General features: G+C 32.4%; 3 protein-coding genes and 1 long non-coding RNA gene across 4 annotated transcripts; all 4 read left to right on the top strand.

Moving 5' to 3' along the window:
- Positions 1 to 55,446: 55,446 nt before the first annotated feature.
- Positions 55,447 to 87,348, top strand: LOC134699221 (uncharacterized). Its single transcript, XM_063560831.1, has 12 exons — positions 55,447 to 55,529; positions 62,327 to 62,951; positions 73,981 to 74,188; positions 75,043 to 75,111; positions 75,769 to 75,855; positions 76,173 to 76,478; positions 77,848 to 77,982; positions 80,514 to 80,596; positions 81,240 to 81,590; positions 82,025 to 82,084; positions 83,888 to 84,103; positions 86,934 to 87,348. The coding sequence occupies exons 1-12, from the start codon at positions 55,519 to 55,521 to the stop codon at positions 86,979 to 86,981; spliced, it is 2,199 nt and encodes a 732-aa protein (XP_063416901.1). The 5' UTR covers positions 55,447 to 55,518; the 3' UTR covers positions 86,982 to 87,348.
- An 18,863-nt stretch (positions 87,349 to 106,211) lies between these two features.
- Positions 106,212 to 107,805, top strand: LOC134699290 (uncharacterized). The gene is made up of 3 exons (XR_010103547.1): positions 106,212 to 106,334; positions 107,166 to 107,277; positions 107,651 to 107,805. It is a non-coding gene; the product is annotated as an uncharacterized LOC134699290 (long non-coding RNA).
- A 9,873-nt stretch (positions 107,806 to 117,678) lies between these two features.
- LOC134699310 (contactin-5-like) lies at positions 117,679 to 124,252 on the top strand. Its single transcript, XM_063560923.1, has 8 exons — positions 117,679 to 117,786; positions 118,409 to 118,512; positions 119,741 to 119,783; positions 120,736 to 120,924; positions 121,522 to 121,670; positions 122,136 to 122,358; positions 123,260 to 123,520; positions 124,125 to 124,252. The coding sequence occupies exons 1-8, from the start codon at positions 117,687 to 117,689 to the stop codon at positions 124,136 to 124,138; spliced, it is 1,083 nt and encodes a 360-aa protein (XP_063416993.1). The 5' UTR covers positions 117,679 to 117,686; the 3' UTR covers positions 124,139 to 124,252.
- A 10,956-nt stretch (positions 124,253 to 135,208) lies between these two features.
- Positions 135,209 to 143,821, top strand: LOC134699325 (uncharacterized). The gene is made up of 6 exons (XM_063560937.1): positions 135,209 to 135,336; positions 138,757 to 138,824; positions 139,634 to 139,806; positions 140,089 to 140,177; positions 141,991 to 142,571; positions 143,118 to 143,821. Exons 1-6 carry the CDS (start codon positions 135,209 to 135,211, stop codon positions 143,819 to 143,821), a joined length of 1,743 nt encoding a protein of 580 aa, XP_063417007.1.
- Positions 143,822 to 144,179: the final 358 nt, after the last annotated feature.

Genomic DNA, 144,179 nt, shown 5'->3' with positions numbered 1-144,179 from the left:
TGGACGAGAGTGGATTCAAATTAGTCACTGCAAACAGAAATTATGGGCATTTAAAAGGAAAGAACAGTGAAATGAAATTGAGAGATTTATTCAAGGTGCACATTTTCTTTAAAATGTTTGATTGGTCTATACTGCGTTTGTATTTCAATTTTGATGACGGACTTTCAAATTCAGAGCGTTACCTTAATTTTTGGCACGAGGCAAGTTTGTCACAGGACTGTTATGGCCGATCGACCTTTTTACCTGGAGATTTGATAATTGTTGATAATTGCGATATCCACCACCACCCTTCTGAGAGAATCCTTAATACTTTCTTTAATATGCAAGACATTGATTATTGGTATCTCCCGGTATATTCACCGGATCTGAATCCCGTCGAAATGTGTTTTTCAAAAATAAGCACTGTTAAACAAGAAATATTAAAGGAACTTGTCAGGAAAACCTTAAATTAGCCGTGATAAAAGCCATTCAGAAAATAAATCAGTTTGATATTCAAGGATTTTATAGACAAACCGGATATTCTAATGTTTAGATGTTTTGTTTTGTTTTATTGCAACAGTGAGTATGTGTAGTAAATTCTTTTGAAGTAACGTGAGTGCATTGATAAAATTGCCAAATCACTCCAAACAAAGTTGTTTGTAGTTAACAAATTGAAATGTATCGATCGATTTCAATGGCCATTAAGATAAACACAACAATCAGAGTATTGATTTAATTTTGAATATTGTACTGTAACATTCTGGTGACTCATCCTAACCAGTGTTACACCCCAGCTCTATTGTTATACTTCAAAGTTTCTATTTTTGAAACACGAGTAAATTGAATAGATCTATTGTTACGAATAACAATGGATTTTGACCACAGGCTGTGACAAGCGGGGTTTCTGGAAACCCCTGCTTCTACATCCCGCAAACAAAGTCCATTGTTATTCGTAACAATAGAAATTGAGTATTCTTTAAATAGCATGACCACATGAAATTACGTACAATGTTCACTACAAATTGTTTCAAGATATAAAAAAAACATTTAAGGAAATTCCAATAGCGAAAAAAAAATTAAGCATTTATTTTAAATTAAAAAAATCCTTCAAATACTCCTTTTTTTATCCCAGTCATATGTTTCTATTATAAAAAGGGGGGATTCTAACTCTCGTCCCCTGTTATCCAGTGGCCGATTCGGGGAAGGGGCTCTGCGGGTTGGACCAGATTTAAAAGATCAATGTATTTGACTTATTTGAACCCCCGCCCCTTTCTTTTCAGTTGGGAACCCCAGCTGGATCAGCCCCTCTTCCGCAAAAGAGAGAGTTACGAAATATTAAATCTGTATCTTTGTATGCTGAGCGTGCCTGGAAGTCGGGTTTCTATTGCTGACACACTCATCCCTTTGTAGGTCTGAATATAAATGTTTATTCTTTCTCGAGAAGAGGGGGGGGGGCTTTTTTCCCCCATAAAACCGTAAGATAGAACATATAGTTATGATTACCTTTATTAAACTGATACAGGTAAGTACTTTGGGTTATAATATTGCCTTCATCTTTTAAATTAGTCTCATCTACCAAATCCCACGCTTGCTAAGAAATGTCGTCCGTCTCATACCCTTCCATATTGACAACTGCATACAAGGAGCATGACGTATTTTTTGTTTTTAATATGAATACACGATACGGTCAACCTTGACCTGCTGATCCATATCACCCTAAGGATTTATTTGGAATATGCAAAACAACCTTGACATTGGTAAAACATACTCACTTGTCAAAGTGTGAACGAAGATAACCAAAAAAGGTTACTAAAGGGTTTTCATGTAATAACAAAAAAATCTTATAAATAATGGTTTGATATTGTCAATAAAATATATGCTATCGTTTTTTTTTCATTTTATAATCAATGTTAACAATATAGAGTTTAGAATGGGGTGTAAGTTAGTTATACACCTCGGGATACGGCATGTCTAAATAAGAAACCCATACGGCCTCCGGCCGACGGGGTTTCTTATCTAGACATACCTTTCCCTCGGTGTATAACTATTACGGAAAGCCAGTGACATTGAAAAGTTTCTTCCGGTAATAACGCAGGAAAGGGGAGATAATTTAAAAATTTCGAGGTGGCGCTGTAACCAGCGTATAAACAAAAACAAAGCCTGTGCTTCAGACGATATATTTATTAAAACAACTAAACCTCCATCAGTACTTGAGGTTAATTTTTTTTATAAGAATAGATTTTGTCACACGACTGTCAAAATAGGTATTAAAATAAGTGCTGCGTTACTGAAATATGATAAATCAAAGACATCCTCCGTTGATTTAAAAAAAAAACGCGGGTAATCCCCCTGTATACTAGGAACCGACACAAATGGATCCTAAAGCTTTTCATTGGTCGAGATATAAATAAATGTGACCCAGAAACATATGGGAACATGACTATGTATAGGATTCCCCGTCACTCTGAGTAGTGTTTACTTAATAAATACTTCAACCGGAGGTCAAAATTCAACATTTTTCAGACATTTTTGGAGTTATTTCGTCGCAAAATTAAGCAAATTATGTCATATTTAACAGCTTCTAACCACGAAATTGATTGATACTATGACTGATGATGATGTTACCAGGATTTTATATAATTTTACTTAAAAATGATGATGGGTTGAAGGCTTTACACCGTCATTTGTTGATGTTTTTCATGTTGCTCAAATTCCTCGTATTACATTTTCTGTAGTTATTTAATTATGCTGCAGTGTGTAACAGATGTATGTAAAACATTGAAACTGGTTTAATCTATAAACAAATTTTATCCATATAAATGTCTTCAGTTGTCTAGAAGTACCCCCCTTTTCCCCAACTTTTCAAAAAGTTCAGTAAAGGGTGAGTCAAAAGTTATTGTCTGGATAAAAAGCCTACGCAAGTGCAAAGTGTAAGCACTCAGTTAATCTTTGTTTTAAGCCATTTTTTTTGGGTAATGGTTACAGTCATTCTTTGATTTATTTAAAAATATTAATCTGAAATCAACTTGTCAATTTTAAAAAGTACCAATAAACAAATATTAATCTGATGCATGAATAATGTTCACTTGATTTTTAGTCTTCGTTCTTGTTGTTTATATAAAAAATACTAAGCAAGTTGGAAGTTGACACTCACACATGTTTATAAATGTCTGTCCTGTCCTTAATATCATGCATACCAAGCAAGCTAGTGTACACTAACCATTCATGTTTGAGTGTGTCTGGACTCTGGGCTCTGGGACATGTTTAACTCTTGAGAACTTGAGATTAACATTCAATTGGAATGCCAAATGCCTACTAGTACATCCAATTCTTAATACATGTTAGAGATATATGACCATTTAAAGCATTAACAAAATGTCTAAGGTCTACTTTGAAAATGGCATATGAATGTCTCACTCTGATTTTGGTGATCCTGTTTTCTTGCATTGATATTAATGCTTGACCCACATTTTTATTTTACACCAATCTACAAGAAAACAAAGCTTGGACACAGGATCTATATTTTAATCAGAATCATATCATTCCTATATTTGTGAGCTGATTTTTCTGCAATATAATATTTTTTCACACATTTTACTCCATTCTAAATGCACACAATTGCAATAATTTGCAAAATTATGTGATTACATATAGGCACCAAGACATCTTATTCCTAATACTACACAAGGAGCAGGATCTACTTACTCTTCCAGAACACCTGATATCAATGTTGTGGGTTCAAGTTTCTCAGTTTGTTTTTCTAATTTGAATATTAGTTTAGACTTTTCATAAAAAAAGTATGAAAAAAGAGAGACTACTGAAAATGATTTATTTAGGTGCAGGGGATACCACGCTTCAGAAAAACAGTGAAAAGTCAAGTCATGATAGGCCATTTGAGAGACCTCAATGGTACCTCATTATGTCTAGGAGAAGTGAACGATTCTAAAACCTTTCTGTTTCAGTCCTTCACACCTAATAAATCATTAAATAGATATAGGAAGATGTGGTATGAGTGCCAATGAGACAACTCTCTATCCAAATAACAATTTAAAAATAGGTAAACCATTATACATTTAGGTCAATGAAAGGCCTTCAACACAGAGCCTCCAGTTGACTTTTTATATCTCTGAAAATTGTATGTCTCAAATTCTACAGTACATACATGTATATGCCTGATATCATTGACGGATCCAGAACTTTTTCTAGGGGGCTGCTGACTGACTTAAGAGGGGCCCGCTCCAGTGATTCCCTATTTAATCAACAACTAAAGCCCTATGAATATGCTGGCTTTGCATCTATGAATCTCAGGGTTATATTGTATTGCAACAGCATTATTGTCTCATGTACGTTTATCCCATGTTATCAATATAAGGCCGTGTTCACATTGACCTAAACTCGGTGTTGTGTTAGTGTAACTCACACATAAACTAAACATAATTACGTTCCCATTGATAAAACTCAATGTTTACATGTAGTTTAAATCATGTTTTGTCTACATGCAGTCGATAGTCGATGTAGGCCTTGTGTAGGTTCAGTGTACACAAAACTAGACATTCCGAACTGTAATTTTTCCATTTATATGTAAAAAAGGAACGATTTTTATATAAAATTGATACTTTTAACACTTATTAATTAAGTTCTTTACAGAAATATTTGTCTAAACTTGATATATTTATTTGTTATAAAAACACTTTGCGTAGCCTTATTAACCCCGTATCAAAACTCATCCATCATCATTGCCGAACACATAATTCCCTAGAAAAGGTCTTCCCGAATCGACTGGACGTACACACTGACAGAGAAATATTTGCCACTGGTCTTTACTCAAACAACAATTCACTCATAAATGCATTACCGAAAAAGGGTGAGGTTAATTGTTTGTTTGTGTAGAATCTCAGATCCGTTAAAATACAATTAGAAATAAAAAAAAATATCACCCTCTCCTTTTGCCAAAAGAAAAACCAACTTGTAGAAACAATACCATTTGAAACAAACAGAAAAGATAAAAATGTAGTGATCCTTAACATCGCAATTCTTTTTCTTTGTCTAACAGCACGCAGATGCAGCCTACATTTTTAATGCGTAGTCGAGACATCTTTAAACTACTGCAAATCATCCAAAATGACTTTCTTAAAGGAGCAACCACTTTACTTTAAAAAAAAAAAAAAGGGGGGGGGGGGTCTGAGTCCGAATTTTTCTCGCGCAAAGGTTAATATTCAATTTTTTTCGATGGTACCAACACCATTTAACACTAATGAATGGGGAAACTTTGGATTCAGACTATTTTTTCATTCTAATCATCTGTATGACCAGATTTTTTTTCAATCAAATTGTGGAAAAATCCATCACCCCCTTTTTTTATATTTTTTAAGTCAAATGGTCGTTCCCTTACTGCTACAAAAGTTGTTCGAAAATTTGAGTTCGGTTCTACGTAATGAATATTTAAATGACATATAGTTTACAAGTGTGAACACATCTTATGTACAGGTAACTAAACAAGGTGTATAGATGTGGACAAATCTTATGTGAAACTAGTGTAGATTACACTAAACCAAATGTAAACATGTTTACTGTACACGGCGTTTGGTGTGAACACGGCCTTAGTAAGATGGTTGAGTGTATCACATTGTATATTTAAAATTATAAAAATGTTTAGAAATAAAAGTTTATTAAATGATAAATAAATACAGTCATAAAAATAGAGTTAAAATGAAACATATATGTAAAAAATATTTTAAATAATTTAAGAGAATTGTGGCGGCTTTGTGAAAAATTGTGCACATCCTGTTACAAGCATGAAATTTGGCATAGACTATCCTCAACTATTACTCTTTTATTTCAGATAGGGAGGCATTTGAAAAAATGTCTCACTTCCGGTAAAATTCAAAATGGCGGACGTCATACTTAAATCAGCCCAATATCGAAGGCTAGCGTGTAAAAATGTCCTATTATCATGCTACTATCATAATATTTAGTACAGACCTTTGTGTTTTACTACTTTTGGATAAATTAAATAGATTAGATGTCTTCAGAAACCCCACTTCCGGTTAAAATCCAATATGAAGGACATTGTACTTAAATAAGCTTATTTTTTAGGGAGGGTAATTGAAATGTGTGTTAACGTATTGCTACTATAATTACATTGTGTATGAACTTTTCTTTGGTGCCTCTGATGGAGACAATGTATAAGACATATGTCTAAAAAAAAACCTTACTTCCGAAAGTATCCAAAATGGCGGACAGAGAAATATCAATTTTTTATTCAAATTTTCAACTTTTTTCAAAATGTAAAGAAAATGATATTATTTTGTGCTGGTCATTAAACTTTTGGCTTTAAGTTATCCCAAAACCAGTTATTCTAGCATGTTGTAAATGCTAAGATATAAAGTTGACACTTCCGGTAAAAATATGACGTAAATTAAAAAGATGAGTCCTCAATGTAGAGTTTTGGATAGTTTGATTTAAACAAAATAAAATCACTATAGTACTAAAAAATATTTAAAATTACTATTATTTGGCCAAGAATACATGTTTATTCACAGTAACCACCACATGCACACAAGGCAGTGCACGGGAGACCTGATTTTACACATTAGAATTAACCGTGGCATCCTTTCTTACATCCATAATGTACAAGCTTCTGAAAAAAGATGAGGTCTCAGAAAGAGTTTTTTTTAAAAAGGGACCCTCTTTGTCCCTTCGCAATCCATTAGTGACAAGACTAGGTAGCATAAGAGTCAATCCAAAGCTCGTCTCACTAAACACCTGCATTAGTATATTACACGTTTTACATGCTTGAAAAGACTAGAACTAGTCGTTGGAATAGCCTCATCTAAAACGAGTTTTCCCTTTTGTGCAAAAATTTACTTTCTTGCTTCGTTAATCATGTAAGATCTGATAAGTTTGTGCGATCTTACAGTAACACCCCGGTGATTTAGGCTGATCAATCATCATTCTTTATGTTAAAGTCACATCTTCAAATACCATCAATGTCTCCCACGCAGTCTTTTTTTTTCCTTTTCAAGCAAAGAGAGAACAGTATCACAACCCGTCATAAGGAATGGGTCAGAAATAAAAGTGTGTGATTACTCATTGCCTAGTGCATTTGAAACGCCATTGATAGATATTAATCCAAAGATTTTTGCCTCCCCAGATACAATCTATAGTTCGTCTGCCCCTATGTCACGGAATAGCGAAACAGTATTGACAGCATCATCAGTGACTGTTAATCATGACTCGTTTAAGTGCGTGTGTCACTGCATCAGACACATGCACCATGATTTAAGTGTCAGTCTCTTTATGTGAACATGGTGCTACACTTAAAATACATCACGTGGTGAATAAGATAGAATATCCTGAGCATGTGTTGCTACAACTACCATACTAATCAAAGACTTCACCCACTCTTGTTACAGTCTCAAGGTATTTTATTAAGGTAAGGACATAACACCCAATCATCATACTCGTTAGGAAACACCTTGAAACTATAACAACAGTGGATGTAGTGTTGGATGTGAACATAGAAAAAACTGGTAGTTTGAAAGCTGCTCAAAGAAGCAAGGGCAACATTTAGGGAAAAGGGAATGCACAGATAAACCCAGGATTAAAAACATCCTCAAAATTGGGAAAGTTTTCTGAGAGATGACGACAGTAAGAAAGAACTTTTAAGTTTTCATTCACAGGAGCTTGCTCAATACAATTTTGAGTACAAGGTAGTTGAAGCAACAAATGCTCAGGATGTTCAGTGTTATCCACCACTCTCAAGTTTAGCACCATGTTTACACGAAGAGACTGACACAAGAATCAAGATAGATGTGTCTGATGCAGTGACACCTAGACTTAACTGAGTCATGACTCAAACAGTCGATACTGATGTCATTGCTGTTTCGCTATTCCGTGACATAGGGGCAGACAAACTTTGGTTTGCATTTGGTAGGGGAAAAGTATAAGATATATATCAATCAATGACCTTTCAAATGCACTAGGCATTAAAAGATAACACGTTTGCTGGAAAAGGAACTGCGTGACATTAATGGAGTTTGAAGATGTGACTATAGCATTTAGAATGATGATTGACCAGCCAACATCACCATATGGATTTGATGTTTAATGTCATTGAAAACGATACGTGGTTGTGTTGGAAGATCGAAAAAAAAAGAAACAGATTAGGTTAACAAGGCAAGAACATGTGTGTTTTTGCAGAATTTATGGATGTGAGAAACAATACCACAGTCTTTGTAAATGTTAGATATCAGCTCTCCGATTGTGAATTGCAGCCTACTGAGTATGCTGATTGGGTATTATGTCCTTACCTAAATAAAATACCTTGAAACTGAAATACGAGTGGATAAAGTCTTGGATGCATATGGTAGTTATAGCAACAAATGGTCAGGATATTCTATCTTATCCACCACGTAATGTATTTCAAGTTCAGCACCAAGTTCACATTTAGAGGCAAACACTAAAATCATGGTGCATGTGTCTGATGCAGTGAAACACGCACTTAAACGAGTCATGAGTCGTTAATGATGATGCTGTCACTACTGTTTCGCTATTCTGTGACATAGGGGTAGACAAACTATGGATTATGTTTGGGAGGGCAAAAAACTTTATGAGGTTATTGCATGAACTTAAAACCTATCATGCTCATCATTTATCTATCAATGGCCTTTCAAATGCACTAGGCAATGAGTGATCTGAGTGATCTGAAACACTTATTGTTATCCATGTCTTTACCTGTTGTGATATGGTTCTCTCTTTGCTTGAAAGGGTGAAAAAGACTATGTGGGAGACATTGATTGCATTTGAAGATGTGACTTTAACAAAAAGAATGATGATTAATCAGACTAAATCACCGGGGTTTTACTGTAAGAGCGCACAAACTTAACAGATGGGTATAACATGGTTAATGAAGCAAGAAAATAACTATTTGCGCAACAGGGACGGCTTTTTGAGGCTATTCCCTCAATTTGGTCTAGTCTTTTCCAGCATGTAAATCATGCAATATACTTAGGTAGGTGTTTAGGAAGACGAGCTTGGGATTGGCTCTTATGCTACCCACTCCAGGTGGGGGCAAAGAGGATAACTTTTGAAAAACTCTTTTTGAGGCCTCATCATTTTGTCAAAAGCTTATACATTGTGGATGTAAGAAAGGGTACCGCGGTAATTTTTAATGTGGAAAATCGGGTATCCCGTGCACTGCGATGTGTGCATGACATGGTGACTGTGAATAAACATGTATTCTTGGATAAATAGTAATAATTTTAAATGATTTTTAGTACTATAGTGATTTTCATTTTGTTTTAATCAATCTATCCAAAACTCTACATCGAAGAAATAGATTGAGGACTCATCTTTGAAATTTACGTCATATTTGTAACCGGAAGTGTCAACTTTATATCTAAAGAATAACTACATGATAGAATGAGTGGTTTTGAGGATAACATAAAGCCAAAAGTTTACCAGCACATAATAAAACCATTTTCTTTACATTTTGAAAAAAAATGAAAATTTGAATAAAAAATTGATATTTCTATGTCCGCCATTTTGGGTATTACCGGAAGAAAGGGTTTTTAAGACATATGTCTTATGCATTGTATCCATCAGAAACACCAAAGAAAGGTTCATACACAATGTAATGATAGTGGCAATACGTTAAAACACATTTCAGTTACCCTCCCTAAAAAAATAAGCTTATTTAAGTACAATGTCAGCCATATTGGATTTAAACCGGAAGTGGGGTTTCTGAAGACATCTAATCTTTTTAATTTATCAAAGAGTAGTAAAAAACAAAGGTCTGTACCAAATATTATGATAGTAGCATGATAATAACACATTTTTACACGCTAGCCTTCGATGTTGGGCAGATTTAAGTATGACGTTCGCCATTTTGGATTTTACCGGAAGTGAGACATTTTTTTCAAATGCCTCCCTATCTGAAATAAAAGAGTTATAGTTGAGGAAGGTCTATGCCAAATTTCATGTTTGTAACAGGATGTGCACAATTCGTCTGAAATATGCTCGTAGCCGCCGGACTATAATGGCGATTTTGGCTTTTACCGTTCAGAGTTATGGTTCTTGAAAGATTGAAAAATGGAGTTTCCAGTCGTGTCCGTGCATTTACGCATGAACTGTTCCACCAAAGCTTCCCAAATTTTAATATGTTGTTACAAATGACAAAATGGAGGTCAAGTTCAATAATGACGATTTTGACTTTTACCGTTCAGGAGTTATGGTTCTTGAAAGATTGAAAAATGGCGTTTCCAGTCGTGTCCGTGCATTTTTTCATGAACCATTCAACCAAATTTTTTGAAATTTGTAAATGATGTTACTGATGATAAAATAGAGGTCAAGTTCAATAATGACGATTTTGACTTTTACCGTTCAGGAGTTATGGTTCTTGAAAGATTGTAAAATGGCGTTTCCATTCACGTTGTTGCATTTACTCATGTCGTCATGAACCATTCAATCTAAGCTTTTCAAATTTTAATATGTTGATACTGATGACAAAATAGAGGTCAAATTTGATATTGACGATTTTCACTTTCACCATTCATCAGTAATGGTTCTTGTGATATTGCCAGAACACAAATAAATGTTAATAAATCCGGTTTGCTGTCGTTTTGACAGCCTCATGTTTTGTTTGTTTTGTTTTTTGTCACACACTTTTTGGGTTCAAAAATAAAAACATACAACTATCTAATTAACCTTTTTTCTATTCGAGACAACCAAACAAATCAGTACAAATGCTTTACACAAACATAATAGGTAATTTAATTAGAATTTAAATGCTAACATTGACATGCCAAAATTCAAGTTTTAATCAAAATTGAAGTCTCGGGCTGAGAAAGGGGCGTTTATTTCGTGTGGTCTGTGGGAATTTAATGGATTTCAGCATCGTAAAGAGGCAAACATATAGCCATAACACGATCTGGTCAATAAACTATGTTATGGATAATGTTCATATCTTTCTACTAACCATTAGAAATAATAAGACTAGGATTTCGTGAACTCATGATCAGAAACCTGGATTTGTTGAAAAATGGCGCCGATTTACGTGCTTCCTTTTCGCAGCCGGAAACGGAGTGATGGGTATTTATGCTAATATTTAGGGACTCCTATCATCATAGATACTATAGATTTGTGGAGAGGGCTTACATAGGCTATGCCTGTTGCCCAATCCAATTCAATTTATTTGAATAAAATATTGTTTAAACTAATAATAGATACTATTTTTGGTTATTTTATATTTAAATAGCCAATAGGATGCAAATGTGTCAGTTATTTTCAGAAGGGGAAACATCCGCCATATTTTTATCTTCCAAAATAACAACGTCACTTAATTGCCATTTTCAGATGTTCGTTTCTTTTGAAATAAAATCCTCTAAGAAGAAAAAATAGCATGGTCACTTGTAAAACTTACCTATAGAACTAATTGATGATGAAATGACACAAGTTGAATTGTCTTTAATAATGAATTTCTCGAAAAATCACACGTACACGATGTACACAAATTACCGAGATGGCGCGATACTGTCGCCCTCTATGTAAAAATCGCGATTGTCGCCCTTGATTTTGTGGCCATTACGTCAAAAAGAAGGAGGTGCAGAATCGGTCCGTGGCTTTCCAACTGTAACCAAACAAATTTAGCAAGACCTGACTAAGACTGACAGAAAGCCTAATAAAATATGCCTATGCTCTGATTGCAGGGCATACAAACGCGGATATAATTCAAAACATAAATGTGTGTATGCGTATGACTTAAGTAATGCGCCCACTCATTGTCGTCAATAAAATGGCGTTCAATTATACTGTCTTTCAAGTGAGGAGTTTAGTCAATTATCAAAACAGATTTAATCCACCATTTCTATATCATGAAATGTCTGTCAGAAGTCCGGAATATGAAATTTATTTTCTATTCATTTCTTGTGTTCGAGCTTTTTGATTTTGCCACCTAATTTCGTTGTGTTTCTTCCTTGGTGTTCGGTATCTGTGTTATTTAAAACCATATGTAAAGTGCCATGTGTGCAGTAAATCCGCCTAATGAAACCGTGCAACTACTAGTAAGTTATTATCGATGGTGTATCTTATCACATTTTTAAAATATGCTCAAAATAGCCATTGGTTTTCTCATCTGAATTGTTATATAAACCACATCGAGACCTATAATAGCTGAATATTCGGTACGGATATTGTCACATTGTTGAAAGCGCTACAGTTGTCTATAATGGCTAACATCCCCTTTTGTTTGATCTTTGGTAGACAGTTGTCGCATTGACAATTATACAACACATCCTTATTCTTAAGAGAGCCTAGGATTATCTACTTTTGATCCATCAAGGCCAAAACAAATAAAAAATGAACAACACACACATATGTTTATAATTTATTTTGGCGCCAAAAAGAAGAAATCTCCATCCATCAGAACATAATGGCAACCATATATACCACATATCTTTCTACGGACAATTTTTCTAAAAAAAATGAGATGATAAAAATTATTCTATGTATAGTAACATACATATCATAAGATCATATGATTGAATTGAAATTAAATGGTTGGTCAAATAAATCAAACTAAAATTAACTGGAAAACTTATTCCAATCAATGGCATATACCGACGCTACGTCTGAACCAATAAAATTATACCGTATTATAGTTAATATGACGAATTCACACGTTGAGCAGGATCTGCTTACTCGTAAGTAACATCATATATCGTTCCTTTTTATGTTAAATACCTCTTTTTACCCCTTGTTTAATATGTCAATGTGACGGAGTGTTTTAAAAAAAAAGCATATTGTATATTGTATTGTAATTTGTTATCTTATAAGTTTTGTATACTGTTCTTTTTCTTCTGCTGTTCTGGAGTTTCTACCGAGAATCATATATCTAAAGTAGTCAAAGGTACCAGTATTATAATTTGATTTACCAGACTCGCGTTTCGTCAACATAAGACTCATCAGTGACGCTCATATAAAAAAAGTTATAAAACCAAGCAAGTATAATGTTGCAGAGCATTGAAGACACAAAATCCAAAATTGTGCCAAATACGAGTAAAGTAATAAATTACAGGGATTGGAACATCCTTAGTCTTTCGAAAAGTTTTGTAACAGTAAATTTATAAAAATTACCATATAATTTATATTTCTATCAACACCGAAGTGCTGACTACTGGGCTAGTGATACCCGTCTGGAATTCGTAAAATTTCCTTTCGACTCATTTTTTTATTTTCACAGCTGCAAAATGCAACTGATCACAAACATATTACATGGAAGGATTTAATTTTGTAATTGTAAGTTATCCTTAATATAAGTTATTTAATAAATGTAATAGGTGACATACCAACTAATTACAGAACGTCACACCCGGTTATTGACAGTTGTATAAAAATCCTACATTTCATTGCAGGAAATTATGCTGAGTCATTAACGTATATCTTTGGTGTTCCAAAGCACCATCATTTTTTATTTGGTGTTTCTGAAGAATATGTTGGAAAGTCGAAGTGACATGATTAATCAAACTCGTTCACAAGAAAAAAAGGCGAATGTTTGATTTGAAAACTTCTAGTGAAGGTTATTTTCTTTTCTGCAATGATGTTTTACATAAAATGTTGTCTTAAGTACTAGACAGGATAACACTTTGCTAATGTCACGTATTTCATTATTTGAATCAACATAAATTCTGCACATGGTTTTGAAAAGGGCAAGTTTATCAAGGACTAATAGGAATAACCAATGGTTGTATGCCACCTATATTCAAAACAAGTCTTCTATAATAAATGAAGTACCGTGATACAAAACAAATTACGAAGTGTATGGTTTTTCGTAACGTAGTGTGGATGCTTGGTACCGGAATTTGATATTATCGTGCAAATGGAGATACACGCATAGGATTTGGCACAACCGTTCTTTATGGTGTCCTTAAGCATATCAGAGGAATAGACATCATATTCATAATTTCTTCAAGGCGGCCATCTTAAAATAAAAATTGAAATCAATTTAAAAGCGCGTACTTGATTCTGATTGATTCGTTTTGATATTTACAAAAGGTATCCAGTTTTCTAAAAACAACATTCCTAAAAGGTTGTTCATACTAACCATCGGAAATTCTCACATATAGTGATGTTCGTAATGACAAGGGTCGTCATCCCAGTTCCATGTATTTTGTTTAAATTCAAATTCCACACAGTCATGATTGTTATCTACGTTATGACCTGAAAATCAATGTGAAATAGCATAATAACAACAAAATAACAAAAATACAGAAAGCCTTATGTCAAATAACAAAATAAAAAGTTCAAACACATCAAACAAATGAGAGACAATTTGAATTATTCCTGACTGGTTCATGCATAATAGAAAATAATGATAAAAATCGATTGAATACAAAGTCAAGATAAAAACAACTTAATAAAAATTATTTGATTGATAACGACTGCATGGAAACTCACAAAAAAGTATCAATATATAAAAGGAGACGTGGTATGATTTCAAATGGGACAACTCCCCGAATGAGACCAAAATGACACAGAAATTATAGGTCAACGTACGGCCATCAACAATGAGCAAAGGCATTACTGCATAGTCAGTCATAAAAGGCCCCGATGACAATGTAAAATAATTCAAACTAGAAAACTAACGGGTGATTTATCAGGTTTATGTACAAAAAATAAACGGCAAACAAATATGTAACACATAAGCAAACGACAACCACTGAATTACAGGCTCATACCTTTCGGACAGGTACGTACGTATGCAGAATGTGGCGGGGCCACGGATTTTTAGTCGTGTTTTTACGTCTTACAAAAAGAAGTCTATTATGTTATGAGTTTGAGGCCTCGTTTTGGTATATTTAGCCTCTTTCCAAAAACTCGACTCATTTACACAATTCACTTGCAGGAATGTTCTTATTACATACAAACCACTCAAGTGTTTCAGTAGAGGGACGAGTAGGAGTGTTTTAATTACATATAAATTGCACCAGTGTTTCAGTAGAGGGTCGAGCAGGAGTGTTCTAATTACATATTAACTGCACCAGTGTTTCAGTAGATGGACAAGCAGGACTGTTTTAATTACATATAAATTGCACCAGTGTTTCAGTAGAGGGTCGAGCAGGAGTGGTCTAATTACATATTAACTGCACCAGTGTTTCAGTAGATGGACAAGCAGGACTGTTTTAATTACATAAAAACTCCACCAGTGTTTTAGTAGAGGAACGAGCAGAAGGTTTCTAATTACATATAAACTGCACCTGTGTTTCAGTAGAAGGACGAGCAGAAGTATTATTATTTCATTTAAACTATTCAAGTGGTTCATCACAGCTTCGAACAGGAGTATTTTAATTAAATATAAATTGCACCAGTGTTTCAGTAGAGGGATGAACAGGAGTGTTTTAATTACATAAACTGCACCAGCGTTTCAGAAGATGGACGAGCAGGAGTGTTATTATTGCTTATAAACTGCACCAGTATATTAGTATAGGCCCTAGCAGGATAGTTCTAATTACATATTATGTGCACCAGTGTTTCAGTAGAAGACCGTTTCATTGGCAATATTTTTGTTATCTTTGATCTTTAAATAACAAAGTCCTCGTTGAATCTGTTTTTCAGCGGTTGCGTCATTTTCCTAGGCCGGGAATTTTGAACTGAGTGTGAATTTGCACGATGGTTGATGCATGTATGGTTGTACACGAAACCGGCCTGTTCCTTGTTGACCATTCGATTATCTCAGTGTTTGTTTGATTCCTATACATTTCGTGTTGTTCATGTTATTACAAACAGGGTAAATTTGAGAATCAAAATGGGGAATATGTCAAAGAGACAACAACCCCACAAGAGAGCCGATTACAGTAATAATTTACTACCTAATAACTATGATCTTAAAAGGAAACACTTACGTTCTCCAAATGGGAAAGTATCCAATGTATAAGCACCACCAGCATCAACAAATTCAAAGTACTCGTCACTTGTTGGACTATAAAGACCTATCCATATATCTGTTTTGGGTTCTAAAATATAATTGGAATGTTATCACTGTCAATTTTGCTTTTGTCTTTAAAATTCGATTATAAGTGATAATTTTACAGTGCTCGAGGTAATTTCTTTTAATACAACAGTAAAAAGTAAAATTACCAAAAAACTGAACTGCTTGGAAATTTCAAAAAGGAAAGTCAATGACAAAAAACACATCAGACGAATGAACAACCAGTGTCATATTCCTGACTTGGTACAGACATGTTCCTATGTTAAAAAAAGATGGACTACATCTAGTTTAATAGCTAACTCAACCTCTCACAGTCGCATCAAATTCCATTAAATTGAAAACGATGCGTGATCAAAACAAACAGACAATAAAGTTAGAAATGTAACTGGATAAAAATGCTTCGGTGAGTTATTATACACATTTTAATCAGTTTATAAATTGTCTGCACTGTGAGGGGAGTCTGAGGGGTTCTGCTACCGAAATCCCGGGCTTAAAAACACGAAAAAACGAGGTCCTGAATTTAAATTCCGACATCCAAAAATTCAGTTACTGGTTATGTCATATATAAACGATTGAAAAATTTTGCTTAAATATGGGTTCTGATGGAAGAAGACGCTTAGCATGTTTAATCAATAGGGTTTGCTATGCCATTCGTTAGTAAATGACTTTATTTAGATGCACTTTTTTTTATCAGATAGGATTATAAGCTTTTATTAATAAAGTTGTGGCTTAGTTATTTATCAAAATTTCGCATCCCCATTTGAAAACCTTCGATAAGGAGGTGGTGCAGTTTAAATATAGGTTGTAGATTTACGAAAGTATGATTTGGGTGATGTGGATCGGGACGTTAACGTAGTTATTTTTTTTTTATTGAAGAAGTTTTATCAAAAGAATCAGATTTTTCAATTGGATGAAATGCAAAACCGTCACATAATATTGTAAAGGGCCGGACACCTGGTCGGACGTTGTTATGGTAGAGCAAATTGTTACAAAAACCAAACCCTTTTCCGCGAAGATTCATTTAACTTCAAACATATTAAGTAATTGCGCGTCCAAAACTGACTTTTATATTTTTCATACTGCAAAATTAACAAAAGACTTTCATTAGCTTAGAATTTCAACTTCTAGTTTCAAATCAAGATTTTTGAAATGCCTTGTTGCTCTGAGTTGATAGTAGGGTACCATACGTTCGACGATATGAACTGAAACATTTATCATTATAGAATTGCATCTTCTATTAGTTATTAAAGCTCATTTTAAGTTCTTACAGTTGTCTTACTATTTTAAAGAAAAGGTTATCTTAATCTCCATCTGCTTTCTATGGCATCTTTTGTCCACTGCCAATAAAACAATTCTTGTCTCGATACATGTTGTTTAAAGAATAACGATTTAAAACGGATTCAGATCAATTTACACGCTTATTAATAACAAGTAATTACCGATGTGTTTGTCTATGAATAGTCATTTTTCTTTTGATTATAACAATGCACTTTTGTTTTACTTGTTTGTTTGCTTTTTGACCTTGTTTGTTTGTTTTTTGGCCTTGAATGCTTGTCCCTAATATTTTATTAACTGCATTTGCATTCAGATATCGCAGATCAAATTCATTCGTTCATAATGTGTTAATTTACGTTTTTTGACTGAGTTAAGCCTGCCAATTGATATTTTATCGTGTGTTTTCCTATGTTGTGATGTTATGCTATTGTATCAGAAAAAGGGAGTAGGTTTGGTACCATTAAAATGTTTCATCCTGCTGCAAATGCTTGCAGCTGTTATAAGTTAGGAATTTGATAACCAGTATTTGTCGTTTGTTTATGTTACTTATACATTTTTTCGTTCTCGTATTTTAATTGGCACTCACACCACAATCTAATTAAAATATTGATCTCTGATTACGTTATACTGCATATATCAATATTTTAATTAGATTGACTCACACCACATCTTCCTATATTTACTTAGCATTGCACAATGCCAAATTACATTAGAACTCACTCCTTACCGACACCCGTCGTACTGATAACAGCAATAGCTTCTGCTTCGATATTTGGCTTCCATAGGTACATTGTAAGCACCTTTTATCCTACATATATTCTAAAATTGCATTTATATCATAATTCTAGTTAACACACCATTATACATTATTTATTTGTATCAGTTCAGTATTTGTGTTGTTAAGTTGTATTCCTCTTATGTTTGCTATGGTTTTTTTTTCACTTAAAATAGTTATGATCTATGGCAACCGTCAACAACTGTTCATTTGATTTACTTGATGCCTGCAAAATTGAAAAAGCACGATAACGCAGCACGACGGGTGCAACATATCGAGCAGAATCCGCCTACCCTTTCGGAGTATCTTAGATCACCTCAAGTATTTGATGGGGTTTATGTAACATTGTCTAACTCATAAATCGAAAATAAACTGACAAGACCATGGCTAAAAATGAAAGAGACAAACAGACAAACAATAGTACACACGATACAACATAGAACCCCAAAGAAAAAACAACACGAACCACACCAAAAACTAGGGGTACTCTCAGGTGCTTCGAAAGGGTAAGCAGATCCTGCTCCAAATGTAGCAGCCATCGTGTATCAAGTCTATGAAACGGTTTTGCAATTAATTGATAGTAAATATTTCGTGAACCATCATTTATAATCTTAGATCGAACCGACTCTGATAAGGTGCTGGTGTCTATTCTTTTGTTGTGTTTTGCGCTTTTGATTTTTCCATTTTACCAGACTTTCCGTTTTGAATTTTCCTCAGAGTTCAGTATTTTTGTAGTTTTACTTTTTATCTTATCTGATATCAGATAAAATATACTTACCAAAGCAGTAGTCCAGTTTTGCTCATCGTTTCCACTAAAGAAGTAACAATTAGTACTAGCTGTTAAGTCATTTGAAATGATATATCCCTCAGGGCAACTAGTCGGAACACCTGACAGTATCAATATGACACAATACGAGTTAATTATTAGTTGAAACACATAAAACTTACTAATAATATGACACAATATGAGTTGATGATTAGTTGGAAAAATTGGTCCGGCGAATACTTTGCAACTATTGGACCGCGGTGAAACTATTTGTCCATAAACATCATCATATTTCTAGGACTAGTTGCTAAATGATTCCATTTATTAACTTTTTCCAGATCACATAAAACAAATCGTGACGTGTTTAAATGGTTATGATCCAAAATATATTTATAAAGTCACGGGCATTGATCTCTGAAACTTAGCAGAAACTAGAAATGAACTTCTTATTCTAATCGAATCATATTCTTCTGGTGTATCCATCATGAAGACTACAATTTAATTCTCAGGCAAGTGGTTACATTATCGGCCATGTTTTTCCATAAAAATGTAAAAAATAGTGTATAATATCGCCGTTGTTTGAGCACCTTAATAATTTTGTTATATTCTGTTGTTTTTGATAAATGGTGTCAGATATGTACGTTTCATTCAAAGACAATAATATACATGTATTGCTTTTTATAGCATATTTACCTGACGATATCAAGAAATAGGTATTAAGTCGATTTTTTACATGTACTTGTGATTTGTTAACCAAACCCATGTCGAAATGTTTAGCACTTTTAAATATGTTTTTAGATAAGATGATGCAAGCATACGATTTTTATTGCGTCTTACACTTTGAGAAGCAAATAATCTTTAACTACTTTAATAAAAAATGTTTTGTAAAAACGTTAATTATGAGCCTTGAAAGAAATAGGTTTTACAGTGGGTTAGCTTTCATTAGTCTTCACTATCCTATAGATTAACAACTGTTGGTTATATTTATAATTTAGAATGATCATTGAAGATGGTGCACAAATGCACAGCCAATTAATTATATTGATTTTTCCATTTGTATGCACGAGTGACATTCCTTAGTATTATGTGCCGATTCTTAAAAAATTGATGCATTTTTGTCTTTCTTTAATAAGTTCATTATTTTATAATAAAGTATAGGTTTCTGATATAATTTTGAATAGTTACAAAATGTATCAGTTCCGAATATTTCAGTTTTTGTTATTGGTGTACCAAAAACATTGATGCACGAATATAATTTCATAAATTTGAAACGTTTAAAATGATTACATACCAATATAAAGAACCGTTGGTCATTTTTGAAAAAGACTATGAATGAAAGTCGAATTATTTATCTCCCCTTCATGATAGATTCATTAGGAAATTAGCAAGAGTTATCTAATATTAATCACAGAGATGGACTAGCAAGTATTTTTAATTGTAGCTTATTTAATGTTAAAACAAGTGTCCACTTTAAACGAATGTTAAATACAAATATGATATTATGAATTTTTATTACAAGAGATTAATATGCTTCTTTTTATATTGTTTAATTTCATTTTACAACATCATCTTTTGCCTATGTTTCATGTTTGAATAGAAGGGACAATAACTATCGATCATGCTTTATGTGTTTACTTACATTTACAACATGGTCCTTTATTGCAGCAACTTCCCTCTTTGACCCATCCTTTACCAAAGGCATCATCGCAAGTACGACCTTTCCGTCCACATGTCCCATTTGAAGCAAGACAATTTCGAGTGAGTCCTAAATAGAGTAAAGTTCTTAAATACAATATGACATAATGAACTCCAATTTCTGCATTATACAATAAGAAAAAAAGCTTTTATTAGGAAAATAACCTGATTTTGTCATACTCTTAAAGTTAAATTCTTCATTGCAGTAATAAGTGTATATGGAAAGTAAAATAGGTTCATATCAATTGGAAACCAAACTTCTTATACTAATCTTAATTTATTTGTAACGTGAGGTGAATGTTTCATATAATAGATTTAATTCAAAGAAACATTAAATTAAGTTATTTATATTTTTTACTCGAATTTAAATTAAGGAAGCATGCATTGTCTTAAATTCAGCCTGACCAATATCGAGATACCGGAAACTAAGTAAAGGCAACAGTAGTTTAAAGTAAAATCATTGAAATACTGAACTCCGACGAAAATTCAAAACGGAAAATTCCAAAATAAAGTGGCAAAATCAAATGAAAAAAAAACCCGCATCAAACCAAGAATAACAACTGTCATATTCCAGACTTGGTACAAGCATTTTTATACATAAAACATAAATAATACTTACTTTCGCGAGTAGAAACATGAATGGTGCAGAGAATGATCACAATCAAGCAACATTTCATCATGAAACTGTAATATTAAAACAAAAAATGTGTAAACATAGATTTTATATTCAAGGTTATTCATAGGGGGATCGTCACTCAGTAACATGTACTTGAATGCATTAAAAAAAAAAATTTTGACTATTAGCTTCAGTGTCCTAAAATATACTAATACATAAATTCAGAGTAACCATAAACAGCCAAACATACAGGTTTGGTTTTTCAAAAAGACAGCTTATGCTTGAAGATGGAGTTGATTCAGAAATTGAAATGTTTTCAGGGATGCCAAGAACAGTGCTATATGCTACATGTCACGTTCAGTAAATAATGCATCGTCTACTAATGTGTAATGAGGAAAGAGACAAAACGGTAAATCAGATTTCTATACAAACCAATGAAATCAGATAACATCAGTTCATAAACCAAAATACAATGAAATAAGAAAACAGAAATGGTGAACAAAATAAGGAAACTTTAGAGTTGACAACAGTGAATAATACGGTGAAGTAAAAAAGAAGCGAAATTTACCAGAAGGACGGTCAACCTCAAAGATCAAAACTTGCCATTGCCAAAGATGAAACAGACAAACACAAATAATAGTATACATGAACAAACAAAGAAAACAATAGACTAAGCAACACAAACTCAACCAAAAACTCATGGTGTTTCAGGTGCTACGGAAGAGTTAGCAGATCCTGTTTCTCATGTGGCACACGTATTGTTGGTTATTTTATTACAATAGCGGTAAATAGTCTAATTCGGAAGGTCACATTGATGAAAAGGAAAGGGGGTTGTAGTAACGACGTGAGAAGCATTTCCGTTCTTATCTGTGAAACGGTTATTCTATAATGGTCAACCAACTCGTGATGGTGTCCGTAAAATGTACGATGGATGATTTCATCTTCACCATTTGGAACTTTTGGGTTTTTTTTAACAGATTTCTTGTGAGCATCAATCCTCTATAAATGAAATCATGATAGCAAATACAAGCACAGGTGTATCGTATCAATTTGGAGATATATATTCCGTATGCAGGCGCTGCAGAAATGTTGCTGTTTAGAAATTGAAAGTTCACAATTGGGAAACTGAAATCATTTCTTTTGTCGTAACGTTTTGTAAGTCTAGATGTGAGGTCGACTAAATTGTAGCTGGTTTGATGGGATAGATGCATTCAACATAGTCACCAATTTTTGAATCGTTTAGTTAGAGAACATTATCTTTACAGTGGAAAGTAAAGGCAAGGGCTATTGCTTACGTTTGATCTTTTTTCCCCATGCATATCAGTTAAGAAACAAGTCGGCAAGAAAAGGAGCACAATTTGTTCCCATAGGAATGCCGACATTCTGATCAAAAACATGTCCTCCAAACGTAACAACATGTTGTCTATCAAGAAAAAAATCATCTTGATACCTTCAGTTTCAGAACATATTTTGTTGAATCAGAGTGATCCTGTACAAAGTAGGATGTATCCCTGTTTAAAAATAGATACTTGTATCTACATTGTTTTCTTTTCTTTTTATGAAATAAAGAAAAACAAAAAAGAAATCTTTCAATTTGTACTTTAGTTTGGAATTGGTTTGAAAGGTCAAATGTTTAATTACTACTGCAAGATGAAAGAGTCTTAGATTGTATGTACCAGATCTTTGAATATCTGATTAACGCCAGATTAACGTTATCAATATAGGAAAAAAGGTTTTCTGAAGCACTTGGAAGACCAGAAATATACCGTTGTTTGTAAGGACATATAAGTCGTTTTTAAACAGTGATGGAAGATCCAATTATTCGTCATTGGTTGAAATTCCAAAAAAAATATAAAACAAATCTATGATTATCCAGGATTTCCTATTGGTAAATGTCGAGTGGGTATAAATAAAGGCAACAGTAGTATACCGCTTTTCGAAATACATACATCGATTGAGATAAAAACAAATCCGTGTTACAAACTAAAACTGAGGGAAACAAATCAAATATACTAGAACACACCCGCGAAATCGCGGTCATATACAGCTTGTGAAGTGTTGTAGGATGATTTTTTCTAAAATATATTATGTATTGAGCATTACATAAAAGGTATCTTCCTTTTTCCAAAGTCCGATATTTGTTTCATTTCTGTTAAATTCAATTATATTCGTGTTTCTGGCCTACGACCACAATTATTCTTCTCCTTTGCTACAATGCTTCTTTTGGTAAAAGTCAAATCAAATTAAAAATTTGCACCGTTTCAAACATGAAATTAATGTAACTGCTTATATATATGTATATATAGATCATTATTAGTCTAAAATATATGCTTCTATGACAATCAATCCGAGCTCTTTTTTTGAGAGCCTTATTATCATGCCAATGGTAGGATTTGAATTATGTTTAAATGAATAATACCTACTAAGGCTAATTTGAGGGGTTGTCGATCGGAAGGGTCCTAATCCCGAAATCCCGGGCTTAAGGTAGTTCACCAGTATATATTTTTTGAGACGGAAGTTTTTTATAACTTGCCAAAATGAAGATTTTACTATGCTTTTTTCAAAAATTTAATAGAAAGTATGGGTCACCGTGCTATTTTTCAAGCTATGAGTCGTTGAAAATTGCCAAAACTTAGTTAGTTTGTTCATGAAAAAACACATTAGTGTACATAAAAAAAATAGAACTTTGAAATAAATTGTGAGAAGAAAGGTTTCATAATATGTTTTAAGAAAATAAAAAGAAAAAATGGTGTCACCGACTTTGTTTTCTTGCCACAAGTAAAAACTAAAATTTTTCCTATTAGCCCAGTATAAATTTGGTACTTAAAGAGTTATCTCCCCCTAAATGGCTCATTTAAAAAAAATGATTTGTAAACAAAAAACATTGATATTTGTTAAAATATTTTGTATAATACAATTAATTATCAAGTTTTCATTAAAAAGAATAAACATTCTAACCATTGAATCGCAAATCTGTCTCCAAATTTACAGATTTAGGCAAATAACTTGACCGACTTTGTACTGTGATTGTACAATCCAAGATGGCGGTATACCATGAATCTACCTTAAACACATGAAATCCCGAGATGCAGAATTTAAAGAAATTCATATCCCGAAATCGAAAAATATATATTCCCGGATCCCGCAGGATCAATCCCCACATCCCGAACTAAAAAACATCCGAACCCGACGCCCCGAAAAAGGTCCTGCCTACCTCTAATCTCTAACTTACTTTCATGTTTGCCAAATCACTATTTTCCCTTTTAACAATAAATCATATATAGAAATTCCCTGACAGAATACAGAGAGTCTCTATATATTTGTTTTGTCGTTTTTCTCCCAAAATAACTCAATCTCAATAATCATAAGAATGGATGACAAATGCGACTATGCATGTTGCCTATAGGACACAGAAGCATGATGATTGATTTATTGTGGAAGGAAGAGAAGCGACACACAAAATGAGGTCTTCTCGACTAATAGTATAGAAGAGTAGAAAAACGACACAACAAAAACACAAGTTTAAAAAGGGATAATAGTTAAGATACCTAACCGCTTGTATTTATATGGCAGCAAATCATTATTAGAGACATCATGCAGAACAGATGATGTGTAATAACGATGACCATGACTACGTATACATCGAGGAGTAGAGTTGGGAATATTCATCATATTCACCGTGCTACACAATGGACTGTATATAATACATATATCATCAATTTGAATAAAGTATCAATTATGTCAAATAACTAAAATTTATTGACAAACAACAAAAGCTGACATTTTCAGATCAGATTGATTTTCATTTCTAAGAAAATAAATGAACACTTAACACACTCTGTAAAAGCAGACCTAAAGATAATAAGATAACTTTGTAAACGAAGTGGCCTCTTAAATAACACAGTCAGGCAATTAAAGTATTCAATCGAGGAATGATGTAAGTGTGAACAAATCATTAGCAACATATGGTGTTTTGCTTTGTTCAATTTTACTTTATTTTATTTTAGAAGTGCAAATGTATAACTTTCGATGAAATATGTTGCACGCCTAGACAATCTTTGCATCTTAAGTAAAATTTAAAAAAGCATCCCATTCTTAAATTTGATACCTATGAACCTAAACCGTAGTGTAAAATAGGGGACAATATTTTATGTTTTATATACAAATTTTGAAATTAATTGTTCAACATAATTAAATGCTATCAAATGATGCATTTAATATTCAAAAATTCACGTAAAACTATTACTAGTATTGAATTAAATATATCGAGTTAAGGTGGTACCCAACACCTGAACTAAAATTAATTTGGCTCGTGAAATTTTTTAAAATTTTGACAAAGTATTTACTTTGACCCTTTGACAAAAATATAAAAATTTCAAAAAATTGAATCAACCGTTTAATCAGAAAAAATACACTGGTTGTATAGCAGTTTGACAAACACTTGTTTTTATCATTGAGAAGCTTAATATTACCTTAACCACACAACATTATTAAAACATATTGTTGATTTTACAGAGTTATCTCCCTGTAGTGTTCGGTACCAGCTAAAGGATTGATTTTTATGAAATTTGTAGCTCAACACAATGTCGAGTTTCAGTTTCCATAGATCCGCCAGAATTCGGTTAGTGGGGTTAAAGCGCAGGCGTATGTTGCAAAGTGATCTACCATCACTTTGCTATTGAATTTTCAATTCATGCATGATCAATTTTGATTTTTTTTTAAATCGTTAAAATAATACATAATGTGTAAATTGACTCTCAATTATAACACTACGAGTCTTAAAAGTCATATATGTATATATCAATTATGCTTTATATTATTTGTATATTAGCCAGTCCATGAGAAGGTACAGAAACGAAAAAAATACGAAATTCTAAAAAGTGTGCATTATTATTTGTAGTAAACTTTTGATTCATAAAACACATTTACTTTTACTCATATCATCAAAGTGTGAGCTACACGCGTTTGCAAGTGTTGCCCCCCTTTTGTTTTATCAAGATTTTTAGTGAATTATTTCATATATTTCAATCATTTTCAAAATACAGTTTAAATGGCATTATATGCCAACTGATAATGTTAACCCCGGTAGCAGTGGGGATAAGGCTCTCGCTTACGATGTTGATATCAATGCAATCAAACCGAGCAACGGTTTAAATCCTGTGCAACTAAGACTCATTTATATAATGATGAATAACTTAACTTAAATTTCAATTTCTAAAACACAAGATGCCATAGTTTTTTTATATCCCTCATGTTTTAATGTTGTCTCACTTTCTTTAAACCTGAAGAACTGACCGAAATTATTGACTTGTGTCTCTGTAATGTCGAACCTTTTTAAGTTTCTGAACGGTATAGCATTAGTCCGGGGAAAACATGATGCATGACACCCTTGTAGATTTCGAAAAAGAGTAGGCTAATGCCGCTACAAGGCAGCACTCGCACCCGCAAAGTGGAAAGGGATTAATATAAGTTGCAAAACTTGTTTCCCAATCCACTATAAATAAATATGTTTAAACTAAAACATGATGCTCAAATATCAACATTTCAGATATTTCGACGTCTTTTTATGCTTCAATTGACAAATTCGGGATAGAATTGACAATCTTATACTTATTTACATTAATGTAATCTTTTTTTCGGATAAAATCATTTTTCAAATATACTAAAACAAACATTGATAACGTGTCCTGTAATGTTTACCGAAAGGACTTTTTGTACCTTTTCGCATGGACTGGCACATATATCATGAATATATTTCAAATGCTATTACAGTTTAATTCATAACACTTAGCACAATTCATACCACTTCTTAAATGTTTTGATCAATTATATAATTAAACTGTTCACTAACCTGGTTCTAGAATTTTCTCCGTTGACGAATCTGCTCATGTGGGAAGGAACAGTCAGTTTTATAGTCATATACACAATTAATGTATTCAAAAAATTTGAGTGAAAGTAAAATATATTTATTGGTGTACATGTTTTACAAAATAAATATATATATGTAGCTTCATTTACATAAAGGTTGAGTAAAAGTAAAAACATAACTATTGATGTTCGATACATTGTATAAATTTCTATAAATTGTTTGAATTTCTAAAAATTGTACGAATTATATAAATTGTCTGAATTTCTATAAATTGTCTGAATTTCTGAAAAAGAGGGACGAAAGATACCAAAGGCACAGTCAAACTCTTAAATCTAAAACAAACTGACAACGCCATGTCCAAAAATGAAAAGAAAACAGACAAACAATAGTACACATGACACAATATAGAAAACTAAAGAATAAACTGGGGGTGATCTCATGTGCTCCGGAAGGGTAAGCAGATCCTGCTTTACATGTGGCACCCGTCGTGTTGCCTATGTGGTAACAAATCCGGTAAATAGTCTTATTCAGTAGGTCAAATTTATTAAAGGGAAGGGGTTTGTAGTTACGACGTAAGGAACATATATTGCATGAATTTCCATAATTTTAATGACTTTCTATAAATTGTATGAATTTCTATAAAACGTTTGACTTTCTACAAATTGTATGAATTTCTATAAATAAATTTGTATGATTTCAAGAATATTGTTTTTATTTGTGTTTAAACCTTTTTGCGCCTCACTCATGTAGTCCATCAAGTTCAAGAGTTCGTAACGGGTGCGTTAAAAATCTCCCATTCTCTCTCTTTCTCTTGTCTCGCTTGAGTATCCCAATTCTTTTTATTTTTTTCAGAGATTTTAGATACATCTTGCAAGTGACAATACTTGAACAAATATAAGTTGTCCAATAGGACAACTAATCCGCATAAAGCAGCTGTCCAGGATTTGAACTTTTAAAATTCTGAACAATAAATTCATCATAGATACCAGGATTGAAATTTCATATTCACGCCAGACGCACGTTACGTCTTTAAAGACTCATTGGTGACGCTCGAATAAAACAATGTTAAAAAGGACAAATAAAGTACGAAGTTGAAGAGCATTGATGACTAAAGATTCCTAAAAGTTAATATATTCCTGATTTGTAAAAGCCTTATTATTTCAAAAATTCACTGTGTTGTTAACAGGTAATTTGTAATTATGATCATATCAATGATAACTCAAGTCAACGCAGAAGTGCTGACTACTGGACTGGTGATACCTTATAGTACATGTTGCAGACTGTAAAAGTACTAATAAAATACCTATAAAGGTCAATGAATCTAATTTTTTTAATGGAATAAAACATATAAAAATATATTCCGATTTGTGTAATCGAATACATGGACTGTAACACATTTGTGAATAATAAACTAGATTATTAGTTTTCTTTGCAAAATTTGTTAAAAAGTACAAAATGTCTAGGGTTTTCTTTTTTATTTTAATAATAGTTATGTTATAGTAATGAAAAGAAATATATTTCCCTTATTCATTTGGCAATTTGGATGTTTGTCAATGCATGTACTTCCGACGACGACTAATTGACTAACTGTGTTTTTAAAAGAAGACTGAATCATTCATGTAAGCTTTGATATTATCACCTCGAACTAATGAATTCTACCCGTGTTATGGTTTTCACCTACACCGACTTCTTCAAAGTAAACTTTATATTCAAATGCTACATGCCCAACATGATGCTGCATGCAATTCATTTTTTTTCTCTGTTATTGTTTATGTTAGAAGATGCATAGTTTTTAATTACCAAACTGTCATTCATTCGAAAAACCTGATCGTTTACGTTTTCTTTTTCGTTTGAAGTAATGTGTATAATTCTGCATATAGTCCCAATAGTCTATTTAAGGCTAGTTTGCCAAAACAGGGGTCATTGTCTTCATATATATTTAGTCTACAAATAGCTACACTATATGATATATTTTGTCCATAAATAAACACACTATAGCCATTTAGTTCATAAAATAACCACACTTTACCCATTTAATAAGAAAAGAAAACAAGGTTGACATAAAATGTTCAATTGGATGTTGCAGTCATGATTCTTTTTATCAGGAGAATTTTATCCATTTTTTGCCTTTTATCAATTGAAATTCAAACCTTGTTTGGTTTAACTCTGAATATTATCCCATTTTTTAAAACAGCGTTTTCTTTTCATAAATTAATAAAAGCGCATGAAATTTGGTCACTTTTCCTGAAGTGGATATGTGCTATGTTAATTAATATTTCTAAAGATAATGATTATATACATTTAAAGTGCATATTTAGCTTTCATTTCTTGATGAATTGATTACCGATTTTTGAATCTATATCATACCAGCGTAATATTTTCATAATTCGAATGAATATAGTCAGCTGAGGGTTGATGCTAGAAAGTCGCAATCCGGCCCTCCTTTTGTAACTTAATTTTCAAAATTGGATTTTATTAACAATATATCAGACCTTTGTATCATTGTTTAAACACTAGGAATAAAATCGGTATTTTTGTTTGAAAAAATACATGAAACGTTGTTTATGACCACAAAGGATGATTCATCCAATTTCCCAGCAAATTTAAAACTAAAGTGCTAATATTTAATTTGTTTTCGAGACCAAAAAGGCATATTCCTCGAACACAAATATTTTACACACTCGTTTATCCCTCCAAAGTAAACAAGTTTACCATCTTATGATTCAGAATAGTTTTTTACCATGAATTACTTAACTGGAAGTGTTAATTGTGGTAAGTTAACATTTTTAATGCATGAAACATAGGTAAATATAAAAAAATGACTCCAAATCAACACATGCACAGCAAACACACATTAGGCAAAGAGCAATGTTTTAATTGATGGTTTGCATCTCCTAACTCCTGATTCAATTATGACAGAACTTTATTTTGAATAACTGAAGAAAATATTTGCCCTTGATTCATCTTAAGATACCAACTGTATTGATCGATGACAAACTCATATATATATACAAAAAATAATGTTGTTGATTCATGACGAAAAATATTGTCTTTATAAAAAACAAGAGTGAAAATATCAAAACTAGTGTTTTTAAGTGTTGGTCAGTATGCTGGATTGTATATCAATATTGCTGTCATATCTAGTTACAACCATGATTATTAAGGTTTTCTGATATTAAGGGGGCTCGATGCATAAATCTTCTTATTTTTTTCTTTAAATATACTTTATCCTATACTTAAAAGACAAATAAATATGGGGTCACTGTTCATTTAAGCTCACAATCTGCTTTCGACACAAGCATGCATTTTTGTAAAGGCACATTTTTGTTGAATTAATAGGAGAAAAAAAGGTAATATCGAAATGATAATTAACTAAATTACAGAAATCGCTTAGATTTTAGAATAATAATTAAAGATATAGGTCACCGATAAGTCAAAAAAGATATTTCAATTTTAATGCAACAAATGCATTGTTTCCACCAAAGGGAGATACTTTGTAGCTTTTTCAATGATATAAACATTGCAATAGTCATTTGGCACAATATTTGGGGCCCAAAAGAATTCATTTTTTGGTTGATGTTTGTACCATATCATAAAGTTACAAATAAAAGAGTAATAAACAAAATTTTAAGTAAAAAAATGTTTAATTTTCCTGAATGTTTAGTACCCTCGAGCCTCCTTATGTTAACCCGACAGAAACATTCATAAATGTGTTGGTATAAAATGTATTCCCATCAGTCGGAATACATGATTCTAGACGTTTTCAAACACGATTACGTGTCGAACGTATAAAAGAAATAGCAAATTGAGTTAAGAGTTCGAAAATGCGTTTCGATATGAAAAAAATATTTTGAGATAAATAGAGTCATTGGCAAGAGTATAAAAAAGGTGAACATTATTATACATTGTTGTGACATTGTTTCCTATTTACAAAAAATGAAACACATAAGTATTGATTAAGTTCAAAGAAATTTAGGGAACATTAAAGAGTATATCATATATCTATTTCCAATTGCACAAATCATTATATGTAAGGGTCTATTCAAATTAAAGTTTTGTCACCTATGTTTTAACATTAGCAAACGCTATGTCGTAACTACAACACCCTTCCCCTTTTCACGAATGTGACCTACTGAATTAAACTTGTTTCTTGGTTAATACTAAGATGAGCAGCATGATGTGTTCCAAATGTTTAGCAGGATCTGCTTACCCTTCCAGCATACATGGGATATCTCTCTCCCCCCCCCCCCAGTTGTTGTTGGTGTTCATGTCGCATAGTTTTATATGTTGTGTTTTGTGTATACTGTTTGTTTATTGTATATTGTGTTGTTTTCTTTCGTTTAAAGCGAAGGCTTTGACAGTTTAATTTACGAGATTGAATGGCAATCTGGTATATTTCGCAGCCTCTTTTATTCGTGTATAACTGGTCTTATTTTCGGTCTTAAGAGTACACGCCTAAAATTAATTACCATCGATTTTCGGGACAAACAACATCGGATATTGCATGTAGTAGCTACACCTAAAATACATGTTTTCATGTTCTGTAACACATGTGCGAATAATAATGTTGAATATTAATTTTCGATGTCTGGAAATTTGTTGAAAAAGTACAATGTTTCTCGACTGTGTTCTACTATTTATAGGTTTTGTTTTTGGATGTTGTCAATGCATGTACTTGAGATAATCAAATTTCACTGTTTTTGTTTACTGATTTCTTCATTTCCTCTTTAAGACCTCCTACCCGAACTAGAAGATTGTGTTTGTGTCTTGCCGTTTTCTGCATTATTTATTCATTGATACGACGCTTCAATGGATTATGACTTCGTTTTTTTTAATGTTTTGATATGCATATTCTTTTGAAACCAAACTGCCAACCTTTCCAAACATGTGCCCTAAGTTAATAAAAAAAGTTAATATGACGTCATATATTAATTAAGATCGGTGTCGCAAGCGTATCTTATATCACGAGACCTTAACCACATCTTGCCTTTTGTCAGTTTGAAATTGGATTGTCTCTTGATCTGTATACTATCTTTACTTCTTTTACATCAGCGGTTTTTTTTTATATAAAATATATATTTAAATAAAATAAATTTTGTGCTATTTGATTTTTAAATAAAGCTAGAATATAATACTCAATAATAAACTAAAAATTCAGTATGGCTTCAGATTATTTGTCTACGGTTACTGTATGGATAAAATAGAATCACAACTAATGCAAGTTATAATGATTGAATTCGCAGGAAATTCTATGTGATCAAGACATGAAATCAGTAACCTATATCATATTTAACACGTATAAAAAAACACATTTTATTAGGTTTTTCAATTACAACTTTTTGTTGTTGTTATCTTTAAAAAGCACGGATATGAAATTGATAGATTTGTGTGCCCACAATTAATATTTAGTACAGTCTTCATAATTGTTGAATAATGTGTTGCACATGATGAATCTTGATATGAAAATCATCAATTTAACCATGTTAAATCTGGCTTTGGTTTGCTTTCAACGACTAAACATTTCTTAATTTTTAAATAAGCAACGTTCCGGAAGCACCATCTTCGCTAGCCAAGGATTACGATCCACTCCCGCTCTCTTCACTCTTGGCGGATTGAGATAAAATTTCGGAGACACAAGGTAAGGTTTTTTATTGGTTGCAGTCAAAACTCGCTGCATCCAATCAAACTGCGCCTATAACATGATCACGTGTAAATGTTGAAAGTGTCTGTAAACAATTGCCACGTGTTTTTTTGTGCAACAAGCCTTTACATCCCTAAACATACGACTACATTTAGTGAAAACTTGAATGTTTTAATCAACAAATAGAAGTTCCTGTGTATGTTTCATGCACAAATGCATTAATGTTGACGTATGCTTTCATTTCCGGCTTTACCAAGTGTGTAGAATCTAGACGCTACCTAGTTTTTACCTCCAAATTGAAGAGTTCAAGTGCTACCATTGGTCAAGACTAATGTATTCGGAATTGGCTTGATTTTTATCTTCCGATAGATGGTGCAACATTGTTATCACAAATGTTGGCTCAATCAGCCAAGGGTGAAGAGAGCGGGAGTGGATCGTAACCCTTGGTTAGCGAAGATGCGGCAGCACCTGCATGCGAAATATATATCACCCAACTAGTACGATGTTTCTGGGTTTTTATTTCGGAATAGAGTGTTGCTACTCACGAGAAAGCTATGAAACCAAGAGTTCCAAATGGTAAAGTAAAAATCATCTTTCGTATATTGTACATCTCGAGTTGGTTGACCGTTCGTTATATTCGTTTCACGTATATGATAGTGGATACCACTAGTTACGGGTTTTACTACTGAAACGGTCAATTTAATCTCTAAACAACTCTAAATGCCTGAATTTACCGTAAATAAAATGTCAAGATCTTGTTTGTTGAACGTGAACATTGTATTTAATTGTAATATACTAATATAAAATTTAAGAAAAAAAAAAAAAAAGATCTTGTTTGTTAAATGTTTGGTACACTACCTATTGCAATCAAAGAAGTAGCAGTCAGTACGCCTCGAGTTCAATCCAGGAGCTGAAGTAACAAAAATCATGCTCAAAACATGAAATCTAGCATTATGATTGTTTGATTTTCAAGTACAAGTACTAAAAAACTGACTCTAAAGTTTTATGAACGCAAGACCAGTACTATTAAGTACATTTTATTATAAGTCAGTTCATCAATAGAATAGTTGTCCAGTACTTTTCAGTGTATACGACTGATACAATTATGAGGATGGCTTCCTATTGGTGAGCTGAGTAATCGGGGAAAAAAAGAACGAAAAAAATGATTGAATAACCATAAATAAATATTTTATCACAGGGAGACATCATCGGCAAATGATCTGTAGATAAAAAATTTGTATACTGTGTTTCTCGTTCCTTAGGCGGTTCTAAACATATCTAACCTTAGTTAGAAATGTTAACTCTTTTGTAACTACATGTAAATATGTATGGCCAACTTCAGAATGATTGCATACATTAACGCTCTCTGCAAATTAGATATTTTGCACCTATTATTTAAGGTGTGCAGATAAGGCAAGCTCTTTCAAGGCTAAATTTCTGTCTTTACTCAATATACCATAAATTCCCACGAAAAATCAAATGTTTACGTCCTACCTCACTGTCGACCTCCAATTACACAGTGTGGGAACGGAACTGTACGGTTTTCTAATATTTTGGTCATTCGGGAGACTGTCAAGCGGTGCTCCGACATTCGAAAAATAACAAGTTGCTTGATGGAAACTTTGACGAACTCTCATGTTCCTATATAACGTTTCTGCTTCAAGTTTTGATAGCTAAAACATTCTTTATGTAAATATGAACCAATAAAATAATAAGAAAGATATATGCATCAAAACGTTTTCCTTAGAATGGTGGAGCTCCGTGTAAAACGATCAATATTGTCACACAACAGCGATCAAAAATGTCAAAAAAACATCGACAAATCATTGTTTGCTACCTGGATTTTCACATGTACCTTTTCTGATATATAGTCTTACCTGTCTGAAAGTTTCAAAGCCATTGTCCCAGTAGAAATCCAAATATATTCATTTTCGCCATGTCGGATATTTTTATTGACTGTACAATCGCTCGCAAGTTGACTGTAATAACACTCGGAGCCTTCCTGTAAATCACTTGTAGCTTTCCTGTAGAATTGCTTGACCAAATTTATTAAATACATTGCATATGCATTGCATTGGTTGTTTATTGCTGTCCTATTTGTTCATCTATGGTATTTGAAGTGAAAATAAGCACAAAACCAGTCATTTTGACAATTAAGATTCTATCAAGGAACCCTTTTAAGGTGACTACATCAGAGAAAAAAACAAAACGTGTACACTACACATAAAAAAGGAGATGTGGTATGATTGGCAAAGAGACAACTTTCCACAAGAGACCAAAATGACACAGAAATTACCAACTATAGGTCACCGTACGGTCGTCAGCAATGAATAAAGCCCATACCGCATAGTCATCTTTAAAATGTCCCGAAATAACAATGGAAAACGACTTCGGAAATCTAACGGCTTATTTATGTACAAAAAATGAACGAAAAACAAATATGTAACACATAAACAAACAACCACTGAATAAGTATACAAGACAAAAAGAAAAGGACAGTACAAAATATGTTAAGAATCTACTCTTAAATAAAAATGAAAATAATCCTCGTACAAAATAAATATTTATATATACTGAAAAGATTCTCTGGAAAGTTAATTGGCATATTTTGAATTTTACTTAATATATTATTCACCAGCAATTTTAGAAAAAATAATGAATACATATTTGAACAATACAACAAAGAATTTTTCAGCACAGGATCGGGATATTGTAACTTGATATGTACCATAGTTTGTTTGAAAAAGTGTGAGGGAATCGACACATACACCACCGTTCCATATCGACCCTCTGATTGGTTTACCAGAAGATTGAAAATGGTCATGTGGTGTATGTTAGATACCTCACACTTTTAGCAAGAAACTACATTGTAACACATTTTTTTCTTTCCTGTGATATCAGTTGAGAACTTTCACACATGTCATTTACCAAATAAAAAAGTGATTGGCTATATGTGTAGATACACCATAGGATGAACTAACTTTCAAAGCAAAGCTTTATCGTGAAATTTAGCCTCTCTTATGGTGTATCTACACATTCCCAACACTTTTTAATTTGGTATAACAAGGAATTCGAATGTGGAATTGTTGTAGCTAACCACTGACCCAAGAAAAGACACGTATATGTCAATAAACATGATATAAAAATAGAAGATGTGGTATAATTACAAATGAGATGTCTGTTTATTACAAGCTATACATGTAGCTACTGGTAGAAAAAGCTCCAGTAAAATTTAATTTTATCAAGGATGGGAGAGGACTTGTTATCTAAAAGACAGAGAAAACACAAAATTCTTCAACATTTTTTTTTATATCAATGTCACGATTCAGGAACTTTTTAATATTCCCAACTATAGCATCCGACAAACTAACGAAACAAGGGAAAACAACATTTTATCAAACCACATTTATATTTTCAACATAAAAATAAGGACATGTGATATGATTGTCAAAGTTAAAAAAATAAATGGATTTAAGCAATTATAGTCGGCTATAAAAGGTCCCGAAAGAAAAATAAGAATCAATACCTTTCGAATTTAACTGACGGCCTAATTCATAATAAAACAATTTACGAAAAACATATATGACAGACACGAACCAACGACAACCACTGAACTACGAGCTCTTTACTTAAAACAGGTACATAAAGAATTTGGCAAGGGTAAAAATGTTTGAGTGCGCTCATTTCTCCCCAAAACTATCACAGCACAAGACCAAACTATAAAAATCAGATGAATAATCGGATCATCATACTATCATTGACGATATCAGACCTGGTGCGGATCCTGCCTTTCTACAAAGAGGGATCCAAACCACGGAACACCATAAAAATCGAAAAAATAATAGGCTTCAACCACCAAAAACTCCCCCTCCCCGCATACCAGATCCGCTAATACAGGCTGCAGCCATTCAAATAAAACGTTCAAAAATCATTAACACTTTTGAGTGTGTAATTTAGGTTAAAACAAAAATCGATAACAATACCAAAAATCGTAACAGAAAAAGGAGAGAAAAATCATACCAGACATATATTGTAATGGATTGCAGTAGTTTTAATAAATATTTAGATGACAAAAGTATCATGGAAAACATAAACTGATCATGAATGTGGCTGAAGAAGTTTAGCATTATCTACTTAAGAGCTATAATTAGTCATATGCCACTAGAAACTATTACAGTAAAATGCACTGACTAGCTTGCTAGCTGGAACGTGAAGTCATAAGAAGGTTAAGTAGGTTACCCTCCTTTCGGTTTTGTCTAGTTGGCCAAACGATGAAAAGAAAAGCTCCGAGTGATTGTACAGGAAGGCTCCGAGTGATATTACAGTCAACTTGCGAGCGATTGTACAGTCAATAAAAATATCCGACTTGGAGAAAATGAATATATTTAGATTTCTACTGGGACAATGGCTTTGAAACTTTCAGACAGGTAAGACTATATATCAGAAAAGGTACATGTGAAAATCCAGGTAGCAAACATTGATTTTTCGATGTTTATTTGACATTTTTGATCGCTGTTGTGTGACAATTTTGATCGTTTTACACGGAGCTCCGCCTTTCTAAGGAAAACGTTTCGATGCATATATCTTTCTTATTATTTTATTGGTTCATATTTACATAAAGAATGTTTTAGCTATCAAAACTTGAAGCAGAAACGTTATATACGAACATAAGAGTTCGTCAAAGCTTCCATCAAGCAACTTGTTATTTTTCGAATGTCGGAGCACCGCTTGACAGTCTCCCGAATGACCAAATTATTAGAAAACCGTACAGTTCCGTTCCCACACTGTGAATTACAAGACCTACCTATTGTAATTAAAATGTATGTGTTCTAGCACATGCATGAAATATTTGCAACCGGAGGTAAAACAAACAACAATCAATCAATTCCATGAATTATTCAATGTATATAGTTCACGAAGATATGATCTTGCTCTTTGGTCACAAGCACTTGTCTCAGAAAAACATTTCCTATATACCTTATTAGTTATACTGAAGAGTCTTATGTAGACGCAAAACGCGTCTGGCGTACTAAATTATAATCCTGATACCTTTGATAACTATTTGAGTAGTTCTTTAATAATCAATATACATAATATATCCATGGAAAAGCATATTATGGATATGGTGGACTTAAAATAATATCCTTTCTGATAAAATGCATTTTCTAGAACAGGGGAATAAATATAGAATCAAGCACAATAATATAAACAAACACGTGTACGTTTTGAGTATGGCTTTAATTCTGGGTTAAAAACATATACATATCAAAACCTTTTAAAACAACTGTAGTCAGTATTGGATATATCAATACATATATCTTAGAAAATCTGAAATGCATGGCACATCATGTTAGTCGTGTGGTATTGAATATATTGTTTCACGCGTTAAAAAACCCATTTCAAATGAATGATTTGGCGGGTCAGAGTTGGCCATTTTAAAGCTGTTGTGATTAATTTTGTCAACTCAAACAAACAAAAACTGATAATGTCAATTAGTCGTAAGTGTTTGTAATAACATGAGCAACACAGCGGGAGCCACATGAGAAGAAGGGTCTGCTTTCCTTTCCGGCGCACCTGAGATCACTCCCAGTGTTTGTTGGGGTTCGTGTTCCTCAGTCTTCAGTTTTCCATGTTTTTTCTTGTGTACTATATTTTGTTTGTTTGTCTTTTTTATTTTTAGCCATGGCGTTGTCGGTTTATATTCGATTTATGAGATTGACTGCTCCTCTTGTATCTTTTGTCTCTTTCTTATATTTAACAAGGAATGTACAGGTTCTTATGTTGTATTGACTGATAAAACTGAGAATGAAAAAAATTATACAAACTGAATTTGTTGTGTCCAAAAAAACGACAGTAGCCTAGACTCTGAAGATGACTTTCTTTACAAAGTAATCATATATCTTACAACTGGAACAATGTTTATCCAAGGTGAGGATTGGAAGTCATTTTGCGATACATAATTTGTAGCTGACTCTGAAGATGTAAACAACTCGTAAATAACTTAATGAGTAAACAAGACAAACAAGGAAGGGATAACCCTGATACGAACGAAGGACACCAATAGTGAAGAAACTAATCCCAAAATTCTTCTTACTAGTTCATTGACAAATTCAGACAAATTATGCGTTTATTTTTTTACATTGGCTAAAGGTATAGGGGAAGGGTTGAGATCTGAACATGTATAACCCCGCCGCAATTTTGTGTCTGTCACAAGTCAAGAGTCTCTGGCCTTTGTTAGTCTTGTATGAATTTTAATTTAAGTTTCTATTGTATAATTAGGAGTAAAGTATGACGTCCATGATCACTGTTACCCGTACTAGTATACATATTTTTTAGGGTCCAGCTGAAAGACGGGTGCGGGAATTCTTGCTACAATGAAGACCCACTGGTGGACTTCAGCTGTTGTCTGGCCTATGGTCGGGTTGTTGTTGCTTTAATTTGACACATTCACCATTTCCTTTATCAATTTTAAAGATCATGAAAATCACCAGACCGAAAATAAAGATAAAACCCTCAATAAAATTGAAAAACATGGTCCGAACAAATACTTTAAATTATATAAATTTGAAAGACCAGAATGCATTGATTCAAATATGTCAAATGCAATCCTACACATTAACAATAGGCTGGACATTTTTGAAGACTCGGTGGTCAAAATCACTTCAACCTTGGCCAACACAATTGACATTTTTGGAACAAATCCCAAACTATCAGCTACTCTGCCGGAACTTAGCAAAATTTAAAAAATCTAAAGGTAAATCTGAAAATAAAAACAATTTGAAAATCAAGTAAAAGAAAAAGATGATATTATTAGTTCATTAAGAAAAGAAGTTCGACATTTTAGTAAATTACAAAAAAGAAAACCAAAAGGAGTATGCATAAGAATTTTAAAACACAAAAAAAAACCAACTTCAAAATCAGATCAGTGTGATTAGAAAAGAAATATTCAATCAAATATTGAAACTGAGAAATTTTCAGTCATACAGTCAAACAGTTACAAAATGACAAAGGAATTTGAATATTACATTAAAAGAGAGAATTTGTAATATAAGTAAAACAATTCGGAACTGTCAAGATAGAATACAGCCATTTCTGTATTATAGTGATGGAGAACCATGGAAAAAAACATGAAGGGTCTTTCAAGATAAAACGAATATTCCGCCAACAATGATCAACAAAAAGACTCTGCATCTTAACTTGATCTAACAAACTGAACACCAAAACAGCCCTGACAGAATGTCTCTCACAACTGATTACAGACAGACATCAATCAAACAATATTTAGAAACAGATAAGTAATTCAAACAATGACAAGAATAATGAGGACAAATAATTGGCAGTAAATGGTGATAACTTAAATAATGCAAAACTTGATAATATTTCCTATCACAGTGTTATTGAAGCAATAGAGGATATTTATTCTTCAAGATCAATTATAACTCATGTCGCAATTAATATATCACAGTAAGGGAAAAGTTGGCAGAAGAGATCTTCCCAAGATACGAAGAAATGGTAAACAAAGCTTTAGATAAATCAAATAGTGTCGTGCTCTCTTAAATGATCTCAGCGAAACCTATCTGGCTAAATAATAAAAATCAAACATTGAATGAAATGAAAAAATCAAAATTTGGGACAACTTTTAGATTATGTATACTAGTATGTGAAAATAATAATTTAACAGCCGACAACGGCAATGTAATCGAAAATTTATACTCTGGCTCGATTCACTTGTCTATATATCAAGCTACTGGGATTCCTGTTGGAAATTTAAGGACAACTACAAAGTATGTTTCCACAATTAGAAAACAAGAGAGTGAGTCAGACCGATCACACTAAATATAGAGGGCGTTCTTAATACAATAACAACCATCGATTCAGAAATTAAGGCTTTGATTAACGAACCTTCGTGAGCGCGTCAACATATCCTACTTCCCCACATTGTCACTGGACCAAATTCAAATAACTGTAAGAAAAAGAATTGTATAGAAAAAAATATTTTAAAGGTTCCAGAGGAATTTACAATGACAAACTGTTGCAGAAGTATATTGAAGCAAATAAGTTATAAGGGGCATAACTCCTATAAAAATATGAATCATAATTGCTTGTCGCTATGCACATCTACATAGTTTGTCCTTATAATCTAAAAAGGTTTCATTACATTCTGATGTGTGGTTTGAGAGGAGTTGCGATGACAAGAACGGGACTGAAGGACTGACAGACAGACGGGCCGAACACATAATACCCTTCGCAACTGCGTCGCGCGGGGTATAATAAAAGTCATCAATACAAGAGTGATGACACAAGGAGACCATTGAATTACAAGAAAGGACCCAGCCACCTTAACCACTAAAGGAATGATCACAACAGACCATCTGAATATTATCAATAATACAGACATTGAATGGATAGAGCACTTAGCATAGGTCGGATTTCTGACTTAGAGACCATTATTGCATCTGCTTTTGCTAATGTTCTTAAATGTCATTAACTCATAATGATTCAATCATTATCAAGCATTGCAGAAAAACGGTGAAGACAGTAGTGAAATTGAGAATGGAAATGGGGAATGTATCAAAGAGACAACAACCCGACCAAATAAAAAAAAACAGCAGAAGATCACCAACAGGTCTTCAATGTAGCGAGAAATTTCCGCACCCGGATGCGTCCTTCAGCTGGCCCCTAAACAAATATATACTAGTTCAGTGATAATGAACGCCATACTAATTTCCAAATTGTACACAAGAAACTAAAATTAAAATAATACAAGACTAACAAAGGCCAGAGGCTCCTGACTTGGGACAGGCGCCAAAATGCGGCGGGGTTAAACATGTTTGTAAGATCTCAACCCTCCCCCTGTACCTCTAACCAATGTAGAAAAGTAAACGCATAGCAATACGCACATTAAAATTCGGTTCAAGAGAAGTCCGAGTCTGATGTCAGAAGATGTAACCAAAGAAAATAAACAAAATGACAATAATACATAAATAACAACAGACTACTAGCAGTTAACTGACATGCCAGCTCTAGACTTCAATTAAACTGACTGAAAGATTATGATTTCATCATATGAACATCAGGCACAATCCTTCACGTTAGGTATATACGATAAAAAGAATTGTTTTTTTTTCTCCTTTCTTTTAGATTGAAATATGTACATGTTGTAAGTTGAGACAGAGGGTAAGAAAGAAATAAATAAGTTCCCACTTTTTTTTTGACATAAAGGAATTAAAATATGTAAATCTGGATTTTGTAGTAGTATTTTTTTTCTCTCTCTCTCTCAATCATCAAATTAAATCTTTTTGCTAGTTTAAGAGGGATAACTGTAACTGTTTATTTTGAAATCTTTTATTTGAATTTTTGTCTTATAGTAGTTCTAACGACTACAAAATATACACATAGAAAAAAGTATTGCAACATCTTGATTTATTGAAAACGTAAAAAAATCAGCCTCTTATTTTAGATAGAATATGATAAATAATTGTAAAAAATAATATTGAAACATAGTAAATGATAACATTGGCATTAAAACGAAGAACAAATATATAAAAAAAAGATGTTATCTAAATCAAAATGAAGTGTTTTTTGTACAAAAAAATGTATTTTACAACTTTAACTGTAATCAAACATTACAATGTCACACTTTTCAGAATTAATCTCAAAATGATTGTTTACATCATGGTTGATCGTTATACGTAAAAGAATAAGTACTTTGTGCGCAGCCTCCATTAAAACAAAAAAGCGCCTCTTAACGTCTCCTTATTCCTGCAAGAAGTCGACTAAGTTGTTGCTTAGGTAGCAGCAACCGTTCCTGATAAAGGGCATTGTTTATTTCATGATGCGTTTGAACTGGGTTGTCCTTTCGCGCACTTTACGCTCAATAGTGTCCCATATATGCTCAATATGGTTCAAATCCGGGCTACGATCGAGCCAAGGAAGATACAGTGCAATCCATTGGATAAATGGATCTTCCTCCACGATGCTAGTTTCCCACTTTGGCGAGCTCTGTATTACAAAAGATACGAACAACAGTGTGTCTGTTTGTAAGCAAAGGTCCACGAAATGGTCTTATCGCACGATAACCAGTAGCGATGAGTCGATCTCGAACAGTTCTTGTTTAAAGGCTCCTGTATGACCACCATTCTCTTTTTAGGATTGTATTGTTTGCTAATGATTTCCGTCTGACCAACTTTCATTATGCTTGATTTTCCCTAGCAGATGTTATAAGGGGTCTTCATGGTCTTGGAAGGTGCTTAATATAGTTTGTTGCCTGATTTTTATTCTCAAAACGACTTATAGTGGAATAGTGCTGATCAACCATACGTGCAATTGTCACAGTGACATACTTGCTTCTCTCGTGCTGATAATCTGCCTTGTTGTTGCAGATAAGAGTTTAGGATGGACAATTGCAAGGTGTCAATAACATAACTTTATAAACTTAGTTATTTCAGGTGTTGAAAACAATGAGGATAAAAACATCGGTTTTGCTGCATATGCAAATAAGAACTTATCGAGTCGATATTTATTGATTAAACTGAGGTGAGATTTATTTAATGTTAAACTAGTTCTATTTCAAAAAATCATATCACAAAAAAATAAAGAGTTTTTTGTTTGTTTGGTGTTGCAATACTTGTTTCCATGTGTATATACTGCATTGTGGTATGATAATGTGTGTGTCAATAGTAAACGGATGCCCCATTCACATATCATTTTCTATGTTCAGTTGACTATTAAATTAGGGTTAATATTCTAACTTGGCATGAACATTAATTAAAAATCGCATCACAGGTAACATGTTTTAAGTTGATTTGAATTTAAAGTTACCATTTGATTGGACTTCAACTTTAATAAATCAAAGCACCAATGGCGCTGTAGGCAATTAAGTGAAAAAGCAGATGCAAACTTGACAGAAGTTAAGACGAATATTGTTGAAAAATTGGTGAAAATATTATCTCGGCTATTTCTCAAGTACTGAATAATGTTTGTACCCTAAAGGTTTTACTATCCAATCCTGTCACTTTCAAAAGTTATGTCCAATTTTTTTTTAATATTTTTAAAGTACAGCTCTTTGTAAGAACCAGGCAGGGTGCCATATACATGTGATTTATGAGGGTTTCAGATTTTATCTATATATGGCCTAGAAGAAGCAGTAACTAAATACTACTCAAAAAATAAATATGAGTGGGAAAAAACAAGTGGTTGCCATGGTAAAGGACACTCTATTTTTTGGTTGTTAGACATATTAAAATCTTTCAAAAATCAGCTAAATCACTACAATTCAGAGCCTGATTAGGAATAGAATCAAGCATTTTTAATTAATTTTCATATGTAACATTGATACAACTTTGTTCAAGCATCATTTTAGTTAAGATTGCATGTAAATTAAATTTGTAAATTTTTTGAAAAATTTTGCAAAAAAATGCATACTTTCAACTTTTCTGAATTTGGGATTTTTGCGAAAATATAAAATTTTCTATGGTGTTTTTCAGAAAAGAGCAACTGTGTATAGCATATTTAGCACTATAGTTATGAAGTTGGGATACTACTTTACCAAATTAAATAGAAAAAAGCTTGGGACTTTCTTCAGTTTTATCACCATAGCAACCGATTTTTTCCTTGGAAACGGACTTATTATTTGCAAAATATTGCAGTTTTAGAGCTTAAATGTACCGAATTGTTTCATAACTGATTATAAAAATACATTTAAGCATAAGCTTACTTCAAATTACCATCGTTAATAGTTGCTGACTTCAAAAGCTTCCATGGAAATGCACATAACCCATAGCAACATCTATTTTAAAATGTATCAATAGAAATTTATGTAAAAAAATACATATATTATATATAGACGCTGTTTATTATCAAGTTGGAATATGACTGCGTGCTTTGCTTCACTCACAGTCTTGTCTGTTCTTTTCAGAAGGTTCAACATATGTAATATATAATGAAACATTGGGATTAGAACCGAAGGTTAGGAAAAAAAAGGGGGGGGGGTAGGTTTATTTAAAAAAAAATCATACATGTAGATTCTTGAAAAGATAATTTTTGGTCGGAAAGCCTGGTTATGAATAGAATAATGATTATATTATGAATAGAATCAATTTTATTTTCAGAAATTTCATATGCATGAATAATTCATCTATATAGCTTTGGTTTAGCTTCAGAGCTTAGTTAATATTGCAGTTCAACCCCGACTTTTAGATTTTTTGTAAAAAAATAATAAAAAAAACATTCATTTTTTTCGGAATCATGAAATTGTGGAATTGTCAAATTTTCTCATGCGTTTTTCCAAAAATTGAAAATATGTAAATCATAGCTAGCATTATAGTTACAAGTTTGAATACTACCTGACCAAAAAAAACATTGCGTGGTGCTCTCTTATATTTTATCACCATGTTAACGTATTTTCTCCTTGGAAACAGAGTTATTATTTGTTGAATTCTGCAGTGTAGGGAATTCAATGTTCTCAACTGTTTCCAAACCTTTATGAAAAGACATGCATTGAAGCATATAAAAGCTCTAAACTACAATCGTTAAGTATTATTTCAACAGTTGCCATGGTAACACATATCACCCATACCAGTCAATCAAATTTTAATCATATAGTTTATGTAAAAAATTACATATAATTCTGTTAATAGTGTTCAGTTTTCTAAGGGGAATATAACTGCATGCTTTGCTTTGTTTCACTCTCAGTACTGTCATGACTGTCGTTGCTTATTGAAAAGACTCAACAAATTTAAACATATACCTTGTTGCATTTTGGGGGAGGAATGGAGGTTGAGTCGTTTTTGTTTGAATCTTTCATAGATCAGGACCATGCACAGCTAAGGTGTACATAATAATCATTAACTACCTCAGATATACTGCAAAGTTCAAAATTACTCTTAACTGATCATAACAGTGTAATTCAATAAAATGAAAATAAACAGCGCATGTTACGCCCGTCGCTTTTTCTAAGAATAATAACTTCTCAGTGTCATCTATACTACTAAACGAAATACCTCATTTCGTGTGTTGCTTCCCCTCCTTCCACAATAAATTAATCATCATGCCTCTGTGTCCTAAAGGTAACATTTATAGTCGCATTTGTCATCCATTCTTATGATCATTCAGTTTGGGTAATTTTGGATAAAAATGAAAAAGAAAGCTTCCGAATATTTTCCCGTCATTGGACAAAACTTTAAGCCAGATTAGACTTCCTGTTTGAGTTTTTCTGTTCTTTGACATACAAAGACTATGAATAAAGTATATAAATTTGCTTTCTGCTATCATTTTGAGTTCTAGCATGTATCATCCTTGCTTAATGTGTTTCAGTTTGGGTTAATTTAGGAGGGAAACGAAAATGAATAATATTTGCTATTCACTATCAATTAGTTTACAGTGGCGGATCCAGAACTTTTCATAAGGGAGGGGGGCTGACTGACATAAGAGGGAGGGGCGCTCCTCTTATGCTTCAGTGATTCCCCATAAAAGCAACAATTTTATTTCAACGAAATTGGGAACAGGGCCTCCAGGCCCCCCTGGGATCCGCCTATGGTTTACTATCAACAGCTGTCACTGCGGAAATATTTCTGTATGCTTACATACATTTACTATGAATAATATGAATAACTGTATTTGTTATAATTTACTATAAATTCCAATGGTTATCTATAATTTGTTCAAAGAGTACAGAAAAACAGAAGGTATAAAAACCGGTATTTGAAAAATAGGGGGAGGGAAAAAATGTTCCCAGTCCCTAAGTACCTTTTGACTTTTGATACCTCTCCTGAAATTCTCCAGTCAGTATATTTCCCCACGATTTCACGGGTGTGTTCTAGTATCACAAATTCATGAAAACTAAAGGGAGGTTATGATTTTTAAAAGATATACACCCGTCACCAAAGTTTGATAACTGTTCAAAGTATTGTCTGAAAACTAGAATATCCCCCCTTTTTATACGACCGCAAATATTGAAATTTTTTGGTGGTATATTGGTATAACGTTGGCGTCGTCATCCGGCTTCGTCTTCTTCCGAAGACATTTGGTTTCGCACTATAACTTTAGTGTAAGTATATAGAAATCTATGCTTATGACTCAATGAAATTTAGTCACAAGGTTTATGAAAACAAAAAAGAAGGTTGGGATTGATTTTGGGAGTTGAAGTCCCAACAATTTAGGAATTTAAGGGACCAAAAAGGGCCCAAATAAGCATTTTTCTTAGTTTTTGCACCTTAACTTTAGTATAAGTAAATGAAAATCAATGAAATTTAAACACAAGGTTTATGAACAAAAAAGGAAGGTTAGGATTGATTTTGGGTGTTGCGGTTCCAACAATTTAGGAATTAGGGGACAAAAAAGGGGCCAAATAAGCATTTTCATGGTTTTCGCACAATAGCTTTAGTATAAGTGAATGGAAATCAATGAAATTTAGTCACAAGGTGTATGGACACAAAATAGAAGGTTGGGATTGATTTTGGGAGTTGAAGTCCCAACAATTTAGGAATTAGGGACCAAAAAGGGCCCAAATAAGCATGTTTGATTTCAACAAAAATTGAATTCTTGGGGTTCTTTGATGTGCTGAAGCTAAACATGTACTTAGGTTTTGATTATTGGCCCAGTTTTCAAGTTAGTCTAAATCGTTGTCAAGAAAGTTTGTCCTTCAAGATCAAATGATCATTTTTAGAAATTTCTTCACTTAATCAGGTCATTTAAGGTAAACTATACAGTTCTAAACTCAGTGGCGGATCCATAACTTTTTGTAAGGGGGGACGCTTCAGTGATTCCCTATATAATCAACCAAATTTTTCCCACAAAAGGGGGCCCGGGCCACCCATGATCCGCCTATGAAACTGATCTGGTTCTCGGTTTTAACAATTTTTAAAGTATCAAACAAACAAAGATATCCCCATATCTCGGGAACAGTTAAAGTGACGCCAACTAAATTCAAACTTGATCTCTGTTTTGTTGTAATAAGCATTCTGTATATGTTTCATAACATTTGGTTGAGGCAAACTAAAATTAGAAAATGACAGACATGCGTGAAATTTATGATATAGCCCCCTTTTTTTGACGATCAATGCATTTGAATGGGGACATGTAATTAGACACCCCACCCCTTTGTCCTGGGTTATAAGGAACCCCTTTTTAAAATGGCTGGATCCACCCCTGCCAAATGACCCTTCCATGAAATCAAATGTAAATATAGAGAAATATAATTGCTTTTTGATAATGTAAGCATGGTAAGAGTAGTTCGGGAGTAGACCAAGTGACCATATTTATATTCCCCAGTCACCCTTAGGGGTTCTTTTGTGAAGAGCAGAAGCTCTAAAAGTATCAGTAGGAGACAAAAATCATTTTGAAACCGTTGTTGTTTATTATATTGATTGTCATTAAGCATAGTTTTAAATATTAGTGACTTGAAATAGCAGTTAAATTCATTTCATTTACATTTTCAAAATTTAAGGTTTTTGTTGCCATGACAACAAAAACAGGTTTTATATTCTACCTTTTGTAGTGGGTTCATATATGTCTTAAACTTTAATCAATTTAAGGCACAACACCAATTTCATGTTATGATTTTGTGACAAAGTAAAATCTTACCGGGAAAAGTAGTGTTATTCATGTGTCTTTCAACATTTGATAACATAGATTTTGTTGCCATGGAAACTGAAATGGTTCTAAAATTATTTTTTCTAAATAAATTTCAAATAGTGTCTGTACTTAAATCATTATTATGAACACCACAAATTGCATAATATTATCTAATGACAAAATATAATCTTACTGAAAATAGAAGGGAATTTCACTTTTTTACAATTATTTCAAATATGAGTTTTTTGTTGCCACGGCAACAGAAATTCGTAATATATCACATTTTTTAAGAGCTTTCTGTGATATCTATATTTAAATCATTATTAGGCACACTTCTTATTTTTATACTATTATTTTGTGACAAAATATAGGTTTTCTTGGAAAAGTAGTGAAATTCACATTTTTTGAGATTTTCAAAAATAAGAGATTTTTGTTGCCATTGCAACAAAAAATGGGCGCAGATCCCAAAATTTTAAAAGTTTTTATTAAACAAGTATACCTTGGATAGTATCATGCACAGCATCAATTAAGTAATTGAATCTGGTAACTGAAGAAATTAAACGATCTTAAGCCTAAAAAATCACAGTTTTTGAGAAATAGCAAATTTGCATTTTTTTCACATTTTCACATCTATTATTTCATTTTATTGATATCGATTACTCAAATGTTGATAATATAATATGAAAATGTATGAAATGGTTTGCTCAAAACATATTTTGTTTTATTTTTATTGTCAATCCTAATAAAATATATTGACATTTGAAATTTGTTGATTTTTGACATATTTAGCCCTCCATTTTAGGTAAAAGTACTGCCCTGGTTACCATGGCAACCAGTACAATTTTTGGAAAAAAAGTTCCAAATTTTTTTTTCAGGGGTTAATCCTACTACTGTGATAAAATTTCATGTGTTTTTGAAAGGGTCATGAATCACCCTCTGCCTGCATTTTACAAAGAGCTGTACTTAATATCTGCGATTATGCACATATATACTGTTCACTGTCACATGTAACGGAAGAGTTAAAATCGTGCCTGTCCATATTGAGGACCCAGTAATTTGGTGATTGTTGCTGTATAACAAATCCATTTTTCATAATTGTTTTGTACATAAATCATGCTGCTGTAGTTTTATAGTTTTAAATTTGTCATTTCCTGGTCTTTTAAAGTTTACTATGCAGTATACATGTAGGTTTTACTAATAGTTACAAGCTGCATTGAGGAATATTTCATAAGATTAATAGTTTCTATAATGAGGTCCAGCAGTTGTGTATGGTTTAATTAAACTATATTCTATAGTATGAATATGCCATATTAGCAGTTTTAGTTGCATCAGTTAGTTTTTAGTTTAAACACATTTATTTATAGTGGATTGGGAAACAAGTTTTGTAACTTATATTAATCCTTTCCCACTTTGCGGGTGCGAGTGCTGCCTTGTAGCGGCATTAGCCTACTCTTTTTCGAAATCTACAAGGGTGTCTTTAACTAGCAAGATATATTGCTCTCTCTTAAAACGGGTCAGCCATTTATCGTCCCCTGCCGACGGACTATCATCGTTTCATTAAGACCATACTTGCAAATGGTGTCAAGGGAGAGCCGAAAATTGAGTTCCTGAAATCAGTTAGTGCACCTTTATTGTATGCACAATCATCAAATCAGAGCTGAAACTATCGGAAGTGGTGTAATTTTCTTGAAATTTATATAACAATAAATGTTGATGCTGTTATAATTGCCTAGCAATGATACAACATTTTTTGAAGCCGGTTCGGATGCCTATAATTATAACTATAATTGCTTACTTTCTTCATTTGAATTTTAGTGGATATATATGTAAAAATTGAGAATGGAAATGGGGAATGTTTCAAAGACTAAGAGACAACAACCCAACCATGGAAAAAAAAAACAGAAGGTCGCCAACAGGTCTTTAATGTAGCGAGAAATTCCCGCACCAGGAGGCGTCCTTCAGTTGGCCCCTAAACAAATATATAGAAGTTAAGTGATAATGAACGCCATACTAATTTCCAAATTGTGCACAAGAAACTAAACTTAGAATTGAAAACCAATTGTTTAGAGAAGAGTCTTTCCACATAAAGAAATTTTAATAAGACGATAATTTCTTCATACTTATAATGCTTATGCGATAAATAATGGTTTAGATATATTTTTGAGTGATGTTAGGGAGATAAGATACTACTTCCGTTGAAATGAATGTCACTTCCGGTCTCATATGATAGCTTCTTTCACACTGATCCCAAATATATATAGTTTCTATATACTTTTGTATGTATAACGGGAGATAATTGGCCACTTCCGGTTTGTTGGAAGTCACTTTTAGTCTTCAGTAACCAGTTTATGTATGTATATGACAAAATATATGGATTCTGAGTACTTTTATATGAAAAAATTGCAAAAAGTCTCCTTCCGGTTTTCTCAAGGTCACTTCCGGTAGGAATTTTTAAAGTCATTTGTCAACTTTTCTTTTGTACAAGGTCAAATGCCAATATAATAAACTTAGTTGAAGTAATAATCAAATAACCTGATATCAAGACATTTCAGGGGCACCAACTCCTATAAGACGCCATTTAATTGTATCAGCCTAAATGTAGCATATCTTCATAACAATAAAGCAGACATTTTGCACTTGTTCTTTTATATGTATCTTTCAAAGTGTCGGAGAAAATGCAAAAACAAGCAAAAGTCACAATTGAGAACTTGACCTTGACCTCATTTTCTAAGTTAGGAGACTAGGGGACTTAAAAAAAACCATTATAATAATGAATAATAATGATGAAAATTTAATGAAACATTCCAGGATTATACAGGTAACTGTTTATGAGTTAAAAAAATATACCGACAAATTTCTTTTTTAAAGGTAGATAACTCCTATAAAATTTCACCTAATCGCATCGACCCATATTAGTTAAAAATGACTGAGGGTGTAACGAACAATTTGTAAAAAGAATTTTTTTGTTACAAAGGAGATGCTCGCAGATGATAAACAGTGAATAGGGAGATAACTCTTACAAAGAAAATGGTTCGGCTGAGAAGGGTGAAATTTAAAAGCGCATAAACTATACGATACAATATGAGAAATTTCTAAGCGATATATTGAGAAACAGACATTTATCCCAAGAACAAAATTTGGCGGGAAAAAAATAATAATTAAAAAAAAATTGTTCAAAGAGCAATTGAAGGTCTTTCCACCAAAAACTATGTATTTTGATATGAAAGTTGTAAAATTGAGTTAAAATGTCATTTCAATCGTCAAATGACAGCTTAGTGTAGCTGATTCCAAAAATATATGGTTTCTATACAATATTTTTAAATAAGGGATTTAATTTGTTACTTCCGTTTTGAAACATTTTACTTCCGATAATATTTGAATATTTACTTGACACTGATTCCAAAAATATCTGTTTCTATGTACTTTTATATTAATAAAGTACAAAAAAAGCTCAATCCGGTTTACACAAGGTCAATCCGGTTGTTTCTTTCAATGTTAAATGGTTTGATACCTTTTGCCAAAAGTCTTATGGCTGTATCGTGTATACATATGAGGTAAAAGCAAAAGTCAAAATCTAGAACGTCAAATAAAACTATGACCTTGAGATCAATTTCAAGGTCATAAACCATAGACCTCAAATAAAAAAAAACATAGGTCTTAATTATATTTGGTTAATGAGTTATATCACTATACGCGTATTTTTAAATACAAGTGAGAGAAAACTCCCTTGTACATTCAACGTACCCTTGCAATTAAAATTCACGTGTTATGACATGTCGCAACTAACATTTCTGTAAAAATGACTTGTTGATATCTTATACGGTTTTTCGGAATAATGGAAAATAAGCCAAATTCAAAAATAAGAATATGACATTGACCTTTGACCTTGATCTTGACCTCGACCTAACTGTTTATTTTGGACCAAGGATCTCAAATCAAAAGATCCTAGGTCTCTATCACTTATGGTTTACAAGATAGAAATGAATATCACTTATATCAAATGCAGAAGGGGAAATAACTCTCATATGGAACGTTCATATTGCTTCGGTCAAAAAAGGACAAATCATGTGAAGGATATAACGAACAATTTTATAAAATAAATTTGTCGTAATCTTTTACGGTTGAGAAGGAGTAGTGGACACAAGGAAAGCAGTGTTTGGGGAGATAACTCCTACAAAGAAAAGTATTCAGTACGAGGGTCAGCAGGGCATAAACTGTTTGATATTACAAAATGTATATACCAAATATCTAAGCGACATATTGCGAAACAAATATTTATCGCAAGAACAAAATTAGGGGGAAGAAAAACAAAATAATCAGAAGAAAAACAATAGACTTTTCCAGAGAAAACTTTATAATAATGATAGTAATAATAATAATAATAATATTAATAATAATAATAATTTGATTTAATAGAATGATATGTTGGAATCGTCAAGTGACCGCCTTGGTAGACTGCATTTATATGTGTTTTAAGGTTTGAACTGATTATTAATCGTTTCTGAAAAATGAAAAAGTAAACACGCTTTTTGAGTCGTTGCATACAATTTAACGAGCAGACTGAATATACTAACGGAACATTATAAAAATAACCTAATCTGAAGAGCTCAAAATACACTCAATTTGGCAATTGACTGAAGCAACAGTAAGTTACGTATTATCTAATAATTCCGCTGGTACAGAAAACTACTATAGAAGCAGTTAGACGCCTTTATTTGTGAAAACCGAGAACCAAATAAATAAAGTGAACAAAGTGTTTTGATTGGTTACTAACGTTATAAACAATAGAAATTCAACCAATGAAATAACGTTATTTTCACTTTGGGGTACGAACAATGAAATTACCCATGATGCTTTAGATTCTGAAACAGTCAATTGTGCGTTGATAAAGTACACAGAATTTTATAAACCCTCATGTTATTTTTTCTTTTTTTCCCAAATAATTGGAATAAAAACTTTACACTATTTAAGTAAGCATGCATTGTTTTTGATACTGTATTTAAAAACAAGAATGTCAAAACATTTGGTCTCACAATATTAACAAATGTATGTAATTGCTACCAGAAAAAATAAAATTTTAAGAACAACGTCATAAAAGACTCTTTGAATCAAGATTTTCTCCACTGCGGATTATTATTTTCCAATCACAAACTTCAAAATGTATATTCTCATTAATTTCTTTTACTTTAATATATTACACTTCTGATCAATAAAAATATTTTCACAACTATTATCATTTATGCCATCAGTATTCAAAATGTTATATTACCATAAATATGAGGAACCTCCTATTGAACATACTGAAATGCTGTGATGTATTACACGTACACAGGTACTCTTCTTACACAGAATCTTTATTAAAATCATACTCGTAACAAAAAGCATATAGTAAATTTAGGTTGAAGTGTTTCATACCAGAAAAACAATACATTTGTAACCTGCAGACAATCATACTATACATTTAATTTAGTATTATCAAACTTTTTTATGTTAAATATTGACACAACAGTTCTTCTCTTTCTTTTAAAGATAAGTTTTTTAATCAAATCAAATCAAATAATTTCATTGCAATATGAATTATAAACGAAACAAAAGGGATAAGAAACGGAATGATTCATTTAATAATGTTCAGTCTTTCAATAAATTTTCATGAATATTATTATTATTATTATTATATTATTATTATTATTATTATTATTATTATTATTATTATTATTATTATTATTATTATTATTATTATTATTATGATTATGATTATGATTCTTCTTCTTCTTCTTCTTCGTCTTCTTCTTCTTCTTCTTCTTCTTCTTCTTCTTCTTCTTCTTCTTCTTCTTCTTCTTCTTCTTCTTCTTCTTCTTCTTCTTTTTGTTCTTCTTCTTCTTCTTCTTCTTCTTCTTCTTCTTCTTCTTCTTCTTCTTCTTCTTCTTCTTCTTCTTCTTCTTCTTCTTCTTCTTCTTCTTCTTCTTCTTCTTCTTATTATTATTATTATTATTATTATTATTATTATTATTATTATTATGATTATGATTATGATTATGATTATGATGATGCTTCTTCTTCTTCTTCTTCTTCTTCTTCTTCTTCTTCTTCTTCTTCTTCTTCTTCTTCTTCTTCTTCTTCTTCTTCTTCTTCTTATTATTATTATTATTGGGTCTGTTCAGACTATTCACTTAAAATATATTTAGATCAGTTCTGTCTGTTTCAAAAATTACTTGAAACATTTCATGATCGACAGCATATGTTCAGACTTTCAGATAATGTTTAATTCAAAACAGTCATATATTTTTCCAGTTAAATGCTGTTTTTTTTTTTTTAATCATTTTTCGTTTTTGATGCTGAAACTAATAGTTCTTCGACAAATGAAATCCTATTCGTTATTGTATAAATTTGTCATAATTGTGTGGAGTAGATTTTTCCTAGACAATTATTCTAGGTTTAATCCTATAAATTTGTGAACAAGAACATGATATCAAATTCGCTCTTATCTTTATAATGCATCTCTAATCTCTAATATCTAGTCTAGATAAGATGATATTTGTTTAACCCATAGTCCTATTAAAACATTTACATTTACCGATTAAGATAGTAAATGCAGTTTGGGTTCAATAATTGTTTCAATCTTAAGCTTCGCCTGATTTTAATGACTTTCCTGATAGTGTTAATATTTAAAAAAAAATGCTATACTAATAAACCCGACATCGTATTTTGATCTATTGAATTTATATATAAATGGTCTAGGTAACTGGTTTTTAAAAGTTAACAAAAAAAATACAAAACAGTTCGCCTAAACTAAATGCTCTGTTCTTTTTACTTTCAAAATGAATAAAAACATTACGTTTAACTAATATCTCATACAAACAACTTTTTTTTACAGTCAAATAAAATTGTTTAAAATCTATTCAGCAATAAACCTTCAGCTCTGTACGTTTTATAACCAATAAAATAACAGTTTTAAAGTATTATATAGTATGCCATTTAACCTTGCAAACGTATCAAATTGTTTGCAACGGATATCATAATATTACGATAAAAGGACGATGAAATCACTTGTACATACTAGTGTAGTATTGATGACAATATTGAGAAAAACATTCTTGCATTGTACAAAGACTTACAAATATTATTTAGTTTTCCATTATACTTCACATATTTAATAATTTACATCGGTTGGACTTTAAATTTGTGTTTTATAACTGTTTTATAATATAACATATAACAAATATTTTATCTATTTAACTATTCAACACTACGGTTAAGGTTCACAGGTAAGAAATTTAAGAAAGGGATCTTGTTTTAGTGGATTTGTTTACATCCTTATGTTTCGTATTTGAATAATGAAGCAGCATGACAAAAAGGTGAGAATATATATAACATTACTACAGAGGAAACACTATTAGGGATTATAATTTGAATGTGCTTATATCGTTTAATGATAGGTATTCAGACATTATTTATTTTATATTTTCTGTTTATTTTAAAACTGACTTGATAAATGTAAGTACAATACAGTAGTGTATGCAACACAAAACAGTCTTCATGGTCTTAGAGCAAACATTTATGATAAAAAAAATTGTCTTGATGTGTCATTTTCTTGCGAAATACATAGTTTATTTTCATATCTGAAGTAAATAGAGTATGACTAACTTCCTCGTGTAATTACATAAGTTTAAAAAATAAAATTTAAACATTTCACAATCAACATTCATTTTATATAAATTTTTATTTTCAACTTTTACATTTTCTATTTGGTCTTAATGTCGAATTATGTTGTCATATCATGCACAGGGTATATTACTTAACAAAAGACAATGACCTTATTATTAAACGCAGCCTCGTCACGTATTCTCTCTCGTAAATCCGCGTCAATAAATCAATAAAATGTTCGCGTCTTCGAATTACTTCTAATACGTTTTGTAAAAGTAGGTTTTTCGAATACGTTTTGTTATTTCTCATTCTTAATTGCCATTTTTGTTTTACAAAGGTTTGGTCTGCATGAAAACAATAATATGATCGCGGAGTTTCTTTTTCTTTTTTACACTTCCTGAATAAACAAGAAATAATAAATTACAGTGCGTCGAAAAAGTCGTATAGTTGAAAACTAAACAGTTTGTGTTTGAACTCCATGTTATGATATGAATTACCGATCAAAAAGGTATTACTCAAAATATATAAAATGTTATGAATCTAATTAATTTTCTTCTGGGGAAATAAAACAATGACAAAATTTCAGACAAGGACTAAACCTACATATAGATGTTTCTTTTCAAATATTTTTATAGTTTTTAAGTTTTGTATTGTGGATTAAAAAAAATATGTTTATCGTCATTTTGATCTATATAAGAACGATTTTGTGTGAATCGAATCAGTTAATCAAATTATTCACATAGTTTCACTTTATATGTTTATTCTTTTCTTTTGCATACCCATAAACGGGCAATTCATGCGTTATTCTATCTCTTTCTACGGGGTTAAATTGGAGTTCACATAAATACGGATTTAATTAGGTCGAGTTAATCACTTGCAAGTGAATAACTTAGTATAAATGTTTATTAGCTTAATTTGACAAAATTGAACCATTTTAGCTGATAAAAGTACATTTTTATTTCATTATTTCATTTTCATTATTGATTGAAAAAAAAATGATACTTTTGATTTTTTATCAACTCATAGCTAGTGCCCCTAAACATGCTGTTTCCTTTTAAATTGATATAACAGTTAAAAGTTGTACAACCTATCAATTAAGATTTTATTCCCATATGAATGTTTATTAGTCTTTTTATTTTGCCTCAATCTTATGTCAGGGCAAGCGAAATACTTTATTCTATTCTTTTTGAAACAACTTTTAATGAAATACATAAATGAACCTTTTAGTATTTTTTATTGATATTTCGTCACATTAACAATATAAAATAAAACTACATTAACAGATCAATAGGATGTATTTAACGGAAATCAGTTACACTATTTCATTCAGAGAAAAGGTAACAGCCAAAATGCAGTTTGTGCTTTCATATAAAAACAAAATATATTACTGGCCTAATATTTTAGAAACCTCACAATTTTAAAAACAAAAAGTTTAAATACTAATCGTTATCAATGTAGGAATACACATAGAATATTACAAAATTGTTGTTAGATGTTGAATGTCTTGTAAAGTTACAGTTACATTGGGATTATCTTAGTCCATCAGCTAGTTCTCAAAAGCCCTCTAGTTAAGGAGTTTGTGTTACACCCCAGGGTACCGCAATTTTTTTGGATAGAATTCAACTTCATTATCTTATTGATAAAATACAAAGTGTAAAACTAAAAAAAAAGTGTCCAAAAGAGGTTTAAAAACGTCCCTTTCAATGGTCCCCTCATTTAGCAATCACGACTAAGTAATTTTTAATTAAATTTTTTGATATAAAGCGACTAAAAAAAAATAAAGTATAGGTGTTAACAACTAAGACAGATACAAAACTATCATATTTAATGTTACTCTGAAGATTTTTTGTTTTAAAAAAAAGTTTTTTTTACATTACAAATAATCCGATTTTTGGGTTAAAATTAAGGCATATTTCTTCCTTTCATAAAGAAATTCGTTATGCACTACCCGTTTTAGTTCATTAAACTTTAGAATTAATCATTATACAATGTTTCAATCATTTTCAATATTTATATATCGTCTAAAATAAGAACTATTTGATAAAATATTTGTACGTGCAAATACTCGTTAAATCACGGAAATCATCAAATTACCGTCTTTGATTCAGTATAAGATATGTACTATGCATTCACACATAAGCATTATCAATTTGCAACTGAAAACACACATTTAAATGTCGATTTATGATGTTTTGGTGAGACAAATTATTTTATAAAGTGAATGTGTAACAAAATATTACTGAAAGAGTACAAATTAAGGTTTTTTTTTTTGCGTTCAGAAAAGGTGCACTCTATCGAACTCAATAAAAGTGTGCTTGATTACATTTTGTGTTTTAGCTATGTGGTGATTGACTTAAGATTATTAAGTCATTCAATCGACAAACATCGCTTCGAATGAACGTCAAATAGTCCGTTATGAGAATTGGCCATACTTTTTACGTTCTTATGTTTCTAAGAGATACAAAAAAAATTGGCTTTGTTGTTTTCAGTTTAAATAAAGATTCTGATAAGCGTCGGTTGTTATATGTACATGAAATCGTTATCAAAGGTACCAAAATTATAATTTAGTATGCCAGACGCGCGTTTCGTCTACATAAGACTCATCAGTGACGCTCATATCAAAATATTTGTAAAGCCAAACAAGTACAAGGTTGAAGAGCATTGAGAATCCAAAATTCCAAAAAGTTGTGCCAAATACGGCTAAGGTAGTCTATGTCTGGGATAAGAATATCCTTAGTTCTTCGAACAAATCAAAGTTTTATAAACAGGAAATTTATTTAAAAGACCACATTATTGATATTCATGTCAACACATATTGTTGACTACTAGACTGGTGATACATTCGGGGACGAAACGTCCACCAGCAGTGGAAAGAGCTTTAATATCCTTAAAATTCGAGATTTGGTAGGAATGAGTAACCCTGAAACATCCGCACAAAAAAACGTTAAAAACTCGAATGAAGCGAGACAAAACTGATGTTATGAAATTGTTTCAGACACTGCAAAGCTGGCCAAATCTATTTGAAACATCTGAGCAGTTATATGGCTTGTTTTCATGTTCTGTTGCTTCTTCGAAATTAATGTGCACCTCCTTAACGCGTATGAAAAGAGAAAATTTGCTTCAAAAATTTTCATTAATGAACGGCTTATACAAAAGCCAACCGATATCTTCAAAACAATTAAAAGATTATCATTGCTTACATTTTTAAAAAAGGAAATAAAAGACAAGCAGTTATTTGCTGATAAAAACAACAAAACATTGAGAGCAGATGAAAAAAAAAGTCGCCTGCTTGTCATAGCCAAGACAAGATAGTTGGTTGCGCAAAAGGCTCTCCAGTTTGAATTAGGTCCTCTTTCAATGTATCTTGCAAACTTTGATGGTACGCATGTAATGAAATTAAAATCTGTCCTGAATGGTCTTTTAGAAAATGGTCAATCCTTAGGAAAGCATGTGGATATTTGATGGCATGGCAATTATTCAACCCATTACTAGGATACCAAGCACAATATCCATAAAAAAAAATTAAAACATCAGGTCCTTGGGAGGGCAAATCATTACGATAAGTTCTAGACCCTCACAATCGTGTTTTTGGGAATTGAAGAAATGTTTGTTAGTTGGGGAAAACAAAGTTGCTCTTGTTGAATTCTTTGGTTCGGAAAAGAGTAAATAATCCTATAAATTTACACTTGAATGTGTTTATTTATTTGTATCACATGGAAGTATGTGCAACAAAATAAAAATTGGAAATGAAATAGCGTATACGTAGAATGGTTTTATCTTATAATCAAACAGGAAGAAGCCGATTACAAAATGTTACTTAATGCAAAAATATGCAGCTGACAAAGGTTACGACTCCATTGTTATAAAACCTTCTGACATTGATGTGGAAGTATTGGCTTACTATTTTCACAGTTGCATATCAATTCTAACATTGCTAGATTAGTGAGAATGTTTGTAGAAAACTGCCAGGATTTCACGGCAGTACAGGTTGTGATTCAGTAAGTGTTTTGTCTGGTAAATGTGTTTTCGGAAGGTCTATTCCATCGTGGTGAATCATTTGAAGAGGTTGACGAAGAGTTGGCAAAACACTCGAGAGGTTTTCCTGTTCCATATATGGCTACAAAATTATAAATATCGATGAATAAAGATCAGAACGTTTTGAAATGCAACCAAAAAAAGATTTAATGTCATCTACTGCCCCCAACAAAAGATACAATGTTAAAGCACATTAAGCCATCCAACATTCAGACGAAGATTTGGAAATTTGCTCTTAAACACAACACTGGTCTGTTGCTAAACAAGTATAGTTGGATTGTTTAGAACGATTTCATCAGTATCAAACAACCACCAGCGTTAGATGCTTTAATAATTCTGAGGTGCTGTTCATTTAAAGTTGGTTGTGCCAACAACAGATGTTCATGTGTTCAACAAGGTTTATCCTAACCAGATACCTGTATGTAAATGCTCGAAAGCTTGTAGATATAAGGATTTTCAAAACGTTGATATTGCTAACGATGACGACGAATATGATGGAAATAATGATAATGATAATTCCCTTTAAATGGTTTTTTTTTCAACAGCCTTTACATTCTTTACATTGTAGTTACATTATGCTCTGTTTCAATATAAAAAATATACCATGTTATCAAAAAAATTAGTACTTTTGCTTCTTTTCATTCAAAATCATGAATTTTGGAAATTACCCTCCACCTTTTTTCTTGGTCCTCTACGATTTAAAAATTAATTGAAAATTAGCCTGCGTTTTGATAAGATATGATTTGTTCCATTTTATGAAAAGAATAGTACTTAATTATTGGTTATTTTTACATTTTTCTGTAAATATGTGCAAAACAAAATTTTTGATATACCCTTAAATAAGTCCCCTTTTAACCCCTTTTGGACACTTTTTCAAAAGTCTAACACCTCTTAGAATATTCTTCATATATTACTCTTTTAATTTATAACAAAAAATTGCGGTACCCTGGGGTGTAACACAGAATTGAAATTTTGCCCTACCAGCTGATGGACTATCTGTGCCAAATTTTAACAGCGCACAATTTAAAAACTTATTTTAACATGTACATCAAATTGGAATTCACGAAAATAAACATCAAGAAATACATGTAGGATCGGAAATTACCATAGGGACAGTCAAACTCATAAATCGAAATAAACTGACAACGCCTGGCTAAAAATGAAAAAAGAAAAAGAGAAAAACAATACAACACATGACACAACATAGAAAAACTAAAGAATAAGCAACACGAACCCCACCAAAAACTAGGTGCTCTAGAAGGGTAAACAGATCCTGCTCCACATGTGGCACCCGTCGTGTTACTTATAACAAATCCGGTAAATAGTCTAATTCGCTAGGTCACATTCATGAAAGGGAAGGCGATTGCAGTAACGACGTAAGGAACATATTCGATATCATTTGTGAAACGGTTATTCCATAACGGTCAACTCTGATGGCGTCCTTAAAATATACGAAGGGATGATTTCAACATCCTCATTGGAACTCTTGGTTAAATAGCTTTCTTGTGAGCAGCACTCCTCTATCAAAGAAATCATGACAGGAAATGCAATATAATTTGACTTTTTTTTCAAGCTGTAATCAACGTTATGTTGCTTTTATGTAAAAAATAAGTTAAGTTAGTTATTGTGCACGCATAAGCAATATGCTACATGGTCCTAAATCCAAAGTAGATGCCTGATGAAATGTAAATGCGTTATATTGTACTTATAAATGGACTTATTTAATATGTTTCGGAGTTTGGTATGACGTCTATTATCACTGAGCTCTCTGGGTGCTGGATTATCTCGCTGTTTTGAAGACCCATTGATGGGCATAGGCTTTTTTGGTCTTTGATCGGGTTGTTGTGTTTTGACACCTTTTCATTTTCTATTTTTGTTTTTATATTCTTTAGCTACCATTATTGCATTTGACACTGTCAAAAGCAATTGCATGCGAGACATACGTTTTGATAAATCCTTGGTTTACCTTAAACGTTTGACTGAAAAATCATCAAACATTCTCAATCTTTAATACGGTACGCAAGACGAGCTCTGTGCCAACGTTACAAAGTAAACGTCTAAGACAAACTAGTAGGAAGGTCAAATCAAATAAGAGTTTGAAAATAGATGATCTTTGTCATATAAAATATTTTTTGTACTACAATGAAAAGAAGATATATTTTACTTACATAATCAGCTAATCATATGAAGGGTTGAATAATTAAAACAAAATCATGACAAGCGGAACTAGAATTAAGAAAACCCAGGATAATATTAACATTAATCTTGAGTTCAATATTTTAAACATTCTGTCATCATAATGAGGTATTAAAATCATAATTTTATATTTGATATTTGGCAAAGAGAAGAAAATACATTACTTACATTACATAAACTAAAACGACTACATTAAACTATGAATCATTTTAACGATATGAATTTAAAACAATAAGCTACCTGATTCACAAATACTTACGATTCTATATATGTGCAGGAAAATGGCAGATAGAAAAGTTTTACAGCTTCTGTACCTTTTATATGATGTGTGTAAAGACTGTTTGGAAGAATTCTTCAAATACAACTGTTTACATGATGACCCAACAGATGAAAAACTCACAAAATACGTGATAGAGCACAAAAATCAACTTTTTCATCATCTGAGGAATTCTTGCTGTCACACGTGTGCTAATAATCAAAAAAGCTGCGCACAAGGTAGTAAAAAATTATTTCAAAACTTGTTTACATTTCCGGAGGATTTTTCAGTGTCCGACGCCAACAATGCTCCTTTCAAGAAAATTAAGTTGAATGATCTAGATATATGGACAGTGCAGTATTTGTTACTAGCAGACAATTTAGAGCCTGAACACCATAAGTGGATTAAAACATTATACGAAAAAAGACATGCTGTTTCACTGCATTTTGAGACGATAAGTGATGACAATTTTGAAAGTATATGGAATGAAACAAGAGACATAGTTTTAGATATTCTACGATCGTTGAATAACCGACAGTATGAAAAAGCTGTCGGAAAGCAGTTGTCACTCTTAAAAATGACTGGTCCAGAGTTGTATGGAAATGAGGAATATTGGTGTATGATGCAAAAGGAGTTCAATATCGAGGTAGGTAAAACTTTCAAATATAAATGTCGATGTAATGCATTGACTAACAATGTATGCAAAAGTGTAATATTTTAACGTTTAACATTTGTATACATGTATACGACTGTTGTTGCTTTCTGCTTTTTGGGGAGGTTGTTGTCTCTTTGACACATTCCCCATTCCAATTCCCAGTTCTATGTATGTATTACGTGTGATTTCATTTTGAATTTAGTGAACAAAACTTACTCAGACACCTAGCTAGTTGCCTACATACATACTATTGGCAAGTTGTCTTAGCACAATCATACCCATGTTCTTACTATTATTTCAAAGACAAGGTTAACCAGTCTCCCATAAAACCATGCAAAACAGTTCACAAGGGGGGGTCATCAGATTCAATTGAAACTTTGTGTGCTTAAACATCATTATGAAAGAAGTTCATATTTAAGATATTTCATCTGGTACCCATGTCTATCAGCTTGGAGATGCAGTAATGTACCGGGAACCAGTTTTCCCATGTTTGAGGCAGTATTTTTTCTATGAAATTAACCAATTTCAACACCCTAAAACTTATAAATGCGAAAAATAACGAGATAGAGAATGATGATTTATTGCATAATCAAGTGTTAAAGCTTTAGAAACTCATCAGTACATACATTTTTTACGAAACAGTTTGTGGATTATTACAAGGGAGATAATCCAGTGATAAATATTTTCAGGAAATCATAAAAAGTACATATTTTAAAAGCTTACCAGCCACTGGTCCATTAAAAATATTGAGATAAATAACTTTATTCTATCAATTGGAATACTTAATTATGCATTTTAGCTAATACACTTGCTGGGGTCTCTTTCAAGTATATTGTAGAATTCTTCTAAAAAAAATGCCTAAATTTACATTTTCTCTCTATAAATCAATGAATTTAAACTAGTATTTTGTAGATAATTTTGGGAATGTAAGTGTTTCTGTTTCAAAAGCAGTACAATAATTGACAAATTAATTCAAAGTAACAATGACCATAGTTCAATTACAATTTATGGTGCCATATATATTGAATTAGCTGGTAAAAAGGGAGATAATCTAGTAAAAATTATTTGAAAAAAACTTAACATAAAATTTTTCAAACTTACCAATTCTCGGTACATTAAACATAAAAGTATATATCTATTTGGTTATGCTAAGAGACATAGTTATTAACGCATTTAACCATATATGATGGTTGTGCTCTTGTTTTAGTACTTTCTAAAAATTCTCCTTGAATGCACAGTAAAATTCAAATTTGCCTTTCTCTGAAATCAATGAAATTAATATATCAATCCGTAGAAAATTTTGTGAATGAATTTATTTCTTTTTTTTAAACCATTATTATACCTAACAATGTTAAACTAACAAAGAAGGCATTACTGTCAACATAAATTATGCCATAAATATTGATTTTCTATGGTACAAAGGGAGGTAATTCTTAGAAAAATTAATTTTCAAAAATCTGAAGAAGAAAAAAAGATTTTTCTTCAAATTTAGTGTTCTGCGCTTGATAAAACTTAAGCCTTTCAATACTTTCTTTCTTTTCATTAAGAGAAATATAAAACAAAGCCTACAAAGAAGTATAAAGAGAATGTTTAGACTAAAACAATCAGGATTTCTTGTACTATTCTGTTGAAAAATGTAAAAATTTGCAGTTGTTAATTGATAACAAACATTTATAGGATAACAATCTGTATATTCATATAGTTTCAAAGAATATTTTTAAAAGAAAAGAGAAAAAAATTAACTAGGTGTAATAACCAAAAAAAAACATTCAAATTAACATTGATTTTTATATGACCAATTGATGATTATACAAAGAAATTCTAAATTATAATAACAAACTAATGTATGCTGTCATATTTTACTAGAGTTAACTCATCATTGTAAATCAATCTTATGTATTTAAATGTTTCTTATTATCAAATAATTATAAAACATTTTTTTCTTGCTTTTAAATGTTGACATCTTTAGAGTGACGTTTTCAAGATATTAGGCGAAAATAAAAAAAAAGTTTAAAAATCGTCATTATAAGGCTATAAGTCGTCTGACAATTTGAGCCATGCAATTTTTTTTTTGTAGTCCTTTGTTTTTGCATCTTTAGTTTCTAAACACCTATATATTAAACTTTAACTGTTTATCCCATTTCTAAATAATACGCAAACACGCAATTTATTTAAAATCGACATTGAAGGATAATAACACCAATAGGACGTAAACTGGCTAGTTTAGCCATTGATTTGTTTTTACAACTTGTCATGCTGATAATTTATATCAATGATGCACTATTTGTGTTGCAAATGTGAGATATAGCGATCATATATTCTTCGTTGGTTGCAGCGGCGTCAACATTTAGTTCTTTTTTTTAACACCAACAACTTTATCAAAACTTAGATTTGATGAAATTTGGACAGAGCTTGTTAGTGTAATTTTTTTTTTTATGGTAAAAGGGTAATGTCTGAAGCAAACTTCAGAAATACTCTATATATTTTTATGTCAACATTACACTTTTACGCTGACACGAACAATCACAGCCTTTATAACGTGGTCTTTTTCAGTTTTTTTCCCACCTTGCTTATATAAAATGCTTCGCTGAGCGCAGCCTGATACGATCAGAGATGTCGAACATTGAACAGTTGGGGCATTTTGGACACAATACTCATGACTGATACTGTCTGAATTTGGATTGAAATCAAATTTTTGACATAAAATATATAATTCTGACACAAAATAAATGTGGTCAAAGATCTAACAATTATATTGTGCAATATTGTGCAATTTAATTCGAAATTTGTAAAATTTTGGAAAAAAAATATGAATCCCTTTAAAAAAAAATACCCCCCTCCCCTTACCTGGTTGGAACAACAAAAACGTAACACAATCCAAATCTCTCCTTTGTATAACGGAATATTGTAGTACTTTCCAGAGAGATCCATACTCTTTAACTCAAGTTATTGTCTAGAAGCTAGAAAAGTGTTTGTTTTTGGCACTTTTTGACCCCTAATTTCTCCATGCTTGAGTTATTAACCCCAAACTCGATCCTAGCCTTCCATATGTTATACGGAATCTTGTGGTACAATGTCAGAGAGATCCATACACTAACACACAAGTTATTGTCTGGAAACTATAAAAATGCTAGTCTTTGTCCCTTTTTAGCCCTTTATTCCTAAACTGTTGGCCCCGTAACCCTTAAAATGAATCCCAACCTTCTATTTTTAAAATTAAACATTGTGGTACAATTTCAGAGCAATAGAGATACTAATACACAAGTAATTATCCTGAAACTATAAAAATGCTTGTTTTTTGCCCCTTTGTGGCCCCTTGTTCCTAAACGGTTGGGATCATCATCCCTAAAAGTGATCCCAACCTTCCTTTTGTGGTATTGAACTTTTTTTTTTTAAATTATAGAGATCCATTATCTTAACCAAATGTGTTTATTTGGAGTCGTTTGAAAAGCATACAATATAAAAGTGAGAAGATGTGGTACAATGTCTTTTTAATTTTTTGAAGAAATTTTACATTTCTCTTGGGCCTTTCAAACAACAGCCATTATTTATCAAATCTTCATTGTTTTCTAAGTTATTATTTAGGAAATCTAACAAACTGACTAAAGAGACCTTCTATAAATTCAACAAGAGTGCACACACTGAAATTTCTCGCCTTTACTAATCATTATTATTATGTTGTTTTTTTTTATTTGTTTTTCAGTAGTCAGGCGTTTACAATCCCTTTACATCACCACCTGACTATGGTGTTAAGAGGTTTGATATATATATATACAACAAAAAATTTACTACATTTTTTTTCTTCTAATGTGAATATATATTATTTAAATATCAACATTATAATAAAAAGTGGAAAAGAAACAATCACACACACATACACACACTCTGTCACTTGCATTAACATAACATAAATCAACTTGTGTATTGCAAAGAAAAATGTTATCTTTGTAAAGATCTGCTCTTTATGAACTGTAAGATTCATTTTTTATTTTATATGATTTGAATCAAAAGTAATGGTGACTAATCAGTAAAAATGTAATCTAATGGGGCCCAGAATTTTTGAAAATAAGGTGTGGTACCATTTTTCTTTGCTATATAATGTTCATTTTCCTGATATTTTCTTATTTTTGCTAATTACCCTATAATACTTGGTTTCTTTTCATACAATTTACATTTGTATATATATTTCTTTGCAATAATAATAATCAAATTCAACAGTAAACTCTCATTTTGAAGACCAAGAAAAATGTGCTTCTTAGATAATGTAAATTTAACAAAAAATCTTTTCAATTTTTGTGAAAAAGTTTGCCATATAAAATGTGTTATTGGACATTCATAGAATAAATGCTCCATGGTTTCATCAGAAACCTTACAAAAAGTACAAAGCTTTGAATCTTTAAGTTTAACTTTATATAAGAAAGTGTTAGTTGCAATTATTCTATGTAAAAATTTGTATTGAAAAGTTCTTAAATAAGTGTCTTTACATGATTTTCTTAAAATAATATAATATTCTGACCAATCTGCAATTTCAATACCTAGTGATTCCTCCCATTGCAAAAACTTTTCTGTTGGCAGTTGCACATTTCTGTCAACAAGATCTTTGTATACAAACTTTGCCTTTTTGTTACACAATAATCTTTCCAAAAAATTATCAATACAGTTAAAAGTTTCAAAATTTACATGAGCAATCTTTTCTTTAATATATTCTCTCATATACTTTGGAATGTTTGCAATGAGACCATAATACTTTAAAAAATTATTTGTTTGAAGTCTTGGTCCTATCTGATCAAAATTACAAAAGTCCTTAGTCTCTAAGTTAATAAGGTCAAACAAAGACTGGACTCCCCTTCTATGCCACTGAATAAAATACGGAAAATCTACTAGAGGTGCAAAATTTAAAATATCTAATGACAAAATATCTTGAACAGAAATATTGGTAGCAGGCCTTGCTACATGAAAGCTAAAAAATACATCCTTCCAAAAAGGGTTGCTAAGAGTTTCTCCTTTTGAAAATGCAATACCCTTTCTCCACCATACTGTTCAAGGTTTTTTAATAATAATGATTGCCAACTACCATATAAATTGGATGAAAACCTCTTTATCCAGCCAATCTTAAGGTATATATTAAAATAATGTATATTAATCATATTTAAACCTCCTTGTGGAATATCTCCGATTAAAGTACTTCGTCTAATTCGATCAGGTTTTCCATTCCATATGAATTGAAAGAATAAAGTATTCAACTCATTTAATTTTAATTCTGGCAAGTTGTGTAGTGCAGTCAACAGGTGAATTAATTTTGGAAGTGCCAAAGTCTTGATAACAGTAATCTTTCCCATTAGGGTTAATTTTCTATGTTGCCAACTCTTAAGAATGCCTGACACTTATCTTTTTGGAGAAATTAATTTCTGGCATACTATCAAGATCTAAAGAGAATTCAATTCCCAAAAGTTTAAAATTTGAATAGCACCACTGAAGTTTTAAATCAGGACAGAGAACCAGATCTGAATACTTTTTATTCCCAACCCAGACAGCTTTAGTTTTAGAAGAATTAATTTTTAACCCAGATACTTTTTGGAATGAGTCGAAACAATTTAAAGTCTCCCTCAAAGATGTTTCAGTTCCATCCAAAACAAGGAAAGTGTCATCAGCATATTGACTCAAAAGGGATTCATTTTCATGAACAAAAGTTCCCTTTATTTTGGGGTTTGACCTTATTTTCATAGAAAGTAACTCAACACCTATAATAAAAAGATACGGGGAGAGGGGTCACCTTGTCTACAGCTTCTCTCCAAATTAAAGAAGCTTGAAAGATGGCCATTATTTATAACACAACTTGATGCTTTCAAATAAAATACTTCAAACCATCTGCATATAGATGGCCCAAAATTGAAACTCTTCAATGCTTTTTTTCAAAAAAGACCATTCAATAGAGTCAAAAGCCTTTTCAAAATCTACTAGTAGTAAAAGACCAGTTTTGTTATGCTTTTCTAAATAGTGCATCAAATCATACAATAGACGCGTATTCTCACCCATAAATCTATCTTTAATAAAGCCTTTCTGACAGTCACTGATAATAGATGGTAAAACAGGTTTTATTCTATTAGCAATAACGGCAGAAGCAATCTTGGTGTCAGTATTCATAAGGCTAATTGGGCGCCAATTAGCTAGATAACGTCTATCTTTATCTTCTTTTGGAATACACGTAATGACACTTTGATACCGAAATTTAGAAAATTCCCCATTTTCATAGCCAAAATATAATGATCTAAAAAGAAAAGGTCCAATATCTCGCCAAAAGACTTTGTAAAATTCTACAGTATACCCATCTGAGCCTGGACTCTTTCCATTTGACATAGATTTTAGAGATTCTGCACATTCTTTAAAAGAAATATTACCCTCACACAAATCCTTCTCTTCTTCTGTGAGTTTAACATTGTGCTTGAAAAAGGATTCATCATCACATTCCAGATTTTTACTTGAGTATAATGTTTTAAAAAAAATCATTTCTTCTTGTAAAACTCTAGATTGATCTGATATATGTTTTCCATTTTCATCTATGAGCTCAGTAATTGTTTTTTTAATAAAATTTTTCTTTTCCAATTTCCAAAAAATCTCTGAACACTTTTCCCCATTCTCTTGCCAGTTAGCGTGGGATCTTAAAAAAACACCTTCAATTTTTCTATCTCTTATATTTTCTAATTCTAACTTTTTCTGGTTTAAAGCTGCATGAATTTGACCATCAGGAGATATGTTCATATGATTTTCCAAATTTTGAATGTCATTTTCAAGTAAAAGTGTTGCAGCTTTTTCCTCTCTAGCTTTTTGAATACTGTAACCAATAGACAAAGATCTTATTTTCATTTTTATCAACTCAAAAAATACTTGATCATTGCATGAGAGTTTAACATTTAACAGATCATCTATGTTGCCTGATTCATAATATTCTAAAATACTCTCATTTATACATGTTTTAACTTTTTTGATATAGTCTAAATCTCGCAACAGTTGGGAGTTAAATTTCCAATATCCCTTTCCCCGCTTTGCTAAACTGGCAGAAAAGGTAAAAGTTATAGCAAAATGATCTGTCTTATACCCAGGAATAATGTTAGTATTTTTCATGAGTGAAAACAGATCCTCTGTGACTAGAAAAAAATCAAGCCGACTTTGTTTTATGGGTGAGCATTGACGCCATGTATATTTTCCATCGTTTGGATAACAGATCCGCCAAGGATCTAATAACTCAAGACTTTCTACTATTTCTTCAATCTTTTTTCGTGAGTTTGGGTTTCTATTATGAATAATATTGTAAGTGTCTATGTTTGTATCTTGTACAACATTCCAGTCCCCACATAATAAAAAGCTAGTATTTGAAAATGATGCCATTTTCTTATATATGTCATTAAAAAATGAAGGTTCATCAGTATTAAATCCATACAAACAAACAAAAGTAATGCGTTGACTTGACAAGGATAAATCTAAGATAATATAACGACCATCTATATCAATAATAGAATTATACACTTCAAAATCAAGACCTAATTTGAACATAATACTCACACCTGCACTTTTGTTACTATGATGACTGAAAAAACATGTATTTCCCCATTCCTCTTCCCATTTTTTTTCAATATCTTTATTACTATGGGTTTCTTGAAAGCAAATTACTGAAGCATTTTTGCCCTTCGCCCAATCAAAAACATCTGTTCTCTTTTTTGAATTAGAAAAAAGACCCCTTACATTCATAGACAACACTGTTACAATATTATCCATTATCATATAAAACAAAACAATATTTCAAACTTGAGCAGATAAATTCTAACTTAAAAACCAATACACAATCATAGTTTATACAATCATACACACATTCAACAATAAGATGACACTTTGGCATAGATACCTGTAAAGTCAGTTATTATGTTGATAGTACTAAGTATAAAGCTTTATTACAACTGTCACATAAATTAAACATTAACCAAGATAGCTGAACAAAGACCAATGAACAATGAAAAGAAGGTCAAGGTCAAATAAACCATGCCAGGCTGACATATACAGCTAACAATGCTTCCATACAACAAATATAGTTGACCTATTACTTATAGTTTAAGAAAAATAGACCAAAACACAAAATCTTAACACTGTGCAATGAACCGTGAAACTGAGGTCATGGTCAAATAAAACCTGCAGGACTATATAAATATAAAGCTTTCAAGAAGTAATCTAACGCCACCACCGGATCACTATCCCTATGTCGAGCTTTATGCAACAAAAGTTGCAGGCTCGATGAAAATAATTGCAATATGAATAAAACAACCGATGTTCAATGTTCCCCCAACTTCTAATTGTTTGAACTGGGCTCATCTTCAGCCTTGACCATTTATCTAAATTTTTAGATTAGATAACGATTAATTATACTAGAAACTTTACAATACGAACCAATGCTTGGATAGAAGAACGAACAGCATTTATATATCTATATGATAAAAATATTGTACACCCATTGGTCGCTTCACACTCTGCAACAGACTGGGAAACCCGACACCATTTAGTTAGCTCTATATGGCATAGGCTGATATATAACCCCAAAGTTGTAAATTCATTTTTGTACAATATTATGTTACAGTGTAATTTAAATTTGCTTCCATAAATCTCACATTTTTGACGGTTACCATGAATAAGCAATTATAATATTATTACAAACGTTAAGTTCTGAAATTGCAGTATTTAAAGGTTCTGAATTAAGCTAAAATTTTATGATTTTTTTGAAAATTTTACTTTTACTCATTAGAACTGTTTTAGTGAATCAAAACTTATGTCTTCCCTGTAGAAGTCACTCTTGTAAAAAAAAGACTCCAATTGTAATTAAAATAAATAGTGCGTGAGTGGAATTATGCACTGTTTATTAATTTAATTTAACAATTTATGAGTCGAGGGGTTAGGACATGAGTAACATAATATATGGTACACTTCATTGGTCTAGTCATGATATACAATTATTAGAGTACTGTGGATTCATTATTATTCGTTGGATACCAATTTTCGTGGCTTTCGTGGGTACAGCAGAACCACGAAATTAAATATTCAACAAATACAAACTTTTATATAGGTTTATATATACAGACTCGGCAAAACCACGAAATGTAATATCCACGAACATGCAAGATTTTCTTAATCCACGAAAATTGGTACCCACGAAAATAAATGAATCCACAGTATATAGTTTATAGGTGGGTATCTGGACAGTGTTTATAAGGGAGCTAACTCCAGCAAAAACATCATTGGTGTACTCTAAGGTCTGATTGAAAAAATATATATGATTTAAGGTAGGAATATGAACATATTTCAAGCTATTTAACCATCAATTGTATGTAAGGTGGCAGGGCATGACCCCAATGATGAACTAGAAAGGCAATCAAGATTAAGTATAGGTTACTGATTGGGTTCTGAACTTTTTTAAAAGATAAGTCTAAACAATAATTTCATTATATGGGGGAGCAGAATATGACCACAGGGAAAAACCCTTAGCTGTACTGCAAAGGTCTGCCCGATCTGTGGCCTATAAAATAAAATTGCTTACTACCACTCCATTTTAATTTGATGATAAGCAATCAGTACACTTCTCCTTCATATTGACATGTCAAGACAGAATATTTTGTTTTAGGCTGACATATAGAATTACCTATTTGACCATGACCTTTTATTTGACCTTGAACGTCAAATATTAAGGTCATTATTCATGGTACACAACACATCATATTTAGGTGCTGACATTGTGTGTCAAGTATTAAAAAAATCTGCAAGGAAGAGAAAAAAATGTGTTCTAGTAAAAAAATATTCAAATATTATGACCTTCAGGTCAAAGGTCAAGGTCAACTGGCAGTTTTTTATTTCATGAGACAAACTGTGTTATTGTAGTACACCTTTATGCAAAATATCATGAGATAGTGTCAAAAGATAAATTAGTTTTCATGTTTAAATACACAGATTAATGTGGAAAATATATAAAATTAACCAATTTTTATGCCGTTGACATTGTAACGTTGTAAGAGACCCCAGCTCAAAAATCATAAAACTTGTAGTTCACAAGTAAATTTTTATAGAAATATTTAAAACATTTAGAAATTCTAAACACTTTATGAGATTTCATGTCCTTTTGATGATCTTTTTAAAACAAGTATTAAATAGTTATCAAAGGTACCAAGATTATAATTTAATACGCCAGACGCGCGTTTCGTCTACATAAGACTCATCAGTGACGCTCAGATCAAAATATGCCCAAAATGCCCTTTTTGGACCGGTCAGCCTAAAAATTAAGCAATACTCAAGCTTCAACATTTAGTCAAGTTTCCAAGGACGAATGATGCTTGTAATAAAAATCAATTCAATTACCAGTTAAACATAACCTTATCTAGTATATTCAGAGTAACAAAATTGGGATATTTTTGTAGATTTTTTTGGAAATTCAGGCATTTCCAGTAGATGGCGCTGTAAAATCTAAAAATAGCTTAAAAACAAATTTTAAAGTGAGAATTTGTTTTCTCTTGACTATCATAACATGTGTGCAAAGTTCATTTCATTTGGTTGACATGTCATGTGGACCCACTTATAGGCATTTTGCATGGTTCTATCATAGACTAGGTGTTCAACATTGAATGCCGACTCTCAGTGATTTCGGGGAATATGTTCTATAAATTTATCATTGTGTTTTTCCATGCATATACATCATTTAGTAACACATTTTATTTTGGAATAGCAATAATTTAGTAATTGACTGATAATGACAGAAAAATGAGTCAAATCCCTCTTTGGAAAGGACACATATTCTACAAAAAGACTTATTTAATTACAAAATATCAATGTAGCGAGTTCACTTTAACATATACGCACATACATATTTAGAATACATTCCTTTTTAATGTGTTGATGCAAAACACCACCAGAAATTAACGTCATAATTGATGAATTACGTATTTTCACTCGTATGCTAAATTAGTGGTTTTCGTAAAACTTTTATTTTCAGCGAAGACCGCATCTTGATACAACTTTGCCTACTCCAGGTTTTCAAAATGATACTGAAATGGACGAAAATATAAATAACAATTTCGAGAAATCAACAGTCATCAATATACAAGCTGAGAATTTTGTTGTCGGACATAACAACGTTATCAACAATGTTTTGGATCCAGCGGTCAAACGTGAACTTGAAGCAATGATTGAAAATCGTGATCGTAAGTCTTTCAAATAATCATCACACTCTTTCATGAAGTACAGCAATTCTAAAAACCAGACAGGAACCCCGGACTTGATGTTGCCTGATAAATTTAAGTATCATAAATATTGTTTGTTTTTTTAAATTTTTAAACAATTAAAACACCTGCAAATTGTTCTTGCATATTTCTGTTTTCTAAGAGATTTTTTGTTTACATTTATGTAGAAGATATTGTGATTGATAAGCGTCCTTTTGTAATCTGTATATAATAGATAAGGGACACAATGGGGTGCAATAACAGTGAAGACGTTTAAAAGCATGATAGAATCGACAGTTAAAGGCTCATCCTAGATTGGGTTAATTCCTTATTAATACTTGCCATGCTTTTTCCGGAAAACATGGTAAATGGTTGTTTGAAGTCTAGTTTTAGACCCTTAATACTGGTCGACCTATCATTCATATAATACCAACATTTGTATTGATTACTAAGTTGGTTTCATGCTTAATGCAATTGATTACATTATTATGGTATAGATACCAGGATTCTAGTTGTGTACCCCAGACGCGTGATTCGACTCAAGACATTAATTAATGCCGCTCAAATCTAAAGGATAAATTAAACACAATAAAAAATGTCAACCAATAATAAGGTAGGATTTTAAAGTGTATTGACTGTGTATTTATTTATAAAATTTATCAAATTGTTTTTTACAATATACAATTTCGACTAACAAATGTTCAAAAACAGAGCACGTACAGACAAATGCCACCAACAGGTCTTTAAAGCATAGAGAAAATCACCACACCCGGAAGTGGACTTTAGTTGTTTCTAACATTAAGAATTATAAATATGATATTTCTTTTTAATTTAAGGAGTTCTGTTAGAGAAAATTGGACAGATGTACGTGGTTGCACACGTTAAAAATTCGACAAAGACATATGGTACGTGTTTTAAAAAATACAATAATCATCTTTTAACATTCGGACATTAGCACAACTACATAACATTTATCCTTTTACATGCATTTTTTTTCTTGACATTCAATTTTTATTAGAACCTAATGGGAGGAAAACTAAGAAGAGGGCTTTGAACCCACACCATTTGTAAAATACTATTTCCCGTACAAGAAAGAACGATTTTTTTATTCAGACTTTTAATCATTTTATTTCAATTTCTAACGGAAGAAAGCTTCAATTAAATATACAAAAATACTGTAGTCTGAATAAAGTAAAATGTAGAATGAAGAAACAATGTATAATTGAACAGTTATCAAATAGCATCACTTTATACATCCCTGCATAAAAAGGAATACTGCGTGGTAATAAAAAGATACTCATCTGCTATTTACGCCGATCAATTATATTTATTTTACAAACGATGTAAAACAGGAACAAAAGATACCAGAGGGAAAGTCAAACTCATAAATCGCCATGGCAAAAAAATGAAAAAGACAAACAGACAAACACTAGTACACATGACACAACATAGAAAACTAAAGAATAAGCAACATGAACCCCACCAAAAACTAAAGGTAAGCGTTGTACAAAAAAAGATATAAGGCAAACAAATAATCAATAGCTACATATTATTTTTTCCAGATGAAACAATCAAAAGCGATATACATAATGATGGTATCGAAACAGGCCTAGGCCAAAGGGCAACATCAAGTTCGTGCACAACAAAAGGTATCAAACACTTTCAACCAAAAATCAGTTTTTACATTGATGCATTGAAGTCGTATTACTCCAAATTTTGTTTAATTACACTTTTCAAAATACTGTTCAAATGCTGAGATATGACATAAATGTCAAAAATTGCATTTCACTTCACAATCATCAAATTAAACAAAACCAAAAATCGGTTAGCGTATGCCAAATTCAATTAAAAAAGACTATTTTGTTTACAATATCTTCAAAGGTTATTCGAAATGCATGCTCTGTATATTACAAGTCGGTCAAATAACGTAATACAAATCAAAGCAGACTAACATTTTTTTTTTCAGAGCGAAAAGATTACCGCGCTGTATGGAAAATAAAGACGAAAGACGATACAGACAAAAAGAAGTTAGAAGAAATAGCCAAATATATAGAGCAAACAAAAGTGATCGATGAAAACATAACTATAGAATATGTTCAAAGTGGTTCAATTATTATTGGAACATTAATTTCCGCCAATGCTGTAGAACATTCAGATCTCTTTGATCTAACAATTCGACGGTTTATACGGATGATAATCAAAAAGTGTAAATTTAACACGAAATTTGAACATGTTCTTAAAGTTGATGTAACTTTGACGCCATCATCAGAATGTAAGTTTTAATTAAAGCCAATATTGTTACGAAGTCAATAAATGGATTAAATAATTTTATTATGTAATTACAAAGTAAAGATTGTTTATAGAGTAGTCTAGCAATTAATACATTAGTAAGTTGGGCAGTTGACAATGCACAATGCAATTAAAGCCGGCAGAAAACATTTACGATAAGTACGATAAATGTCTGCAAGCTACATATTCTTTCATTTAGATTGAAATGCACCTTGTTAAATATTTTTATGTTACACAGTACATTGTGTAACAATATGAACATTTTGTCATTTTGGTATTTTGTGGATAGTTGTCTCATTGGCAATCATACCACATCTTCTTTTTTATATAATGCATGTTCATTTGAAAATTTTCTATTTTTAATTCTTTTCATCATAAGCCAAGTCACTTTTGTCATGGCTTTGTTCCGTTCTTGTCCGTTGTGCGTCTCAATAAGTAAGAGGAATATTGTACGCCCGGTTATATATACATGGCACTCTTTCAAAAAGAAAACATGGCCGACAGAGGCAACATTTGTTCCCGACTAGGCATATATAAATAAATGAGATCTAATAAAAGGGAGAATGGAAGTATGATAACACAATGACCAAAGAGCAGAACACAGCCTTTGGCCACCGATGAGATTACAACACGCGAAAAACACCCGTTTCATGGAATGGGCCTCAGCAGGAAATAAACACGAATTATGTTCAAATAGCAAAAGAAAATGAATAGACCACCTAAACCATGTTTGAACTACAATTCAAATGGATTATATTTCGAATATACAGTAACAATTTGTACAGTCATTTCTTATAATCTAATTCAAAATTACATTTTAAGCCGGCGTAAACTAATAACAATACGTTGATGACGTCACGGTCACATAAACAAATAATGTATATGAACTAATAAACAAAACACTGTCAGCTAATCAGAAGAAGTGTTACATCTAAACTTAAGTTTATATAGATTAGACAGTTTGTTTTCCCGTTTGAATGGTTTAAAACTAATAATTTTGGGGCCCTTATTAGCTCTTTGTTCGGTGTGAGCCAAGGCTTCGTGTTGAAGGCCGTACATTAACCTATAATGGTTTACTTTTATAAATTGTTATTTGGATGGAGTGTTGTCTCATTGGAACTCACACCACATTTTCCTCAATCTATTAAATTATTTTTGGATATACAGTTACGAACAAGTAGTTGACCTTTGTTGATGAATGTTATTTGATTCAGTGTACAACTCATCTCCCAATGATAACTCATTTATACTTCATATGATAGAGTCTTGTACATATGCTTATGAAAGATTTTGAAATACATTAACCAGTGATATATATCAACATTTAAATGAAGTATATTGTGCAAATCAAGGTATTAAAGATACTGAAATATCGGTTGATGAAGAACAACGTTCAGTTACGACTTCATCTTTAAAAATGACGAAAAGCCATGAGAAAAGCACACAGACAAACGATTTAGAAAGTAGATTAGAGAAAACAAAGAGTGGTAGGTATGAGTTCAGATTAAAACCAGTGAATCCTAATTAAAAGTTGTAAAGACACTTACACTTTTCACAATTACGAAAATACTTAAATATAAACATTCAAATATGAAAATAATTGTAAGGATTAAAGTGGTGTATACAACCTCAGAGTCTACATTTATTCAAGCTAAATAACGGCAACAGTAGTATACCGCTATTCGAAATTAATAAATCGATTGAGAAAAAAACAAATCAGGGTTACAAACTAGAGCTGAAAGAAACACATCAAATAAAAGAGAAGAACAACGACACAAAAAGAAACAACACAACACTAAAATAAACACACACAGACATAAACTATAATATAACAACGACCATATTCCAGACTTGGTACAGGACATTTTAGGAAAACAATGATGGGTTGATTGTGGTTTTATAGCTGGCCACATGTTGAATTTAACACTAAAATGACACCATTATATGACAGCAATACGGTACAAATAAATGCAAAAACATTCAGGACAGAGGATTACGCAAATAATCAATACAATATATAAATATAAAAGATGTGGAATGATTGCCAATTATACAACTCTCCATAAGAGACCAAAATGACAAAGAACTTGTAAACAACTATAGGTCACAGTACGGCCTTCAACAATGCGCAAAGCCCATACCGCATTATCAGCTATAAAAGGCCCCAAAAATGACACTGTAAAACAATTCAAACCAGAAAACTGACGGCATTATTTATATAAGTGCATTCCGACAGTGAAACAGTGAAATGAACAAAAAACAAACGACAATGCAAAACACACATAAACAAACTATACGATAACTACTGCCATTTGACTTGCTACAGATAATGTTTTTAGAGAAAATGGTGGATTGAACCTGGTTTTGCCGCTAGCCAAACATTGCTCTTTAATGGAAATGTTAAATATATCATTAAAATGACAACATTACATGACAGGACTACAGTAAATATACATGCAAGAACGTTCAGGACAAAGAAATACATAAATAAACATAACACTAGGACATGTTCACATGTTTATAGTTATCAAAGGTACCAGGCTTACAATTTAATACACCATACGTGCGTTTCGTCTTCATTGGACTCTCCAGTAAGGCCCAGACCAAAAAAGTAAAGACAGCCAAACAAGTACAAAGTTAAAGATCATTGGTGACCCAAAATTTTAAAAGTTGTGTCAAATACGGCTAAGGTTATAAGGTTAAGAGCGTCAACTATAGTTGAATTACGAAAAATTAAGTTGTTACGAACATTTATTTGTTTTTATCATGATTGCAAAATTGTATTTATAATTGATACATTATAAATCTGGAAAATGAACGATATTAGTAATTTCTTTTATAGTTATTAAGATTATAGGTAAACGCATGTTGACGACAGTTTCCTAATTTTTGACATGTTAACCATTTTTGATCTTTTGTATAGTCATTTTATAAAATGTACTGTTTGCAAAAGTATAAATTATTCTAAAAAATAGGGATGTTCTGGTAACTGACAGAAAACCCTTGCCGTTTTTGGCACAACTTTTTTTTATCTTTTGGTTCTCGATGCTGTTCAACTTTGTACTTGTTTCGGCTTTCAAACTTTTGTATCTGGGCGTCACTAGCAGGTGTGGTGTGGACAAAATGCACTTTTGGCGTATTAAAATTTTGAACTTGTTGCCTTTTGTTGGCTGTTCGTGTGATTTTTGTCAATTGTGTTCTCCAATTTATTTATATTGTAGTCCTGTGGTGTTGTGTTGTCATTTTGATGTTATATTTCACATGGCCATAAAAGTGCGAGGTTTGGCATGCCACAAAACCAGGTTTAACCCACCATTTTTTCCTTTAAAAATGACCTGTACCAAGTCAGGAGTATGGCCATTGTTATATTATATTTCGTTTCTGTGTGTGTTTCATTTTAACGTTGCGTCGTTTGTTTTCTCTTATTTTTGAGTGTAAATTCACATTGCGATAAGACCTGTCACGGTACTTGTCTATCCCAAATTCATGTATTTGGTTTTGATGTCATATCTTTTATTCTCGTGGGATTTTGTCTGATGCTCGGTCCGTTTCTGTGTGTGTTACATTTTAGTGTTATGTCGTTGTTCTCCTCTTATATTTAATGCGTTTCCCTCGGTTTTAGTTTGTTTCCCCGATTTTGTTTTTTGTCCATGGATTTATGTGTATTGAGCAGCAATATACTACTGTTGTCTTTATTTGACTTTAATGCACTAAGAATATTTATGGAATTTCGTTAAAGCTTATAATTATTTGTTTCATTTGTATATTTTTTTAACTTAGAAAGCATTACTTTTTTATTAAATCAAAAAGCACTTTTCTCGAAATTTAAATTTCAACATAGCCAAATCGACATAGTGTTTGTATTTAGGTTTCGATACATGTTGATTTCAGTGGGAGGTAAATTGTATCAGCAATTTTATATGTGCATCTCTGAGTTTTTTGTCGATTTTTCCCACGCTTTTAGTTACAAAGCCGTTTTCTGGAAATTAATCTCTACAGTTGTATATTTGTTTCTCAGACTATGTGAAGATGTACGCAGGTCTATCGACTGTAAATTTAACGGAATCAATGATGTCTAAAAGAGTTGATACAATTGGAAACGTAAGTGGTCACTTGAATGTAGTACATAATGTAGAATTAGCATCGGAAAAAGATAAACTGGATTAAAAAGCACATATATTAGTTTCATGAATTTGCTGCATTAGAATATACAAATTATGAAAAAAAACATCACATTAAGGGGCAGTTCCTAAATGAGGAAATGGTAGACAATTTGAATGCAAGATAACACCTTTTTGGTAGAAAACAAAATATATCTCCTTCAAATCGTCAAATATTCTTGTTCACAAAACTGATACAAAACTAACATGTCGATCAGTTATATATCAAAAGTGAAATGAAAAAAATATAGTGACCAGTTTTTACCTGGACATTTCATACTAGAATGACGTAAATAATATTTGAAATACCTTTAACCAGTATTTTAGCTAATTGATCAAACTATTTTCACAAATATAATGCAGTAATATATATCAATTGTATCACAGACAAATGTCTTTTTTAAACCTTTTTCAAACTTGTTTAGTTTTGTAATTTAAGTTCAAATGTGATGAGACTTTTATATCTTCCACCTCTTTTTCACTCCATTAACTAAACACTACAATGTTTATACACATATAGAGATATGAAAATCAATTAAGTGAATTTTAAACTATAAGTATTAATCAGATATTTGTAATTTAAGCGAACTTTCTATGAAAAAGTAGACGAAAAGGAAATTTTATATGCGGAATTTCCACTAGTCAAAATAAAAGCTCTCGCCAATTATACTCATACTGTTGATGAACAACAAGTTGTCATGATGAAGAAAGATCAGATTTATTTCTTGATCAAACAAGTGGGTGATTGGTGGGAGATTACTGATAATCCTGGACCATCGTTCTTTGTGAAGTCGAAATGTGCTGTGATTATTACTCCAGATCATGTTTTATCACCTGTTCGAAAGCAAAGTATTAGGCATGACGTGTCGTCTGCACCAGTTCATAAGCATCATGCAGGACCATTAGGTGGAGCTGATTCTAATGTCCCAGAATCCGTAAGTATATTAAAAGGATCATACTATATCTGGAAATAAAGATATATAAGAATGACTTTCATTTTGTTTGATACTTGATTAAATGTTATTTTTTTGGAAATCAGCAGATTAAATACAGATCAACCGACATTGTTTAATCTAACAATAGTATTATGATGCAATGATATATATGAATAGGAGGTGAGAGACATACGTCAATGATACTTATCACAAGTGGATATTTTACAAATTGAAACAGAAAACCGTTCTTACAAATATTAACAACATAGACGCACTTACGGTTCTCAATAGTAGCAACCTCATTGACACAACACAATTTCAATTAGGGTCATGCGAAGCTTAAACAAATTTGTTGACTGTCTTGTCAGTTCAATAAACATATGTTTTGTAGGACCAACTTTTATTGTATGAAATGCTTTACAATTTTATTACAGGATTACGATACAATTCCTGGCGACACAATGGATGTAAAAGCAAGACTTCGTAAAACGATTGTAAGTTCGATTCGTACAAAGTGTAAATACATAAAACACGAGATAAGAACCATTGCAATGTTCACTAGGAGTTATCTACTCTATAGCTTTATTCTCATAGAAATAAAAGTCAACAAAGAAGATGGAGACGGAAGTCAGAATAATTAATACAAAATATGCATAAAGTTTTCTAGAATGTATCATCAAAAAATAAAATCACAAAAATACTGAAGTTAGAGGAAAATCTAATCTGAAAGTCCATAATCACATGGCATAATCAAATAACAAAACACATCAAAAACGAATGGATAAGAACTATCATATTCCTGATTTGGTACAGACATTTTCATATGTAGAAAATGGTGGATTAAACCTGGTTTTATAGCGCGCACTCTTTCACTTTGAATTAATTCATTGTCCGAGCGCCATAGAAACAATTTACCTTAGTTTTTGTTTAGTTTGTGCATTTACTGATTTTGACTCATGGATTGGTACCCCATATCTTTTCTTTTCTAATAAATTATGTATATATTTAATGTAGGCCGGGTGTCTTCATTTCTTTTTTGTTAAATATATTATTCATTTTTTTAATTCTTGATTTACTTTAGTCTTGTGTTTGATAAAAACAACAGTAGTAAACCACTGTTCAAAACTCATAAATCCATGGTCAAGAAACAAAAACTTAAACTGAGGAAAACGCATTAAATATAAGGAGAACAACACCATATTAAAATGTAACAAACACAGAAACAGACTAAGCATTATACAAAATCCTATGAGAATAACAAATATAATATCAAAACCAAATACATGAATTTGGGATAGATAAGTACCGTGACACGTCTTATAGTAGTTTGAATTCACACTCAAAAATAAGATAAAACAAACGACACAACGGAAACACCACGTTAAAATGTATCACACACAGAAACGAACTATAATATAACAATGGCCATGTTCCTGACTTGGTACAGGACATTATAAGCACCCCATTATTCTCTTCTTTTATGTTTTTTGGCTTTTTTTTGTTTATTTTGTTTAGTTTTTATTCATTTTGCTTTAGCAATGTTTAGTCTTGACCTGCTATCTTTATTCTGTTAACTCTAAACAGACATATATAAACTTTAAATATCCATTAACTATAATTTACAACTCACATTTGTACACTGTGTCGCATAGGAGCAAGCGGAAACCTTTCATCTAAGTCTGTCTCCTGCAAAAAATAGTAGTTGAACTTCTTTCCATATGCGTCATCTAATGTCCTCCATCTTTGTTTGCCGACAACTTGTCTCCATATTTCTGTTAGTATTTCAAGGTATTGACTAAGCATTAACAAATGATTCGTCGTTTGCCTTTTCGAACACAATTGCATTTGTCACTTTACAGTCAATAGTTTGTGATTTCCATAATTTTAACTTTTGGAGAAAAAAAAAGTTGTTGCCATTTCTAATAGCCTTCTTTATCATAAAATGCATGTTATTTCCGTCATAAACAGAGTTTTATTTATATATTGCATTTGATTAATCGTATCAGTAAAACGACATCAGAGTGTGTGATAATAAAACAACAATTAAACAATGTACAAAACAAACATAATCAATACATTATGACCATGCAGTGGGTCAAAATAACAAGCAATAGACAGTTGTACGCGTGATATATCAAGCATTCAATTGCCGTCGGCATCTAACAAAATTTTAAATTTAATTTAAACTATTTAACATCTGTTGTTTGATTTAAATCGACAATTTCATGTCTAAATAACATCAAAAGTTTTATTTTTACATATACTACTAATTGCTTATGGGTGTTTTCAACTTTTAGAGTGGAGAACAAATACGGCATCATGACCATGCACCACTTAGGAAAGCACAGTCTGAAGCTGTACTTCAACACTCTAAAATATTAAAGCGACAACCAGCAGTCTACTATGCAGAACATCAAGACAGTTCTGGTATCGCATTAACGCCGTTGCAGAAGACAAAAGCATTCAGAAAAAAGAGGGCTATGTCTGTTCCAAGCCAAGACACGCATTCTGATGTATGTATAATACGTCTTATCTTTATGACATAAATGTGATTTTAAAACATTTTAAACTTAACGTTCGTACATTAGTTTGGGTAAAAAATATGCCAGGATATCGAGAAACAATCACAAATTTTGTATGTCACACCAAAAACGAACCGACCAAAGTACACTGGTAAATTGTAACTCAAACGTTTGCGGAATGGTTAGAAGTTACACCAAAATGTATTTAGGAAGATTAGATAGTTTAATTGTTCGACCGTCACGGTAGATTTTCATCAACTTCTGTAACATACTACCATGTCAAAGATCTTCCAAGATTTAATTAAAACCTAGGGATTGCTGATCTTGTTATTTCGTTACAATAGAATGCAATTAACACTATTATTGCCATAGGGCAAACTTAATGTTCCCTAATTGTAGACACAATAAAAAAACGTAACAGTAGTATATCTCTGGTCAATAGTTAGAATTCGATAAAGATAACATAAATCTTGATAACAACCTCAAACCGCGGGATCACATCAATTATAAGAAAACAGAATGGGTCAAAAATGAAAATGCGACAATTATTTTTCATTTAAATAGTTCTATATATCAAATTAGATAGAGGATAACGGGCCGCTTTGAAAAAATAATGAATAAAAAACAAAACGCCACGAACTGTTCTACATGTATCAACATCGAGATAATATCCCCTTCATATTTTAAGACTGTTTTTGCAATATTTGAATAGCTTCATCTTAAAATTTTACACTCTAGTATAATTTAATTGTTATTCGGTCTCAAATGAATTTAGCTTCTGAAACACTGACAGCGAATATGTTATAGATAATGCATATTCTAAGGTTTTTCTTGTCATAGAACACACCGTGGGGTGTCAGGATTGATCAAATGAAAGACCGACCGGAGGGAGGTCTTTCTTTGAACAATCCTGACAGCCCGAGGTGTGTTCTTCGACAAGAAAAACCTTAGAATATGCATTATCTGGCTTATATACCGTCAAAAAATATTTATTTTATAAAGATTTGTAAAATTTAGTATCCTTTTTTACCGACAACACTAAAGTGGGATATTCCTTTCTAATTCGTTCATGTTTTAATACGCCCTGTGGCTCATTTAAAATGTGAAATAAAACTCACTAAATAATTTAGATATAAACCTTTTAAAAATTGTCATCCATACACAATAAAAATATTACTGTAACTGCATGAAGTAAGACACACATGTATTGTTACCATCCGATAACGGTGTATGACAAATACAAGACACATTGTAAGTTATTTATTGTACCACTTAGCTTATGGAAAAGGGGGAGGGAATATGTTTTTTTTTTCTATTTGTTATGTTATTTCTATCGCGGAAAAGTTGTTATTTATTTAACTATTTTACTTGAATCGAATGAAAAATTCAGAAAGATTGTCTTTCGAATAGCAATACATTTTATTAAAAGATAATCAGGATAAAATTATATACCCTCCACACCCGACCCTTTCGTGAGTTACGTTAATGTTATTCTATAGCATATAAGATTATTTTTATTAGTTGATCATTTGATAGAGTGAAAGGTATACATAAATTTTAAAAAGATAAGAACTGACACGAAGACGAATATAAATACATGTAGGTTACAGTATGATTTTCTATTCAGTGTGTATCGTTCTGAACATGCATGAAATATTTGCCACTGGACGTTAAGAAAGCAACCAAAAATCAATCAACCTCGAATATGTTAAATCTGGATTTATTTTATGAAAGTCTGAATTAAAATTCTTCTGACATATATGATAATGTTTCTTTAGTCTAAAATTAAATTGCGGGACAACCATGACGGTTTCTTTTACATCTATTATCGGTTGAACTTTAGAAAATAAATTTCCAAATCGGCAACAAAAAACTATTACATGAATAAAATTTTGAAGTATATCATATATTGCATGTTTATCAAGGAAAATGATGACCTTACACAGGTCATTTTTTATGCCTTGGAGCATATACCATTGAAACATGGTATCGTCCGGGTTGATTCTGAAAAAGAATGACATGACGTTCTGAAAGAAAATAACTCCATATAGGTATATAAGATCACATATCTCCTCTGAAGATCTCAAATAAAATATATTACTTCTTGAATATTATTAGAACTTTTTATACTCTGTATTTAAACAACTTTATAATTAGACTTGTTAATTGTTAATTGATAGTATAGGCTACACCACAAAAAGCGGGACTGAAGAAGAAAACAAAAGTTGATCCGTGTGCTTGATTCTTTGAGATATAATGAATTCAAAATCTTAATGAAAAGGATTCTCCCTAGATGTTTCGTACAATTAAAATTGCCAGGTTTGTTCCTAATAAGGAAAAAGGATTTTTATATGATTTTCAAATGTGGCTTTTGAAACTACATGTACATGAAAAAAGATTATGAATAAAATGTTTTTAAGATTCAAGGCTTCTTTCCGTGTAATCGCTATTAACAAACACGTAGGTATATATTAATACACCATGCATTAAAAGTGAAGAGAATAAAAATATGATAGGCTCTAATTCGCCGCACAAAAGTCTAACACTGCTAGAAATATATCAGACTGACCTTTAAATTTCTAAAATGAATAAAAATAACACAAGGTAAATGTTTCCTACTTGTAACAATGTTCTGTAAAGCTCTGTGAGTTATGTGAATGCGATAAAACAGTTCGTAAAACAAATCAGAAAATAGAAAGATCGCTATTGATCAGGTAGTGGCATACAATTTGCATTTTAAATCTATTTTATCTACATATTATCTTTTTATTGTTTCAATATACAGTTTTGAAATTAATAAGTTTGTTTATTTTACTTGTAGCCTTTTTCAGAAGATGAGGCCGAAATGGAAGTTTTAAAGTCTTCATAATTTAATACCAATTGTTCAATTGTGGTGAACTAATTTAAAAAAAACCAAACAGAATAACAATATAATGGAATACACTTTTTACTGTGAATTTTTGTACATACTTTTTGCATACTTGGAAGTGAGATATTAAAAATTGAATATATATTGCAAGTGTCCAAAAAAGCATTGTTGTGGTTCACGTCAGGGATAACACAACCTAACAAAATAAGAAACCTAGCGACACCTAAATGTTAACATACGGCCTTTCTTCTCATCTTGATCCAGGTGATGAAATACAATACTATCAGTACGGCATAAAAAAAAATGTAATAATAATGGCAAATGAATTCGTGGGATATTTGTTATTTGTTATTGTTATATTATAATTAAAGCTGGTTTTTTTTTTATAATGTATTACATATATTATATTGGAAATTTTGTGTATGTCCCGAAAAAAGCATTTAATTATTCAAGTAATCACTTGATGGAACGATATTTCTGAAGCAATGTGTACGTTTCAAATGTTCCAATAAAATGAAATTATATTTCTGACTAGGAACGGGGGGTTTCTTAAGTAGAAAATTGTGGATAAAACCTGGATATATTAAAGGGATAATTGGCATGTTTATTGTTTAGTTCAGGAAGACACACACAATAATTGCTATTATGATTATTTTCAAAAGCGGTGCTCCGTTATTCGTCGTTTTTTTAAAGTTAAAATCACCCCTTCGTAGATTTAGAGACGCCATCACGAGTTGGTTGACCGTTATGGAATAACCGTTTCACAAATGATATCGGATATGTTCCTTACGTCGTAGCTACAACATAAGGAACATATCCGATATTATTTGTGAAACGGTTATCCTCATGTGGCACCCGTCATGTTGCACATGTTATAACAAATTCGGTAAATATTCTAATTCGGTAAGTCACAGTCATTAAAGGGAAGAGCAAAATGATGGGTGCCTCATGTTGAGCAGTTTCTGCTTACCCTTCCAGAGCACATGAGATCACCCCCAGTTTTTTTATGGGGTTCGTGTTGCTTATTCCTTAGTTTTCTATGTTGGTTCATGTGTACTATTATTTTTCTGTTTGTCGTTTCCATTTTAAGCCTTTGCGTTCTCTGGTATATTGCATCCCTCTCTTCCTATTGATTGCAATAAGAGGGATCCCCCAAGTTTTTTTTATGGGGTTCGTGTAGCTTTAATCTATAAGTTTGATTGTCCCTCTGATATCTGTCGCTCCACTTTTGTACATATTTCGCATAATCCAGCAGAGATATGACGAAAAACAACTAAAACAACACAACATTGGTTTTACCGGTATCCCGATGCGATTGAATTGAAACTGACGAGTTTAACGGTCTTAGACGTTATAATGTAATGACTTGGCCAAGCAAAATTCCTTGAAAGACATGTGTATTTTCATGTCGAGCACCTGTTATCGGCTACGATTCGATGTTTGGCTATTTTAAAGTTTGACACCGGTTCTCACCTTTTTAATTCAATTCATTATGTTTTCAGTGTTCTATGTAATCCTTTTTCCAAGTGTAAAACCATTTTTATTGTTGTATAAACGAGATAACTTTTGTAGTAAACTTTCACTTTCACTTCAGTCGCCATTTCCGGCACAATGATTTTAGTGTATTGATTATGCAAATGAGGTGACCTGTGTGTAACCTCAGTGAACTTTATGTACCACTAGCGTAAAACAGTGTATGAATACTATAGTGGCCGTAGATTGATTATTCCAGGATTATTGTATTAAAACGCTATTGTTTGTGATTGTAAATGATACTAAGATGATTTTTATGTTCCGTAAACATGTTGTTTACGTTTTTATGTACTTAATTCTAGCAATCGGGGATTATTTTCGTTCTTGTCAGGCCCGTTCACAGTTCCCCGTTCGTTTCCCCGATAGCTTCGTCGGGTATATAAAGCTTGCACCTGTTTGTCAGGGGCTCTTCCTACTTTGTCAGACCTACAGTGATGTTGCCAGGTTTTCGGTCAGTTGATACAGTCGATAGCTGAAGTTTATCTTATTTCTATCATGATTTTCATGTAGTTTAAGCAGTTTTACTGCAGTTTAGAACGTTTTGGACTTGTTCTGTTCATTATAAGTCTTTGTATTCTAAGACTTAGATCAGAATCAAAAATGGATTTAATATAATTGTACATGTACATATAAATAGCTGGTCTATTTATTCAGGCTAGATTTGCTAACCTGTTTCTTTTAGTTAATCGGAATAAAGTTACATGCCTTCCCCATTCCCCTTTCCCCTCCCATTTTGTTAAGGACATTTTGTTAAGTATCCTGTTTGCTGAGATTTTCCAGCATTCAGAGAGAATATTTGTTAATTCTGAATATTTGTTAGGTTAGGAATTGTAAGAAGCTAGAATAGTTAAACTGCTTTGTAAATAATCTCAATCTCAGCGATTGAAGTTGTCTTCCTGTGCTTACTCCAGGAGGCTGAAGTCATAGTATTAAATATAACAAGTTAAGGTTATTTTTGATGTATAATTTATTAGAAGGCATAGATATAATATATGTTAATGTTATAGCATATTTAATAGTTTATTGAAGACTGTAGCAAATAATTTAGATAGAAACTGTAATATTGTTAACTGAACAATCTGTGAATTTACTGATAAAACATCTTTATGCTCACATTTATCTTACTTTTCCTTGCTGAAAACACATAATACGCCATTGTTGTCCAACTGGTCTCTGGTTGTTGTCCTTAGACTGTCTCATGAGAGAATAGATCTTCTTGTTTGACTGAGACAAGAGACTATTCGATTGTCAGATAGATAATATTCATTTGTGGAATAGTCTGATGGTACTGTCCTGGAAGTTTCCACTTCTTGAGTGTTAGTTTATATGCGATTCCAGGTTATAGAGGTGCAGCCTCTATTTTACAGTGTAATGCTGTTCTATAAACTACACGATAGAAAGTGCGTTTAGATACACAGACTATTACGTATTTGAATATTCGTTACCCCTATTGTTCTCGCTATTTGAGTTTCTTGTTAAATATAAAGTAAAGTTAATGTGTCAGAAGTGTTTTAACCCTGTTGGTCTAGTAATATAAAGTACACCCGCATTTAAATCACCCATTCTCTGTTTTAGACTAGCTTGTTCTAGTCTATTGAGGTTTCCTGTGTACCTGTAAACACAGGTGGTGGCAGCAAAGTAAAAGACATCCGTTTGGCCAGTTATTACATTGGTGGCAGCGGTGGGATACTTAACAGTTACACGAGTATCCAGTGATACAAACCCATACTTAGAAATAGTAATACGAATAAACAGAGATGGTGAAAACAAGATCAACCAGAGACCACAGTGGTGAAGACACATATGACACAGAAGTAAATACTGAGTACAGTGAAGATTTTGAGTCATCTGATGAGTGTCCAGCAGATACCACAGTCGTTCAAAGACCAACCACGAGCCAGAGTGCTCCTATGCTGAATTTGAGAAAGAAAACGAGAACAGCTAAAAATCTGAGGTTACAGTCCACAACACTTAGAGAAGCTATGCCATCCTCCCCTACCCCACATGGTGTACCAGAGAGCCCAGACAGATCCAAAAGAACTAAAAGTATGGAACTCCTGGAAGGTGTCACCAGCGTCATGAGAAGTATGATGACAGAAATTGTGCAGGTCATGAGAAACATGACCGAAACAATAATTTCAAGTTTGCAGGGCCAAGCAAGTTCCCCAGTAAAGCAACTGACGAGGAAGAGCCACAGAGGCAGGTCCTCTTTCCCATCAGCTATAAAATCCCCAAGAAAGAGTAATAGAAACCGCCTTTTTAGCTCGTCTAGTAGTAGTTCTAGCGGCAGTGATTCCGAGTCCAGCAGTGATGAAGAGAGGAGTCCCCGGGTCCCCAAAAGTAAACAACAGAACAGTAATAGACTACCCATTTTTACGGGAAAAGAAAAGTGGAAGGTTTGGTTCAACAGGTTTGAAGCTGTTGCCAACCTGTTCAACTGGTCCAAGAAAGAAAAGTTGGCCGAATTATTGCCTAGATAGCAGGGAACAGCCGGTGACTTTGTCTATGACCAGTTGTCTAGTAAAGTTACCCAATCTTATAGGAGACTGGTTAAAGAATTAGAAAATAGATTTGGAGAGATAGATACCACCAAGATCTATATTTCTAGGTTCAATGGTAGACGACAACATACTGATGAATCAGTACAGAATTTTGCTGCTGAATTGAAAATGCTGTACGACAAAGGTTACCCCCACAGAGACCAAAGGACCAGACAAGAAGACTTATTAAGGACTTTCCTTCTAGGGCTTCTAGATGAGAGTGCCAGGATACATGTGGAACTGAATAAAGAGCCCAGCTCCATAGAAGAAGCCGTGTATTTTACTGTACACTACCAAGAAACTTCTCGTTACCCTAATGAAGTCTTTAATTTCTCCAAAGGTTTCAACCAGGGTAACCGAAAGCCTATTCGTCAGATCCAGCAGCAAGATTCTGTACAGAGGCAATTTGATTCCAGACCTCAGAAAGTCAAGAGATGTTATAATTGTGATCAAGTTGGTCATTTTTCTAGGCAATGTCCCCTGCCCAAGAAGTACAGGAATGCCCCTAACCAAAATGGAAACAACAGACCAGCACCCTTTAACCAGAATGTACTTGCTCCTTTCTAGCCAAGGCCAAGAAATGATAATTTTGGACCTGATACCCGTTCGAATCCAAATGCCCCTAACCAAAATGGTAACAACAGACCACCATCTTTTAACCAGAATGTACCTGCTCCTTTCCAGCCAAGGCCAAGAAATGATAATTTTGGACCGGATACCCATTTGAATCCAAATGCTCCTGATTTTGTGAATGACCAAGACCCTTTAAACTAAAGACGGTCAATTCTATGTGCCGAGAAGAGACCCATGATGAGCATGAAAATGGCCGGAATATTTATTTTGTTGATGTTAATGAATCAAGTGAGTTTTCTATTGTTGATGAAGAACTCAAGGAACCCCAAATTAAAATGTATGATGATCATAATGTATTGACGCATCAAGTTGAGAAATTTATGGCAGAGACCCAGCCTGAAATGGTCCATATTGAAATATTGGACCATATCCCTAGTATTAATATTGAGAAATGTACGGCAGAATCCCAGCCTGAAATGGCCCATATTGAAGTATTGGACCATATTCCTAGAATTAAAATTGAGAATTGTACGGCAGAGACCCAGCCTAAAATGGACCATATTGAAGTATTGGACCATACCCCTAGTACCATATCCCATGATTTTGTGGAGGAAAAACAGCTTATTTTAGTGGAGTTAGGTCCACCAATAGAGTTAGATAATACAGCTGATATTATTAATACAGCAGAACCATGTATTGAGATCAAAGAGGAGATAATTTTGCCTCGAGACCTTGAAGATATTGATATTTTTGAAATTTTTGAAGATTCTGAAATGCAGGGGTTATTTAGAACAGAAGAACCTATATTGAAACCAGTTTTAAGATTGAAAAGAAGTCTAGACAGGATGGAATTTATATAGATGGAATGATTAATTATGTACCCACTATTTTTACAGTGGATACTGGAGCAGCCAGAACGGTTATATCTGAAGAGTTGTATTTTAAAATACCTGAAGAAGTCAGACCACCTTTGGTACAGTCACACTCGCTTATTGGAGCTGATGGGAACCCACTCAGGGAGTTGGGAACAGCTGATTTTGGAGTGAGACTTGGAAATTTCAGTTTTAATATGGAGCTTGTGGTAGCGCATATTGCGGATAGCGTTTTGCTAGGATTAGATATCCTTGTTATGGGCAAAAAGGGTCCTGCTGAAATAAAGTTGGCTGACCAAGTTTTATTATGGAATGAACAAAATATTCCATTTAAATTTCTTGGTGAATTTAGTAAAGTTAGAAAGGTTGTAGCTGCTGACAGTACAGTTGTACCAGGATATAGTGAGCTTATCTTGGAGACTTATATAGAGAAAACAGATTTAGACGGTTGGTTGTCTCATCAAGAATTTTTGAAAGAACCATCGGATGATTTTATGGAACAATCTAGTTTAATAATCTCTACCTGCCTAGTTGATCTTGCCCGTCACGTGACGGGTACGGTTAGACTTATGAACCCTTTAATAAATGAGGTGACCATACACCAAAACACAGTTATTGGTACTGCTCATTTAAACGAATTCCAAATTATACCCTTAATGAATATCGAAGATACCTCTGAGAATAAAACATCAAGATACTCGAGTGTTCGACGATTACCCCTTTATCAACCTGAAAATACCCCGTTAGAGTCTAAGATCCCAGAAGTTGAGGGATCAGTACCAAAGATGAGACCTGAACCTAAACCTAATTTTGGTACTAGTTATGGGAAACCAGATGAAGCTCCCAGCATTTGCGGATAAGGAAAGAGAAATTGTCCAACAGATGGAAAGACAGGGTATTATTAGGAAGTCCACGTCACCCTGGGGAAGCCCTTTATGTCTTGTTTTAAAGAAAAGTTCCACCAATACCATTAAAGTAAGACCCACGATAGATTTTCGCTCGGTAAATAAACTATGTCAGGACGACGCTTTCCCCCTTCCCAGAATCCAAGATTGCCTAGATACAATAGCCGGTTCCACCCTTTTTACTTGTGTAGATTTACTATCTGGTTATCATCAGGTCCCAGTGAAAGAATCTGATATTCCCAAGACTGCTTTTGTTACTAAATATGGACTGTACGAGTTTACCCGAATGCCCATGTGACTTAAATCATCCGCCCAAACTTTTCAGCGTTTGATGGAGTTGGTACTCCAAGGCCTGCAATGGTCCATATGTCTTATTTATTTAGATGACGTTATAATTTTCGGCAAAAATTTTGTTGAACATATGGGAAGATTACGATTGGTACTACATAGAATAAGGGAAGCCGGGTTAAAATTAAAACCGGAAAAATGTCAGTTTTTTCAGACCGAAGTTAAGTTCTTGGGGCATGTTGTGTCGGGGGACGGTGTTAGACCAAATCCAGACAACCTGATGAAAGTGAGGCAATGGGACGCTCCTCAATCCGTCACTCAGGTCAGGCAGTTCCTAGGACTAGCCAGCTATTATCGAAGGTTTATACAACATTTTTCCCAAATAGCTTCCCCCATGATTAATTTAACAAGAAAGGCGAGAATTTCATTTGGTCCCCAGAATGTCAGGAATCTTTTCTCAAAATAAAAGATTTGTTGATGACGGCCCCAATAGTAGCATACCCAATAGACCAGGGGGGATATATCTTAGATACGGACGCCTGTGACACCGGCATTGGTGCTGTGTTGAGTCAGGTACAGGAAGGTCAAGAAAAAGTAATTGCCTATGGAAGCAGAACACTCAACAAAGCGGAGAAAAATTATTGTGTTACTGATAAAGAGCTGCTGGCTTTACGCTACTTCATAGAGTACTACCGACAATACCTTTTGGGCAGAAAGTTTTCAGTACGGGTCGACCACCAACCTTTGATTTGGCTTTTTAGTCTAAAGGAGCCAAAGGGGCGTATCGCCAGATGGATCGAAATCTTATCTGCATATGATTTTTCAATTATACATAGACCCGGAACGAAGCATGGAAATGCTGATGGTTTATCCCGTTGTCCCCAAGAACAATGCCTATGCTCTGAAAATGACACTTTAGAAAGTTTAAAGTGTGGACCCTGTAATAAATGTGTTAAGAGATCACGAGAAATGGAGAGTACTCTCATAGCAAATAACCCCAAATTTATTGTCCCTATTAGGGCAGTTACAAGAAGTGAAACTGCTAACTTGGAACAGAAGTATTGGACGAAATGGAAAGAGAAATATAACTCTAGCCAACTGACCCAGTATCAAGAAGATGATGCGGATATACGCCCTATTCTTGATGGCTTAAGAAAAAATGAAAAGCCAACTGATTTGACCCTGAGTAGCCCAACAACCAGGCATTATTTTAACCTGTGGGACTCTTTAACTTTATTAAACAATGTTGTTTATAAAAAGTTTTACCAGAGTAATGGCTCTGTTCAACACCTTCAATTGTTGACCCCATCCCGTTTTATATCCGAAGTGCTAACGTTAGCTCACGATTCCCCTTTATCCGGCCATTTTGGACGGAAGAAAACCCTTGCCCGTATTAGGCTTGAATTTTACTGGTACGAGATGAAAGACGATGTAGCCATTCACCTCTTGAAATGTGACCAGTGTGCCCAGAGCAAGTTCCCAAACAAGAAGCCAAGAGCGCCCATGGGATCCATTTCAGTAGGAGCCCCATTGTACCGAATATCCATTGATATTGTTGGCCCCCTACCCAGAACAGTTCGGAACAATAAATACTTCCTTACAGCTACTGACCATTTTACAAAATGGACAGAAGATTATCCAATCCCTGACCAAACAGCTGAGACGTGTGCTCAAAAGATTTTGGATGAATTTATAGGCCGTTTTGGTTGCCCTGAAAGTCTACATTCCGACCAAGGAGGCAGTTTTGATAGTGAGATTTTTCAGCAATTATGCCAAATGTTACAGGTTAGGAAAACTAGAACCAGCGCCCGTAATCCCAAAGGTAATGGTCAATGTGAACGAGTCCACAGAACAATACTGCAAATGCTACGAGCCTATTTAAAGGGAGACCAGTCCGACTGGGATAAACATTTAGGGTGTCTAATGGCCGCCTACAGATCCAGTGAGAATGATTCGACAGGTCTTACCCCTAACATGTTGATGCTTGGACGCGAAGTCAAGACCCCCCTCAATTTAATTTTTGGCTACAATCAACCCGAGGAAATCAGCGTTTCGTTTGGAGACTATGTGTCCAAGCTAAGACATAGAATGCGATTAGCTCATGAAATCTGCCGACGTTTCATGTTGAAAACAGCCAAACGAAGAAAGGACCACTATGACGTGAGATTGTCCCTTAACAGCTATAAAACTGGGGATCCAGTTTGGCTACTGAACGAAATCAGAAAAGAAGGAGTTTGTCAGAAATTAAAACCTGTTTATGTCGGGCCCTGTATTATTTTGAAGAAAATGAACAGTTTAAATTACTGTATTCAACTTGACAGGGATGGACCTGTCAAAGTCGTTAACCATGACAAGTTGAAACCCTACCAGGGGAACCGGTATCCGGAATGGGGCTCCCGCGCAGTCAAAATATACAAACGTAGTAAATAATAATAATTTTGATGCTGTTAATGTTGATAATGACCAAATTTTAACATTAAATATGTATCCAGTTAGTTAGTACACAGTGAATATGATTACCTATTTAAACCAGCCTTCTAAACGTTAGATCTCCTCAATGTTAGTCCAGATAGTGTTCTTTCACCTCCTATATCCTTGGCCGATCATCATCCTATAGTTAATTAGCCAATAGTTGCCCGTGTTCAACCAGAATGTAAATTGGTATATACGACATTTGTCTTATGTTTCGTTCCTCTTTTTCAGCACCATGGATTATGATAGAGGAAGGGTTTACCAGTGTAGTAAATGCGACTTCGTTGGAGAGAAGAGGGCCGCCATTAAGCACTATGCCTGTAAGCATTTTGGCGAGAAGGAGCACCTACTCTCCTGTGAACTGTGTCATTTCTCATCAGACAATAGGCAGCTCATGAAGAGGCATGCATCATTTTATGTGCCTCACAACAATGCTAGACTTTTTGCCACCGAAAATGGTATTTACCGTGGGAATGATGAAGTCTATGTCAAGGAAAATCCCAACCCACAACAGGTTGACCCTGAAATACACCTATCTAAGTGGGAACAGGAGGCATCCTTATTGTTTTGGGTCACAAAGAAAAAACCACAGCCCTGTGCTGCAGCTGGATCTGCACAACAATCAGTTCCTTCAATTGATCTTCCCGTTCTTAAGTCAGCGTTGGCCTCTTATTTTGGCAGTATCCCAACGTCCCTTCCTCCATCTTTTAACTGTCCGCCTATACCTGCCACACTTGAAATTCAACCACTGGATCCTGAAGTTGCTGAGACAGAGGTCTCCACTGAGTTCCTGGATACTAGAGTGGTGGTGGCTGAGGGGTCTGACCTAGCAGACCAAATCTTACACCTCTCAGACCCTCCTGCTATGCCATCGCCACTTAAATCTCCAGAGAGCTTGGTCCCGAGACCTTCTTTACCAGATTTTGTCATGCCACCAACATCTGAAGTGGAGGAGAATCTGATGCCACAGTTGCTTGGCCTGAGTCCGCTTTTATCCCTGCCTGAACCTCCAACTGAACCGATTACACCCATATCAGAGGATCCTCATTCTTTACAATCTGCTTTCCAAGAACTGATATCTGCAGTAAATAAAGGAAACACATTATTAGAAAAGATGAGTAAGCAAATGGAGAAGAACCATGATATGATGGAGAAGGTTGAAGTGGCGGTAAGGAGAGTTAACATGGCCAGGCCTAGGTCACCCGTAAGACCCTATTTTAACAACCGTACTTAAAGACGTCCCCGTTCCCCTGTGAAGAGAAGATTTATTCCCGAGAGGACTGTTTCCCCGTCCAAGAAGGTGAAGTCATGTGTAAGAAGCCCCCTCAAGAAGAAGACCAGTTACAACAGAAAGCGGTAGACAGTAATGCCCTTTTTATGTATTGTACATTGTTATTATATTTTTTTATTGTAGTTATGTATATATACAGGTAATTGTAATAATATATATTCTATGGTATGATTACTGAGGTCTTCCAGTAATGCTTACCATTTTAGTATTAGCATATCTAGTACTATCATGACTGTAGTTTAAATATCTAAATTTAAACTTTTCAAACTTTTATGGAATATAAGGAATCCTTGACCTTATATTCTTATTCCTGAATGTTAAAGTAATTGTTAAGGGTTTTATTGGTTAAATTTTAACAGGATGAGACATTCTGAAAATGTAAGTCCTGCCCCGGGTGGTTTTAAAATATTTAGACATTAGTGTATTTAGACGAGTGACAGTTGTAGTGTTGCTTGTTATTAGCAATATGTTTATTGCTAATATTTATGTATCAAATTTTTATGAGGTATAAGGAATCCTTGACTTTATACTTTAAATCCAGATTGTAGTCAGTAAAGTTATGTTTGTTGGTTAATTTTTGTAGGATGAGACATTATGAAAATGTGAATCCTCAGATGGGTAGATTTTTGAATTAATATTGATATTGTTAGATAAATTTTGATAGCGACATTAATGTGTTGCTATATTTTTACAAGTTGTAACTTGTAATTCTTATTGTACTTTGCCAAAGTACTCTAGTGAAATTGAATGTTTTGAGATAATGATGATTTTTGAATTGACATTTAGATAAATGGACAAGTGTTTTATGACCATATGGTATTGTTATGAGATAATTACCTGTAAATAGTTCTCAACCTTGGAAGTAACATTTGTTCCTTCAGTAAATAGTACATGTGGATCTGTTACCTAAAATTGAAAGCAAATTTTCAGACTAATTCTTTAAATGGCTAGTATTTAGAGATATGCTTAGATCAAAGGCTTTTTGATTTAATTGGAAAGTTAAATTACCATGTTGTTGGTTTTATTTAAGTCAAGGGCATAAACATTTGACTTTGTAATTTGTATTGTGCCATGCTGCAAATAGATAATTTAAATGCATAAAAAAAAATGCATTTGTTATGTAGGAATATGATATTTATTGTGTAATATTGATGAATGAGCAGTCAGAATGTATTTATACCAAAGTTGTATGAAAAGTGAGTGCATGTTTGTGAATAATTTAAGACTGTAGTTATTTATTTACCACGTGCTATTGGAAATTGATTCTAGTCAAAGTTATTAAGTTTTTGAAGTTTAAAGTTTGTTATTGTTGAAATTATATTTTCTTTATAATATATGAGCATAATGATTCACGATAGTTTTGTGTTTTCGTGAGGACACTGAAAACTTAAGTGGGGAGCCAATGTAATGACTTGGCCAAGCAAAATTCCTTGAAAGACATGTGTATTTTCATGTCGAGCACCTGTTATCGGCTACGATTCGATGTTTGGCTATTTTAAAGTTTGACACCGGTTCTCACCTTTTTAATTCAATTCATTATGTTTTCAGTGTTCTATGTAATCCTTTTTCCAAGTGTAAAACCATTTTTATTGTTGTATAAACGAGATAACTTTTGTAGTAAACTTTCACTTTCACTTCAGTCGCCATTTCCGGCACAATGATTTTAGTGTATTGATTATGCAAATGAGGTGACCTGTGTGTAACCTCAGTGAACTTTATGTACCACTAGCGTAAAACAGTGTATGAATACTATAGTGGCCGTAGATTGATTATTCCAGGATTATTGTATTAAAACGATATTGTTTGTGATTGTAAATGATACTAAGATGATTTTTGTGTTCCGTAAACATGTTGTTTACGTTTTTATATACTTAATTCTAGCAATCGGGGATTATTTTCGTTCTTGTCAGGCCCGTTCACAGTTCCCCGTTCGTTTCCCCGTTAAGAACCGTTCGTTTCCCCGATAGCTTCGTCGGGTATATAAAGCTTGCACCTGTTTGTCAGGGGCTCTTCCTACTTTGTCAGACCTACAGTGATGTTGCCAGGTTTTCGGTCAGTTGATACAGTCGATAGCTGAAGTTTATCTTATTTCTATCATGATTTTCATGTAGTTTAAGCAGTTTTACTGCAGTTTAGAACGTTTTGGACTTGTTCTGTTCATTATAAGTCTTTGTATTCTAAGACTTAGATCAGAATCAAAAATGGATTTAATATAATTGTACATGTACATATAAATAGCTGGTCTATTTATTCAGGCTAGATTTGCTAACCTGTTTCTTTAAGTTAATCGGAATAAAGTTACATGCCTTCCCCATTCCCCTTTCCCCTCCCATTTTGTTAAGGACATTTTGTTAAGTATCCTGTTTGCTGAGATTTTCCAGCATTCAGAGAGAATATTTGTTAATTCTGAATATTTGTTAGGTTAGGAATTGTAAGAAGCTAGAATAGTTAAACTGCTTTGTAAATAATCTCAATCTCAGCGATTGAAGTTGTCTTCCTGTGCTTACTCCAGGAGGCTGAAGTCATAGTATTAAATATAACAAGTTAAGGTTATTTTTGATGTATAATTTATTAGAAGGCATAGATATAATATATGTTAATGTTATAGCATATTTAATAGTTTATTGAAGACTGTAGCAAATAATTTAGATAGAAACTGTAATATTGTTAACTGAACAATCTGTGAATTTACTGATAAAACATCTTTATGCTCACATTTATCTTACTTTTCCTTGCTGAAAACACATAATACGCCATTGTTGTCCAACTGGTCTCTGGTTGTTGTCCTTAGACTGTCTCATGAGAGAATAGATCTTCTTGTTAGACTGAGACAAGAGACTATTCGATTGTCAGATAGATAATATTCATTTGTGGAATAGTCTGATGGTACTGTCCTGGAAGTTTCCACTTCTTGAGTGTTAGTTTATATGCGATTCCAGGTTATAGAGGTGCAGCCTCTATTTTACAGTGTAATGCTGTTCTATAAACTACACGATAGAAAGTGCGTTTAGATACACAGACTATTACGTATTTGAATATTCGTTACCCCTATTGTTCTCGCTATTTGAGTTTCTTGTTAAATATAAAGTAAAGTTAATGTGTCAGAAGTGTTTTAACCCTGTTGGTCTAGTAATATAAAGTACACCCGCATTTAAATCATCCATTCTCTGTTTTAGACTAGCTTGTTCTAGTCTATTGAGGTTTCCTGTGTACCTGTAAACACAGGTGGTGGCAGCAAAGTAAAAGACATCCGTTTGGCCAGTTATTACAATAATACTTACATATAGTCTAGATATATATATGAAGAAAATTTTAAATTTACTGTTTAGAGGCAAAGGGAGGGCAGAGGCTAATGACTTAAGACAGGTGCAAACATTCGACATGGTTCAATTAATTTTATGAGACTTCCCTTTAACCCTTCCCCCTCCAAGAAAATGTGAAAATAATAAAACAAACAAAGGCAGGGCAGACGCTCATGACAATGGCCAGATGCAACACATTCTACATGGATAAATATATTTTATAAAACCTCACCACCACCCTGGCTATACCTCTAGAAAATGAAAAATAAAACATGTGTTGGGCCTTTTCGGTTTTTTTTTTTTTGCAATTGTATTAATAGTTTATTTTCAATTTATGGATTCGAATGTCTGTCTATCAATTGTATTTTTTGGTTTGATTTTATTATTTGCATTGTTCTGGTTTTTATTGTAAGGTGTTTTTTTTAGGAGGGGAATATATTCTGGCTCTTATACGGTATATTGAATCTGTTAGATCATATAAGAACATGAAGTATGATTGAACTTAAGACAACTACCCAAATATAGGCAATAGTAGTATACCGATGTTCAATATTCATAGATTAGCGAAAACAAATTTGGTTTACAATCTAGAACTATTGGACAAACTATAAGAGGAAACCAACGGAACCACAGACACACTGAGCTTCAAAAAACATACACCAACTAACTTAGAAATGGCAGTACGGTGACCAGTAGTTTTTAATGTTTGTATCAATTTAGTCTTTTGTGGATAGTTGTCTCATTGGCAATCATACCACATCTTCTTTTCTATAGTTGATATAAATTGTCATATTACTGACTTTAAAATGAAAATTTGAAGAAAACATGGTGGAATGAACCTGTTATAATGGCTAGCCTAACCCCCCGTTTATAAGTGAATGTTCAAAATATCACTAACATGACTGCACTATGTGCCAGGAATATAGAACAATTTATTGCAAGAAATATCAGGATAGAAAAATGCAGAAACATATAATATAATATACGTAGCATTACAATATTTTCACCGCCAAATAACAACAGACATCTCCTATGAACTTACGACAATACAACAGGACACTACACACAATACATCAACTACGTGTCACTGTCCCTCTGGTATCTTTCTTCCCTCTTTTATTAAGATTAAAATTATCACAGGTAATTTTTTTTAAATAATATCATGAATATAGAGTTGCTTTATACAGAGACACATACACGAATATAACTTTAGGATGGAGTTTGTAATGGTGCTATTTCATAAATTTTTAGCAAAGCTTACATAATGTGTATTTTGGGTTACCATATTGCATACAGCATGCGCAAAATCCATACGGTTTAGTCGGTTTTAATAGGCCTGAACATGACATAGTATCAAACAATTCAAAACAAAACAAAAAACAATTAGGCAATTAAACAGACAGCGACAAACGTTTAAGTGCATTATGTCTGCATCATCAGATTTGTTTGTGCAAATATAACACGTATGAATAAAAGAAGATGTGGTTATAAATAAAAAAAAACAGCAACCCGACAAAAAAATATTATCAACAGACAAGGCAACTTCATTAACAGTCAGATGTCTATATACCCAGATTCAAATCGTCTCCAGTTTAAAAAAAATGGAAAACATTTACCGAAGAAAACCAATCTGTTATCAACACCCGATATTATAATTGACAATATTTAACTACTTCACGGATCTATATTAAAGTACATTTTATACCGATATCATAGATCTTAAAATAACTTATTCATACGAACTGTTTTATCGGCTATACAAGATAATAATTAAAGGACTTAGTACTCAAACATGTGATTTCTTTCCACTTGTTGCATGTTAACATTTCTGGTTTAATTTAGGTAAGCAATTTAGTCAGACAATTTTTTTGATAACTAGGGACATTGTAAACATCTCCATATTTTCATATGCATGTTATTTAAATTTTTTTAATTTTTCCTAGTCTACAAAATTTGTATATCAATCTAACATGTAAAACTGAATAAAAGAAAGATAACAGCTATAGCGAAAATTAACAAACAACGGCTATGCTAAAAAAAGACGAATAGACAAATAATAGTATAAAAAAATAAAATCACAAAAATACTGAACACCGAGGAATATTCAATCGGAAAGTCCCTATTAAATCAAATGGCAAAATGAAAAAACAAAACTTATCAAACGAATGGACAACAAGTGTCATATTCCTGACTCGGTACATGCATTTTCAAATGTAGAAAATAGTGGAGTGAACCTGGTTTTAACATCACAAAACCTCTCACTTGTACGACAGTCACTTCAAATTCAGTTATATTTACAATTGAAAATGAACATGACCAAAACAACGGTTATCCGATGTGGATCAGAATCTGCTTACCCTTATAGGTCACATTATATCGCTCCTTTTTGTAAGTCGTTTTTTTTATGATGTGGTGTGAAAATAGTTGTTTTTCTTTTGGTTTTGTTTATTTTCTTTTGCCATTGCATGGTCAGTTTATTTTGATTTAAGAGTTTGAATGGCCTGCCGTTTTTCATTTTTGTTTTGTCTATCTTTTGTTTTAATTTCAAATTCATACTGGTCAATATGAAAACAAAGTATTAAACACAGGGAACAATTGACATTCTGTATTAGATTTTTGATACTAGAAGTCTTTCCTGTGAGAGTTCATGAAAATTTGCCATTCCAATTCCAATCTTCAAGTTGATGAATTTGTTCTAGAAAAAAGTAAAATCACAAAAATACTGAACTTAGAGGAAAATCAATTCGGAAAGTCCATAATCACATGGCAAAATCAAGTATCAAAACGCATCAAAAACGAATGGACAAGAACTGTAATATTCCTGATTTGGTACATGCATTTTCAAATGTAGAAAATGGTGGATTAAACCTGGTTCTATAGCACTAATCCTCTCAATTTAATGACAGTCTCATCACACTCCGTTATATTTACATTGATGCGTTAAATAAACAATAAATAAAATAGTCAAAATATGGGTACATTAGTCATCATCGTATGACAATTTTAAAAGGAACAATTTAACAGAACACAAAAACATCTACTATCTACGAACACATTCATTGATTTGAGTGTCTGGCGTCAGAAAATTTTATATATCACATAAACTTGTCGTTCAATGTGCATACAACAAATTTTCAAATTTTAATAGGCAATGTTAGCATACAGGGTTAAAAATTCAGAAGTATGTTAGAATAAATTTCAGAAATAGACCGAGATTTAAACTAGTCTAAAATTTAATATACATGTTAGATATAGAATTTATAAGAATAAAAAATAGTTAATTCCACTACGCGATTGAATGATTTTGGCGTTTGTGGTTCAACGTATATTGTAATTCATAATAGAAATATATCATAATGACATATAATAGAACTAAATCATACTGACGGGATCTTTTATAGTACAGAGTCACGTTATAAGAACAAACGAAACACAAAAAGTCGAATATACAAAACACACCACCAAAAAAATGAAAGCAATACAAACACATTGACGAGATGTATTAGTACCGAGCCACGTCAAATGAATATCACATAAAACCATTCAACAGTAAAAGTAATATTAATAATAGAACAAAGACAAATGAAAGAACTATAACAAACGTTGTTAAGATTATAAACAACATCAGTAGCCAGAATCTATACATCAAGACCATCGTGTATTATTTGAGAAGATGATACAGAATATTTATCGACAAGGTCTTGGTACCTTCCGATGAACTTTTTTAGAAAAAGGACGAGACGTTGTTTGACATACCCCTGTTTTATCAACTTTCTACTCAGACACTGATGACGTTTTACAAAGTCTGAGTAGGAGCTGCAAGCTCTTGAATATCGAATAAGTTGGGAAATATATATCACATATGCAGGTGAAGTTGGTATATTGCTACTAAGGTGGGGGAATTTTTAATTTGAAAATTAAAATCGTCTCGTTTGTCACAGATTCTGGTACTGAGATGACCGTGTAGGTCAAATTCGAGATATAATTCTAAAAATGAGGCGGAGGAAGCCGTGTCTGTTGTTTCTTTAATCTCTAGTTCTGGGGGATATATTAATGGAACCCAATCAGAAAAGTTCGGATAAACGCTGCAAAAAATCTGTTTTCATAAAATAAAAAGTCTTTTGGTTCTAGACCGATTGGTTCATTTTCAAAGGAGATATGTTGGTTCCCATCTATGAACGATACCAGAAAAAAAAAGGAAATCCGTTTGTTTCCACTCTCTTTATATTAACGGTTTTTTTTTTGGCTGTACGCATTCAATATGACATATCGTTACTGATATTTTAAAAACATATTAGTATATAATCTTTCTCATATCATTTATATTATCGTTGTTTACCTGACGAGATACTGTTTACAAATAATAATATGTCATTCATGTTTACAGCCATCATTAACGTAAATGTGTTACTGGGAAAAGTCAAAATCGTGTAACGCAATATATTTGCTCTTGCATTTTGTGCCATCGAAAGGCATTTTAAAATATATTTGTTATACTGTGTAAAAAGCACTATAGGGAACAGAAGTGTTTTGTCTGCTTTGAGAATAGATGTATGCATGTGTCTGTTATATTGTTTTATCTGTTTTCAGACTCTTTTTTTACAAAACGATACTTGTAGTGAAAAACCCAAGTGCATGTGTGACAATATAAATGTCATAAATCTGTATATATAGAATTAACGATATCTTTTTTATCCACCACAAGTGCATTTTTCAGGTAGTCATATTACTTGTGATTCATCCGATATATATCATTATGTAAATGATGGATATACAACACTGCAATAAAGGATATTAATTTTAACCAGCCATGTTAGATCACTATATGTCGCGACTTTTGTCTTTTATATTATTGGTAAGTTATGAAAAAGAGTTGCTTTTATTGGAACACAACTGCCTTTCATTATTTTTGCTTTTAAAGATAGCTTACAATAAAGCGTCGCGTAGCAGAGATTACTAGCACACGACAATACTTCTATCATTGCCGGAAAAATATTCTTTTTACAGAGATTCTTTTTTGGTTTTCACAGCAATTGTAAGTTCCAAACTCTGTTAATGATAATTGTCACTTAAAATATGCAATTCATGGGGTTTATATTTGTGCTTCGGTGATAACATGCTGTTGCTTCCAATTTGTAGTTGCTTGTTCGAAATTTATTACTTTGTTTCGATAAAAACATACTTTTTACTAAGTAAACATTTTTGACATTAGAATTATAGGCTAAGCAGAACACGAAGAATAATTTCCTTTATAACAATGCGACTTTGTGTAATGAAAATAACATACCATTCTGAATATGAAAATCTCGATATAAAATGAACCGATAGGATTATTACATATAAGAAAAAAACATCTGCTCGTTCATATGTACCAATCGTTATGCGAAAATATGAAAAGAAAGAAATAACAGTTTGTAGATTTGTAACGTTATTTTAATTTGTTATTTAGATGTGTGCACATGTTACGTTGTCTGAGATTATCGAGGCTCACGTAAGAGTCATCAATGCCACGTGTCATGACAATTTACATCACACGAATGATTGTTCTACTTATACGCTTAAAATAGGATATTACAGGTAAGTCGTTTGAAATCATTTTACTTCTAGAATAAATTTCGGGTTACAAGTGTAATTATGCATATTGTATTTTCTATAAGGTACCACTAGTCTGCCATATTTTTTCCTCAAAGACTACACACACTAGGGGGATACGGGTAGCTGTTCCTGTTACGAGAAATGCAAGTGTTGCATTACAACTAAAATGAAATATATATGGTCATGCGGCATACATTGACTTAAAATGCAGTTGAAAAAGATCGTCTTTTTTTTTCTCCTAATGCATGTAATGAATAAAGCAAAATTTTAATTGCTCCGACGTGCAGAAATTGGAGATATTTTCGATACTTCGTAAAATTACAAAAATGATTTTCTGCATTTTTCAAACCTAATTGGGTAAGATTTCAAACAAAAGTAATTTCAATCATATATCATCCCATCAGAAACCGTACAGGTTTTTAATCTGAGTACCATCTTGGAGTAACAAAAAATGCCAGTAAAATGTTAACAAACAATTGCGCTCTTGTAACCTTTTGAGATACGAACTTATATCTAGACTAAGGTTAAATGTTTTTTTGCAGCCTGATAACTCTGACATAACCATCAATTTACAGCAGACATACTAACGAATTGCCGTTTTTTTAAATAAAAATTTAAATATATAATGGCATGATATAATAACTAATCAATTATACATGAATAACAGTAGTAATACATGAATTATTAATACTGTTTATTTTACCATGTATCATGCTATAACCCTTTAATTGTGTTCAAACAGTGAAACGAAGTAACTACTTCTTTTTATAACAAAGGTGTAATTAGAATTCAGTTTTTTTTTGTGCTTTGTAGATGCATTGCAGATGATAAATTAATCCCTGGTAATCGTTTCGAATATGACTTTGGAATGAAATATCAATTCAATACAAGTGCTAAATTTATATTTACTCAAGGATTAGGAAAGGTATATTATGATAACCTATGGGACATGATTATAATGATTATTCAGCAGCGTATACTATTTTTTTCTTTTTTTTATCGTATATTTTGTATAAATTTACAGTCAAAATGATTTTTGTATGACCATAATGGTAAATTTTACTTCTGTAACATACATTGTGCTATTTTGCTATTTGAATGCTAAAAAATATAAAAAAATGGGCACGAAAAGATACAAAGGTTTGGAATTAAAGAATGACAACAAATCAAACGAAAAATGACACCAAAAAGACTTTAACTTATCTCACTTAAACATTTTGAATTAACATGTTATTTCGAAAAAGCTCTACGTTTTGCCTATATGCTAGTTGTTATTTGAATGATTTTTATTTTTCAAGACTGGTTTTGATTATATAATGGTGGTGGTGATGAACAACAATGTCAAAGGTTTCACGCCCGTCACGACGTGTGAGTCAACGAAAGATAAATCACGAGATGAAAATAGAGACTCAACTATAATCCATACCAAATCATATTTCAGTGAATCATCGTCTTTCAGGTACAGATGTATATATAATTGAGAATGGAAATGGGAATATGTCAAAGAGACTACAACCATACCAACGAGTAGATAACAGTCGAAGTCTACCAATGAAAATCCCGCATCTGTCAGCCGGCTTTAGCTGGCACCAGATTAATATTGGGTACTAGTTCAGCGAAAATTAGCGTCGTACAAAACTCCAAAACATATAAATAAACCTTAATAAAACAAAAAAAAACAACATGAGAAACAACGGCCAGAGGTTCCTCGCTTTGGCGAGTGCAACAATATAACGGGTTTAAACATGTTTTGGAGAGAAGACGAATAATAATAAAATTGAGAATGGAAATTGGGAATGTGTCAAAGAGACAATAATACGCACAGTAAATTCCAGTTACCAGTTAAGAAAAGTCCGAGACAGATGTCAGAATAGGTAACAAAAGTAACTTAGCAAAATGACAACGATACAACGGATCACTAGCAGTTACTGAATACCTAACCTCAACAGATAGAAAGAGTTTGTATTCATCAAATAAAAATTAAGCACAATCCTTTCCGTTAGTTATTTTGTATCATACCATCATTAACTGTGAAAAGAACATGGCCCGTATCAGGCCAACACCTCGTTTTTAGAATAAATGTGTTTATTTCCTGTGCAAATACTATATATTAAGTAAAACAACATGAATATCAAAATTTGACGTTCCAAATAAAATAACAACAGTATCATAAATATAAATTTTTCTGGATAAGTCTGGAGGAAATTTGGTAGCTTTTGATGTGAATGTCGTAATTTTTGTGCCTTGTAAAGAATATTTCCATTAAAGATTGAATTTTAAATACCTGAACGTATACGATGTATGTAACTTGATATATATTACCGAATGATGTCCTTGTACAGATAAACAATAAAGTAAAAGTTTCCAAATCATTGCGACTTTTTTCATTAGAATTGCAAAATGTGCCTTCTTTATACAATATAATGAAATTGAAGCTCCCTGAACGTTTTTGATTATAACTAAACTATACATCTAAGCGCGTAATATAATTTGTATTGGATATTCCGAGCATGTGCATCCTATACATGTTTTGTAATCAAACCTGTGTTCATGAACTATGTAGCGCATGTTCACAGCAAAATTAAAAAGTATCTAATATGTATTTTCATCATATTCAAGGATGTAACCAACTACGGATAATATATCTCTTTTTTTATTATTGGATGATTAAGTAAAACCTTTCGATTTATAGAATAAACAAATAATATTCTGTTACTTTGAATTTCAGTTTTGATATAGAAATTAAAACAGTGTGCCATCCGTTCTTTTGTTTTGGATTAAGCTGTGATAAATGTGGTAAGTACGATCCGGTTTAATAATTAACGTGTTAACGAAGTATTGATTAAGTATGTTATTAATGAATACCTTCTTGTTTTTCAATTACTTTACAACTTTTCATCTCGAGGATTGACTAACTATACAGTATGGAACTTACACATTGCTTACTATTGTACAGTAGTTGCTTAAAATGTTTTAATTTACTTACCCGTATTTTGCACAACTATTCTTGATCTGAGCTTCACTGATGAGTCGTATGTAGAAGAAACGACCCTGGTACCTTCAATTAATATTTACGTCATTAAGTCTTTGGAAAATGGTTGAAGCCATGACGTTGTCAGTTTATTTTTGATTTGTGAGTTTGACTCTCCCTCTGGTATCTTTCGTCCCTCTCTTGTTCCATATGTAAGTACACAATATCTTTATTTTTATTTAGTAAACAGTTCTTAACGTTAAAAACATATAATCTGCTGATATCATATTCAGTTGTTTTGTTTAATAAAAAATACTGATTTTATGTTTATACTATCTTCGGGTAAAAATTTCAAACCACTTTCTTATTAACATCAGTGTGGAATTAATAAATGAAATACCAAAACTACAAAACTTCAAGAAATATTTCAATCGGAAAGTCCCTTATCAACTGGTAAAATCAAAATTTCCAACATCTCAAGTAAATGGAAAACAACTGACAGGTCATAATCTTTAATTGATAAAGGATCTCCTAACGTAGAACACCGTGGATTAAACCATTACTAGACATCATTTAACTACAACACGAATGTATTTGATCGTAATTCAAAGCCATAAACTAAACTCTGAAATGATTAAGAATTCATGATTTATAAAGTTCAGATTTTCACATTAATTTGCTGAGAGTAACTGTACATGTAGTTTAATCTATTCACCATTCAGAATTGTGTACGCTTGTATAAAATAAGTATTACGAATACATTACCAAAACACGGGTTTAACCATGAGTGCAGTAAGTTTTTTTAGTTTTATTTAAGAGACGATCAGACAATATATGTTATATAATTTATATTTTGATTATGCTACTTCTGCATTACCAGCATCAAATAGAATGACAACACAGGATACCAGTACAGAATACATTACTAATCACAAAACACCATCTCATTCTTCAAGAAAGTTCACAAGTCGTCACAAAACAACAACGCATGGTACAACCACCGGAAGTGCTGCGACTTTTGTATGTTTTGTATATTATTACTATTTGATAATCACAACATTATTTGAAATTAAAAGTTTAAAGCCTTACACGTGTTACAACAAATATCGTGTTGACTATGGAGGGTTGTAAACTTTTAAAAAAAATGATCACACTAACTACACGTGTATTAACCGGTATATCTCGTTGTTTGATGTCTTGACATATATGAATTGTTTCGATGTATTTGAACGTCAGATATAGAAGTACATATTCAAATTGATTTTTGAACATTCAAATACGACATAACAATTGACTGTTGTCTGGGTTTTTTTTGGAGTTCACAGATCAACTCAATTTTAAAACAGTTAACGATTTTGCTACAATGTAAGAGAAGCCTCAACCCCGAAAAAGGTTTACAGATGTATTAATACTCTTTTGTTTAAGATTGATCCGCCGCAGCTGAAATTAAGTATTTGGTGTATGTGTGTTTGTTAATGACATGATATGGCGCATATTAAGATTTAAATTTGAAATAAAGGCCAGACATATTTCTTTATTTGTTCACGTGTTGTAGTTAAACATTACATATTTTTACGCAAGCTTTAGAAGAAAACAAGGAAAAATAAGCTACAAAAATTATTCTTTTCGGCATCTTGGTAAAACAAAACGATCGGTGAAGATTTTAAATGTAATTATTCGATAGTGATGAAAAGAATCAATGCATATATTGATAGACAAGAAAAGTTTCTTTTAATTACAGTGTATTTTTCTTAATCTTTTTTTCTTATCCTTCCTCATCCATTTCGATGTTTTGTTTGGTTGGGAATTAAAGAAGAAATTAAAAATAATTTTCGGGTATAAGATTTTAACTGATTTCGATATTGAAGGAGTGATAAGTTCAGGTGAAAAAGGTTTAAATTTTTTGGAACATCTCTCGACTTGTCTTAGGTGTACGAATTTTTATTGGCTAAATTTGTAAAAGGGATAAGTTCAATCTTTCTGAATGCTGGATACACTTTTTGACTAGATCTATACTTTACACACATAAAAGAATTTAATTGTGGTACATGCCTAAATTTATATAATTTTAACTTATTGTTTCAAATTTGTTCAATAAATGAATGATACAATATGAAAATAAGAGATGTGATATGAATGTCAAATTTTTACAAGAAAACAAATGAAGCGGATAAAAGTGATGATATTCAAATAAAGAGACAATGGTTTAGTATTTGCATTTATCATTATATGTTTTTTTTTGTTTTTTTTCATATTTAATCTTTATTTGAGCAGGGTAAAACAGATCTACTAGTCATACTACTGTTATTGTGTCTGTGGTCTGTGTACTACTTCTAATAATTGTGTACAGATTGCACAAATGGTAAATATTACATTTAAGAAGACTTATTGAATTGTCTTCCTTTTTTGGGGTAATTAACGGGTACCACATGTGCCACATGTGGAGCAGGATCTGCTGACTATGTTTCGTCCATCTTTTTTAACAATGAGTTGAAAAATCGCAGTTTGTATTAAATGTGTCAATATGCTGTCATTTGTTTGGGACGAACTGCTCTATCTTTCAGGGCAAAAATGTCTTGTACCAAGTCAGAAAAGTGCCCATTGTTATATTATAGTTCAGTTCTGTGTGCTTTACATTTGAATGTTGTGTTTTTATTGTGTCGTAGTTTTCCTCTTATATCTAAAGCGTTTCCCTCTGTTTTAGTTTGTATCCTGGATTTATTTTTTTCTAAATCGATTGTGAATTTCGAACAGCGGGATATAATGTTGCCTTTATTAAAAGCTTGCTAAACCTCTTACTGTCAGGCGCATACAATTCCACTTTATTGACAACAATGTGTAAACAAAACAAACAGACACAATAGGTATATATGTCAAGAGTTGGGGTTTAGCAGTCAACATTGTGTTATCATCTTTATCACTATAAATATACTCATAAACTACAGGCGTATGAATTTTCGAGTACAGGTATCGGAGTTATTGTAATTACACTAAAGTAAGAAATTCCATTAGTAACTAAAGTCGGGAGTGTACGAGAAAAGTTATTGACAAGGGTGGAGACCATCTAACGAGTAGTGTGTAAGTATTTGTGTATAATTAGATTAATCTACAATATAACAGTTCGTGTGTTATATGTGTAGTGTTCATATTTTAATTATGTGCTTCTCTTTTGTAGATTGTATGTTATTTGAATGAACAGATGTCAGTGTATGTTATTTGAATGAACTGGTGCCATGTGTGGTGAAAACTATTAAGAAAATTTGTCTTATATGTTATGTGTTTAAAAATATCGAAGATGGTCATCGCACCTGACAGTGTCTATATGGTTATCTTTTTTAAGACAGAAATAAATTCATTACAAATATTTGAGATATACGCATATTTTTGGTGTTTGGTATGAGAGTGTCGCCAAAACATAAGGCAAAAAGGGTACAAAAATGATTTATTTTCTGTTGAACAGAGTGAATCGGAAAAATAACAACTGAATATAAAAAATAATTTTGAATTTTATCATCATAATGGGAAATTTTATAAGATTTAGGAACATACAATGTGACAAAATCAAGAGTTATCAACCAAAGAAAACGATTGAAAATCAAATTTCATATTATTTATTATTTACAGTCATTTTTTCGATAAAAATTTGGGACTAACATGGTTATTTCAAATTGCTTTACATTCTGCCTGAATGCTTGTTGTTCTTAAATTTTATAAACTAAACAATTACTTTTATGAAACAATGTCTTAATGTCAAGGCATAATGATAAAGTTTGTTATTGGAAAAATATTCATTATTTAAGACTGGTGTTGATTATTCAAAAGAAGTACGAAAGATACCAGAGGGACAGTCAAACTCATAGCTCGACAAAAAAACTGTTAACACCATGGTTAGAAATAAAAAGACAAGCAGACAAATAATAGTAAAGAAGACATAACATAGGAAACTATAGACTAAGCAACACAACTCTCACCAAAAACTGGGTATGATCTCAGGTGCTCTGGAAGGGTAAAAAGATCCTGCATGATATGTGCACACGTCGTGCTGCTAATGTAATTACATTTCCGGTAAATAGTTAAATTCGGTCGGACACATTCGTGAAAAAGGAAAGGTAAATTTAGAATTTTTGAAATACTAAGGCTTTTCTACCTCAGGCATAGATTACCTTAGTTGGATTTGGCAAAACTTTTAGGAATTTAGTCCTCAATGCTTTTCAACTTCCTACTTTATTTGGCCTTTTTAACTTTTTTGGATTCGAGCGTCACTGATGAGTCTTTTGTAGACGAAACGCGCGTCTGGCTTTATACAAAATGTATTCCTGGTATCTATGATGAATTTATTGTAGTAACGACGTAAGGAACATGTCCGTCGTCATATGTAAAACGTTTATTCCATAACGGTCAACAAACTCGTGACGGCGTCCGGAAATTTAACGAAGGGATAATTTCAACACTATTTGGAACGCTCTTTTCAATAGCTTCCTTGTGAGCAGCAATCCTCTTTCAAGGAAATCGTGATAGGTAATACAAGCTGGTAAATGGTTGTGGTGATGAGAGACAATTTTAAAGGTTTGAAGCCCGTCACGTTACAAGACATACACGCCCAGGAATGGTTGTGGTGATGAAAGACAAATTTTAAGATTTTAAGCCCGTCACAACGTGAGTCAACCAGAGATAAATTACGAGATAAAAATAGAAACTCAACTGTAATCCATACCAAATCATAATTCAGTCAATCTTTGTTCATGTACATAAAAATTGAGAATGGAAATGGGGAATATTCTAAGAGAACATGAGTCGGCCAACGAGCAGATAACAGCCGACGGCCACCAATGTGTCTCCAATACAACAAAATAATCCCGCATTTGGAGGCGGACTTCAACTGGCCACAAAACAAAATTGTGTACTAGTTGAATGAACTCCAAAACATAGAAATGAACTTTAATAAAAGACTAACAAAAGCTATAGGTTCCTCACTTGGGACAGGCGCAACAATGTGGTGAAGTTAAGTATGTTTTGTCTCCTAAATCTAGCTAATGTAGAATTAAAAACACACAACAATACGGAGAGTAAATCCTAGTTTAGAAAAAAGTCCGTTGTCAGAAAAGGTAAGATACAATAGAAACTTAGCAAAATTGCAATAATGCATCAATTTACAAATTTTACTAACAACTAAACTGATAGATTATGTGTCAATCGTATCAACATCAAGCACAATCCCTCCTGTTAGGATTTTGATATCATGCAATTATAACATATATGAGAAGAACATGACCCGCATCATGCCAACAACTGGTTTTAGAATAAACATAAATATAGGAAGATGCGTTATGAGTGTCAAGAGACAACTCTCCATCCAAATAACAATGTTTATTCCATATTGGTATTATTTCAGTAGTTGTTTTCTCTATATGATTTGGATTTTGAATAAAAAAGCATATTCACCTTAGAAAGTGTTATTCACCGAGCTAAACGTCACGCGCTTTTACATGTAACGTTATGGTAAAATGTTTCATGTAAAATTAACTTTGGTAGATATTTGTAATTATTTACATTTTCTTCTCTTGGTATTTGAAATATAACAATTACTGTCTTTTGTTTCGGTAAATATGGGGTTTAGTTGACTTTTGAAAAACTGATATTCACTTCGGCCGTCGGCCTCAGTGAATATCAGTTTTTCAAAAGTCAATAAAACCGCATATTTTACTCATCAAAAAACAGTAATTGTAAATAATTTCCGACTATATTACTAAAAAATATTAATCTCAAAATATGACATATTTAATGACCTGACTACAATATCGTAACATTATACCTATTGAAAGAATCGGTATAAAGTTTTTGAAAGCTTTTCGGTGCATGTCGATTTTTTTGTGCTTTGTAAAGAATACTTACCAGATTGGACGTGAAATATCTGAACGTATACGATGTCTTTATGTTGATTTATATTCATGAATGATAACCATGATGCAAGGAGAAAATTAAGAAAAATTTCCCAATTATTGTTTTTTAATAAAAAATATATAGAATCGAGCATTTCGGTAAAGAAAGTGTGAAACATTTTTATAATGTAATTGCGAGTTGTCCCTTCTTGATACACTATAATGAAATGTATCTTCTCAAATGTTTTAATTATAATTAAACTATAAACTATAGATTGAAATATAGTTTGTATTGGATAAGTTCGAACACGAAATTCATATAACATGTTTAGGATTAAAATATATGTTACCGCCATGTTCACAGATTTTTTTTTGAAAAATTTATATATAGATTTTCAATACTGTATTTGTTGTAACCAAAATCGGATAATATATCTCCTTTTTGTTATTGGATGTTAAATCAAACCTTTCGATTTCGATTAAATACAAAATATTCTGTTGAAAGTTACTTCTTTACATTTCAGCTTTGATATGTAAATGAAAACAGTGTGCCATCCGTCTTTTTTTCGGTCTAGGTAAGATAAATGTGGTAAGTAAGGTCCTTAACTAACTTTACGGTATGGGATTTGTACATTTTGAATTGAGTTGGCATTTGCTTACACATTAAAAGTGACATGATTAAGTTAATTGAAGATGATTAACTTTGAAATGTTTAATGTATGCATTAAACACACTTTATTTTTTTTCCATTTAAGGGAAAAGTTCAAAAATTTGAAAACCCCATAATATGCAGCATATAAAAATTCAACTGTTGTATTTTTTTCAAATTCGAAACACTGTTTATACAAAATTATCAAACCTCTTTGTTTTTATTATCATTGTGCCCCAAAATAATTAATTACGAAAATACCGAAATCCAAAGAATAATCAATTCAGAATATCCTTTCAAATAAAACAAATATCAAACGATTGGAAAACAACTGTCATATTCATCACTTGGTACCGCGGGCATCGTATTTAAAGCACAGTGGAATAAACCATTACAACACATTAATTAACAATTACACGAATGTATATGACCGTTACTCTAAAGCAATGGCATGCACGGCTATGGCTAACAATAACTTTGTCAATGGGATAAATTGGTTATATTAAAAGGCGACATAATAGAGTGATTGTCCACTTCCGTTTTCTTTAACACAGTAACACTCGTGTGGTATATAATTGCGTACCGTTTTAAGGTCGGGATTGGGACTTGAAGAGCACTCACAATATCAATGTTCCTAATCTTCAAAGTACTCTTTTCTTTTTTTTATAAACATATCTTTCCCCAATATATTAGTGAATTTCAGACCGGATATTACTATAGTAATTTGATCTATTAAAAGCTTTTGGATATCATGAAAATGGACAACAAACTGTAATTGACCTTTATATTTGGTTGAATAAGCAGATAATACTAATATGAGGAATTAAAAGTCAATGTCACATATAATAAGGCAATTTTCGTCGATAAGTTTCAGAGCATGAACTCGTGATGTTAAATTTAAATTTGGCTTCTATAATTAAATGTTAAACTTTTATTAATACATGTTTTTTCAATATGAACTCTTGTTGTTTGCTCAATTTATATGATGGAAGTTGACTTAGAAACAATTCTAAATTGCAATGAAACCCAGTGACACTGTGACATGAATCATATTTAGAAAGAACAAGATCAATGTTATAGACGGTTGTTGTAGGTCTGCCCAGTACTCAGTTAAGAACGAGGAACATAAAAGTAGTATCAATCATTTAATCTGTACAATTGAGAGCGTAGGTTTGCTGTGTTTCGATGATTTTTTCGTCTATAGAAATATTGAAATAGTTGATATTCCCCAAAAATTATAAGGTTTGTCAGCCGTTTTTTACCCATCTCTTACTTGACCGAGGACGAGGGTATTCATCCCACAGAGAATTTTACACCGGAGTCAAAGGTCGGTAATAGTCTCTTATTTGATCTTGACCAGTAGATTATTAACATCAGTAAAAATATCCCTTTCATATTAAAATACATGTAAAGTACATGATATATTGTTACTGCTATGAATTTAAATGAGAACATTTGGTTATTCGATTTGTAAATTGTGGCATGAAAGTATTTCGATATTTGATTATGAAAAATTCTATATATCTATGAAAAAGACCTCTGTTGACATTCAGTTAGCATTTCAAATTTAGAACAAACACTTAAATGGTTTGTCCCTGAACATTTTATCTGATCATCTAATTAAAACTGAACTACATATCAGAAGAAAACTTTGATTTATAATCATAAACTGAAAATTGAAAAATTTAATCTAATTATATCATTTATTTTCCAATTACCTCTATGTGATATATTTCATAATTATGATACGTGGATTTAACGCTAAATATGCTATATTATAGGACAATTGTCGTTTGAAATGAGTCAGTTTTTATTTTATATAAAAAGCTGTCAGCATGGAGCAGACAGACAAAGTTCAGGACAGCATTGTCGCACCAAGCCGAAAGATGTTGATCAATTTTGTTTTACTTCTGTTAGGAGGAGCTCTATGTTCAGGTAGGACTTTTTTCAGATTTTTTTCTCTCTTTTAAACACTTAGTATCACTTTCAGTTTATTCTGGTGTAGATACAAGGAAATTGTTAAGTAAATACTTATGGAATAACCAATATTCAACTGTATATGACGTCTTGGTGGGTTGTATAGAAAAGACAAAAAAACGTAAAAAAAAAAGAAAAACAAAATTAAGATGAGAGAGAAAATTGGTAAATGAAACGAAATAAAAAAAAAACAATTCAACAATAAAGAAAGTTTGGACGAATATTTGTAACAAACATATAACTTTGAAATTAACAAATTATCCTTTACAGTTCTGCTCCTACCCTGTTGTTCTACATTTGTATTTGATGCTGCTTCTAATATTTAGTGTTATGTCAAACCATATTTTATCATCATTCGCCACAATATATTATTTGTTGTGACCTTTCTATACGGTGGGGTATTTGTAATAAAAAAACACACTCATACGAAGTCACATGTCCTTTGATTCTTGTGAACACCGGTCTCATTTACAATCCTATATCGTTTTTCTATTGCTAGTGGTTTGGTTGTAAATAATACTGTTCCGAGTGTGTTTGACATTTAAATTGCTGCAATTGACTTAAATGTTTTACATTGTAGCAGCACATGTACAACCAGATGTTAAACTAGTTTTACATTGTATAGAGGGAACAGCCATGTGTGCTATTATATGCAAAGTTACAGATATACCAATGGATACAACGGTAAATGAAATTTTACTCAAAAATTTAAATCATAAAAAAACTTCGACGAAAATTCAAAACGAAAAGTTCTTAATCAAATGGCAAAATCAAAGGCTCAAACAAATCAAACGATTAGAAAACAATTGTCATATTCCTGACGTGGGACGTACATGCAACACCAAAATTATCAAGATCAGTACACGTTACCCTTATATATTATGTATATGTACACCTCTACAGATACAACACAAACAACACATATAAATGTGAATACTGCTGACCTTCAACAAAAAAAAACATTTAAGGAAATATCACATTATAAACTTTTATCATGGAGTTAGTAGGACATACATTTGTAATGAATATTTGATAAATTTACTGCTTTTTAACCCATATCGCTCTACTTTGATGCACAGCCGTTATCACGTCCCACCTCAAATTTCTTACTTATGACATTAGCATGATTAGTGATTCCGAGATAGGTTTACATGACGTCCATGCTTTAGTGTATGCAACCTTCTTAAGAAATCCTTTTCTTCAATGAGTCCTAAATGAAACGGTAATTTGGACGTGACGTCATTTATCAACTGTCGTCATTTTTAGGCATGTGATGTAATAGACGTCGAGCTTTCATATTTTCTGACACACGAAATGCAGCCATAAAAAAACTCAATCCAATGTATGAAATATCATACAAAACACATATATGCAATATTTCAAATTATTCTATGAACATCAGAACACAAATTGTAAGGTAACCCAGGTGCTTAGGGTGAATAATTAAGAAGTTCTTTTAAGGCTTTTGATACAAAGCAAAAGTAAATATGAAGGTAACCCATGTGCTTTGTATCAGTAAGCAGTTCCTACATACTCTTCTGTTTAATATAATAAAGCGTTTAAAACATGGCAAAATCTGTTTCACATGTCGTAGCACCCCTCGACCTATATCATCAACCGGGCCTGAAGGCCCCTTTGAATGGAATGGCAGATGATACGGATGTTGCCATATATTATTCTTTGTAATGCGTCCGACGCTATCTTACGGATTAGTCTAAACCAGTAACACACAACGCTATTAACATGAATGTCAAAACTGCTGCATCAATTTATTAATGTTAATGTATAAATTTTACAAATATACATACTTCTTTACTATCATGCGAAATAAATCTCCAATAAACTAAAATGATTGCTCCCTTTAACATTACTTAGTGTTTTAAAATGAAGATTTGTTTGTATGTTATTATAGATACATCTATCAAAGACCTCTCCAGAAAACGACACTACTTATGGTTAGTTTGACATTATCCTTTTATATGTAACAAAGGATCAATAAGGTTAACATGGAGACAGGAAAGGGAGAATGTGTCAAAGCGACAACAACTGGATCATAGAGCAGACAGTTAACTTTGAATATTTCTTAAATGAAAAAAAGATGTTAAAAAATTCTCAATCGTCAACTATAATGACAATCCCATCTTAGATGATTAGAATGTCACATTCAGGAATTTGACATTATCGGCAATTTTCAAATCAAGAATTACTATATCGGTGTCTGAATATCTTAGATAGTTATGGGAGGTACCAGGCGTAATATATCGCCACTTTATGTCACTTGTGCGTTTGAAAAACTAAACATACATATCGTATTGGTTCATAATTTCTTATGGTGACAGAAAACTTGTCGTTTTCACGTTTGTTCTTATTCAACACTATGCTTGTGAAATTTATGGGTGAGCACAGATTACCCACATGTTGGTGAAATCCGTGTAGTTTAAACTTATACGAGTAAATCATATGCATTGACATAATTTAACACAGTTAGATTGGACAGATAGTACGTAACTTGATTTTCGAACATTGACAATTTTACACAATCAAGTAATCACGTGCCTCATAAATTAGTTTTTAAAGTGGACAAATTCTATCAATATGAATATAACGATAACTGTAACACAAATTTCCATATGTTTCGGCCATAACGGCCTTCTTCATTGGAATAAATAACAACTTAATGTATTCCAATAAAGAAGGCCGTTATGTCCGAAACGTATTGAAATATGTGTTATAGTTTTTATTTTACATTCGTTCAGAGACTTTTAATACAAGTTTATATATATGAAGATATAAAGCCTAATTTAGTTTTCAAAGGTGATAAGAAAAATATTTCACTGTATATTCTTGAGGATTTGAACAGCTGCCCTTCTTTATTAACGTTCATCCGAATTAATTTTATTATTTCAGAATTTTCGGATAAACAGCCACAATACATGTTCACAAAGCACTCTGACAACATCATAATCTATTTTAACACATTTTACAAAAAATGGGAAGGTTATTACACGTGTACAGTAAAGGAGAATATGGATACACAGAAAACATGGACAACAGATCCCGTGTACTTAAAGTCTCCAATAAATGAAAGCAAAACAGGTAATTAAAAGCTATCAATACTTTCTCATGTGTTCAGGTACTAACAATGTTTATTGAATTCCAATTATAATATGACGTGCTTCTTTCGCTTTGTGAATAATGCTCTAAATCCAATGACATTTGTTTGCACATGTGTATATTGACTACTGCAGAATAATGAATTTTATCAGATTGATTTATTTGATATATTTCATTAATTTGAAACACTTCCAAACTTTTAAATGATGCACTATTTTAAATGTTGTTACTAGTTTATTTGTTTTGACTGAAATGTGTTGCATTTGGACATTGATATATTTGACCTTGATACAACAACCGTTCTTGTTGGCTGTTCAAACTCCTTCCTCTGAAAAATCGCAGTCGTTTGCTGGTTTACCAACAAAAAAGGGAGGTTCATGGAAGAGCCTACACACATAGCGAAAGACAAAGCCATCCTTATTATTTGAAATATTAAAAGCTTAAAACCGTCACAAACAAGGCCAGTATGGCTAAACCAATTTCCGACAAAGTAAGATTGTTTAAGTCAATAGAGTTTTGTCAGTTGTAAACAATAAACGAAAGTATTTTCATGATAGAGGTTGTCTTTACTATTGACAGCTCCAGCAAGAATCTATACAGTAAAGACTGATTATCCTCAGACATTGGTAGATAGTGGTGAGGATGTTCGGTTCCAATGCCGTGTTGGTGGTAATCCAGAGCCAAAAGTCACATGGAAAAAGATAGCAAATGAGGAATTTATGGCGGTGGTACGGTTGTTCGTCGGACCTGAATGTACTTTTTTGTCCCGGAAATTTTCTTACCGATTTTCTGACCAATTTTTAATCATCATACGAATCAAAAGGCATTTTGTTAGGATACATACTGTCTTTTGAAGACTAAATACAAAGGTTGAATAAAGGCATTGGGGAATCCCTTTTCCTATTATTTTTTCCTAACAGCAAATTAGAATAAAGCTTAATCGAACCTTCATGCCAATATTGTAGTAACAGTAATAATTAGAAAATAACAGAACAGTTACGATTAGTTATATGTGATTAAATTAAATGGATTAAACCCAGTTTTATAACTAGCTAAATCTCTCATTCGTATGACAATCGCGTTGAACTCTATTTTATTGGCAACATATTAAAGAAACATTAAGTTTACCTTTGTATCTTCATTGATTTCTAATTAAATTGATATTTAAATATTTAGTATACATATATTTTAAGGGACCTGTGTTACATTTTCCGTCTATAACCAGAGAGGACCAAGGACAATATATGTGCGTTGCTGATAATGGAATCAGAAAGACCAACAAAACTGCACGTCCAATATATGTTAGAACTTTTAAACCAGCCATTACATATGCCAACACAACTGGAGGTGTTATAACATTACGACCAGATGAAGTAAACTATAATTCGCATAAAGAAATGGCAGTTATAATAGAAGGTAAAATATCAACATTTCTTTCTACATTTTTGACTTTCGTATGTATTCTAGCAATATTTTGTCCTTTATTTATACAACCGATTAGTCTTTTAGAACACACAATAATTTCTTGATTACTGTTGCCACTCAGATAAATAGACTGCTTGGTGTTCCCTTTAAGTATATTCAGTAAGTTTGCACTCTTTCTCGTCCTATCAAAGTATAGATGTCAACAAAATCTGACAAATTTTGAGCGAACTTATAGTTGATTCAAAGTCATTTAAGCAGATCCGAAAGTTAGATATAGATGATGTTGTATGAGTGCCAATGAGAAAACTCTCCATCAAAGTCAATACATTGCTATTACTTTCGTTTAGTTTCTCCAGAGGAAATTTTAAAATATAATTAGCTATTCAAATTAAGGAATTTGTGTTACTCAATGTTAAAGTCAGGATTATGACAGTTGTTGTCCATTTGTTTAATGTGACGAAGTCGATTTTGCCATATGATTAGGGACTTTCCGTTTTGAATTTGAAGGGACTTAGTGGAACGTCAATGAATATTGCTATTATTTTTCACTATATATTTATCATTGATAAGTTATCCTGATACACAAGTGATTCAGTAGAAGGTCAATTGATATTGATATTAATCACGATTAATACATTATTGATTAGATTATCCTGATCCAAAAGGCATTTAGTGGAAGGCCAATGAATATTGATATCATTCACGATTGATACATTATTGATTAGGTCATCCTGATCCAAAAGTGACTCAGTGGATTGTAAAAGAGGGAAAGCTACCAAAGGGACGGTCAAAATCTAAAATAAACTGACAACGCCATGGCTAAAATTAAAAAGACAAACAGACAAACGTAGCTTAATAAAGTTTCATTCTCTATTTATATTTAAATGATTAGGTTATCCTGATCCACAAGTTACTTGGTGGAAGGTCAATGAAAATGGTAGAGAGCAATTACCTGATAATATCAGAAGTTACTTTGACCGTGGATTTGAATTCTACAGTGAACCAATGAAACATGATGATAGTTATTATCCAGATGAAGGAAAGAAATCAAATGGGTTCCGAATCTATAATTTTTCTCCTATAGATCTTGGAACCTATGTCGTGAAAGCAGAGAACCAACTTGGTACAGCTGAGTTAACATTTACAATGAAACGTAAGAAAATTTTACATATTCATACCCCACTTTAAAATGGGTGTATACTGTATTACCTCTATCTGTCCGTTTATCTCTCAATCAATCACTCAGTTTGCTTGTTTTCTTATTGCACAATAATTGATTTGAAATTTAAAATGTTCCTTTTCAGCATTTATGAACCTTTTTTTTTGTTTTCAAGTCACATGTATCTAGCAATGGCATGTTTCCTGGTATCAAAGTTCACAAATGTGTATCTATTAAATCAAACCGATTTATCTACAAACACGTGCCGGGGATGAAATCACGTGATTCCAAGAACGCTCGTAAAACTTTCATAGCAGAAAGATTTATCAATGACACTGACGACGAAAAAAGATAGTTGTCGATGTTGTATACGGCCTCCTGTCACCTTCGGTTTGGAATTTATTATGTTAACATGACTTGTATTGTAGTTTTATTTTATAAAAGTACACTCATTAGTTATTTTTAGATACTAATGTTGAAAGTCTTTAAATGTATCTTATTCGCCTAATTAGATGGGAAATACAAATCATTATATCGTGATTGTATCAAGTTGTTTTATTATTATTTAATGACTAATCATTTTATTTTATCATTACAGTTGAGACTAATTAACATATAACTTGAGGATATGAAACAACAACCAGAATTAACCAGCCTTTCTATCATCTAGTTAATACTTTTCTAATTCTAAAATATAATAAAGATTTTTTTGCCAATACTGTTAAACTTTTGTTTATTTTTGTATAGACAACAACAATAAAACGACCGTATTATAACGTTAGATCATGTTAGACTACACAGTAAACACCTATGAATACAAATTACAATCCAAAATCTGTAGTCCAACCACGAATAACTAAACTATACTTAGGGGCCAGCTGAAGGACGCCTCCGGGTGCGGGAATTTCTCGCTACATTGAAGACCTGTTGGTGACCTTCTGCTGTTGTTTTTTTATTTGGTCGGGTTGTTGTCTCTTTGACACATTCCCCATTTCCATTCTCAATTTTATACTGACAACTAATACTATATACATATCTGTAATGTACCAATCATACGGAATTAAATCACAAAAGAAACAAAATTACAACGATTCAGTATAAAAGCATAGTCATTGGATTTGCATGTACAGGTATAAAAAACTAAGACCAAAATGCGAGAAAGCGGGATAAATACCGAATCCCGTCGTTTCGAACAACGAACTTATGACATAACGAAATTATCCAATCGGAAAAGACGCCTCATAGCTAAATGGTATTTAAGTTATGCCAGATGACAACACCTTAATAGCCAAATGGGCACTTACCGGACGATTCCAGCCTCCTTTTCCTCAGATACTTGAAGTAACAAATGGAAAATAAAACGAGCATACCTAGTTTTAATATGAAATGTCAACCAAGACAAAGAACTGTACGGTCAGATATAATTGCGAGGTTTTAATTGATGAGAATATTGCGCCATGTATGATGCATGAGTATCGTAATACTAAGAGCAGGAATGCTATGAATGCAGCATTTTATCTGAATATACAGTTATTGGTATTATTTGAAAAGACTGTTTGAATTTTTTTATTTTATATTTTTATCACAAAAGAATAAATAGAATATATAGTTTCATAAATGTCTGCACAGATTACAGCTTATGTTTACCATTTGGATTTTTTTCGGTATAACAGAAGGAGAAATGAACGCATTCACGACGTTCCACAATTATATAAACATTTCAACAACACCTTTCAGTTTGTACCGTATAAGTACCTATTGCGTCATATAAATTAAAAAAAATATGGTATACGTCCAGTTGACGTTTACGTATTCAACTATAAGTGACCATACGATCTTGTACAATGATGTTTAATCATTATTTTGCAGTTTTTATTTCACTGAAAGCTTAAGATTATTCTATCTTTATCGTTCAGTCCCCTTTTCCACCAGTTTGAATTCTGTCTGCACCTACTATTATTTCGGCACACTTGGAACTCGTTCAGAACACAGTTCTGTTTTGTTTTATTGAACTTCCGGTTGATTCCTAGCATTCCGATCGTCTGGAACTCGCCAACCGAGCGCATCCCGAAATACATAGGCCGAGTTCACTTTAACTCTTCAATCGACTTCAGAGTTAATAGATTATCACATGAACGCACTAGATTTGATATTCGGAACAACTCTAAGTAACTCTAGCGCAAGGCCCTGATCAAACATAACAAAATAAAATATTATCATTGGTTTGACGTCATTCAAGAGTTTCTCGAGTTTAACCCTGGCTCGGTGATGTTGGAACCAGGGTACGAGGGGTTAACTCGAGTGGTTCAACTTAAATCGTTTTGTTGAAACACGAGTAAGTAAAGGTAACTCGAGAGTTTTAAGTGAACTTGGCCATAGAAACTGGTAATTAGGTATAAATCATCCCAAACTCGGATGAACTATGAAATTCCGAAAATAACTCCAGATGATATAAATACTTTAATATAATTAGAATAGCATTATTTATCTATTGATGTTATATAAATATTTTGTAAACGGCGTACAATATGCAGTTTATCTACCTGAAGAATCCCTGAACTTCTGGTACTAATGAAACAAGGACCTTCACTGAGATAGATGTGTCAGAGGAGTAATTGTTAACAGCGTGCAATACTGTTGTTAAATAAAAAAAATGGCGTTTAATATATGTTCTTTGTTAAAGTAGTTATCAAAGGTACCAGGATTATAATCAATACGTCAGACGGGCGTTTCGTCTACATAAGACTCAACAGTAACGCTTGCATCTAAAACGTTTTAAAGACCTTACAGAATTAGACATATGTCTTTGTTGTGCGGTTTTTTTTGTTAGGTGTCTGTTATTAACATCACACCTCTACACGTTTAAATGCCATTAAATTATTTTATAATTTTTAATGGAGTGCTTTGAGCTGTGTGCTCTACATAAAATTTTCTAACCTTTATTTATGTTATGGTCGAAGCCCAAGCGTGTGCAAACTTTAATTCAGCAAATTCTTGATTACGAAATATATAATTTTCAAAAGTCAATAGTTTAAAAAATTGTCATGCACAGCATAGATGTTGATACTCCACGTATAGTGTGATAAATCCGGTTTGTAAAAATGAAGGACGCTTCCGGGTGCGGGTATTTCTCGTTACGTTGAAGACCTGTTGGTGACCTTCTGCTGTTGTTTTTTCTATGGTCGGGTTGTTGTCTCTTTGATACATTCACCATTTCTATTCTCAATTTTATTAGATAACTATATGTTTAATTAGCTTCATTCGTTGCGCTATATTTTCACAGATAGTATACTAATGATTAAGAACAAAGAATTCAAGCGTTTTCACGTGCGTAAAATAAATACAACGAAATTAATTGTTCAGAACAGTTAGTAAATGTTTTCTGAAATAGCAATTCATTTTGCGCAGTTGGTTCAATATATAGCAGTTGATCCACCAATACGTCGTCATGCATGCTACTGTAAAAGAGGGACGTAGGATACCAAAGGGACAGTCAAAATCATAGATCAAAAATAAAAGACAAACAGACAACCAATAAAATTAAAATTGAAAATAAAATAAAATATAAATTAAAAAAAAAAACAATAATACACATGACACAACATAGGAAACTAAAGAATAAGCAACATAGAAAACTAAAGTCTGAGCACCATGAACCCAACCAATAACTAGAGGTGATCTCAAAAGACCTGGAAATATCACTTTGAATTTAAAGCCAAAGATCAGCTGAAGCTACTATTGTAACAACTCCACATGTAAAAGAGGGACGAAAGATACCAGAGGGACAGTAAAACTCATAAATCGAAAATAAACTGACAACACCATGGCTTAAATTTTAAAGGACAACAGACAGTCAATAGTACATATAACACAACATAGATAACTAAAGACTACACTACATGAACCCAACAAAATACTAGGGGTGATCTCAGGTGCTCCGGAAGGGTAAGCAGATCCTGTTCCACACGTGGCATCTGTCGTGTTACCTAGATGTCTAACTCGGTAGGTCACATTTATGAAAGGGAAGGGGATTGCAGTTACGACGTAAGGAACATATTCAATATCATTGGTAAAACGGTTATTCCATAACAGTCAACGAACTCGTGATGGCGTCCGTAAATTTTACGAAGAGATGATATCAACTTCATATTTCGAACTCTTGATTTGAATACTTCCTTGTTAGAAACAACCCTCTATCAAGAAAATTATGATAGGAAATGCAAGCACGGGAATATCGTATCAATTGCATTTTTGCGCCTGTCCAAAGTCAGGAGCCTCTGGCGTTTGTTAGTCTATATTATTTTTAATTTTAGTTTCATGTTTACAATTTGGAGTTAAGTATGGCGTTCATTATCACTGAATTAGTATATACATTTGTATAGGGCCAGCTGAAGAACGCTTCCGATTGCCGGAATTTCTCGCTGCATTGAAGACCTATTGGTGACCATCTGCTGTTGTTTGCTATAAGGTCGGGTTGATGTCTCTTTATGGCATGCGGGACCCACATAAATGAGATAATGACAATTTATCGGGGATAATGATAGATTATCGGTCTCTTTGACACATTCTCCATTTCCATTCTCGATTGTATCTCAAATTGAAATGTTTCCATAAAAAAGGTTAATAAAACTTGATTAAAACTTTGATAAACAATATTAAATCAATCAATGTCGGTAACGACAGAAATCTCCTAAGATTTATTTATCTTAGCATATCAATATATTCACTAATTTTTTAAATGCACAATTTCTTGTTTGCTTTCCGACAATTGAGATTATATGCATATGCATTGTCTATGTACATGTCCAATTGGCGACAAAATAAACAAACCGTCATCGATTGATATTTTAATAAAGTAAAATTCATGATCTTTTTTGTATAACATAAACAACCGAAATATTTCATTTAAATGTCTGATTAATGTATTCGATACATTTAAATTTATTGATTTTATGTTAAAAATGCAAACTAAAGGTATTGTTTTCATGTTTTCAAATATAGTGGTAAGTTAATTCATATTGCAGATAAATCTTACATGTAACTGTTCCAGCGTTTCTTTCGTTGTTTGAGACTGTTATTAAAGTGAGAGGGTTAGCTCTATAGAACCAGGTTTAATCCACCATTTTCTACATTTGAAAATGCCTGTACCAAGTCAGGAATATGACAGTTCTTGTCCATTCGTTTTTGATGCGTTTTGTTTTTTGATTTTGCCATGTGATTATGGACTTTCCAAATTGATTTTCCTCTGAGTTTAGTATTTTTGTGATTTTACTTTTTGTATGGTTCACAACGTTTATGTATGGATATCGATATAATTATAACAGGACAGATTTTTACAGAAAAAAAATGTGTTGGAAAAATAAATAAATGAATACTGTATAAGTACAGATTTGAAAGACGATACACCTCTTAACTATGACATATCATCGAAAAGAAATGTATGAAAGACTGCTGTAAAACTTCATAAAACATTAATACATGTATGAGATTGGGATATGCTTGTCAATGAGAAAACTTTCAATCCGAGACGAAATTATGTTGATATATGCAATATATAGTCAACTTACAGCTTAAAAAAATATCATATCTCAAACTGATCAGTGAAAGAGTACGAAAGATACTAGAGGAACAGTCAATCTTATAATTCGAATATAAACTGACAACGCCATGGCTAAAAATTAAATAGACAAACAGACAAAAAATAGTACACAAGAAACAACATAGAAAACTAGACTGAGTAACACGATTGTCGAATCCCACAAAGAACTGTGTGTGATCTCAGTTCAGTTGCACCGGTAAGTAAGCTATGAATGGCACGTCATAATAAAAAAAAAACCAATCAAAACGATAGAAAAACCTTCAGAAATGGGCATGATGTGATAACAAATAAAATCGAATATTAATGTTGTTCTTTTATATTAAACAACTTATATTAATCCCTTTCTATATTGCGGGTGCTAGTTCTGCCTTATAACGGCATTAACCTACTCTTTTTCGCTATCCACAAGAATGTCTTTTGCGGGCAATAGATGTGGCTCTTTCTTAACAAGGGTCAGTCATTTGTCTTCCCCTTCCGACGGACTATCATCATTTCCCAAGACCATACTCGTAATTTGTCTCAGGGAAGAGCCAGAAATGCACTCCGTGAAATCTCTTATCGGAACGGGGATCTAACTAGGAACCTTTGTGCTAGTAATCCGATGACTTATCCACAACACCACAGTTCTTCGTTGTTTTATTCCTTATTTTGTAAAGCAGGTTGTACTCTTTTGTTATGCCATTTATCATAATGAAACAAGAAACAGGTCAGAAATATGAAAGTATTGTTCATCCGTTAGATATATTTGCTCTTTAGATTTTCCAATTTTAACAAAGACTTCCAATTTTGAATAACCCTTTGAATTCGAATTTTTGTTATTTTACCTATTGTTATCTAGTCTTTCTATATATCTAAACACATTGTTCTATAGTCAATAATTTTAACACTGTCTGATTTTGTCAGTTTTAATAGACTTTCCCTTCTTGAATTTATCATGGAGTTCACAATTTTGCTTTTCTTTTTTATCCTTTTTCTGTATTTTTGTTTACATTTTCTTTTCTGTTATCCCACATAGATATAACTTGCGTGGAGATTTACAAATTCAAACCAACTTATTAGTTCGCCCAAACAGTAGGCAAAGCCAATTCAATATACAGTAAACTAAACAACGAAAAACGCAAAAACAACATGTTGACCAAATTAAACGATAAAAAAAAAAAAAAAAAAACCAATGGCGTTATCTATGATGAAAGAGGGTGGTAAAGGGTCATTTCCGTGCAACCTTTTCGGTCTTTTTATTTCAAGTGTTCTCGTGTTTCGACGTTTTCTTTCTGGTTTTCTTGATTTGGTTCAATGTGCCTGCTTCGTATTTCCCCTTACTTATTTTCTTTGCTTCGTGTCGGTACTCTTATTTTCTCGTGCTTGTCCCGAATTTGATTAAGAAGAAAAACCGGGACTTATCCAAGTAAGCGCAGATAAAAATAGCTCTCTTCATTAATAGCCTATTCCTCATGAAATAAGTTTTTTTTTCAAATCGGATGCATTGAAATAGCGGACGATAAAGGGTAACCACAGGGTCTCCTTGTCAATTTATAATGACTGCACGATCTCCAAGAACGACTGAGTAAATTTCTTTTCAGTATTTACGATTTTATTTCTCGTGCTTCGTTTTTCTAGATTTTTGTTTTTGTCGTGCAAAGTTATTTTGCGATTTTGATGTCACGTTTTTTCGTGTTCAGTACCCCTCTTTACTTCCCTCATGAGACCATTAATTGAAACAATCACTCGCCAAGAACAGACAAACATTTATTAACATTCTAAAGAATATAATTGATATGATGTGACTGTGTTACATGTAAGTTTTAAACCCTTTCTCTGTTTTCTTACATTCATAAACTCTCAAAACATTTTGATTTACCGTTACTTTTTCCATGTTCTTTTAAGAAACGTATCACAATGATTTTCATAAACACACCTGTCTACATTTCTAGATAAATTTATTAGAAAACTGTTTTCATTAACAAGTAGCTACTTGGTTTTTTTTTATTATCTTTTGTTTTCTCAATTAGGTGTTGAAATTTGTTGAATGAGGAAGCAATCTCTTCAGCAGTGCCATGATATCCTATAATAGGCGGAGTAAATGAAAAGATTGATTTGATACTGAAAGAAGTGAATATTGACGTCGACAAAGCATGTTATTACGTTTCACAGGACGACTTCTGTGTATACTATTCGTAAGTTATATAATGTTGTCGTTATAAAACCAAAATTTCTTATTAAAATTGTTACTCAACTAGAAATAAGGGATATAACAGATACAATAGAGTCGGCTTCATATCTTGACTTACATCTACAAATTGACAATGAAGGATGATTGAAAACGACAAAAGAGATGATTTTAGCTTTATAACTTTCCATTTCTTCGTAGTAACTTTCCAGTTGCGACTGCATACGGGGTATATATCACTTAATTAATACTATATGCCCGTGCTTGTATTTTCTATCATGATTTTCTTGATAGATAGTTCCTTCGAACAAGGAAGCTACTAAACTAAGAGTTCCAAATGGTGAAGTTGAAATCATTCCTTTAAATTTACCATTACGAGTTGGTTGACCGTTATTGAATTACTGTTTTACAGATGATATCGGATATGTCCCTTACGTCGTAACTACCATCCCCTTCCCTTTCATGAATGTAATTTACCGAATCAGACCATTTCCCAGATTTCTATAACATGAGCAACACGACGGGTGCCACATGTGGAGCAGGATCTGCACTTGAGGTCACCACTAGTTGTTGTTGGGGAAATTGTTGCTTATTCTTTAGTTTTCCATGTTGTGTCATGTGTACTATTTTTTGTCTGTTTGTCTGTTATATTTATAGCCATAATCTTTTCATCAAGAGTAACTTAGAAGATATAACACAATCGCACGTTATCAGTTATCGGAACTAAAGCAACAACAAAAACAAAATTAGTCCAACTTAGTCATTATTTCTGTTTAAAATCTTCATAAAAAGGGAAATTCTACAAACATATGTTGCATTCTTTGTTAAAACACCAAGTTGCTGTCCTACTACTTTTTAGTGTCAAACGTTTTCACAGTGTAATTTTGGTTTCTTTTGTTTTCGTATGCAATTTCCAAGTTGTGTAACGGAATGAAGATTCATTTAATACTCTTTGGAATTCAGAATGTCCGCTTTACATAGTAACAGGCAAGTCCATTATAAATTTTTACTCTGGTCAATATCCTTTTAGAACCATTGATACAAAATAATTGAAACATAATTTACGTTTAAAGGAACACATATTTTTCGGTATTTTAATTTTATGTTGTGTGTTTAAATTTATTAAATAGAATACATGATTTTTTCGGCATGGCGACCAAAAGAAATAAAACCGACTGTATGAATAAATCAAGGCACTTTTAAGTAAGATTAAAGTAAATCCTACGTATCAATTGCTTTAACAGATAGTTTGAAAATAAAAACAGGATAAGTATCTTTATAAGATGGAACTATTGGCAGACAGATTTTTTTATAGGAAAGACTCACTGATAAGTGTTTTCTATAATGATCGTAATGTTTTCATATTTTTTTCTTCCAGGTATTCTTCCCCATTTCGATTTCGAAGGTTATCGAGGCTCATGTTAAAGTCATCAATGCCAATTATCATAATGATATAACTAATCAAACAACAGATTGCTTACCTTTTGCACTTAAACTAGGATACTACCATTCGTAAGTTATTTGAAGTAAAAAATGTGTTTCTAATGTAACAGCCACGAGACGAGGTCTAAATCATAGAAAAACAAAAGTATTAAAAATAAACATGTACGCAAAAAGTAATTCCAGTTTTCTAAGTTTGATTTGAAACTAGCAGTAAATGATGAAACTGGTTTGCTAATTGGTACGGCTACAATTATTTGCGAAGGGTCAGTGATAGTTGCGAAGGGTTAGCGATACAGAAGCCTATCTGGACGAAAAAACAAACGATACATTGTATCTTAAATTCAACTTATGATTTTTACCGAGAAGATAGTTAGAAAATATGACAATGACATACTAATTAGCTACCATAATAGAATATTTCGATTATATTTATACAAAAAAGAGATCACTGAAAATATGGCATTAACGCTTAATTCTCAAAAGAACAAAAGTAATGAAATCATTACAGTAATACATAAAGTGTTTATTTTTCCATTTATTAAACCTAACTATTTAATTAACTATTTCAAAACAAAACTGATGAAAAATTGAAATATCAAAAACACCAAACTCCGAAGAAAATTCAAAACGTTAAGTCCGTAATTAGAATGCAAAAGCTCAAACACATCACACGAATGGATACCTGTCATATTTCTGTTACAGGATTTGCTTTAAACATGATAAACAGAAAACCTCGTAAAAGCATTTTACTAACAATACACTTAGGTAGTTACAATAGTGATACAACTTTCAGAACACAAATAAACGATATCGAAGCAAGATGAAATGCATAGAAGGCTTATATACCTTTTTTATGAATGAAATATAATCATTTTGTGTAGTTTATTTATTTGTATCCCTCTTTTATCTTAGTTGTGCAGCAAATGACATTCTATCCCCTGGCAATCGTTTCGAATATGACTACGGTAGTAAATGTGAATTTAATACAAGTACACCAACAATATTTACTCGAGGATTCGAAAAGGTACCTTACACTATACATGCATATCGATCAAATTATAGAAAATATAATATGGCTTTTTATTTAGCACATCCGTATTATTTTTTTTTATATTCCAGATCATCAAATAATTTTTATTAAAAGTGTGCACCACGTAAAAATATGTGTACGCGTTTTACTTAACACAACATTTAATTAGCCAACATTTATATACAATATGTATTACATATGAGACAAAAATATCACAAGACAATGTTTCAATTCAAAGTATAATGACATCCATCATCAACTCAATAATCAAATGTAAATGCATTAACTTCTTCAGTCTCTTGCACCAAAAACATTTATCATACATCTTGCATAACACAAATATTCATTCAGGTAAGTTCTTACTAATGTTTTTCTGTGAATTTCGTTAAGCAAAGAAATACTGAATAAGTAATGTACACTTTATCCATAGATTACGATTTTAGCACTGATACGTCATAGAAGGCAACGGCTTAGTGAACGAGTTTGATAGATACACGTTAGAAAAGATCAAATCATCATCAACGCAAAATAAAAAAAAAATCATACACACGACTTGTGTAAATGTGTTTTTCTAATGAAAAAGGTGAAATAGACCAAACTGTACAAATAACCATGAGTATTGCAATACATCAGAGTACAAATTCGACAAATTAAAGAACATGATTACTCGTGCTTGAAAATTATTGGATACACTGTGTTTATTGATTGATTAAGTTGTACAAATATCTTCGATTGCACTTTTGATTACAGATAACCTCATGATTTGCTCATCTCTACAACTAAATATCTAAATCTTGATGACTTATGAAAAGTCCTTGCTGTTGACCTGATAGTCAAAACTGATTTATTATGGTTTTACAGAAGTGGCTTATTATTGTTATACAGATGGACAACATTGAAAACACAGCAATTCAAATCTAACCGTGTCAGATGATAAAGTGCAGTGGGGTTTTATCAAATGAAGTTAAGACAGGAATATCAACTACGTTTTAGAAAATCTTTGATGCAGAAGGGTGACAATGTTGTGTTTGAAAATTTCCTATTCTTATGTATAACACTTACATGCATTATCCTCTGCAATGATTGCGTGATGTTTTTCATATGTTTACAGTCCTGCTTTATTTGCATGATTTTCATATGAATATGTTCATATGATGAAAATTCCTGTTTATGAATATAACATGTCGAGCGCACATCTTGCTTTAATAATGTTCGGTCATATGAACTCCGTCGGTGGTCTTAAAAATTGGAACAATATACATGATAAAGAGTCTGCTTTTTATCTAAATAAAAATTCTGCATATATTTAACTTACATTATCTGACTTATATATTTGTAATGTAAGGCTATTATACATTACAGATCGTTATGATAACATTATAATAGTATTACATGTAGTTATCATCATTTTAGACTGATGCATTCATAGTGCTTGTGGTTGAAATGGACGAAACTTTGAAGACAAAGAAGTTCACTTCATGTGGATTACCACCTGATAACTCACAAGGGGAAAATGGAAACTCAACAATCGTTCATACCAAATCCTATTTTACCGGACATCTAGTTTACAGGTATATATAAAAAATTACATTCTAAAATGTATCTACAGTTAAATGCATTTGTACAGCTAATGTATAAATAGATATGGATATTTTCAGGGTTTGCCTTTAAATACACAATCATCTATATTCATGATGTTGATCTCATTTTTGAAGTTACAAGTAGTTGTATCAATTGATTAAGTTGGTTGGTTAAATCATTAAATAAACTATTACCGCCATTGAGGTTTTACGTATCCTTTATATTCAACAACTATTTTTGATTATGTTTCTATTGCTTATCTGCTGTCTTTCATACAGAAAACATTGTGAATTGATTATTCTTAACAAATCTGTAATAAGAAGCCCGTTCAAAATTTTACTCTTTAAAAATTAAAACATGAAAACCAAGAAATCAATTTAGTTTATAACTGTAATCATGACAAAACAATATCTGAAGACACCAGGTTTATGATTTTTACTTCAGAAGATTCATCTGTAGCGCCCCCGAAAAGTGTAATCGAAAATTAAAAATCCAATACTGAGATGAATATCATTTAAAAACGAAATTGTTGATGTGTCAAAAGGGAAAAAAATAACTCAGTTCAATTGAAAATAACTCCCTTCTATAATGACAGTCTGTTTATGTCATAGTATACTCTCTGACTTTTTAATCGACAATGTATGTGCATAGTTTGTAAAATGTTGTAGGATTGATTTTTTTGTGCCCCCCTTCTGTCTGTATTGTGTTCGTACTTGTACATTGTATTAAGCAGAACCTTTAAAGGAAAACGCAATTTGCACAAAATTCTGCAATTTTACTTTCAGATGTATTGATGATTATGGAAACCCCCTTATTTAAGCCAATACTACCATCTCATTTATCCCAGTGAATTTTGAATTATGAAATTAGGAATACTATAAGTTTAAGAAGTAATGCTTCATACCTTGATCATTTCCTAAATTTTAAGACAGATGGACGACTTTTAAATAAATTCATGATAAAAGGGATGATTTTAATTTCCCAATTATGGATTTCGCATTTCGAAGCAGTAACATATCCTCTTCTCCTTCGCATGGTGTTTATATATTAAAAATCATTAAAATCATATGATGCGTTATGCTTGAGTATGCTCACACTATATGGCCCTCATATACAGCACTGTGCTCCTTCAACCAAAACTGCTCCAATAGAGTTATGAAGAGGAAAGATAGAATATAACACTCCGGTAACTTTATGAACACAATCTTAAATTAATTGTCATATTCAGTGTGTCTGTGTCAAAACTAGCTAATGATTTTTTTGCACATGTTAGGTCATCTTTCTGCTAAGTACCGAACATAACCTATTTCCGAGTATGACTGTATTGCATCTTTCTTAAAAAAAAATCATGCATTTTCTTTTGCATTTGCATTTGCCTTTTTTTTTATATAAATTTCCTTAATATTCTAAAAAAAACATTGTCTTCCCAAATAATGTTTGCTTCCGATACTTCAATTTTAGTGAGCATGATCAAATAATGTATTACTGAAATGCTTAATACCGGAGATTAACAGATTAAATTGGTGTGACTTTTTTAAGCAGTTGAAGTATAAAGTTGCAATTACAATTGCACTTTTTATATAAATTTGAGATTTAAGTAACGTTGATATGTAGTATACATTTGTATCTAATAACTTGACCAACTTCTATATACATGACACACCGTACGCGTACAGTCCCGACTGTATGCGTACGGTCGAAATATTCATATTCTTCTGGAACATGGTCTAGTTAATTTTCATTTTACACGGTTAAGTATTGTGTTAATCCGAATACCTATAACATCGTCACAGCATTTATTAAATCTCCTTTCAAAACCGTCATGACACTAATTATTTATTGGACTATCATTGTGAAAACAGTTGTGGATATTTAGATCTCGTTCCATAACCACTATATAATTTGATGAAATATACGATTACCTGTAATAATTTAAAGGTCACTTTTGTTGTGATGATCAATTCATGTTTGGTGTTCTGGTGTGCTTTTGTAAATGCATGTCCATTATTATTCTGCAGTTTGCATTGTAATGTTCTATTAAATTATTTATTCATGTATTCAATTTAGTTTTTTTATGCTGAGTTTGCGTTTGCTTGTACTACGTATTCCTGTCACGTAGTGTTTTCATTAAAGCGGTATTTTTCAAACATGTCATACAAACATGAGGTCTTAGTTAACCAGTTAACCAGCTTCAACCCACCATTTTTATATAGGAATATGGCGGGTTTTTTTTTATCAGATAGTCAGTTTCTATGTATAGTAGCGTTTGTTTATGTGGCAGTCTAGTGTTTCGTTGTTCCAATACTTTCAACTTATAGTTGATGTGCTTCTCTTGATTTTAGTTTGTAGCCCTGATGTTTTTTCTTCTCTCTGATTTATGAATTTTTAATAGCGCTTTACTACTGTTGGCTCTATTTATTTGATTAACCAAAAAACAGTCTTTTAGTAAGCTCCTCTTTTCTTAGCTGAGGCAGTTTAAAACAAAAAAGAATTAATCACAGTGGCCAAATGAAAAATACTTATCTCCGGCTTAATACATTTGTAGTATTTAGATTGTATAACGTACGTCGTTACAAAACCCAAACCCCTTGATGGTGCTGACCCACATACCCTGACGTTGCATCCCACTACACCAGGGAACTTCTCGTGCGCTTTCATTTTTTCCCTGGTTGTTGTTTTTTAAATATTGAATTTTCTATAGCTATAGGAAATTGTGGTATGAGTGTCAATGAGACAACTCTTCATCAAAATAACAATTTATAAAGTTTATCCATGATGTCTGAAACCTAGAGTAAATTTAATTCACTCACGATGTCATCTTGTTTTGTCGATCATTTGTACGTATTATAGTAAATGATTGTCCGGGACTACTGGCCTATCCAAATGACACACGTTGACGTCACATCGTTACTCTCACAACATTTAGAGTCAAACTCGACCTATCGGGTTTTAAACGTTTTATGTATGACTACCTCTTGGGTTCTGCCAAATGCAGTACCTTACACCCTATTAAAAATATGTATATATTTTAATGAATTTTTTTTTAAATACTGAAAAAAAAACGTTGCTTTTTCTTTACACTTTGTTGTCGATCGAATTTCTCAAAACGTCGCCGGAATTGGACTAAGATCGGAGATAGATTTGTTCTCTACATTAATACCCGTAGATAAAACACCTTTTGGTACCCTGTACTTGGATACTCCAGGTTGTATAAATATCCATTTCTGCTTATATGGTCGTAGATAACTTATAAATATCCTCAGCAAAAATAACTGAACTATCAAATATTCATAATTCAGAATATAAAAGAAGAACATCAAGTACTCATTCATGTCATAATGAAGTTCATTATATTATTAATTATACGTTTTTTACAATGTTCTCGTACTGTTTCATTCTTTACATTTCAGTTTCGATATAGAAATTGAAACAGTCTGTGATCCGTCTTTTTGTTTTGGTTTAAGATGTGATAAATGTGGTAGGTAATAATTTACCTGTAGAATATATTAATATACAAAGTTCTTATGAGAGCGAGACTTCTGATTACAAAAATGCGACAGATTTGAAAACTGGTCATCTAATTCGATATTTCCGTTAACTAGCCTTGATAATGAACGTCTGTTGAAAAAGGCAAATTACAACTGTATCCATTTGATAACGACATAAAGACAATTTTCCTTTTTTACATACAAAATAAATAGATTATCTTAATTATACAGCTATGAAATTAAAAAATTTCTGCAGACAAAATAGTGTTGTATATGTTGTTTTGATTTGATGTTCTGAAGAATTCATTGTTGATATCAACGATATAGTAATAAAACCTACACTCATTTTATATACAAAAGAGCTAACAAGTAATAGACAAACAGACAAATAATAGTACACAATAACGGCAATATTTGTATACCGCTGTTAAAAACTCATAAATTAATTGAGAGAAACCAAATATGGATTAGAAACTAAAACCCGAGGGAAACACATCAATTATAACATGTAAAAGAGCAAACAAACGTAACAAAAGAAACACTTGAGTGCAAACGATAATAATATAACAACTGCTACATAGACAAATGACGACTAAGCAACACGAAACCTCGGGGTTCGCTGTTTTTGTTATTTTACTTTTTCCTTGAAGGAAAAAATTGCAAAACTAGAAAACATTTCTTCTTATTCAGTTAATTAAGCCATAAAATTTCAATACGTTTCTTGTGTTGCTAAACTTGAATTGGGTAATTTGTTAATTTTTAAACCTGATGTCTAATTACAAATATGTTATATTTTTAGTGACCGACCACACGACAACACTGTACTCCAAAACAGATACATCAATACCCTTTTCCGATAGTACTATATACATAGGACCTGATGAAACCACAGCTCCGTTGTCAATAAATATAACAAGTGGTCACATAACAGCGACATCACCAATAATTACAACTGTAAACCAGTCAGTTTTGGTATGTTTACCTTAACTTCTATATAACTATTCAAATTATCTGAAAGACTTTAAAATTACTGCTCCGTCTTCAAAATGTTAAAAAGATCAACATGACCGTTTGAGTTTTTAAAACAATAGTTGATAGAAACATTCTTAAATGATATGTTTGTCCGTATCTGAAAGACCCCTGTTGTACCTTAATGTTGTTTTTTTTTATATGCAATGCTATTAAGTACAGTTAGCGCTGCTAAGGATTGTTGTGCTATTTCGAGTTCTTTTCATAATCTCTCTTATTTTACAGGAGGCTGGCAGTGATGAAATAATAGCAATGATATCGTCTGTTGTCGGTTTTGTTTTTCTTGTAGGTATACTGCTTAGTATTGCGTACAAGTAAGTAAAAAACACTGTTTTAGATTTTAAAGGAATCTTTACAATTCACTCCCGTGATGAGTCAGATATCGTACAACCTCGGGAGGACACCCTTCTTTATTGAACAATCATTCAGGACACAAATCTCTTGATGATAATTGTGGTTATGGTTTTGTTGATTTTTAAAGATGGTATGCAGCCGTATTTTTTTTATTTTCATATTTATTATTTGCGGATCGTGTCTGTTTCAATTGAAATTAAATTTGAAAAAAGGTATTGAAACAATTTGTGTATTATGATAATGTCTACAGGTAAATAATCGATTTGCAAAATAAAAATATAGATTCTCACATTTATACATCATCAAATGGATTCTTATTCGAGATAGTTAATTTTCGATAATTTTAAAGTTCGAGCCTCGGCGAGTAAGTATGAAAGAAGCTGTTTCTCTAATGATTAAACAGTTTAGTTTCAATTTTTGATAAACGAAAATCCCTGTTCGAGTGCCTTCCACATTCCATAAAGTTGTCAATTTCATTAACAGCTGCTAGTATAATTTGATTCATCCAGTGAGTTGACAAAGGTTATCACCCTTAAATTCAACCAATCACACTCTGAGATCAACAGCAACCACATGTTGATTAAATTTGTTAATACAGTGGTTGCAAAAAGCGATAAATTGTCAATGAACTAGATAACGGGTTCATCATGTTTATTTTTAGACAAATTAACTGATTATACAAAATTCTAGATGTATCTACACTAAGCACAGACTCTGAGATTAACATAATATGGCGGTTAAAATATACCTCTCATGTAATCGACGTATATCGTAGCCTATGCGCAAATACTACAAGTCAATGTGCAAGATCTGACTGTGTTAAAAATTACAATTGAAAAAATGATATGCATACGATAATGAATTGGTTAGGATTTTCTTGAAAGCTCGCCTTTCGATGCATCTTGACTACATGGGTTATTTAATGCGATTCATAATGACTGTTGTCCGGTTTGAATTTGTTTGCGAGATTTAAACAACATAATATGCAATGGCCTAAACAAATTGTTTTTCAATTTAATTGCAGTTCATTTAATGTTTTACAAAAGAGGGACGAAAGACACCAAAGGGACAGTCAAACTCGTAAATCTAAAACAAACTGACAACGCCATGGCTAAAAATGAAAAAGACAAACAGAAAAACAATAGTACACATGACACAACATAGAAAACTAAAGAATAAACAACACGAACCCCACCAAAAACTAGGGATGATCTCAGGTGCTCCGGAAGGGTAAGCAGATCCTGCTCCACATGCGGCACCCGTCGTGTTGCTTATGTGATTACAAATCCGGTAAATAGTCTAATTCGGTAGGTCAAATTCATGAAAGGGAAGGGGATTGTAGTTACGACGTAAGGAACATATCCGATTTCATTTGTGAAACGGTTATTCCATAACGGTCAACCAACTCGTGATGGCGTCCGTAAAATTTACGAAGGGATGTTACAAATGTTCTGTGTTATAAAAAACAATATATGTTTTCGAAAATCTGTCATCCACAAAAAAAAAAACCAGGATTACTCATAACAAATTGCATCATTTTTAAAACACAAGAATCATTTTTAATAAAACGTCTGCATCATAGGATTCGGATGGAGTATACTGCATTTTGAATGTTTTATCAATAAAAGGTCTTAACGTTTCTTTTTTTCTCTATTAGCGAAGACAAATACTGTAGCTTGAACACAAGCTCTACCTTACACCAATATGTTAAATGTGAAATAATAGTACGACCTATCACAGATTGATTTCTTTCTTTTTTTGGCGTTTTTGTAGATATAAAAGCAAAAACCAATTACGCAATGAACAAACAATACAGGCGACAGAACAACCGCCACCATCAATATGGCTTCATTCACCAGCAGTCAATGATCAAGAATGCTTAGAAAACCGTACACAATTCAATGTGTCTAACAATAAAATTGATCAAGCCAAACTTACGCAAGAAGGTGCCTTGCTTGAAGAACATCAACAATATGAAAAAAAGAAGCCTAGTTTAGAAAATGAGTCAAAACAGGGAGATAATCAAATCTTCCTAACAGATCATGATAAGAAAAAACGAAAGAAACACAAGAAACAAAAATCAGATACGAAAAAGGAGAAACTTAAGAAACGTGGGAAGAAATTAAAAGATAAGAACAGTTCAGAACACAGTTCTTTTAAGATTGACATGGATGAAAAACAAACGTCACCACATCTAAACGGTAGATCGGCGATTGAAAATACCAGTAGTGTCAATAAAGAGACCCAGGACAAAAGTTCCGCATACGGTATCGAACAACAAAACAACAAAGGATATCCAGACATTAATGACGTTAAGGACAAATCACATATACCAGCAACAACATTATTTACATGTACCTACAACCTGTGATACAGACAGAAATTTTAGAATCGATTTTGTATGGTCAACTAATGATAAAACTGACGAACTGTATAAGTGTCGAGAAGACCGCGGGACCGGCACGTATCGGAAGTCATATTGTATCTAAGGTCGACGTCACACGGCGACGTCTCCTTATCTTCTCTTAGTAACTAGTAAACGTCAAACTACAAAGCTGTTGTGTATTTTATCAGAGTTATATTATAAGATATCGTCCCCACATTTATGGTGCCGTGACTAATGGAGCTACCAAAGCTGAAATCAAGAAGAACGGGCAATCGTAGTGCCGTTACCAGACTTTTACGAAAATTTGCCGACGCAAAAGAAAGTTCTGAATTCGACAGAGAGGAGCTGTTAGCCACATACGAAAATCTACAACAGAAGAAGAAGTTACTCGACACACTGAATGAACAAATTGAGAACGCATAGGAAACAGAGGATATAGAGACAGAAATCGTAGACACAGATGAGTATACTACAAATTTTGTTACTAAACTGAGACATTTTAAGATATTCATAGATAAGACATTACAACCTTTTTCCAATCAACCATCACATTCGTCTTATCAAGTTTTAAATGTAGACAGTCCACCATTCATTCCTACTAGTTCACCCGAAATTGTACAGACAAGTTATGTCGCCCCGTCATTGCCACAGTCAAATGATGCCGCTCGAATTTTAACAGAGACAAGCCAAATTGCCACATCAATTCCCACGTCAAGCTATGCTGTCTCGTCAGCTATATCCAGCAATCACCGTTTGCCAAAATTAACGTTACCTACATTTAATGGCAATATATTAGAATGGCCAAGCTTTTGGGATTCGTACGAATCAGCAGTTCATTACAACCCAACATTGACAGATGTTCAAAAGTTTAATTATTTGAACGCCCAATTAGAAAACGAAGCCGCTCAGACAATTGCCGGATTTTCTCTAACTAACGCTAATTATGCCGAAGCCGTTAATGTTCTGATAGAGAGATTTGGACAGACTCATAAAATCACACAAGCACACCTACAAGCACTGCTTGATATTACGCCACCCCGAGATGACCTCATAAGCCTGAGAATGTTTTATGACAAAATGGAGAGTTTAGTTAGAGGACTTGAATCGCTAGGACAGACACAGGACTCATACGGTAATTTATTAGTTCCGATTATAATCAACAAACTGCCCGGAGAAATCAGAAAGCATCTCGCGCGGGAGCATGGTACGACAAGTTGACTATTACGAGATCTTCGAAGAAGTATAAATAAAGAGATACAAATCATGGAAGCCGGACAAGTTACACAGACAGAAAGTGGTATTTCGTATTCTACTCTTTTCGCCGGTGCTAACTCACAAAGAAAACACAACGCAAGTACTAGAAATGTTAATCAGCATTTAACAGAAAAGCCGTGCATTTTCTGCAAAGATATTCATTCGCCTGCCAACTGCCAGAAAGTACGCGATTTAGATGAACGCATCGCTATTGTTAAACGTAACAATTTATGCTTCAACTGCCTCGGTACACATCAAATAAAAGAATGCAAATCGAAAGGCTCATGTCGTAACTGTGGTAAACGACACCACACTAGTTTAT

This window comes from Mytilus trossulus, unplaced genomic scaffold (assembly GCF_036588685.1).
Source record: "Mytilus trossulus isolate FHL-02 unplaced genomic scaffold, PNRI_Mtr1.1.1.hap1 h1tg000050l__unscaffolded, whole genome shotgun sequence".
Classification (NCBI taxonomy): domain Eukaryota; kingdom Metazoa; phylum Mollusca; class Bivalvia; order Mytilida; family Mytilidae; genus Mytilus; species Mytilus trossulus.
This window is presented reverse-complemented; position numbering and strand designations above follow the sequence as displayed.

Excerpts from the sequence above, each read along its gene's own strand:
- LOC134699221 (XM_063560831.1), top strand. Across the intron at positions 75,856-76,172 it reads AAGTTCGTGCACAACAAAAG|AGCGAAAAGATTACCGCGCT; the intron begins GTATCAAACACT and ends TTTTTTTTTCAG. Across the intron at positions 84,104-86,933 it reads GCCAAGACACGCATTCTGAT|CCTTTTTCAGAAGATGAGGC; the intron begins GTATGTATAATA and ends TTTTACTTGTAG.
- LOC134699310 (XM_063560923.1), top strand. The coding sequence starts at position 117,687 with ATGGAGCAGACAGACAAAGTTCAGGACAGCATTGTCGCACCAAGCCGA. Across the intron at positions 117,787-118,408 it reads AGGAGGAGCTCTATGTTCAG|CAGCACATGTACAACCAGAT; the intron begins GTAGGACTTTTT and ends TTTACATTGTAG. Across the intron at positions 121,671-122,135 it reads ATGAGGAATTTATGGCGGTG|GGACCTGTGTTACATTTTCC; the intron begins GTACGGTTGTTC and ends ATATATTTTAAG.
- LOC134699325 (XM_063560937.1), top strand. The coding sequence starts at position 135,209 with ATGGACGAAACTTTGAAGACAAAGAAGTTCACTTCATGTGGATTACCA. Across the intron at positions 138,825-139,633 it reads TTTAAGATGTGATAAATGTG|TGACCGACCACACGACAACA; the intron begins GTAGGTAATAAT and ends TTATATTTTTAG. Across the intron at positions 142,572-143,117 it reads AGCAACAACATTATTTACAT|ATAAGACATTACAACCTTTT; the intron begins GTACCTACAACC and ends AGATATTCATAG.